The sequence below is a fragment of the Scleropages formosus genome, chromosome 18 (assembly GCF_900964775.1).
Source record: "Scleropages formosus chromosome 18, fSclFor1.1, whole genome shotgun sequence".
Lineage (NCBI taxonomy): Eukaryota > Metazoa > Chordata > Actinopteri > Osteoglossiformes > Osteoglossidae > Scleropages > Scleropages formosus.
The window spans coordinates 22,234,957-22,379,135 of NC_041823.1; the positions used below are offsets into that span (position 1 = coordinate 22,234,957).

At 43.9% G+C, this 144,179-nt stretch overlaps 3 protein-coding genes across 8 annotated transcripts; 1 reads left to right on the forward strand and 2 right to left on the reverse strand.

Annotated features, from left to right (window-relative positions):
- Positions 1 to 5,234: 5,234 nt before the first annotated feature.
- On the reverse strand, positions 5,235 to 42,547 carry aplp1 (amyloid beta (A4) precursor-like protein 1). The gene is made up of 17 exons (XM_029260104.1): positions 42,258 to 42,547; positions 18,654 to 18,833; positions 16,664 to 16,793; positions 15,124 to 15,236; positions 13,671 to 13,867; positions 13,289 to 13,560; positions 11,021 to 11,148; positions 10,625 to 10,699; positions 10,382 to 10,540; positions 9,962 to 10,090; positions 9,700 to 9,799; positions 9,413 to 9,580; positions 9,158 to 9,181; positions 8,545 to 8,612; positions 8,383 to 8,448; positions 8,052 to 8,195; positions 5,235 to 7,691 (listed from the first exon to the last, which is right to left on the reverse strand). The coding sequence occupies exons 1-17, from the start codon at positions 42,321 to 42,323 to the stop codon at positions 7,590 to 7,592; spliced, it is 2,121 nt and encodes a 706-aa protein (XP_029115937.1). The 5' UTR covers positions 42,324 to 42,547; the 3' UTR covers positions 5,235 to 7,589.
- A 963-nt stretch (positions 42,548 to 43,510) lies between these two features.
- Positions 43,511 to 74,215, forward strand: st14 (ST14 transmembrane serine protease matriptase). Of its 5 annotated transcripts, none has more exons than XM_018745545.2 (22): positions 43,511 to 43,798; positions 44,091 to 44,184; positions 44,320 to 44,429; positions 44,552 to 44,637; positions 54,794 to 54,941; positions 56,966 to 57,126; positions 59,144 to 59,214; positions 59,439 to 59,608; positions 60,945 to 60,980; positions 61,183 to 61,411; positions 62,737 to 62,876; positions 63,051 to 63,154; positions 65,347 to 65,456; positions 66,042 to 66,172; positions 66,848 to 66,952; positions 67,045 to 67,152; positions 67,508 to 67,633; positions 69,745 to 69,864; positions 70,231 to 70,411; positions 71,560 to 71,828; positions 72,139 to 72,275; positions 72,533 to 74,215. In XM_018745545.2, exons 4-22 carry the CDS (start codon positions 44,608 to 44,610, stop codon positions 72,692 to 72,694), a joined length of 2,538 nt encoding a protein of 845 aa, XP_018601061.1. In that variant the 5' UTR covers positions 43,511 to 43,798; positions 44,091 to 44,184; positions 44,320 to 44,429; positions 44,552 to 44,607; the 3' UTR covers positions 72,695 to 74,215. The 5 variants fall into 5 exon arrangements, with proteins under 5 accessions (XP_018601061.1, XP_018601063.1, XP_029115936.1 ...); XM_018745547.2 differs by having other exon boundaries at positions 44,320 to 44,388; XM_029260103.1 differs by having other exon boundaries at positions 44,320 to 44,388; positions 44,587 to 44,637.
- A 2,148-nt stretch (positions 74,216 to 76,363) lies between these two features.
- Positions 76,364 to 107,758, reverse strand: kirrel3l (kirre like nephrin family adhesion molecule 3, like). 2 transcript variants are annotated; one of them, XM_018745553.2, is made up of 15 exons: positions 107,174 to 107,758; positions 85,412 to 85,564; positions 84,831 to 84,980; positions 82,927 to 83,084; positions 81,695 to 81,845; positions 81,344 to 81,449; positions 81,014 to 81,162; positions 80,530 to 80,657; positions 79,625 to 79,751; positions 79,253 to 79,353; positions 78,543 to 78,741; positions 77,738 to 77,845; positions 77,433 to 77,542; positions 77,114 to 77,203; positions 76,364 to 77,027 (listed from the first exon to the last, which is right to left on the reverse strand). In XM_018745553.2, exons 1-15 carry the CDS (start codon positions 107,211 to 107,213, stop codon positions 76,518 to 76,520), a joined length of 2,280 nt encoding a protein of 759 aa, XP_018601069.1. In that variant the 5' UTR covers positions 107,214 to 107,758; the 3' UTR covers positions 76,364 to 76,517. The 2 variants fall into 2 exon arrangements, with proteins under 2 accessions (XP_018601069.1, XP_018601068.1); XM_018745552.2 differs by lacking the exon at positions 107,174 to 107,758 and adding an exon at positions 86,424 to 86,481.
- Between the last annotated feature and the right edge of the window lie 36,421 nt (positions 107,759 to 144,179).

Sequence of the window (144,179 nt, forward strand, 5' to 3'; positions counted from 1 at the left end):
TGTCCCCTTCCCCCTCTGGCCTTACATCCTGTGTTACCGGATAGGCTCCGGTTCCCCGCGACCCCGTATGGGACAAGCGGCTCTGAAAATGTGTGTGTATGTATTTTAGATATCTTTGTATACTATATACATTAATGTATATGTGATATGGTCAATAACTTCTAAGACTGGCCCCTGTGTGATGCTGCTGTGTTTGGTTGCTCAAACCTTTTTCCTAAACTGTTTAGTTGTTAAGCACTGTGGAATGATAACACTACTGACTGATGCCTCCTATTGTCCCAGGGGTTATTATTCGTCGGAGACGTGACATACTGCAATGGATTCCACAGGATTTTACAATTAAACCACTGATGTTTCTAATAAGCTGCCAAGCAAATTGATATTTTTGCTTTCTTAAAGGCTAACCAACCAATGTCAACAACCACCTGTCCTGAGCAGGGTCACAGTGAGCCAGAGCCTATCCAGCAACACTGAATGCAAGGCTAAAGGGGGAGGGGTCACACCCAGGACAGGATGCCAGTCCATTGTAAGGCACCCCAAGCAGGGCTCAAACCACAGACCTGCCACATAGTTGGCACCAGCTGAGCCTGCTGTGTCATTACACTCCTTAATGGCTTAAAAGCCAAAATCTATACTCTCAAAAGAATAATGATCAAATTTATTGCAAAAAGTCTGCTGTAAATATACATTTAAAAAATTCTCTATAAACATATGCCACTATCAGCTTCGAGTATGTGGGTCTTAATGGAAAATATTTAGTTTCAAGTGGCTGAAACTACAACCTACATCTTTCTGCCTATTTCCGGTAAAAGAATATAACACGTTTTTTTTTTCTTAATGCAAATGGGTCATTCATGTATTCTGAAAGAACACAGTACAGTTACGGCCAGCAAAGCAAACAATGGATCTGCTCTCTGATACCTACAAGACCTGGTCACTCACTACTCTCTAACCAGACTGCTACTCTCCTCCACCTCTGCCTGCTTCATGGTCCCACACATAAAAGGTCCAAAATCAAAAGCACAGAGGTTTTTGGTTTTGGCTCTGATATGATGGAATGACTTCACTCAAAATTGCTAAATCTCTCTCTACATTTAAAAAGGGTCTCAAAACTCACTTCTTCTGCATTCACTTCTCTCCTGATGTCCTAAGTACTTGATAACTGTGTATGGTATCAGTTTTATCATTTTTAACAGCAATTTTTCTTAATTGAAAAAGCCTGTATACATCTACTAGTGTGATGTATACTTGTTTATACCATGGAATGTGATAAGTTGACTGTACTTAAGAATCATGTGTCTGCATCCCTTTGTTGATGCAATGCACCTTTTGCAATGTTCTCTGAGATCGCTTTGGAGAAAAGCATCTGCTAAATGAATACATGTACATTTATTTTTATATTTATTGTACGAGGAGATCTCTAGTTCTGGAGGGAAAGGAGAAGAACTGAGTATCACTGGCATTACGGTGGTAGGAGAATCCATGGCAGGTGGTAACAGGGTGGAGGGAAGAGGTATAGACTGAGGAGAGTAGGGGCCCAGGACCAAGCCCTGTGGGATGCCAATTGAGAGGAAGTGAGGGGGATGATCAGGAGCCCTGTCACTTGGTTGGATCTACCTGAAATGTAGAAACCATTTCAGTGCAGTTCCTTTGATGCAGAACTGTCCAAGAGAGAAGAGTAGAATCTGGTGGTTGATAACAATAAATACTGAAGACAAGTTGAGGACAATGAGGACCAAGGACAGGGAAGGTCACACTAGCTGACTGGAGAGCATCTGATACTGCTATGAGACCAGTCTCGGTAGAATGTCCAGTTTTGGATCCAGACTGATTCCCATCAAAGAGATCATTTTTGGCAAAGAATCCAGATGTAAGTGTGAAGCATATCCCAATTACAGGTACAGATAATGCATTACCTAGCATAATATATTTACAATGAAGCCATTCTCATTGCACCACATTTTTTGGAATTTTGTCATTTTATTTGTGTATTCCTTTAACGTAATGCTTCCTGTTTGAGAAACTTATGAAAAGGGTGTCCATTCTGAAGAAACAAGATTTGAAATAAGCTTTCAGTTTTTAAGTAGGACTATTCACTGAAGTTGTCAATAAGTATTGCTTTCCAGCACCTGTACACAAATTTGTGATACTGATTTTGCAGTGGTATGCATGTTTGTATCCATGAGGTTCTTCTCCTCAATGGCTGTCTTTGCACAAAATGTGTCTTCTGATACTGTGGCCAGCTCTACAACAACTCTATAACAACTCTATCTTTGATTCATCTGTCCAGAGCACATTGCTCCAGAAGACCTGGTCTTTCCTTAGGTTTTCACTGGCAAACTTTAGTCTTACCTTGGTGTTGCTTTTGGACAGTAAAGGCTTCCTCCTGGCAAACCTCCCATGCAGATCAAAGTTGTGGAGTCTTTTTCTGATGGTAGATGGATGCATGTTGACACCAACAGTTGCAAGAGTTACCTGCAGGTCCTGAGATGAAATTTGAAGGTTCCTGGAGACTTCTGTAAGCATCTTCAAAGTCAACTTTATTGTCACTTCCACAATATGTTTGGAACATACATTCGAGTGAAATAGCATTTCTCCTGAACCACGGTGTGACATAGATGACAACATATACTACTACACTAAATAGAAATGTAAACAGATTTAAAAGTGGTAGTGCAAAAAGTGAGTTTTTGTGCAATAATTGTTTTGTGCAATAAAATAAATATAGCAGCTATACTTGGGATGGACTCCAGTTTAAGTGAGGTTTCAGCAGAGACTGTGAGGGACTTGAGGACAATCTGTACAGACCCTATGAAAGTGGCTGGTGTCCTTCTGGATGAAAGAGGGTTTGGTTCCAGTGGTCAGAGTTCAGGATTCTGGTATGTTATGGGTGGTACAGAGAGTTCAGGATCTTCATAGCGTGAGGAGGGAAAAGCTGTTGCACAGTCTGGTGGAGCCGGCTTGTTTGCTCCTGTATCTCTTCCTAGATGGCAGAAGGCAAAAAAGGCTGTGGGAGTGGTGTGTGGGCTTGCCCATGATTTTGGAGGCTTTGCGGGCACAGTAGGCATGGCAGATGTCCTGTAGGGAAGGGAGTTGGGGTACCGATGATCTTCCCAGCTGTAGTCATTATGCGCTGTATGGTTTTGCTGTCGGAGACATTGTAGTTCCCACACCGTGCAGTGATACAGCTGGTCGGGATGCTTTCAGTGATGTCCCTGTAAAAGGTGTGCATGATGTGTGGTGGCAGTCATCCTCCTCAGCCGCCACAGGAAGTATAGATGCTGCTGGCCTTCATTGGTCAGTGACCGAGTGTTGGTGGTCCAGGAGAAGTCATCAGTGATGTGTACCCCAGCAATTTGGTGCTGCAGACACTCTGTATGGCAGAACCGTAGATGGTCAGTGGGGGATGATGGGAATGAGCTCTCCTGAAGTTGATGACGATCTCCTTTATTTTCCCCACATTTAGGAGGAGATTGTTGTTCCTGTACCACACAGCCAGTTGGTCTACCTCCTCTCTGATGTTTTGTCATTTTTCCTGATGAGACCCACCATAGTTGTGAAAACTTAATGATGTGGTTGGAGCTGGATCTTGGGTACAATCATGAGTCAGTAGGGTGAGAAGCAGGGGACTGGGCACGCATCCCTAGGGGACCCCTGTGTGCAGAATGGTAGTGCTTGAAGTCCTGTTGCCAATCCTAACTGACTGAGGTCTTCCAGTATGGAAATCCAAGATCCAGTTACAGAGGGAAGTGTTCAGGGCCAGCCGGTCTAGTTTGCCCACGAGTTGCTGAGGGACGATGGTACTGAATGCTGAGCGGAAGTCAATGAACAGCATTCTGATGTAGGTGTTCTTGTTGTTCAGATGTGCCAGGGCCAGGTGGAGGGTGGATACAGCATCTTGCAGTCTGGTCTTAGGCTGAATTTGCTGGGCTGGCCTGTCCTATCATTGGTACCCCAATCCCCTTCCTACAGGACATCCACCATACCCGCTGTGCCTGCAAAGCCTCCAAAATCGTGGATGAGCCCACACACCCCTCCCATAGCCTATTCAGCCGCCTTCTGTCTGGGAAGAGATACAAGAACATATGAGGCGGCTCCACCAGACTGTGCAACAGCTTTTTCCCTCAAGCTGTCAGGATCCTGAACTCTCTGTTCCACTCATAACCAGCCAATAGCAAGCGTAGCTGCTGTATTTCTTTAATACGTTCCACATTAACCTACATAGGGTCACACTACCCTTCGTTCCAAACAATTATTGCACAAAAAAACTCACTTTTTTTGGGCACTACCACTTAGAACTACACTTTACTCCATTGTGTTTTTAGTTTAGTGGTTAGTTATGTGAACTGTACTGTAATAGTAATAGTATATGCTGTAGTAGTAATAGGATATCTTGTCTTGTATGTGGGGGGTACAGTGGCATGGTGGCACGATGGGCTTGGCTGGGTCCCAGTCTGGGGCTCGAGCCTCACTTGGGGAGTCCTGTGGTGGAATAGCGCCCCGTCCGGGGTGTGTCCCCTCCCCCTTCAGCCTCGCACTCTGTGTTGCCGGGTTAGGCTCCGGCTCGCTGTGATCCCACTTGGGACAAGTGGTTTCGGACAGTGCGTGTCCTCCATGTCACCCCGTGGTCCAGAAGAAATGCTATTTCACTCTGATGTATGTTCCAAACATATTGTGGGGTGTACTTACTTTTTCATATGATTGTATATCTATGATGTTAGGAAAACACCTCCCCTCCAAAAAAAACTGTACCAGGACAGGATTTTTAGTTTCTGAAAGATTAGATCTCAAAAATGTCTACATTATCTCTGGAAGATATGTCAGACTGGTAAGCTATGAGAAAGCTTGACAGATCACATGTTCAGGGCGAAAAGGGTATATGTATTGGACAGAACAGCCAATTACGAGTGTGACTTGAAACAGGGTTTTCTCTGTGGTTTCAAGATGACGTCGGTTGGACTGGGTCCTTGTGTACAGCCATTGCAATACACACATGAGGTAGAACATCTTGTTCTGCGTACGTTGAATGTAGCTAAGTGTGTGGACATTTTTGGGACTGTAGGACAGGAAGTTCCTATTAAGGAGATGGTGCACTGGAAAATAACCTTCTGAATGCTTTGGCAAGGTGTCAAATACTTGTCTGTTGACACAGAAGTGACTTCCACAGTTAACACTTTCTAATGGGCATCATCATAACAGCTTTAGAAGCGCTTAAAGAAAACAGATACTTGTCGTTATGGGCCATTAGTCATTTTTATTATTATTTTGACTCGTTAAACCATATGACCTGCAACACACTTCAGTTGTTCAAAACAAAACAGGCAAATTAGGCAAGACTTCAAATCTCTTTCAGAGCAAGTCTTTGGTCAAGTTCTGAAGGGGACTGAAGATCAGCATACTCAACAAAGCTCTATGGTCATAATAATCCTATGCATAATCCTTGGAGCCCAGATTTTCTATCAGTAAACCGATCTAACACCTTGCAAAGTTTGCACTAAAGGACGAAGGAACCCACTTCTTGCATGTTTGCATGTTTTACAGAGGAGCCTCAGGTGGAAAGAAGAAAAGTCTCAAATCCTTCCATTCCTATTTACAAGGACAAAGTTTGTAAGAACAAATGACTTAAGTCCTCCCTCATTGTCACACAACCCATTTCTGTTCGAGGGATGTATAAATAAAAATTAAAAAAAAAAAAAAAAAAAAAAAAAAAAAAAAAAAAAAAAAAGAAAAAACGTAGTATCTAGAGTTGACGAAAAACATTCCACATCATTGCTGCTAAGATTTTAAGCGGATATTATTTTGAACTACATAACATCACATGAAAATGTGTAGACTTACTGAGCTATAGTGTTGTCAGAATTAAGAGGTGGTTAACAGTTAACATCTAAAAATACCTGACACATATGCTTTTTTTAAATTTTAGACTAGCATTACTAATGCTTCGGCAGCTTGGGTTACTACTCTGTTTACTGTAACCCAAGGTTTTGAGCTATGCTAGGCCTTAAAAAGGTTTCCAGTCACTAATAAAACATTGTTTTAATGTGTCATGTTCACTTCAGATATGCACCACAATTAATTACATGAGAATTCATATCACAGCCATTTTTATATACAACAACCCCTCCAAACACAACAATAATAATGATTTTTTTTCAACTACAGAAAACAATGATGTGGGCTGTGGTAAAGTATATTTACTTTGTTTTTACATTATGGAAATTTTCCACAGCACAATTTCTGAACAGTGGTGCACATTTGAAGGACTTGCACTCAAAATGTCTACCTAAAATACATTCAGTCAGAAGTAACTGTGTCGTTGTCTTGTGCTGGTTTTTACAACAGTCCGTTTTCAATCAGCCATGTTTTAAAAATTCTTTCTCACTCTAAGCAGCACAAGGTAATTTTTTTTTTTTTTATTCCTCACATTACGTTGCAAATTAACTACTAAAAGTAATGTACTCCCCATTACCTTTTCATGTTTATATTGATTACGTTGCAACATTTTCATATCAAAGCAAAAACAGGAACAACACAAATACCGTAGATTCATACAAATTTGCATGCGTTTTTAGAATAAGGACTTTTGATTATACTCCAAACATTTTAGGCAGCGGCAAAAGAAAATGATAATATAACCGGTACTCAGTACTGAAATTTTGGTTCCCTTTAATGATACATTTACCGTAGGATAAACTGACCATGGGAACTTGGAGCACAGAATTCTTAAAATTAAGCATCTGATTCACATAAACTCCTAGGATTTTGTAAGATTCGATGGATCACTCCCCACGATGAAACATAGCTGTCTTAAATGTGTGTGTGTAATGTGTATCGGAGAGCCTGGCTGCTTTCTCACCTACAAGCTATTAAGTTTTAGTGTGTATGTGTGCATGTCAGCGGTATATACGCATATTTCATTGTGTTGGTATTGGAATTGGCAGACATATACATTTTGTTACGACTTCATATTAAAACATGACTTCAGCTTTCCTTGTGTTCCTGTTAATCTGAATATATTTTAACTGAAATAAATCTATATCATAATAAATAGATGAAAAAATAATGATATGCTGTAAAATAAAAATCTAAATTATATTCACAAAAATTATACTAGCATGAAATGAAAATAGACTGTACAACATTGTTTTTAAAAACTTTTTTTTTTTTTTTTTTTAAGAAATCCCTCCAAGCCATTGAAAACAGGGAGACTTCTAAGTTCTCTCTAATAATGTGGTAGCCCCGTGACAAGTCCCTGTTTTCAGAACTGGAGTTTGACACAGAAGGTGAAATTTCATATGAAATTAAAACATGCCACACTACTGATTCAATCAACCACTTTTAACAACAACAACTACAACAACAACAACATCATCATCAACAAAAAGAAGGGTTTGGTCAGAAACCCAGAGATATCGGAAAACGTTTACAGTTTAAAGTGGAGGGAAAGGGACAGTTTAGCAGGTTGGGGCGCACGCATGGTTGTTGTGTTGCTGCAATTCATCTTAAAGTAACATTTCAGGTTATGAGAAGTGGTTTTCACCCAAACCCTCAGGGTAAAAAGAGGGAGGGAGCGACCAGGTGATACACTTTCAGTTCATTTGCTCAAAAAATTTGTAGGTGGGGTTTTCGTAGCCGTGGTTCTGCATCTTGCTGAGCTGGCGCTCTTCTGGAGACAGCATTGGGTCAACCTGCTGTAGGAAATCAACAACGCGCACATAGCAGGGAGGTAAGGAGAGAGACCATAGGGAATGAACAGAGAGAAGCAGCACAGCTCACGGGATCATGGGTACAGAATTCAAGCAATGATCTGAAGTCTTAAACATAAACTAAACTAATTTAGGGATGAAGTCCTTTTAGCTATTTTGTAGTGCTTTGATGTGTTTCGGACCACACTTTAACAGTGAGACAAAAGGATTTATTTCAGTTGCAAATCAAAGATGACAGACGGTAGGTAAGGGGTAATGTGTCCAATTCAACAAACAAGAATAAAACAGATTTTTCCTGTTGATGACGCTCATGTGGGTGTTGCATGTGGGTGTCAGGCCGCCTACCTCCACTATTCCGTGGCTGATTGTACCATAAGGCTTCCTGCGCACCAGCAGAAGGCTGATCACCATCACCATGGCGATCGCGACGGCCACCACCAACAACCCCACCATAGCACCACGGTTGAATGTTTCCAGGGCGTCTGGTTGCTAAGTGACACAGAGAACAAAGGTTGATGAGATGGGTCAGGGAAAGCAGAAAACACTATTGAAAGCGCTACAAGTCGGTATAAAATGTGCAGAGGGGCAAGAATTTTTTTTTCCATAAAATCTTCAAAAGTAAACCCACAAACAAGAACCATTCCCTTGTGGGAGGACTTCATAATAAAATATTTACCAGTTCATCTCTTTGGATACCAGGTGACTTGTAGACAACTTGCTTGAGTTCTACAGATGTGTTTACCTAACAAAGAAGCCAATATATTTGCCTTTTGTTACAATGCTCAGTTTATATCACTCAGGTTTTATAAGGAAGCAGAATGGAACGGAAATTCTTCACCTTTTCTTCATACTCGTAATTCGAGACTTTCTCAGCAGTTGTGTAATCGTACTCGTCCATTCCAGAGACTGCGTAGGAATGAAAGATAAGGAAGTCTCAGTGCAAGAAAAACAAGATCACAAAACATCCTCCCCCTACACAATCTCAGTGTCCCCGTGCTAGCACGACAAATCAAAATACATTCTTTTTTAATGACCCAAGAGCGAAATCACAAAATATGGGCCCATAACAGTATTTGGTGGTAATACATTTGAGACAGAACTAACTTCTGAGAACCTTCAGGGCTGAAGCAATCCTCTGGTTTACAAAAATAATATTCATTTATTTACCGACCTATATAATATTCACAAGCATATCCAAAATACCAGACACAGCTTATCATTCTCCACTTGAGATTCAGCACCTTCATGTTTAGAATCATGGTGATGATTTCTCAAAGCTAGAATAGCAGTGACCCCCACTGGGATTTGGAGTAGCAGAATTCTGAGTTCAAGGTCTGCTCCTTAATCCATCTTAACTTGCCCTATTTTTAAGAATTTAAAAAAGCAACATCACGGTGAGATCTCTCTCATTACATCCCATCATCACCCTCCTCCAGGAGTCCCCACCTCACCTTTCTTGTTGTTGGGCTGGGAGTCTTTGAATGACAGCGAGAGAGAGGGAGGTAGAAGACAAAAAAATGTGAACATTAGTGTGAACATTAACTAAGTGGCAGTGGGACAAGTATCTGAGTGTTATCATGTAATACCTGTATGTGTCGATGTGTAATCACTACACACGTATGCTACTATGTAATCACTTTATGTGACTGCTGGTGTGTAACTACTCTGCGGATCCATTAGTGTATAACCGCTATACGCCTCGGTACCAATGTGCGGTGGGTATGGTCGGTTCTGGAAGGCCCGCTCCTCTTCTTCCTCATCATCCTTCTCCTCTTCACTCTCAGCTGGCAGCAGCTCCTCTGTGGTGCGTGTCTCAGAGAAAGAGGTGGTCATGAGCTCGCTGATGTCACTCTTCTCCCCTTTCATCAGCTCCTCTGCACACATGGAAGGAAAGAGAAGTGTACAAAGGCACCTGGGGAAGTGTTCTTACAAGTGACTGCACCTCAATCTTATGAATGATTGGAGACCTTGACAGCGATGGAGACAGACTCACGGATCTCATCATGCAGCTCCTCTGCCAGTACAGGCACCTTGTACAGTAAAGCCAGACTTTGGTTCATGCGCTCCTCAATCACATGGAGGTGGGTATAGACCTGTACTCAGAAGGGAACAAACGCATTACATCTCTCCTAAAATCCAGTCTTTTCCCTTTATTATCGATTAATATATACTACATCTTGGTCCTGTCTGTACTCTTGCAGAATCTAAACAACGTGGACTGCTTCATCTTCCCTCCCCCCACTGAAGAAAGTCACCTGGAACTTCATCTGCTCTGCCTTTTGGGGGTCCACAGCTTCAATGTGCTGGTAGTGTCTGAGTGTGTGCCTGCGGTCCTTCTGTTCTGCAGCCATATAGCGTTTCAATGCCTGAAGCACGCGCTCTGGCTGTTGGGTGGAGGGGAAGGGGATTGCAGGGAAAAAGGAAAATCAGGTGAAGTCAAAGTAATACCTTATATTCCAAAACCATCAACACAGTAATGCTAAGTAAGCTGGGTGCAGATGAGAGGAAAACAAGATGAGACTCAATCTTTCTCCTGCGTCTCATCCCACCTCTGATTCAATGATCTACATTCTCCTCTTGGCTTTATACCTGTCCCTCATAAGTGGGGCTTAAGGACCTTCATGCTCATTCCTATTACCAACTGTTCCTCCTGCTCTCTGCAACTGCCCCCTCACCTGGGGTGGCTCACTCTGCACAGTAGTCAAGTAGCTCTCAAGGGCCAGCCGACGGTTGTTATTGAGAGTGGCCACCACCCGGGCCAAGTGGGTTTCCACGAGCCTTTGCCTCTCCGCGGCAACCTGTTCCTCCAGGGTCTGGAGTACAGACTGGAAATGCTGGCCATAAGAGAAAGATATGGTATCATAAAAGGTTATACAAAGGAGACTCAAGGGTTAGAGCTTTCAACCGTTCCCCTCTACCTCATTGAGTGCCTGTCGGTCAGACTTGGGTAGGTTCTTGGACTGGTTGTCAGCCTCGGCCCACTCCTTCATTATCTGAAAGACCGAAAAGAGTCTCTGTCTTATTGGCAAAGGTTAACAGCAAGGCCAGACCTTCATTAGTAGACCTAGCAGTAGTTTTTCCCTTCCCACACACATCGCTTGAAAGGCTGAAGAGCGTCATTGAAAAATATATTAGTTTTCCATAGTAGATGGAAATGTGAGAACTTTACTTTCACGAAGAACTTGAGTATAATTGGATATGGATTGTGATGTAACAAGTCCTGCATTATTCATTTCTGCATTTCTCTGATTCACCTCCTCTTTCCTAAACTTGCTTTTTCTTCAACACCCAATTGCCAGGTTGGTGCTCCTCACCTCATTTATGCTCTTCATCCTTCGTTCCTCTAGGTCCAGCTTGGCACGGACAAAGTTGGCATGTTCGCTGTCATCACCTGGCATCTCAAAGTAGACATCCACTCCATCAGTTGGGCGGGGTGTGGGAACTGTGGAAAATGGAGTGAGTGTCTCCTGAAATGCCACTCAAAACAGATACATTCACTCCGAAGGTGACACGACTCAGGGATTTCTCTCCCGGTTTTAGTGATATGAAGAATTTGGAGGCAGATGTGTTGTACAGAAAGACTGAGGTGGATCTTAGAGGCATAAAGGAAAACTGACAAATGAGCCTATTCATCCCCACATGAAGACCTTCTCAGATGACCTTCCCAGATCCATAAATGAAAACACTCTTTGCACTTCCATCAGTTGTGTCCCCTGCTGGAGCTTCACCTCCCTGACCAGTAAATGTGTGTGGGCTGATTATCATGCGATGCCGCTTGTGTACAGCCACACTACTGACGAGACAATTCTCATCTCCAGCCCCTCAACAGTGAGCTGGTCTCCCTATCTCAGCATTAAAACTACTCTCTATTTACAGTGACTGGTTGAAGTATATGTGGACCACAACTTACAAATGGGAAAGTGTGTTGCACTATTACACAAACACAAAAGCTTAACAATATAGCTTAACCACTTGATCTTTCATGAATTAAGTCATATATACACAACATGAGATAGAGCTATAATTAAAAACTTCACTGTAAGACTTCAGTATAAGACTTACTTTGAAATGACTTAGCATGGTTTCATGGCACCGGTGAGGTCGGCTGCCGTCACGACTGCCCTGAACTCAGTATCTGAGCAGAATATTGCACAGATTTTTTCTGCACAACATTGCACACACTGCACGTTTTATTTAACCTTTAATACTGGACTCCACATCCACATTTTGCTGTGTATTTCTAATACGTCTTTATTATATTTCTGTTATTCCACATTTTTAGACCACTACATATTTATTTTTTCTCAGATTTTTAAATTTTTTTTCAGCTTTTTCATCTTACTTTATTTTAATATTTATTCTATCCTCTTTTCATCATTATATACTCTTCATACTTCAGTATTTTTCTAATTTCTACTTTATTTGTATTGCCTTATTTATATTATCTCTTCTGTCAGTCTGTATTACGGATAGTCGGAAAAGCATTTCACTGCACGTCATATTAAGTATGGTTGTGTATGTAACAAACTTGAACATAAATAATACATAATCACCAAAATCTCCTATTGTTCCTCTCGTGCATCGGGGGTAAAGAAATAGAAATGACAATCTTGTGGGGGAGAAATTATTCACAAGTGTTTGATTTTTAAGTATCAATTACGTTTCTCTTGTGTGACTGTGGGCGCAAAACAAAACTGGTAAAAAGGATGGGACTGATTTGTCACATAAAGGTGCAACGTTTGTCCGCATCTGGTCCTTTTCGGTTTCAATAAAAAGAAGAAAACAAGACACATATCTCTATTCATTCACTGAGCAATTTCTGTAAAATTCTTCGATACAGGTATAATAAATAAAATGTATTTTGAATGAAATCAGTCCTGCACAACTCTATGAAGTTGCCCACCTACAAATAGCACCATTAAACGTCTATTCTGAATGTATTTTGTTCCCAAGTAATGGCAGAAAACCGAAACGCAAGCCATTTTTTGCACTGTAACAGACCTTTTTAGAAAGCAAATTGTACATAAAACATAATTCAGACAAACAGGGGAATGTTTGTATCTTCAAAATTTCCCAAGTTAAATGTTCGTAACTCAAGAAAAGAGTGTACTTTGCCAGACTGTCAGCAATTAACTTGAACTTATTATAAATGGGGAATTCAGAATGTTGCATGAAACTAACTGGACAAGATTGATACTTGTCCAGCCTGAACTGGAATTACGCACTTACCTCATTCTCCTCCACTTTTCCCTACTTAATCTGCTAATGTTGTCTTACTGAAGTGCAACTACTCTGGAATGCAGCTCCTTATCAACTGGTTTTACTTGTCGTCTTAGAGGATTGTCTGAAGATTCTTCCTTTGAGCTAAGCTTTGTTTGATGAACTTCATTTCTAAACATTGCATAACTGCACTGTAAAGCTAATCTCTGCCATCGGTGTTTATATTGAGTTTCAGGGCTGAGTGCTATCAACTAATTGCTTATATTTCGTTTTTCGTAGCCATAACGTGCTCTTCCTCTCTCTTTGGAAGACAGAGGCTGCTAATAAAGCTGACCCTGTAATAATAAGTGAAAAGAACTCACAGCTGTCTCCCCGGGTCTGGGGGGCAGCGGTGGCAGATCCACGACTGGCTTGACTCCCTTTCTCATAGTAGAAAGAGTCCAGGTAGTCGGTGGCCTGGTAGGGACCAGAGTCAATGGAGTACTCATACTCTTCTGCATCCTTTGCCCCTTCCTCCTCCTCCTCCTCCTCCTCTTCCTGCTGCTCCACTTCCTCCTCCTCCTCCTCCTCCTCAATATCCTCATCTACATCGGCATCAGGGGAGAGGCTGGGTGTGACGGGAGTCACCTTGATGCTAACAGCAAGGAAAGAATCATCATCATCATCAGGGTTACTCTCCAGACACGAGCGTGCCGTTGCAATCCATGCAGAAACGCACCTGTAGAAACGTACACTGGTATTTACCTGCTGCTGACCTGGGTCACGGCCTCCGAAGCCAGGGTTTGCGAGACGTCCTGAAGCGCATCCCCTGCGTCCGTCTCACCTTTACCACTGGAGCCCCCTCTCCCAGGGCAACAGACGTACTCCACCCCCCGGAAACGATCACCACACGGCAAAAGCATCCCGTAGCTGTGCAGCTCCAAGCTGTCTGCAGTGCAAGCCTGGAATAAGCATAATTTCAAGAAAAATATGCACTTGAACAGTAACTTATTTTATAAACAACAAGTGCAGTATTATGATATTTCTTTTTCATTTTCATTACTTACACAAATGCACTTGTCCCCGAAATTCTCAGTAATTTCTTATGGCAGATAAATTGCAGAGCAAATTTGTACCCATTTCTTCCACTTACTGGAGAGTTCCCCATCATAGTGGGCAAAAATCATCTGTAATTTCTCTGTGTAGCCTGGAGGCTCTTATGTGCAGAGATGGAAAACTAGTCCCACTCCCTGCCAGCCTCCCACAAGAAATGACTCCGCAAATTCCCATAAACTCGCTCATCTTTTTTTCTGCTTTTATCTCCTATTTTTATGTTTTTATTTTAGTGTCATCTTCAGTATTTCACAGTTATTTTTGTGACCCTATCATTTACATTAGTTTTACAAAATGTATTATTAAACGTTACATGCCAGCTAATCTCTATATAACATTCAGATTAAAAGTTAATGCAATTTTTGAAACTGTTTTTCTTCACTACGGCATTTTTTTTGTTATTTTGTTCTTCCTATCAATAATCTCTTATCCTATTTCAGGGTTGTAGTGGTCAGAAGGCATGCACAGTTCCCAGTGCAGGGCATTGTATCTTGTTAAAAATACTACATCTGAGTGTCCTTTTGGGGATGAAGGTATGCATTTCAAATGTTCCCAAAAGAAACTATGGAAATGACTTCTTTGTTCAGTGAAAATGCAGTGCACGAGGAAAGCAGAACCCATACAGACACGGGGAGAACATGCAAACTCCACAGAGACTGTACTGGACTCTAACGCTAAGCCCAAACAGCCCAGGTACTGTGAAGCATCAGCGCTCCTCCTGACATCTCCTGGCACGAAAACTAACAAAGAGCGAAAGACTAAGAGGAAGTAAGGAAGGTTTCACTTTTTATTTCAGTAAAACTACAGGGGCAGCTGGTAGCACAGTGGTTGGCACTGCTGCCTTTAGACCCAAATGTTGCAGGTTTGAATTTCACCTCCAGCTGTAGTACTCTTGAGCAAGGTACTTACCCTAAATTGCTCTAGTAAATTTACCTGATTGTGTGAAATATTATAAATAGACTACCACTGTAAGTCAATTTGGAGAAAATGATCAGCTAAAGGAATAAATGTAATGTCAAGGTCAGGTCACTTCGCACACAAGATTGCAGGAAGAGCTCATGAGAGGAAAACCAGGTGCTCACAGTCCAGCAGCACTGCAACTCACCTCCTTGGCAATGCTATGCCAGTACACGTAGCTCTCGCAGGCATCCATCTGCTCCTGGTGCAGGAAGCGGCAGCGGTCGGGCACCAGCAGAGCCTCACTCACATACTCTCCCACTGGAACGGAGACAAGGGTGGGTGTCCGTGTGAGCGAAGGGAGACACACAAGATGAGATTGTGTTCATTTGTATTTAATGACAGCATGATGCTGCTGGAATACCAATGTATTTCGCTGACATTTTTTACTAATTTTATAGCCATACACTGTTGCCCTTTATTGGAACCCTTTGGTTCTGACTCAGTGTCATTAGTAAAGACTTCAAAATAAGTTCCAGCAACACAAACTATGTGTAATGCGCCAGTACATAATGTGAAACATCACCCAGAATGAGACTGAGGACCTTCGCAACTGTGGGATAAATACATTTATTAATGGAGGAATGCACAGCCTAGTTCGCCGCAAGGGAAGCTCTAATTCAAAAGTGTCTTTGTTCCAATCAGAGATATACTTAAAGCTAAAATAATTTTTCCTTTAAAAATATATATATATATAAATTCCTTCTTTTCAGAAAAGCAGAAGAGCAATAAAGCGGATATTGTGTGTTTGTGAGAAAGGTAATATTCGTTGTTGCCTCCAGGTCGTTGTGGGACCCCCAATACTCAGAACTGCCATCCAAAGAAAACGCATTGAGCTGACATCTTCAGACCTAAAGCCCTTTTCCAGGGTTCAATAGCTTTCTAATTTGTTGGTCGGTTTTACTTCACTCAGCCAATATTCTGTGTGCACAGACCTGTTATTTAATGCTTTCAATGGGGGAACACAGTCTTTGTTGCTGGCACAGATTCAGTTCAGGAGTTCCTTGCAAATTTGGCCAAGAAGCCTGCTCTCGATTGCTTTTGAAGGGAGAGGTGTAGCTCAGACTCGTCCGATTGAAGCCAAAATTGGGGAGTGCAGTAATGGGCAGAAAAGTTGGACTTTCCACCCCACACTTTACATACATAAGTGAAAGGTTTCCTATAGTATAATTTGCATCAGCATTAATACCTGAAAGCCTGCAAACTAAATAAAGAGAAAGCTGGAGAACACAGTTTCAAGAAACATTTTTCATTTTATTCAAATTTAAAGAGTGGTTTTAATTTTTTAAACAGCCTTTTCAAATAGCTCTTCTGCGACCATCTATAAATTATTCCCAGTCCACCTTGAACTGGAATTAACAAATGAAAAACTGAGATTCGTGGAGATGTAATAATATCGGAGGCTTGTAGAGGGCAGCACCGAGTGGCAGAGCCCAGTCATGGTGAACAAACAGCCAGGTGTCTCCAGCACAGAGATGCACAGTGGCACAAGGACACACAAACCAGTGGCACGAGGATATGCAGCCAGCCACCAGATGGCGCCTTCCTCCTCATCATCAACTCCCTCAAATTTTCCCGATGCCACCATTGCTCTGCGTCAAGGGGCGATTTCACTGTGGGTTTTAGAGGGTAAGAAACGTGTGACAGCAAGTGGTGAGCAGTGCGGTGCTGAGCGGCAGCCCTCTTACCCAGACAGCGGTATGGGATGACGATGAAGGGGCGGGTCTGGCAGTGGCCCCAGCCCTTCTTACACCAGGCAGGGATGGTGACTGGCTTGGAAGACTCCTCCACACGTGAGATCTGAAGGGCAGGGTACATCTGGACGCCAACACACAGACAGGGGAGGCAGTTAGGACAGAAATGGAGGGCCAAGGCAGGGCAGCAGGTGTGGAAGAGGGAGGGACAGAACAGCAGGAAGAGACAAAAGAGCATGGGGAGGGTAAATGGGGAGAAGACAGGAAGGCAAAAGGGAAAGGAGGGGAAGCATCTCAGAAAGAGAGGGAGGCAAAGCGCCGGGAGGGAGTCATGCAAGAGACCAACGACACAGCTGGACGGCAATAAAGGAGGATGCCATTCATGATCGGAAAACTATTAACGGAGGGAATGTTCTTCCCCGCTCGGCAGGGTATCCCATCAGACCTGGAAACACCTGGCACTGCTGCTTTATGAAGCACTGCTCCCACTTGAAAGCAGTTTAAAATGCCTTCAGCTGAGGTTGAATTTTGGCAAATATCCTAAAAAGGGGATTTAATGCTTCACTGCATCTGTACAGTATATATATATATATATATTTTTTTTTTTTTTCAATTTTAAAAACTTTACAGGAATGTTTTCTTTTGTGGAAATGCTCCCACGGGATATGAAAAGATTAATGTAATCGAATCAGAGTATATTTAGCGCTGATGGCGGATGCGTGCCTGAAACACACAAAGCTCTTCGACGCTGTTTACCTCGCAGAGACTGGAGTAATTTCAGTTCAGGATTATGGGTGTTCTGACATTGATGGATGGGGCCATACTTTATGATAGGAGCCACAAGAGACATTTGGATGCCTGGGAAGATATCAATGTCAGCGAAGGACAGGGGAGAGATGGAGGTGGGCTGAACTTGCAAAGAAATATTTAGGAATATTTCCTTTTGTGCATAGCCCTGTTTTATAAAAAAAAAATGAACAAGAAGAGCCCTGTTGGAAGAGGGAAAAAAGAAAACTGAGCTTGCCGCCATAAGACGTCTCTTCTTCAGTGCTGGGGTGTGTGGTGTGGGACTCGGAGCAAAGCTAAGCGCAGCTCCGGCTGGACAATTGCAGAAATAAGCACGTGAAAGGCATATGACTATGAAGTTATGTAATTCCATAATACATGAGTTTAGGTACATTTATTTGCTTCCATGTAGCGTCACATACATAGATCATCTTGAGACCTTTGCGAAATCTCGCCTTCTTGCTGTCACCTTGCCGCATTGCGATAGCGGAAGCGGGAAAGAGTTGTGTTCAATGGACCCTGCTACGGTCACAAGACATAGTATGGGACTGCTGGGGGCAGTGAGACTTTTTTTTTTTTTTAAACAAAGCAATAACATTTCCATATTCTTAATGTACTAGTTGAGTCTGAAATTTTTAAGTTACTTGAGCTGTACTTTCCTTCAGCTCACATATTGCTAATGAAGTGTGATCCGTCGAGTTTGACACAACCCCTGGTGGGAAAAACTGCTTGACATTAAATTCTGCTTTTACGATTGTTCACTTCAGCTCTAATGGTACGATGACATTTCACCCTAACCTATTTTAAACCACGCAGCAATAGGGGAGGGTCTTGTCCTATAAGCAACCGTGTTCCTGCATGTGGGACACATAGTGGGTAGAGCCACTGCCTTTGGATTCGAGACACCCAGGTTTGAACCCCACCCCCTGCCGTAGTACACTTGAGCAAGGTACTTACCCTGAAATAATACGGTAAATATTGCTACGCTCTATAAATGGGTAAATAATTTTAAATCACTCTGGAGGGAAGCTTCAGCCAATAAGCAAGTGTGTTTCTGTGTATGGTGTAACATTGTTAAGGAGGATTGCTGGCTGCCCTTCTGTACTGCAAGAGGCAAAACACCATCCCTATGCAGCAGAGCAGGATCTGGCAGAGACCCATAAGGGGGGGGGTGTGGTGCTGGGAGCGGGGGCAGTACCTCCTGGCAGTAGGACAGGATCTTGCTGGGGTCCGTGAAGCAGCCCTGCCTGCCCTGGGGATCAGGCTCCCACTGGCCACTCTCTGTGTTCATGTGCAGCATCTGGCGCCCACAAAACATGGCGATCTGCGGCTCGACCACCTGGGGGGTTGGCCCGCTTGCCTCGGCCATGGAGACAGCCTGAGGAGAGGGAGGCAGCCGTTATCATTGCAGTGCAGAACGGAGGCAAATCGATACAAACACTAGCTGGGTGCTCACAATTATTGGATTTGAGACTGAACAGTGGAAGCAGTGCCACAGATTACTTCAAATGCACCAGTAAGACACTTATTTAGCTTCGGCACTGAACCAGAGCAGAGGACTGGGAAAAGGTAAGAGGGTAGAAGAGCCAGAAGAGCCGTCGGGGTTAATGCGTCGCAGAACTGGATATCTTTCTACTTTTCCAGCACATATGGAAACACACAACACGCCGAAAAACAAGCAATCAACGTGGCTTCACCTTCAGGATGGAGAAGCATTAACCACGCTATGATACGGCAAGAGAAAGAGCGCTGGTCATGTCGAGACCTTGTTGACGAGACTTTGTCTCATTAAGAGGAGCAGGGGAAAGATTTTCAACAGCGAGTTGTGGAGTTGCTCCCTCCCAAGCGCCCATTGCCCACATGTTGGAATCGATCCACAGTCCAGGCTCCTTGTCAGCTTGTAGAAACACTTAGGGTACTGAGTGTGAAACAAACAGCGACGGGCCACTGCAAAGCGGGTGTGCATACAGGCTCAGCCAGCACTGGACTACCTCTGCACAACAGCACTATGCCATGGAAGGTTGACAGGAAGACCTCAGGGGGGCGGGAGAGAGAGGTGATGGCCACTGTTTCTGGATCACAGTACATTCACCTGGCAGAGCAAAGTCAATAGAGCACTGGAGCATGTAAAATACCAATGAATGTCATTAAATATATTTATGCAGCGACAAAGGTTGTCTTGTGGAAAGACGGTGACATTTTTGAAGCTCACCGACTGTCACATCCACAGTCAGACATTAACAAATATAATATGGGGGGGATGAAAAGACTTGATTTCTCCTTTGAATTCCCAAGAATGAATGGAACCTATGACTACACAGGTATATTAATACTATTTAAGGCAGATTAAGGTGATACAACAAGCTGTACCAGATAATCTTACACAAAAGGACACATTAGCCCTGTATACATACATTGAAAGTACTTTGGCAAATAAAAGACCAGCTTTCTGCACAGTCCTGTGGCAGTGTGGCAGTCGGGGATGACAAGGGAATCCTTTTTAAATTGCAGAGGAGAGAGGGAATGAAAGACGGTGCAAAGCAGCACAGTGAAGCAGCCAATTAGACTCCCGATGCCCCATGGCACGATATGATGATATGAGCAAACCGTGACCAAAGGGAGCTGCGGCATGGCTATTGCGTGTGGAAGTATGTCAACTTTTAATTAAAATGTATAAGAAAAATGAATATATCACATATACAAATAAATATGCAATAAATATAATAGCCCCTGGACAGCGGTACTGTTGGAACTAGGCTGGAGATTTGAAGTTATGGTAATGATCCAAAAAGGGCCCAGAATCTAACCAAGGCCTTGAAAATTCGGGCTTGTTGGGGATCAGGGTGCTGCGAGTTCACCAAGGACCTTGGGCACTGACAGAAGTGCTGCACACAATCAAGCATAAGCGTGACAGATTCTCATTGCTCGGTGCTGGTTTGGAAGAAAACTCTTCAAATCTGGCCTTCACGTCAGAACGAAATCCATGATAGCATAGCGAAATAAAACACAAGATTAAAGATTACATCTTCAATTCAATTCAGTTCACCTTTATTGTCATTATATAACAACATTCAATTTCTGTAACTCCCCAAGCTTGATGAAACAAAACAAATATAGAAAAAAAAAAAAAAAAGTAGCAGAAACTAAATAAAAACAAAATGTAGAATATTCTGTAACTTTAAACAGCCTGATAGTTTCTATGTAAATATTTAAATAAATAAAAAATAAAAAAAAAGGAACAGATTGAAATACACAATTTATATTTCAAGCTTGGGGGGGCGCGGTGGTGCAGTGGGTTGGACCGGGTCCTGCTCTCCAGTGGGTCTGGGGTTCAGGTCCCACTTGGGGTGCCTTGCGACAGACTAGCGTCCTGTCCTGGGTGTGTCCTCTCCCCCTCCAGCCTTACGCCCTGAGTTGGCGGGTTAGGCTCCGGTTCCCCACGACCCCATATGGGACAAGCGGTTCAGAAGATGTGTGTGTGTGTGTGTGTGTGTGTGTGTGTGTGTGTGTGTGTATGTATATATATATATATATATATATATATATATATATATATATATATATATATATATATATATATATATTTCAAGCTTCTCCCCTTGTTCCTTTCTTTTGAGCTTCTCTTGTAAATTTCCTATGAAGGTTGTGGAGATGTACATTGTGGACAGTGACCCCACTGATGGGGCACCACCCATCCTCTGTTCAGAGCTCTCGCACTGGTCCAGTCACTGGGACACATGCTGAACCCATCTGCATCTTTGACCTGGGAAGGTCAATGTCACGAAAAGAAAAAAAAAAACACGACAGACACTGGAGAAGACAACCTGTCAGCTCATCTTCAGCCCTGGAGCACCAGCACCCTGCTGCCCCTGTTCTACTGCGGCCCCATGCCGCCCCCACCCTGTCAGTAATCGATGCCATGCGCTCACAACTGTATCAACGTGCACCTCCGATCAATACAGAACCCATCTCAGGCCCGGGGCCTGCACCTACACGGTGTACAGAGTTGTATGAACTCCAGCTCATGTTGAAGGGAAGATTAGAAGCATGCTCTAGTGCCGAAGAAAACAGCTGCAAACAAAGATGGGCCTTCAGTAAGCTTCTTTTTCTTTTTTTATTTCGTCCTAAACTACACGGTTCTGTTTGCAGGGAACAATGTCACTGCTTTGACCCATTTTGGGAAGAGCTGCTTCTTTTTCCTCTCCTGACCCCGTTGTCCCCACTAATGAGATGGCAGCAGCTCCGGAAAGTGATGTCCGACACCCGCGGCTGTTCCAACCCTTCCTACCAGCCAACTGGATCATGGCAGATTTTCCCCTCGACCTTTTCCTCCCAGCAGCAGCTCTTTCTAGAACACATTTCACCTCTTGGGTGATAGAAATTCTGGGTTAAGCGACAATTCATGTGTGTTCTTCAGTAGTGTCAAACCTGAACACATCTTTCAAAGGCGCCTCAAAAAGCCCTGCTAAAATAGCAACGTGGAAAGCAAATTAACAACTCTTAGGAAGTTGGAGAACAGCTCTGAAGAAGAAAGGACTTGGCATTCAAACCAAATGTCATCATCCATGTGTCTTGTTAACTTGTCGATTGCATTCCGTCAGTCTTCTTTAGACAGGGATCTTTCCAAAATACAAACGTGGCAAAGATTTGTAAATGGCATTCGGAAACAGGAAAGAGAAGAACGGTCCAGACCAATAAAAATAATGAATACATCAGGACTGTTAATGGACAGGAAGGTCGAGCATATCGTGAACCTAATGAAAGTAGACAGTACAACTACTGAATAAGCCTGAACAAAGAACCAGTGCAGTCCATATGACAAAGTGCAGACTTATATCTACCTGAAGCTTATCACTTTATACCCTTGAGAAAGGAGCTCATCGCAAAGTACTCCAGTAAAATAACAATAAAAATGGGTAAAATTGTAAGTTTACCATTAATTTAATGCATTTTCTATTTAAGCCGTTTACAGAGAACAATGAAGAAATTGTATAACTGTAAGGGTTACCCAACATCCCTCCCCATCCCAAATAATGTAAATAGAGGTGGTCCCCAAATTACGATGGAGCTACGTTCCGTGAAACCCATCGTAAGTCGAAAATATCGCAAATCGAAAACGCATTTAATACACCTAACCTACCACACATCATAGCCTAGCATATGTGTGATGGCCACTACGGGCTTGCCGCCTTCATGCTGGGCAATTATCTTGAGTTTCTCCACAAGAGTAAATTGCCTCCTCTTCTTCCTACAAGTAGCAGGAGACATAGATGGGCGTTTCCGTTACATTAATTATGTACAAAACAAAACCACGTGACAGACTTAGAGATGCAAATCGCTGCCGCTGCCCAGCATCGCGAGAGAGTATCGCTTTACATATTGCTTGCTTGCGGGAGAGGATAAAAAAAAAAAGCCCCACAAAATTCGAAGTATGGTTTCTAGTGAATGTCTATTGCTAGCTCACCATCGTAAAGTCGAAAAAATCGTAAGTGGAACCATTGTAAGTCAGGGACCACCTGTAAATAAACAATTCTTTAAAAAGTTGGAAAGATCTGCATATACTATGTACAAACATACAAATCGTAAACTATTTAACAAAATGGCCAGCCAAGCAATGAAATAAACTGTAAGATATACAAAGTACAAGTACTATAATATCAGAAAAGCCAGTTGTTGCTGCAGGTTAAAACTGGTTCAGATGATCAATGATGTGCATTAATATGCCTGTATGCCCCTGTTGTTCATGGCCAAGAAATCCAAAAATCAAGCACAGAAAACTTTGAGTCAGATAATCCCGCTGAAATGACAAATCAACAAGCAGAGTATGGCCTTTTTTCAACCCTGGTGACCAATGGAAGAAACACAACACTGCACATCCCGAGTAGGACAGTAGCCTTTGTGTTCTACATTATTACCATTGTATTGAACATATGAACCCAGCCAAAGTTTGAAGTTAACTGAAAATCCAGAACTATGATTTATAGGCAAAGTATGAGTTATGACATACAAATCCCAAATAGCTTTTTTTTTTGTAAAAGAATGCGATGTGGCATACAAGGTTCACATGGAACATCTTTCAAAGTGAGAATTTCCCCAAAGACTACTGGAGCTCTCTGAATTGAACAATGGTGTTAAGAGGGTTAGGGCACTGTCTGTATTAAGTGGCGGCTGGATACAAATTTGTGGTTTCGCAAAAGATATAAAAATGTGCCAACAATTATACAACTCTTGAGAAGATGTTCCCCAAAGGTTGCCTTAACTGGGCAATTAAAGTGGATGCCTGAGGACTGTGGAGTTTGAAGCGGAGCTCGCCTGGCTTGGAGAAGTACCAACCCCCCACACACACACTAACCACGTTCCCTTGTTCAGTGACACACGTAGCCCTGATACATTAAACCTCAGCACTCAAGGAGCACCGGTAGCAGACAAGGGAAGCCTTGACAGCTACCCTCTACAAAGCCGATTTCATCATTAATAGCTGGCTGCTGACACAGGCCCGGATGCATCGATTGGTTTCCGCTTCCCTCCCCCCCCCCACACACAGCAACAGCCACTGCTTTTTCCATCCTGGTCCAGCCGCTGCTTATTGAGTCAGTGTCTGCATCTTTGCGTTCCATCTTGCCCACTTTGCCTTTTATTCCTCCACACCTCCCACCTCAAGCAAATTGCTGAGATCCCCAGCGCAGCAAAATGTGACGCATTCAGTTCAACAATGGCAGAGAAAGGCAAGGAAGGCAGGCGTCTTGCTGTGCGTAACAGCAGCAGCAGGGGGTACATTTACAAAGGGGGGCAGGGACACGCCTCCGCTTTTTCTTAAAAAAAAAAAATAAAAATAAAACACGAAGATTCTGATGCATCCATCCACAGTAAGGGAACAATTGCATTGGTGTTATGAGATAGCTGTGCTTGGCTCACGCTAAACCCTTGTCATGAGTTGCACTGGCAGGGCACCCTGGGAACTGGTGCCCAGGACATGCATTTATGTGTTCCTCCTGCATCAACCACCACTGCCAAATTCAATATTCAGCACCTGTTCCCCTTTGTTGCAGGATGACTTCACGAGATGTAATGATGCAATCTCCCGGCTCTGTAAGGCAAGGGAGGGGGGACTAAGAGGGCGGAGGGGGAATGGGGGCTTTTCCACCATTTGTCGCTTTCAGATGCAGACAAACATGAGTGGATTTAAACTCCTCCTGTAGATCTCTCTGCTAGCTGCTGGGGTTCGGCTGTTCTCTGCAGGGACAAAGCTCTTGTGGATGGACCTTCACACCCTTGCTAAGTTCTAACTCTCTGGACCCATTGACGTAGGACTCGAGGTCATTTTTTTTCTGTTTATTTATAACAGCCCTGGTATCAGGCTGCATGCCCAGCCTGTCTTTACTTGCCTCTGTGGCTCACTGAACAGAACAGATGGCCTCCTAGCAGGTGGGGTATCTACACGCCCACCCCCCTACCTTCCTCTCCAAACAGCCTTACCCTGGCTTCCCAAATCATCCCTACTCACCCCATTCCACCATAGCTGTCTATTACGCAACTGTTCCTAGGCAGGTTTGGGAGTTTGTCGCTGTAATCACTGTCATTACTTATTCATTCATTTATCATCATATTTCATTTCCGTGGCAGATGAGTTCTGAGAGAGGGATATTATGTTCATGGATGCATCAAGTTTGATGGAGCTTCTTCCTGGTTAAACCAAAACACTGCTTCACCGACACACTGCTAATTACAAAACCATTCGTAATGGCATATTGTACATAGCCTTTTGGCATATATTTGGTTTTTTTTACATGCCGATTTGCAAGGGAATCTAAATTAGTCTCAGATAATTGCCATAAATGATATATAGATGGTACAACTCCTTGCCCAGGTAAGTACTTCAGACTAAAGGGTACAGACCCCTTGACATTGTACTCAGCGGCACACATGTCGAACTGCTTGACACAGGTGTTCAACTCTTAATCAAAGCATCTTATTCAAATTTCTCCACTGAAAGCCAGCTGTTCAAGAATACACCAGATGGACTGTAATCACACAGACCCTGTAGGTCATGTAGGGCATTGGCCACAAGTACAAGGAGCTTCTGAAGGGTTCACGGAAGAAAACCACATCTTCTAAATCAAAGTCATGCAAGCTGAGCATGGCTCAAAGCTTAGAATATTATTATTTCATTAGTTAGCCAACACTTTTATCCAAAGTAACACACACATTAACTTATTTAAGCAAGAGGGCATTTTAACAAAGCAAATAAGGAATTTAGAAACGTATCTTGGAAGAGGACAACCTTGCTTTTAAAGGCTCATGCCTACATGGACTTACTGGCTAGAGACTGAGGCCCCACAGAGGCACCCTTGAACTCATTCAAATATCTAGCTGCACACACCATTAAGCTTTGAGCAACATTTGAGGGACTAAAGAAAAGCATCTGCTACAGAAATGATTTTTTTAAGACCTTCAACCCTCCTTATTCAAATACTGCAAATTAAGGACAGCCTAATCATAACAGGCCAAGATTTTCTCTAACACAGGTCCTGCGAAGCCAACTGTTTTCTTTACACACCACAGGTGACCCAGGCCTGAGTTCTACATCTAGCATTTACATTTATTCATTGATACAGCTGAGTAATTGTACTGGAACAATTGAGGGTAAGTACCTCGGTCAAGGGTACTACAGCCAGAGGGGTGGGGATCAACCTTGTGACCTTTGGATCCAAAGGCAGATGTTTTAACCACTATGTTACCAGTTGTTCCATTATATGGGCACCAATTAGAAGTGCACCAAGACTGCCTGTACGCATCTACCGGATCTGTAATGGGGGCTGATCTTACAGATGACACAGCTGGAACTGCAAAAAAGATGACTTTGAAGTCCAAATACTGTCAAGAAATAAGCTGCCCACATTCATTCATTTAGCTGGTGCTTTTTTCCAAAATGACATATAATATTAAGCTATCTACATTTTTTTTTCCCCATTTATACAGTTGGGTATACAATTTACCACCGAATTACCCAAAAGCAATTTAAGGTAAGTATCTTGTTCAAGGGTACTGTAGCTAGAGGTGGGATTTGAACATGCAACCTTTGGGACCAAAGGCAGTAGAACTAACCACTGTAAACAAAATGAGAAATCTCTGTATTACGACCACTGGCATTTGAATCAAATTTCAATGAAGAAGCAACACAGCTTCTTAAAGTCTGCTCTTTATGAAGCCACCTTCCTCTTATTTAGGCAATGGCGCAAGAAAGTCAGTCATTACAAAGCAACCAAGAACCCAAGCAGCAGCAGAGCTGTTTCCATGAACCTCCCACATAGCGTGCATCTAAAACAGCCCATCTATGTTTTTTATATATATATAAAGCTTTCGGGCAACTCCCACCTTCGGCCAGATGGGCTCCGAGGTGTGAGTCACACGGCGCGTGCATACGTATACTCACAGCATGGGGTCTTGGTGTTGGCTATGGGTGAGACTGTGGGATTAAGAAGTATGCTTGCTGAATTATAGTGAACTTCAAGGATTCAGCCCCAAGACATTCAGCTCACTGTAATTCTGAACTAGAAAACAAAGGCCCATATTGTAGACTCTTCCTCAGTGCATCAAATCTCCTAAATCACAGCTCAAATCCCTTCTTACTATTTTTTCTTATCATATGTGACTATTTAAAACAGATTACACACTGTATGTCTGCTTCATTGAGAGAGAATATGAGATCTATGTTGTTTGCTTTAAGCAACTAAATTATGTGTTTTTTTTTTTTTTTTTTTTCCCGCCCCCACCTCTCACAGCCATGTGTACTTCTTGGCATTGTCCTGTCCTGTGTCTAGTCTAGAAAAAAGACATTTCCCAATTATGGATTCACGAATCAAAGAGCAAAGTAGAAAAACTGGTTTGACACAAAGACAATGAACATCCCCTGTTAATTCAATTTAACTATGTGCATGTCCTGACACGAGTCCTGCATGGAGGGGGAAGCGATTTGCCGGGACCAGGGGGGATCCTCCTCTAAGGAGCTCCGATGCCTCCATGTGGGATGGCCAAGACAGACAGGTCCCTTTGTGCTGGTATTGGCACTTTCTCTTGCGGAGATGGTCCTGGCATGCTTGAGAGCACCTCCCTCACGCTCAGCTCCCAGTTCCTAGCAGAAGGTGCTCGGTGAGTCATGTGCAAAGTGGGCTCTCTGACATCCGCTGTATCCGCTGAAACACAGGAAGTCTTCTGTGCCTTCAGAACACAGCCCCCTTTCATGGCACACGAGCAGAAGACAACTGTCAACCGATTTAGCGGCCCCTATAAGCAGACAGGCACCCTCAATTTGCTAGCATAAGTGCATCTACTTGTAACATCATAACTCACATAGCAGTGAGAAACCTCACTTAATCGCATCTTAACCAACAGACGACTAAGGATACAATTTATGTACTCTCTCCAACTAAGTCTAATCCCATAGCAGCTACAACATGCAAATGGCACATCCATCACAATCTGGCAGAGCTGAACTTTGGAGGCTTATATCTGACTACAGTCATACAAAGCACTCCCCTGCCCACCACAACTACACTGTACACGACCTCAAACCTGTAACTTTTAGACCCAGAAAGCAAAGGCAGTGATATCTCAAACATCTCACACTGGGTTTAGAAGGACCAGTAGCTATTATACTGTGTCACGGGGAGCAGAGCACGCATGGATATACAGAACACATGAACACTCCACTGCGGAGCATTAAGCACTGCCATTGACATACATCATGCACACAAACCAACACCTACATCTGCTTACCATGCCACCCTAACACACACTTCTCTATTTGAATTCCTGTTTGACAGTGAAAAGGGACTTGTCCTGAAGTGAGAGACAGAAGGGGCAGAGACCAGTCCATCTTGAGACTTCCAGAAGAAACTCAGCTGAATCTAGAAGTCCAGAATTGGTGTCCTCTTGCCCCATAGACCAGTACATTTGTCACACGTACCCTTCAAGCAAGGTACGGATAATGAGAATGAACGTGTCAGGCTGTGAGCTACGGCCCTTTGGGTGAGAATAGATGCAAGGCAGAGAAAGAGACTATTGTAAAACAATGGGGCAATGGTTGACGTGCTTCCGTAGTCACATTGATGACCATGGAGACTGGGTGAAGCTGATAACTGGGTCCAGTCAGTACAACGTCACACCCAAGACAGAGGAGGCACAAAAAGGACGCCTGTTCTCGCCTCGCTCAGTGTTGACAAGGGAAAATTACACAAGGCACAAAAGGCGAGTTATTGAGGTGAAAATGGATGGGGTGTCACAGCCGTTGCACCCAGACTCAGCTCTATTCTCTTCTATCTAAGCGTCACAAATCAGGCCTCCACCATTTTATCACCTTACACAGGGATGATCCTTCGAACTCAGCCCGCAACCACTGTGAAATTGTTATTCCTTCCTTAGAATCCGACGCTTTTCTTCACAGGTTATTAGAGATTAAGGGATTGTGTGAAATTGGATTTTTGGAGGATGAAGCTGATTCCAAGCTTTTTTCCTCCTCCCGTTCTTCTCTTCGCCAACAATTGTTTGTGTCGCACAGTACTTTTCAGGTGTTTAGTGGGATTTGGGTCAGATCGCTCATTGGACAATCTGAATATCTGAACATCCATTAAACTAACGCATGTGAAACAATAAAATTGAAAAAAAATCTGGGGCTTAAGCAGACACTTTAAATGTCAGTGTTTTTACTGATTTGGTGGTGGGAGAGACACTAATATATATATCTTACCATGGTTGCTAAAGGCACATCTTACCCCATCTCTCCCCAGGCTTATCTGCTGCCCGTTTTTATGTTTCTGTTTCTTGGAGATATAACATTGACACGAGCTCGAAAGATCCACACACTGTGTCCTCCTCACTCACCTAGCCACATCTGGCCCATCCATGCTGTAGTTCAACCCCTGGTTTGGGTCTCCAGGGCTGCAGGATTGACCTCTAGCACTGTGAAGTACATGCAACAACCCACTCGACAGCACGGACTTTCTGTTTTATGAGCTGTTGGGAAAATTCCACAGCTGGATGGTCAAGGCATCCGTTTTGCTCTGCTGGCTGAAATGTATCAGATGGCAAGAGATCGAGGGGCATTTAGCGCGGTCGGCAGCGTCTTTCATGATTTGCTTGTTGTCTCAGAGGCTCAGCCCGCAACATGAATGGAACACAGAAAGATGCATCATAATGCCACCTACAGGACACCCCTCCACACTCTGCCTCCCGGCTGCCCCCAGATGGGAGCGTGCAAGACAGATGAGTCAGGTATGCAAATTCATAGAGCGGAGAGGGATGGGATGAGGTGGGGGGGGGGGACAGGCGGTGGAAAGGGTGGGGCAGAGGGCCAGTCTCCTGAGAGCTGAGATGTGATGGATGAGCAGCTGCTGTTCTGCTGCTCTTGGGCAGGAAAAGGACAGCAGGGCAGAGCCAGGAGGTTGTCTGACAGGTCCGGGATAAAGACCGCACCTCTGTCCCATCCTTCCTTATGCTTTCGCAGTTAAGAATGAAACAGCATAGAGCAGGTCCTTGGAGGCACTGCCTTCCAACCTGATTGATGCTGGGACCTAAAACGTGAACATTGTTTACACAGCATACTCTTTATTATGGAAAGGGCTGTTACTGTTATTCAACAGCAAGGCAGGGAAGAGTCAGTATCTCTACATGTCACGTCTGGACTTTTGGGGGTATTTGTCCTTATGAGCTAGATGAAAATGTTGACAAGGAATTGAACCAAACAGAAAATGTAGTGACAAACTGTACAACAGAATTCCTGGTGGTATCTTCAGATTTTTGTTTCAGATTACATCCTACTTGCTGACACCCCCACAACTCCAAACACACATACAAATGAAAGTATGTGCATGTGCATGTTCCACCCCTCCCATCTTGCTCCCTTCTTCCCTTTCACTCTTAGCATCACTAGGCCACTGAGGCTGGTTGCTGTGGAAACACCTCCCACCGGAGCACGGCTACCTTCCCTGTTACCGTAGCAACCTACTCCCTGCAGAATTTCAAGTGCGCCACTCTCTCTCTCTCCTCTCCCTCACCCTCCCTCTCTTCTAGTGCTTCCATTAATTGAGTCACTATACATTTCTTTCAGGGATCTGCTCCCATTCAAGAACTTGACTTGTATGAACATTCTCACCAATTTTGATTACTTTGTTCATGCACAAACCAGTAGACCAGAACCGCGGCATAAAAATCAACACGCCTTTTGATTATTAATTGAAAGTCAGTCATTCTTATTTGTCACGACGGCAGGCTATTTACAAAAGAAAAAAAAAAAAAGATTTAGAACAGAATCACCGCAGTCACAAATTCAGTCGGAACGCAGCAGGTTCATAAGCGAGACGCCACTGGTTTACACATTGTCACCTGAGCTTGTGTTTTGCAGGATTGGCTCCAGATCCCCAAAAACCCAGTACTGAAAGCACGTGCTGAACACGGATGGGACGTAGCACAATCTTAGCCTTTGTGGAACCATGGGCTGAGACCAATTTACCTTAAGGCTTAAAATGTCCAGCCCTTACATGAATATAACATGGACTAGATGCATCTCCAACTCCCGGGGCAAGCGTACAACCGCTTATTACGATACAGGTAAATTAGATTTCTAATTTTTTCATTCCAGCTGCTGTTTGAATGAGACCTCTTACAACATAAACAAAGCAATGGTCCAAATCTTGCCACAGCCCCCCCGTCACCCACCCCACCCCCACTTAATCTTGAGTGTGAAAATGGGGTCAAGGGCTGAAGCTTTTGTAGCAATGCGTAGAACAAAATGTACAGATGAGTCATTAAAACCTATTATTCTGCTTTATACTCTATTACGCAGATGACATTCCTATAATAATTTTGGATGTCATTCATTTGCAGCATGTTCTATAAAAGTATCATTTAATATCTTTAGGTTGCTTGGCTTCTTATTACTGTAATTATTATTATGCAGACAGACAGTGGGCTTTTTTCAATGAAAATCTACGTGCTTCTACGCAGTCTACTCACAAAGACAAAACCTCTAATTTATTTTTGTCCTTCATGGTGGGATGGGAGGCACGATGTAGCTCATCCTCCCTCAGGTTCTCATGGAAAGTCAACCAGTGGAGCCTGCCATTGGATGATGCACAAGTGTGCCCAAATAAATGATCCTTTCAGCTTCCTTCCATCTCATAAAATGCTGCTATAAAATACAGTAATATATATCAAATACCTATTTGTCCCCATTGAACATAACCAACTGGGGGAGTGGTGGCACAGTGGGTATGACCAGGTCCTGCTCTCTGTCGGGTCTGGGGTTCGGGTTCTGTTTGGGGTGCCTTGTGACGGACTGGCATCCCGTCCTGGGTGTGTCCCCTCCCCCTCCAGCCTTACGCCCTGTGTTGCCAGGTTAGGCTCTGGTTTGTCGCGACCCCGCTGGGGACGAGTGGTTTCAGTCAATGTATGTGTGTGAACATGACCAAGACAATTGCTGCAGTATGACGGCGTTAGGTCAACTTAAATTTAAAAAAAAAAAAAAAAAATTAATTCCTCACTAGTAAACAACGAAAAGTTCCACTGGTGTGGACGATCCCTGTTCCTTATTAAAACTGCAGTTCTAAGCAGCCTGAAGTTCCCCGTAGTCTCGCTTCTTGACTTTGTTTGAAATACTCATGTAAACAGGAAAACAAAGGCGATGGGGAAAAACTAAATGGATACTGAGAAAGAACTGCTGGGGCAGCAGGAACTTTATTTTGAGAGAGAGTAAGACCATGACAGTGGTGGGTGAGACTAAAACTGGAGCAGGTCATTTTCGATGAGGAGTGTAACAACAGGATTCAAAACTCCAGTAGAAAGACCCCAACAGCAGAAACTGGGAGTGCAATAAGAGCCGGACGGATGGCAGTGTTCGATAAATCAGGATTCCAGAAGACTTTTGTGACTTTAGATTTGGCATAAGTGGAATTGCAAGAGGCAACACGCTGCAATAGGGGAAACTGATACTGTAAAAGCACAGAACCTCATTGAGCATCAGACCTCAAAGAAGACTTAGCTGGATGGGACTGACGATTCAGAGTGCTGGATGTGAAGAGGGAAGGAGGCACTTGGGGAAGGAATAATAACTCATAATAAAAGCTCTAACCTTGTGGGCCAAAAGCTGAGATGGTGCAGGAAGAATTGAGGAAATGCGAGAGCTGCTTCAAAAAAAAAAAAAAAAAAAAGAGGGTCCAAACATTTCTAAAGCCCTCGAAAATGGAAAGCTCCGCTACAATGAACCGTCCATTTTTAATACCTGAGAAAAGGATAGCTTCGCTCATCCAAGCCTCGCCACTTTGTGGAAGATGGCTGCGCCAAAGTGCTTTTAGTGTCATTCCTGCTCCCGCCGCCAGAACGGAGCTCTCAATCTCCACCACTTTTGCATAGATCACTGGTTGTTTATATTAGCATCATGCATTATCATCTATCCAGCAAGCAGATGTAACCTTGCTGACCTTGCTTGTATCAGCTCCAGACTGCTAATGAAGTCACGCCGATAGAAATCCAAAATTCAACAACATCTGAACCAGCCATCAAGGGTCAGAAGCTGACTGATCTTTGCCCCTACCAGCTTTGCCACCCATGAACAGGCATAAATGACAGATGAAGTCTCAAGCTTTTAAGCCTCAGCGGCCAACACCTTCTGGCTTCTCAAATTTCTCTTTTTGCCACTTGCTCGGTCTGAGAAAGGACATCTCTGCAATTGCAAAAGAGACGCGTTATCAAAGCAACACAGATAATTCTGCGGGCCACCGTTGCAGAATCTGCTCCCAGCTCTTGCTGGAGTGGCTGAATGACAATTAGGTCTCTTTCCACTCATTTCTTCCTTTTCCAAGAAATGATAAAAACAGAAAATCTTTTTTCTCCCTGCTTCAGGCCTTATGTTCTGGGTCGGAGAAGCATGGAGAACTCATCCATTCCACTGTTAGTCAGAGCCCCACGTACAGCCATTCCCTCTCACAGCGACACCTCGCTGTAAATGCAACGTCATCACCATAGCATGACAACAGCATATTATCCACCACTTATTCAACTGATCTTTAAGAAGACCACAATGTAGTATTTCAGGATTTGTAGGCAGAACATTCATGATATAAGATGAGGAAATAAATAAAATGCTCAAATACATAACTGCGTACGCGGACAAAGGCAGAATACAATGGCAATGCCTGCATATAAAGAAATATCATTTCTGGTTATTTTACACTAAATGCTTTTCTACACCCGCACAGCAGGTAAAAAGCTGCTAAAGACATAAATTTGAGGGATGCAGTTACATATCTCAGGAGAGGCTCTGCTGTAGTTTGCTGGAGCAGTCTGCAGTACTTAATCTGCATTGCTAGGACACAACATCCTGACTTTATATACATGGATAAACCAATAAATGATTTCAGGGAAAAAAAAACAAAAAAAAAAAAAAAAAAAAAAAAAAAAAACTATGCACCAAAATAAGGGCTCATGATAATACCTGAACATTGTTTTTAGAATTTCTTAGGTTTATGTTAAGTGACATCTAACTGTCAGGCCCCAGGAAGTAACCGAATCCACAATGACAGTGCAAGATTTTATCCAGAGTTCCTACATTAGTCTGAGAGCCCAAAACCATCCTCGTGAATAAAAGATGTATCACAGCAAAATGGTACATTTTGCCAGCGGCGCATGCACATGGCGGCTCACAAATGCATTTGAAACCATTAGCGAAACCTGATTATCTCTCAGCTCTGAAATTAATTAAACAAGGGCACAGTGGCATCGTGTTCTAACAGAGCTGTTGCCCTGCAGACAGGAATGTTCATGGGGGGTTCATCCAATGCTGTTAGGTCAAAACCTTCATGCCAAAAATACCACCAAATCATTTGTTCAAGTGTTCATTTTACTGATAGCCAGTATTTATCCCTTTGCTCCATTGTTCATTTTTCATCACTAATGCTAACCCCCACTTGATGGATATCGACGGATAAACGTCTTCGCTTGTACTGAACAAAATGTTTTGAAAAAGCAGGTATTTCTTCCTAAACGCAGACTTTTTCCTCGACAGTCTTCAAATTGACCTCTAACCCTTTTTTGAGAAACAGCCCTATCCAATAAAATATAGCCATGTTGTTTGTGCTTCTCATTATTTTCCATGTTAACAGCTTGTGTGAAATAGAAAAATGGCTTTTAAGTGAAGGCTGCTTTGACCCAAGCAGAATATTTTCTGCATCATCATGTATCAAAGTCCCTCTTTGAACAGTCAGTGAGACAGAGTACACAATGAAACAGGTAGAAAACTGAACTGAACAAAAACAAACTCTGACCTTATAATTAAATGTTGAGGAGTCTAATAAATTATATTCATTTCTTGCATAAAAACAAACACTAGACTTTTTTTCTGGCATCTGGGTAAAAAATACATTCACTTTTACTGTTTCCAAGAGCATGTTCGAATATATGCAGAATATGGTGCTAGTTTTAAATGCTACACATACAGTATAAATATGTAATAACCTTCACTATAAAACTGTCAGTTCATAAATATGTCTTCATGACAACAGTGAAGGGTATATTATAGATTGCTACACTGAATGAAAAACAAATAGATCCATTCATGCAGTGTCAGATAACAGTAACAATAATGGGTTGTAGGACTGAAGAACATTCACGTGTCATCAGTGATCAAGATTGGACTTTTGGACACTGAAAGATCTGAACCGCAAATGCCGATGAGGCACGCACACACACACACAACCGATGGTCCTGAGCGGGGTCGCGGCAAACCTAAGCTTAACCCAGCAACACAGGGTGTGGGGCTGGAGGGGGAGGGGACACACCCTGGACGGGACGCCAGTCCACTGCAAGGCACCCCAAGCAGGACTCGAATCCCAGACACGCCACACAGTAGGACCCGGCCAAACCCGCTGCACCACCGCACCCCCCTTGAATGCAAATAACATTAAATTAAATACATTAAGCACAAGCAGCCCTGACCCCCCCACCCAGAATAAGCTGAACCATCAGAATAACGTAATTAAACAGGAGCTGAAACTGAAGCGAACAATGCAACAGCAGCACACTAACAGCTAAATGTCAAAGTGGAACATCAGTTAAAGAGTTTTCTCGAATTACTAGGAGCCACCCGAAGAAGTCAAGCTTTGAAATGAATTGCTCTGAAAGAAACTCATTATTGCTGCACACATCACACCTACTTCAACTTGATGTTTTATTTTTTGTGGGGAGGAATAAAAAAAATAAAAAAGACGGTGTACAAGACCTTGAGTTGGCCTTGAATTCCTAAACATTTCCAAAACAATGCAGTCCTTGTGTATCTGTCACAACTGGTACCAGAATAATAAGGGAACTGCTTTCAGCTTCAGAATTTAACTATTTAAACTGACCTTTTTTAATGGGTACCCAGGCTTTGTTTTGGAAAAACATGATTACTAATAAGAACTGCAAAAATAATACAAGGTATAGTTACCAACTTGTACACACGTTTCATGCCTTATACAAAAAAACAGAAATTATTAGTGTTCTGCATTTAGATTCCATGCAAAGCTAAATTACTGTTTAAGAGACAGCATTTCTACCCTCTAACTGGCAGGGGAAAAAAAAATAAACCACCTCCAGCAAGTACATCTCTGAAAATCACAGTGCACTTCTGCTGTGTGCAGTCAGATAAAATGTTAGGCAGAATTAGGTCTGTGGCCTAGCACAGTCAAAATATCATGAGAATAGCTCCTATGGTATTAAATTAAAGAAAAGCTTGAATTATGACTAAAAAAAATTATGGTGGTGATCTTTTGTTACAGGTACAATGGAAGAAAAAGACGAGTAAACATGCTGGATTCGTTCTGCATCAGTATTTAAGCCACTTCTTTGTAATCCCGACAGTAAACATGAATGTCTGATCATCCTCACACAACACACTGGGCTCCTCAGAATAACATTAATCCCCACATGGCACTTAAAGGCGTGGAATTTCTTGACATCAACATCTTTTCTTTTTAATATAAAGATTACAAATTTCTCAACAGCAAAACCCACTTTAAATCTCATACAGTATGCCTGAATATTTGCCATGTGAGGAGGATATTACATTACAACAATGTGTCAACCTCTTACTTGGGTGATTGAATATATTATATAATTTCTCAATTGACTAATTGAGAAGAGCCCCTTCAGAGTAAAGCACATAAAGCTGTATTATACATTTGTCCCTAATTCTGCAGAATAAAAATTTAATTTTACTGCCAGTCAGAGAAGCATGAACAAGTAAAGTTCTTAGTACAATCAAAGATGCTTTGCTAAGCCAATAATTACCATCAAAAGGGGAAAAAAAAAAAAAAAAAATTCCACTCGTGGTGAGGGGGGTGAAACTGTTGTATGAATTATGAGTTCTCCCCTTCAAGTCATGACAGAGGCTACAGAAAATGAGCACTATGCCAAAAGCCAGACTGATGCCACCACTAATGGACAGGAGCTATGACAGGCTGCCGACCACGGCAAGGTTTCACATATCACTAGCCTAGCCAATATGGGCGATGTGCTGCAGTGGCAATAATCAATGGCACGCTTTGAAATGCCACACAGAGGCCACTTGGGGGTGGGGGGGGGAAGTGGTGCACTTCCAGAGGTTGCCTTCATGCATCCATCTACTCAGCTCTGCGGCAGTGTTGGAACCCCTAGTGCTAAACTGCAGTCATTGCTTACATGCAAACTCTTCCAAAAATCAAGTGGGGAAAGAGAGATGGTGAAGAAGGGAGGAGAGAAAAAAAAAAAAAAAAAAAAAAAAACCACACACACAACCATTCCCTTCATACCATCTCCATGTACCATCTTGAAATGTGCAGTGAGGTAACATTCAGGTTTGTAGGTAGATATTAACAGACAGGAAAGCCTAAGGTGGATCTGATTTGAAAGAAAATGCTAATGATCTCTCGGACATTGAGCTGACGCTTGTAGATTTACTGATTGCTCAAGCAGGAGTGCTCGTTCATTAATTTGTCCGATGTCAACAGCCACTGAACCAAGCGCACCCTCTGACAGAAAGCCGATGGATTAAAATTCGCCTCCTGCACTACTCATGGCTTGCTATAGAATAACATACATGCAAATACATGTAGACTAGAATTAGGAAGTATGATGAAAACTGCAACAATTTCACTGAGAATCCAATCACTCACTCACTCACTCACACACACACACACACACACACACACACATTTTCAGAACCGCTTGTCCCATACAGGGTCACGGGGAACCGGAGCCTACCCGGTAACACAGGGCATAAGGCCGGAGGGGGAGGGGACACACCCAGGATGGGACGCCAGTCCACCGCAAGGCACCCCAAGCGGGACTCGAACCCCAGACCCACCAGACAGCAGGACTGTGGTCCAACCCACTGTGCCACCGCACCCCCTCTAGAATCCAATCATTTCATTAAAAAAAAACTGGACACCCCTCGACTTACGCAAATAGACCGTTTTTCAACCCCTTACGCAAGTCAAAATTTACGTATGTTGGATTCCCCCTCCTCCCCCACCATTCAACATAATAACATGAATAATTTTTCAATCTCGGTTATTCACCTTGACGTTTATTGGTTATTGTTGTTTTCAAGCTAGCCGTTCCTTTCACGTGCTCCTTTATACCTGCAGCATCCTTCACTATCGTATTCACAGTCGATACAGCTAAACCTGGTTCCCGTGCTATAGATGATAATCTTTGTCCACCTTCATACTTCCTTATTATTTTCAATTTCATCTGCAAATCGGTTGCTGTACACTTGCGACACGGTTCTCATTTTCCTTTAGCAGACGCTTTTCTTCAGAGCGACGTACATCTCATAGAAAATACAATGTGTGCATTACATTAGCAGGAAGAGAGACACTGATGCAAACGCATCATTCTTAAGTGGTTTGTTACTTTCCACCATATGAATCAATGCACATTAAACGAATAGCTGCGTAAAACTTTATCTGAATATCGATGAATCCTTCCCAGGAATTTTCTTTATATATATATATATATATATATATATATAAAAAATATGAACATTTACATTACAGGAGTAGTTGCGTGAAGGTTTATCAATTGTTTAACAGGCACAATCTCAAAGTTAGAGCGCATGAACATTTACACGTTACATGAATTTAGTAGATCATGGTCGAAGCGAGTCCAGAAGAGGTGAATTTTAAGACCCTTTTTAAATGTGGACAGAGATTCAACAGTAAGTGAATCCTTCAAGTGCACGTTTACCACCAGGCATTTTAAATAATAAAATGGGTTAAAAATTATGCAAAAAAAGCACTAAACTAACGACAGGAGATGCATAAGCATTACCCGTAAATGAAGTGTATGCCGGGAATTTTTTACGTGAATCCGGATTTAAGTAGGTCGAATTTACGTAAGTAGAGGGGTGTCTGTACCCGATATTTTAATTTCTCACACTAAATGAATTCAGGTGCGAGTTTCCCACTAATGTGCACTTCAGCCTTACAATGAGAACGCTGATGTAGAAGGTCCTACTTTTTATGTCCTGTAGGTTCAGGCTCCCAATTTTCAGTCGGGCACCACAGACCGACCCCATGATCAGGTGGTAAGCCCCGTTGGACTGCATGGACTCCACCACATCTCCTTCTCAGCATGGCCACTTCATCACCCTTTACTTAATGACTTATTGCTGCTCTGACTCATCAGAAGTGTGGAAAGCCATCTGCTTGGCATAGTGATGGTGGGTAACATGTCTGAAGTGACTGTGGTCAGGATTCCCTTCTCCTTGTGACATTTGCTGAGGTCAAACTATGGCAGTGTGCTTTGGGATGTTTTGGATTTGTGCGTCAATCAAATCACTTAAGAAATGCAAATCACATGACTGCACATCTGTCTGACTCTTACTGTCAACGAGCATATGAATAACGCCTGATGCACAGAAACCATTAGGGGGACCTTAAAACACCCCATTTCTCTAAGAACTATGTGGCTACAACACCAAGGAGGAACCTGTGGGTCTTTGAGGCAGTGACAGCAGCCGAGCGATGACCCATCCTCTAGCTGATGCTGAGACTGAGTCACTGCACCATTTCCTCAGCAGAATTTCAAACCCTCTTTATACTGCTGAAGTCCATAGCTTGGGTCAAAGCCACAATGAGGAGTCTTGGCCAGCAGAAGCCACCAGTGACGCAGCAGCATAGCTGGGGTGGAACAAGGCGAGCCGACCCCTTAGCTGAGTGCCCGAAGCTGTAAGCCCCTTCTGATATATGATGAAAGGGAGAGAAAGAGTGTGACATTTTCTTCTTTGTTCATCGTGTCAAACTTAGGGAAAAATCAGCGGCATCAGAGCCTTCATGAGAAGTTCTTAAATTGGTTCTCCGCAGCCAAAGTTCTTACCATTCTGCCAACAGCCAGAAATGTGAAACATTATACAAGGTCCTCATGTATAATCAGTTGACTATAACTGCTAAGGAAGGGAGAATGAAGGAACTGGTTACCAGCAAAGGCACATCTTTCTGGCAAATAAAAGGCGGAAACTTTGTTATGCGGAACTGAAGAGCAAACGTTTAGGCTACCCGAGGCCATGGGAAAGGAAATCCAGGGAACCCCCAACCAAGGATGGCTCCTACGGTTTAAAATTAGACTTTGACTCAACTGACACGTACAAGTTATGACCACTACAACTGAATACAATTCATCATCCTTCTGGGGATGTTGATCAGTGCATCTCAACAGGAGGTACACAGCTCCGCCAGTCACATTTGCTCTACTGTTCATTGCTGTATGTGACTCACTGTGTGACAAACAGCTACTGGGTAATGATGGTGTTTATAATGAGCCTATGATTACTGGCCATGCAAAAGAAAAAAAAAGGAAAAATGCTTGGAGCACGACATCAGTTACAACACCACAAAGGCTTTCTGCAAAGTACTCAGATAAGACGAGACCGTATGAGCAATTTGTTTGGATTACCTTATAAAAAAACGTGACCACGAAGTGGAAGTCAGACAATGGTTTATAATTATAATGCTTCCGTCACTGACGGTGCCTGTGGGAAGGTTGACTGACTCAGAGTCCAGTCGTGATCGATTGCACCTCTCCCCTCACAGTCATGTCGTGATCGATTGCCCCTCTCCCCTCACAGCAGATGTAGTCCAGCAAGTGATAGGTCCCCACATTAAATCTTAGGTCATGCTGAGCTTAATTTGGAGAGGTGATCTGGGTTTAATTCTACAGGAGTGGCAACTGATTACTGACAGCAGAATGCAGAACAGCTGTGCATCAAACAAGCAGCAGTTATTTTTTCTCCCACCAGCTAAATAACGACTTTTGAAAAACTACTACTTTTAAAATTTTGAGGTCATAGCCCATTCCCAACAAAAGTTACGCACCGTAGGATCGCAAAGGTAAATGTGAGACGTGAAGGAGGTTCCACCGGATTATACAGGTACAGGATAAAGCAATCCCGCACATTCTTGTCACTGGCCACAGGATCAGGAATCAAGCCCCTTTGAGTGCCCCACTTCCTTGGAACTAGTATGAGCATAGTCTTACCTTGATTATTTAAACATGGTTAATTCTAAACAAATGAACCATCTGCAGTTTCTTGCACAGGGACAACTACAGAGAAAACCTTTCCTCTACAGAAAAACTGGGCTCCAACATGACCAAACCCATGACTTTAGCTGTAATGGTCAATTATACAGCAGCCCATTCTCTGATCCATCTATCTCGCCCATAGACACATGCACAGCACGGCTACTCCTGATCATCAATAACTGCTGCATGTCTGATCTCCTCAGGCCTGGTAGAATGTCCACCTGACATGTGCTGCAGTGTTTCTGTATGAGCACATAGGCCCTAGGTCTCTCTTACTGTCACTGTGGAATCTACCATCTGACCAAGATTTTAATGAACCTTCAACCTCGGAGAGGATCACTGAATACTGAGGATTCTTAGTCCACTTTATCAATATAGTTTTTTCTTAATAGAACTAAAAATGCACATATGAGAAAATAATTTCAGTGACTGCCAAAAAAACACTACGCGAGAATGATGACACTCGACGATGTACGACGGCTGTCCGTCACTATCGGCGCTCGTTACGCAACACCGAGCGTCGGCACCAGCGCCGGCTGACGCGCGCGCGCCGTAAACAAACGTTCAATCGCTCGACCAGGTATTTATGCGCATGCTCCGACGCGCACGAGCCGCTGTACAAGAGCCGCTGCGTGCCGCGAGTTTATCGGAATAAAACGAGAATTTCTGTCGAGCGCTGCTGCCCTGCCTTCCAGTTAGCAATGTGAAATCGGCATTGTAAGGGGAGCGCACATCCTGCGGGCTGCAGTAAAGACGCTCGACTAATTCATGAGCTGCCCACTTATCAAAGACACGTCCCAGATGGTGGCCCCCGTCCGCCCCCACCTTCTCGCTTGCGCCAGCAAAAATGGAGAAGAGCGACACTACGGAACATTTTAATTACTTAGAATCGTTAGATCGTTCATCATTTTTTTGTGGCAGCAACCCCGTGCGCGCTCAACTTACACGTCGCCGCGTTTACTTTCATTTTACTACACGCATAACAGTGGAATAAACTAAGAGGAATAAAACGGGAAATAAAATAAATTACATTTTCTTCACTGTGACAGCCGTCATTTCGGAGCGCAAGCAGTAATGCTGCTAAGAAGGATCCGTCCATCACGCGCAAGATTTATTCAGAGACAACCTTCAGATAAGAGTTTATGGTACTTTACAGTAGCTACAATAAGAATGTCCTTTCAGGTACAGATAAATAAGTGTTTTCAGACCTTACCTCGACGTTTTCCCAAAAGGAGTGGGACAATATAGTCATTAATATAGATAACTGAGCATGTCCCATTGTGTCTCCCCTTCCCAAGAAGACAATGGTCTTATTTAAATAGGTGATGCGCCCGCGTCTCTCCCTCTATCTTGTACCAGTCTTGGCTGGCAGTAGCTTCGCTCGCGGCTCCGATCGCAGTCCCGACTATTATGTGGCTTTGCGGTGCGCTGGAAAACCAAGCCCCTTTTTTTCCTCCACGAGCCTCAGCTGTGAGTCCCACAATGGATTTGCTTCACCAAAAGGACGGGCGCGTAGAGGAGAGCGAGCGGCCGCACGAGATTGTGAGAGAGAGCGACACCTACCGGCCGGGGAGGGAAGCGGCGGGGAGGGGCGGTTGGCGGCTGGGAAGACAGGAGGAACGCGCAGTACAGTAACAGTACAGTACCGCCTCAGTTCGGCCCGTTCGTGGAGTGTGCCAGATAAATCGGATTTCACTGGCCAATTAAAAATACTGCTCTGACTCATTTGCTCAAATTCCACACATCATTTTTTTAACTGTAATCAGTGCAGCCAAGAACAGCAGCACCGTGCGTGGACAAACAACAAAAGTCATTTCGCGTGCTGCAATTAATTATGTAATGTTTATCTCTTCGACATATTGAAATGCTTGAACAAAACATGGGGTTAGCTGAGCAAAGCTTCTTTTTAATATTGATTACCTCGTCACTACTTTCACTTTCGCCGGAGTTGTTGAAGGCAGTGAGTGAAGGACTTTTTTATTCGAAGACGGACTTAACCGTGCCATCACAAATGTTGGGGACTTTAAATGTATGGAAAGTATCAGATGTATCATTCTTTAAATAAATGCACATACTTGACGGCGCTGGGTTCATTTGTCGATAAGACCCACGATGAGTCCCGCTGCTCTTGTTTGTGGGAACTGCTGCCACGAGTTCATTTCTGCGCAACTATTGACCAGTGAGTGTCCTCTAGAGGGCGCAATATGCGTTTATTGAGAGTATATACTGTATGTATAAATGCGTAATATGTTGTATGCAATTAAGCTATTTTACATTACTTTAGTTTTTAATACAAATTCAAATATAGTTTTTTCCGTTATTAAAACTCCACACACGATGCCTTCATGAAGAATGAGTTCATGGTTCAGAAAGTAAGTGCTTCACAAAGTAATACTCAGTAGGCAGGCAGCACTGCCACACTGAGTGAGGAAGGGCCTAGAACTGCTCATTTGGAACCCCGTGCTCAAGGGTTTCCTGCAGCTTCCAGTATTTTCGCGGATGTGTCAAGCTGCTTTCATATATGTGTCCATCGATCGAGTCACACTGATTGTGCAGTGCGTCTGAAGTCTGGCTGACTGAAGGGACATGATGGAGGACAGGAGCCACTGGGACCGCACTCACTGTCACCAGCGCTTCAGTCATCATCATGAGCACAACCCTCCTTTCGTGCAGTTCCACGCACTTCCACGCTCCGCACTCCCCTTTCCTGCTTTGTCATCCGCTGCTGGGATTTGCATCATATCCATATAAAAGGTAAACCCTGCTCTGAAACGTGTGACAGACTCTATACTGTCATTTCTAATCTGGCCAGGAAAAGTTGCAGTTATGAATAAAATCATGTTTTCATGAAATGAATGAAATGTGAAGTATTGCGAATGATCCAATTTAGAATCAGATATGAATACATAGCAAATCTCCGTCACGTCAATGGACGGAGGAGGGGGCAGCGACCCGCCACTGCGTATATGTAACCGTTTACAGTGTTTATCATATTTTCGCCCCTTGCAACACGTCAAAAGTTGTGAAACGATTGCTTTTTTTCAAGCCCATGGCGCGCGTCCCGGGCGCGGCTGCTGGGGTCACGTGACGCGGAGTATACGTCACAGAGGGCGTGAACGGCCGGAGAGGTGTCGCCTCAGGTAACTCGCACCTTATGTGTAAACGTACTTTTTTTTCACAACACAATACAGTTTATGGACTTCTCTGCAGCCTGTTCGGCGGTATAATTGGAAATAGTTGTGGTGACTTTTCTTTTGTGGCACTTTGTTTCGCAGCGTGTGAAAAGGGAACCTGTGCAAATTAGTGACCCGGCCGGCCGCTGCACTCGAGTCGCACAGTCGTGAGTGAGTCGGACTCGGAGCTTCGACAACAGACAGACCCCGGCGTGCGTGTTAATTTTGTGTGTGTGTGTGTGTGTGTGTGTGTGTGTGTGTGTGTGTGTGTGTGTGTGTGTGTCAATGTGGATGTCACTGTGCTGCTAAACTTGCCTCCTTCTGCTGTCGAAAGGCTGATCCTCCTGTTGCCTTCTTCTTCTTGTGAAGCTGTAAGGAAATTCCGAAATTATGAGTACAGTGAAGTTTGAACACGGCCGGGTAAGTTTTTATTTACTTATTATTTTCTATTTACTATTTCACATTTTTAGAAGTTTACTATTTGACTTGCTGATAGCGCTTCTCTTGTTCTGTGAAAAATGTGGGAAGTGAATGTAAAAACAACATGGTATGGTATTTCCAGTGAGGAGGCCTGTGCTGTGGGGTAGAAAGGTCTTATGTTTCCAGATTAATAATACTGTAGTAAACTGTAGCAACTTCTTTCAGTACTAATAATTGTAGTATTTTGACAGAAGTCAGTGGTAATATTACTCTGTTAAACTGTCCTTACTGCAGTATAGCACAGTAAACATACAGTACAACAGCAGACTATGGGGGAGGGGGGGGGGTGCAGTGGCGCAGTGGGTTGGTCCGGATCCTGCTCTTCGGTGGGTCTGGGGTTCGAGTCCTGCTCGGGGTGCCTTGCGACGGCCTGGCATCCCGTCCGGGGTGTGTGTCGTCCCCCCCCGGCCCCACACCCTGTGTGCCGGGTTAGGCTCTGGTTCCCCGTGCCCCATATGGGGCGAGCGGTTCGGACGGACGGACAACAGCAGACTAGAGTTTGTGTGGTCCATATAGATTTCTAGTGTTTCTGCTGTAGTACCTGTGCTGTGTAACAAGTTTGGTTCGCCAGATTAACAACACTGTTTTGCCAGTGTTCCGTGTTTTTGGTTTAACGTGGGGGGGGGGGCGGTACGCTGCAGTGGGGGGAGGTGTTTCTGTTACAGCTGATTTTGGATAATTCAGCCTGCCCTGACTTGCCTATATTCTCACTCCAGCTGCAACTCTGTGCTTGTTACAACTGGAAAGCATTATCTGTTGTTTAATATGTGAATATGAGTTAAGACTGAACAAGATAAGATACTGTACTATAGTATTATTTTGAAAAGACAGGACTACTGTCTGTCTGTAGCATTTGTGTTGATTTCAGTCTGTTCTGAGCTATGTTTGGTATCTGTTACTGTAGCATTACTTTTTACTGTAACAAAGCAATATAAAATTTTTGTTTTGTAAAAAAAAAAAGTAATTCTCTTGAAGTAACTTTTCATTTATTGTTACATTATTTCAGACCTCTTGTCAAGAGGCACTGTAACTCTTCATGTATGCTAGGCTATTAAAATACAAGGCCACAGCATCCGTTTTAGGGCACTGTGCTGGTGCGCAGGATGAAACTATCGTAATAACTAAAAGGTGGAGGAATTGATAGTCTGCGAAATACAGCTTGCACATGTACAATTGTGATTGCAATTGAAATCCTTTGTACTGTAATTAAGGATCTTGGTGTTATAGCCGTTTGTTCATTTAGTCAAAAATAACAGCCCAATTTGCTTTGAAATAATTTCACTTTTTACCAGCGAGCCAGAAGCGTTCGTGTTTATTTTTTACATGCATAAATGTAAATGTACATTTATTCATTTATCAGATGGCTTTCTCCAACGCGACTGACGGAAAACAATACAAAAGCACATTACACCAACTGAAGGAGAGGTGTGGATGTAGAAATGTGATTGAGGCCAGAAGACCAGACAGGAGAGAGTTGCAGTAGTCCAGGCGGGTTATCATTGTGATCTGGACACGTAGTTGCGTAGAGTTTGTTGTGAGATAGGGGTGGATCCTGTGGGTGTTATGCAGGTTGTACATACAGGACTGGGTTGTGGCTTCGATATGTTGAGAGGAGGACAGATTTGAATAAATCATTACTCATTAATCATTAATTAGTCTAACCAATGAAGTACGTGAAATAACTGACTTGTCCAGTTTGATATGGATTTTGATTAGATGTAGCATGTTCATCAATTAATTTAAATTACATTGTGTCATCCAAATGACTGTTGCAAAACAATATATTAGTGTTAATCTGAAAGAACTGGAAAATATTTGTTTACAATAGAATAGATATACCATGTACTCTAGTGTGGCTTTAACTGGTAACAAGTCACATGTAATGGATAACCCTTTTAATTTATAAGTGATATTACTGTTAATGTGTCCAGCATTGATTGTAATGTTGTATTCAGTAGAGCGAAACAGATGTGTAGACTAATTTAGTGGATTCTTTCAGAACTGTTCCTTTGGGAGCTTGAAGATGCCAGACTCTTAAGTCTGTCTACCATGCAGGAATTTGAGGTGGAGCTTTTTAAATCTTACCTCTACTGAAGATCACTGTTTAAGGAATGCTGCCATGTTTTCAAAGCCCCAAAGAGATACCTCTGAAGTTTTGTTTTACCATTATGTGAACCTCCTTTTAAATGCCTCCCATCAGTTGTATGCACCTGAGATGTCAATATGTAGAGGATAATATTTTGGTTTTTCAAGCTTCTACCAGGTAAATGTAACAGTGAATTCAACAGGGATAACCATTAACAACTTGAAAAAATGTTTGTCCTCAGCCTGTTCATTTTCAGACTATTTCGTTTGAATTTCTTTTTTTTTTTTTTTTTTTTTTTTGTTTCGTTTGGGTTTAATGAAGGAACTTCAACATTGAAATCGCAAGTCAGCAACACTTTCAATTCAGGTCAGTTAATTTTTGTGTGGTGTCCACCACAGTATGTTGAGTATTTTATTCAAGACAGTATAAAAGTACTGAAATATACTCAATAGGTAAGCTGGCATTACTAATAACAATGGAAAAAAAATATATAGTGAAGAAGAGGAAACAAAAGCTGTTAAAGGAAGAAAAAACCTTTGAGGGGTCCAAGACATCTGGCTTACTACTGCTCCTGGTCATGCTAACTGCACAAGTTGGGAAGTTAAGCTGGATTTGTGCAACACTTCCTCATGCCTTCACTGAGGTATTGTTCGAAAGCAGGACTTTGTTTTTACTTGCTAACAGAGTCTGCCTTTGGGCCTGTCCTAACTTCTAGGAAATGCTCAGAACGAATGATGTCGCAGAACTGTAAGGGTGGGGCACATGCCTAGCCTGCAACACTCTAGTGTGCTTGAAAATGTCTTGGACTAGTGTTCCTTGGGTCCAAATAGAACGTGAGCCATTGTGTTCTAAATAATACATTGGATTTGCAGAAACATTTGATGTAATGGTTATTTAAAGAACAGCTCTCCTTCTTTGCTTTTTATATTTACTGCAGTGGGTAACAGTTTCCTTTGTAAAGGATCTGTTATTTTAATGAAGATGCAGACTGCAAGCACAGTGCAACTGTTGCACATTGTCTTTGCAGACCAAACATACAACTACAGCACGGTGGCACAGCGAGTAGCGCTGCTGTCTCACAGCGCCTGGGTGGTGTGAGAGGATGTGGGCAAAGTGTTTCACACATTTAATTGCTTAAGCTGAATATGGAAAGGACTGATTTTAGAAATCAACATCCCAGGGCCACGCTGTTGCATTCATATGTAATACAAATCATCATCTCAGTTATTTTGTTTGATGCTTTTACTTAGCTTGTTTTAAGTAACTTGCTCAAGGTTACTACACCAGTCACAGAAAATGAAACGGCAACCCTCAGGTTAGAAGTTGAAACACCTACTTTACCTGGTTAGATATGTTTGGGTAGTATTTTGCTCCCTCCATCACATTAGCAGTTGTTTTAATTAGTTTGTTGCATCATTTTTTATTCCTCAAAGTTGAAATGGAGTGGGGGCATTGTTAGGGGAAAAAAGCTAAGGATGAAAATGAATCTTGTTCGTCAGAAATGTTATTTGAAGTAGTTCAAGGAAGTGTTGATGCTCCTGGCATGTAGAATTCTGTGGTTTTTAATAACCCCATGATTCATTCTTAATATTTTGACATTAATAACGTAGAAATTCTTGTGATGACACAGATTCAGGGAACTGCTTTGCTTCAGCACCACTTAGATATTTTCAAATGAGCTAATGTCATCTTTTTTGAAAATAACCAGTGCCATTACTCTCAGTGAGTAAGTAACATTCTTTTTCTCTTTTATAATGAGTGTCTTATGGACAGATTATGTGTAACAGTGGGAAGCTATGGCATTGGAGAGTCTTAGATGGCTAATACATCTTGAATGACATCTGAACTGGTACTGACAGTAAGGACTGTCCTCAGAGGACTGACCAGAAAAAGTAACAATGTAAAGAATGTGTGAAGAATATTTGGCCGGGTAGCTCCGGTTCCCCGCGACCCCGTATGGGACAAGCGGTTCCGAAAATGTGTGTGTGTGTGTGTGTGTGTGTGTGTGTGTGTGTGTGTGTGTGTGTGTGTGTGTGTGTGTGTGTGTGTGTTTGGACATGACCAGTACCCTTTCAAAAGCCTTTTTGCCTAGCTGCTATTTTTAAAGGAACTGATTTGCTTGAACCTTGGGGCAGCTGGTAGCATAGTGCTTAGAGCTGTTGCCTTTGGACCCAAAGGTTGCAGGTTTGAGTCTCACCTCCTGCTGTAGTACCCTTGAGCAAGGGTAAATGCTTCAGTAAATTTACCCAGCTTATAAATGGGTAAATAATTGTATGTACCTTAACACTGTACAAATCTCATTTCTGGAAAAGTTGGGATATTTTCTAAAATGCAAGAAAAACAAGAATTTGCAATTTGTTAATTCTCTTTAACCTTTATTTAACTGACAAAGTACAAAGAAAAGATTTTCAGTGTTTTCACTGACCAACTTAATTGTATTGTGTGTGTGTGTGTGTGTGTGTGTGTGTGTGTGTGTGTATATATATATATAAAAAAAATTAGAATTTGATGCCTACAACACACTCAAGAAAAGCTGGGACAGAGGCAAGTTTACCACTGTGTCACATTTTCAATAGGCTACAGATGTGGACTGCTGGCGAGCCAGTCAAACACACGCACTCTATGAAGCCAAATTGTTGTAGCACATTCAGAATGAGGCCTGGCGTTGGCTTGCTGAACCATAACCATGGACTTCCTGGGAAAAGACGTTGACTTGATGGCAGCATGTATCTCTCTAAAATCGCAGTGTATATATGCCTCCATGTCAATGGTGCCTTCACACATATGCAAATCACCCATGCTGTGGACACTGCTGGACCCCAGTACCATCACAGATGCTGGCTTTTACACCTTTTGCTCATTACGGTCTGGATGGTCCTTTTCGTCCTTGGCACGGAGAACTTGACATCCGTTTTTCCCTAAAACCAGCTGAAACCTGGACTCATCTGACCACAGCTCACATTTCCAGTGCCTTTCAGTCCATCTGAGATGAGCTCGGGCCCAGAGGACTTGGTGGCATTTCTGCATAGAATTCATGATTGCATTTCTGGATGCGGCGGCAGGCTGTGTTAAGTGACAATGGTTCTCCAAAGAACTCCGTCTGAGGGCTCGAAGATCGTAGACATTCATTAGTGGTTTCCGGCTTTGTCCTTTACGCATTTTGATTTCTCCAGAGTCCCTGAATCTTTTCACAATATTATTAACTGTAGATGGTGAAGGACCTAAATTCGTTGCAATCGTGCATTGAGAAATGTTCTTTATGAACTGATTGACAATTCTTTCATGAAGTTTGGCATGAAATGGGGGAGCGCGGTCCTGCTGTCCAGTGGGTCTGGGGTTTGAGTCCCGCTTGGGGTGCCTTGTGATGGACGGGCGTCCCATCCTGGGCGTGTCCTCTCCCCCTCTAGCCTTATGCCCTGTGTTGCCGGGTTAGGCTCCGGCTCCCCACGACCCTGGATGGGACAAACGGTTCAGACAGTTTGGCACAGAGTGGTGATTCATGACCCATTCTTGCTTGCAGACTGTGCCTTTGGTGGATGATCATTTATACATAGTCATGATACCCTCACCTGTTCCCAATTCATCCGTTTATTGTGGAATCTTCCAAAATAGTGTTACTTGAATATTATATAAACTTTTCACTCTTACTTGGCCTCTGTCACAGCTTTTTTTTAAGTGTCTTGCAAGCATCAAATTCTAAATTTGTTTATATTTACAAAATACAATCAAGTTGGTCAGCCAAAACATTAAAAGTCATTACTTTGTGCTTTTGTCAGTTAAATAAAGGTTCAAGAAAATTTACAAATTGTGGATTTTTGTTCCATTTCAGAAAATATCCCAACTTTTCCAGAAATGGGGTTTGTAGTTGCTTTTTAGAAGAGTGTCAGTTAAATTAACAAATGTAAATGTAAACTTATCCCCCTTCACTTTTCCCAGTGTTCCACTTCTGTTCTTGCTATTTCACTCAGGACATACCTTACGTCTTGAACCTAGTATGACTCACTGTGCTGAAACTGAATAGTCCATGACATAGTTTGGTTTTGCATCCAGCTTCTTGTTCTTGTGGTACTGTTTTACCCCTCTCCCCCACCCCCTTTGGTGAAACTCTGACCATTATTAGTGATTTGACATTGTGGGCATTCCATGTTGTAACTTGCATATATAGACAGTGTTTGGTAACGGGGGCAGGAGCTCAAGTTATTGTTTGACCCAAACAAGTCGTTCATGTGCATTATAAAAAAAAAAACTTCCTTATTTGTCCATGGCAGGAAAAAAATGTTGGAAACAGATTAGAATACTTTCAAACATGATTGTTTCTATAGTTTGTGTATTGAATTTCAACATTTTTTAATTATCTTTAGTCTAACACATATCAACTGACAGTGTTAATATGTTTTCAAGTAACAGTGTCTGAGTGTGAACAGGTCTTGTGTTCGAGAAGCTTCTCCACACCACACCTCCTGCCGCTCTGCAGTTTCACAGGCGTTTTTCCTGTTCAGCAGGTTCAGCCATGTGCATGGTTCACTCTTGCTGTAGGAAACCTAGATACCAGCCCTGTTCCTCTCTGAAACCATGCCTCAAGTTGGGTACATACTGACCCGCCTTTCCTTACCTTGACACCAAAGTGACTGCAGTAATATACTGCGTTAAAAGTCTCAGCAACTAAAGTACTTGGATCATTGCGGAACTGTGGTGGAGCTGGAGTCGAAAGCTTCCTGAAAATGAAATTGCATTGACTGGTACATGCAACAGTGTGTCCTGAATAAGTTAACAATCTTTTTCATTTCAGTGTTATAGCTTCATGAAAGCTTAACTTTTTTCAAATTATTTTAATATTAAAAATCAACTTATTAGAAAGAGAAACATTAATGTAAATTTATTCAGGAACACTGCTGGATATTAATCAGAACTTACCCTCCTAATTGTCCATGTTAACAGTAAATCTGAATTTGAGCACGGTTAGTGACAACACTCCCCCCTGTTTTTGCAAAATGACTCACTTTGGCTGATGCCAAATGTGCAGTGTGTAGTTTGCCAACCTCCAGCTTTTTCCCCAACTGCATAGAGAAGCAAAGACAAAAAAAGTGTTTCTGAATTAATGGACCCTAATGGGCCAGTGTTTGAGAACGTCCCAATCTGTTAACAATAGATAAAGACGTGATTAATTTTTTACTGCAGACTGGGGTTGGGACCAAAGCAGTATAATGGTTTAATTAGGCTCCGATCAGGGTAACTGATGGAAGAGCCTAGAGCGCCTGCTGACCCTGTCCCTAATGATTCCTCTAATTCTGCACCATGATTGCAGTTAAAAAAAAAATTCTAGTCAGGGGGCCATATGCAGGAGCTCAACTGCGACAAAAATGACTTGACTGCAGCGAGTTATAATTTAGACTGGTGTAATTGAGCTCCGAATCTTGAGGGGAGTGCGCCTGACAAATTGATTTAATACCCAAGCAATTTTCCGCCTCTTCTGGCTGCCACGCTCCATGCTCTTGGCGGACAGCAAGCATAGAAGCAATTGCATGCCACAGTTAAGTGAAGGGGGGTGGTATATCCCCTCTGAGATGAGAGAAGGGTTGGGGGCTAGGCCATATGTTACCATGCGTGCTCACCTGATGGTCAGCATCCCCTTTGGTTAGTTACCATGACTGTGACCAAAATGACATAAAAGCATGTGCAAAGAAGGCCCTTCTGCCCTGACACAAGGCAACCAACTCCTCAGGACTGATCAGGGTGTATGACCTGAGTGACTGATATTTGAATGGATTAGAGTCAATGGCTGCTGCATGCTCACAGTGCCATCGTCAAAGGTCTGCCTCATGTAGACATGTCATTGGTCCCCAGACTGGTTTGGCTGGTTCAGAGATTTTGGGAGCTATGCCTGAGCAAGTCATGAATTTATTTTTTCTGGGTTTCCTCCTCACATTTAAAGCTGTTTGACTAGTCTTGTCATTTAGATTGAATTGCAAAGGCATCAGGTTGAAATTCATTGCCGATGAAGAGATGGTAGGAGGGTATGGGGAGTGGGGGATGTTGTTTACCCAGACTACCCTGAACAGCGATGTGGCATAGCAGCAGACATGGATACTGTGAGTGCTTTCTCATGTCAGAATCAAAGCCGAAGCCTGTTCCTATCTTTTACAGGTGTTTGTGTGTGGTAGTACTAATAGTCACTACTTGTCATGTTCATGTCAAAACTTGTCACTTCTACCCATTAATTCCTCTCTCCCTCATAGAAAAAAAGATTTTCTTGCAAAGTTCTTTTTAAAAAAAAAAAAAAAAAAAAAAAAACATTATTCATACAAAACATTTTTATTTGGGCACTTTATTCTGTAATTCCCCACATATACAAAAGAACTCTTAAGAATTATTTGACAGTTGAAGTATTTATAGATTCCTTACATTCTGCTTAAAGCATGTCATATGAAAAGTCAGATCCTCCTCGAAAAGAAGCAGCTGTATGTTCACCTGCTGCACTGAGGAAGAACACTACTGTGGAAAAGTATTTGCCCTATTCCAATTTTATGTTTTTGCACCTTTTTTAACATTAAATATGATCAGGTCTCTTTGGCAGTTCTAATAACACATTAAAGGGAAAAAATGGCACCAACATTGCTTTTATGTATTTCCTTGGGATGGAAAAAAATGAAATGTGCAATTATAAGTGTGTAAAAGTAATTGCCCCCAACTGCAGTCAGCCTAATTAAGGTTATAGGTCAGATTTTTGAGTACAGCCATTCTTAATTTTGTTCAGCCGTGTTCAGCCCAATTTGAACTACTTAAACCTTTCTCAGCAGAAGTCAAAACTGACTTAGAGACACATCATGCTACACTGACAAGGAAATTTTTAAGGGCTTGTAGAGTAAAGTTGCTCAAGTGTATCAGTCTGGTCAAGGTTACACAGCCATTCCTATGGCTCTGAAACTCATTTGTACCATGGTGATAGCCATATTGAAGAAATTGAGAAAATCTGGAATAGTGGTGATTCTACTGAGGAGTGGCTGTCCTGCTAAAATGTGTCAGTGACCAATGTGTAAAATCATTAAGTAGCTCAAAAAGAACTCCAAAACAACATCCAAGGATTTGTTTCTTACCTCATCTTAAGTCAGTGTTCATGACTCCACAGCAAAGAAAGGCTTTAGAAATTGATACTCAGAAGAGCAGAAAAGCAGAAACCACTGCTTAGTAAAAAACATGAAGGCTTAGCTACAGTTTACCAAAAAGCGCTTTGATGTGTCTTGAGAATTTTTGGAGAATATTCTGTGGACTGATAAATCAGAAGTAATGGCCCTACTATGGCATCAGAGTAAGAACGTTCTAGAAACAGTCAAGCATGGTGGTGGCCGTGTGATGGTCTCGGGATGTATTGCTGGTCTTAGCTTTTTTTCCCCTGTATCATTAATTGACTCACAAGTGAACACTGTGTACAATGTCCCTTCATGTAATATTTTTGTAAGAAACCCAAGAAAAATACATAACCATTTTCTCTTTTGTGGTGCTCAAGTAGTGATTTTTTTTTTTTTTGCCCCTGGTGGCACATATGTGTACATGCTTGTTGTACATTTGGCATTCAGGGTATATAGTAAATTGTCTTAAATTACTGTTTTGTTGTTAAGTATTAGTGCACTGCCTATATCCACAACATTCTTCTCATTGGTTCATGAGTGTGGCGCATGAGTAAACATTTTCACGGGCTCAATGGCAAGGTTGAACAAGGTATGGTACAGCCAGCTGATTTGAGAGAGGAGCAGAACAGCAGTGTCTCCACAGACCATTCAAGCTTTGTGTGCATAGAGTTTCTTTATTCTCTCCATGTTCGTATAGATTTTCTGTGGATTGCTTCAGGTCAATGTCGTTATTGACCAATGACAGTAAAATACATGCGATTATCTCTGAAACTGGTGCCCTCAGTTCAGTGTGTCTCTGCGCAGATCTGGGTGACATGAGTCCACATGTTAATTAATCTTTTGTGTAAACATTGAGTTTTGTTTGCCATTGTCTGTCAACCAGGAGCAGAATGGGAGGCAAGAGCAGGTTACCTTCCTGACCAATAAAGAAAAAACAGCAGCGAAGAAGAAGATGGGCCTGGTTGTTGGAGGAGTTGTTGCGCTGCTGGTCATTGCAGCTGTTGTAGGAGTGCTGATCTGGCTTTTTCTAGGTAAGCCTTTGTTTTACCTGTACTGTTTCACTCTGCGGTGTTCTCACTGAAAGACAGGGACTTTGCTGGTGATAATTATGTCAGAGCAGCAAACACTAGCTGGCACTGTGCCAACATAACCTGCCATATTCAGCAGCACAAGAAGTTTCAGGGTCATTTTAATACTAAACTGAAGCAGTGATTGCTCTACATAATCAATTAAATTACATTTACAGAAATATTTAAATTGAAACTGAAAGCTTAAATAATTGCATTCAGTTTTTCCTCAAGCACATGACCTTGAATTAAAGAAATAAATTGGAAAAATGTTGCCTGATAAACATTTATTAATATTTGCGAAAAGGACCAATTATAATATACCTTTTATTTAGGTAGAAACTATGAAGAAAGCTGCATGATTCTTTTGACAATGGGTTTCAGGCCTTTATTTCAGCACTATGGCAAAATAACAAACTTTGAGTGTAGCTAAATACATAAGTAGTATACTGGCCTTGGAAAGGTTATAGAATGTGCAGATCAGACCAGCAGTAGAATGGAACTGTTAGTAGAACCTTGGGATACAGGTGAAAGTCAGTAGGAAATTCTAAATGTTCTAAAGCACTTTAGTTGACACCAGTTTGGTTTGTTTTTGTATAGTGCCCTTCCCAATAGGTTATCTCAGAGCACTTAACAAAGAATAATATATGCATAAAACAGAAGCATGCAACAGTGACTGACAGTTCAAAACAAATGTGTAGGGAATTGCCAGAAGGCTTTTATAAATACTTAAAACTTAGGGATGAGGTGAATTCCTGGTTGGTGGGATCCTGTAGCACAGTGATGGATGCAATCTAAATTATATGCAAATCGATTACTTCGAATCTTTATGTCTTTTGTGGCAGCATTTGCACAGCTGCAACATGTTGATCACAAGACTGGAAAAACATTGAATTAATTGGGGAAGAACTGTAGTACATTGGTAGCATATGGATCAGTGATGCTGATGTTGTACTCTGTGTATTTAGCATTTCATTATGAATCACTAAGATGGATCCTGGTTTGTGTATCATTTCATCCTGTTGAAATTACTGTTGAATTTTCCAAATCCAAATTGTAATGGATTTAGTCAAACCTGTGATTGTATGCTCTGTATACTCACTCATTCACTATTGATAACTGCTTATTCTAATAAAGGGCTGTGGTGATTAAGAAGCAATTTTGGAAGTGCGGGGTACTAGTGAACACAGGGTACACTTTGGACAGGATCCCAGTCTCTCGCAGCGTAGCCACACACAGTCAGTCACACATTCACACATGATGGGTGAAACAGTCACCATCTTACCTTAAATGCGCGTCTTTTGACTAAAGGCAGCAGTGCATAGGCAGGACATGCAGACTCTACACAGACTGAGCGTGCATCAGCCATCTCTCCATTAGCATCTCCAGTTATGCAGCCCAGGTGCTGTGAGCCAGCACTCTAACTTGCTGTTCCACTGTGCTACCCTATATACAAAAAAGCTGCATAAAACAAGATGGGGGAAAAAAAGCATAACATAAATAACTTTGTGTCAATATAAACATCAGGGAAACGGAAATAGACTTTCAAAACAATGTATTGTTTTTTCAGAAATATAAGTTTCAGAAATGCTGGATTGGCTCTTTCTAGTACTTAGCTCAGCCTCCTCCGGCAACCGGAGTACCACAAAGCTAATGGCCAACCTTACTTGGCAACCTATTGTTTGTGATGCAAGGGGGTGCGGTGGCGCAGTGGGTTGGACCGCAGTCCTGCTCTCCAGTGGGTCTGGGGTTCAAGTCCCGCTTGGGGTGCCTTGCGGCGGCCTGGCGTCCCGTCCTGGGTGTGTCCCCTTCCCCCTCCGGCCTTACGCCCTGTGTTGCCGGGTAGGCTCCGGTTCCCCGTGACCCCGTAAGGGACAAGCGGTTCTGAAAATGTGTGTGTGTGTGTGTGTGTTTGTGATGCTTCCAACTTCTTAAAATTTGTCATATGTCAAATTGAATGCCATAAAATTACCCCATACTTGCTCTAGGTGAAAAACTGGGGTCATACAGGACTGATGTGGTGGAGCAGGGCCCAGAGACTCCCGTGTTCACAGGACATCTGAAGCTGTCCAAAATGAACTACAGCAAGGAGCTGGAGGACCCTAACAGTCAAAGGTTTACTGACCTAGCGGACAGCCTCGAAGATGTCGTAAGTTGACCTATTGCTTAATCAACAGATCCCGAAAGGTTTGCCAAATCGGGGAGTTGCATTCCATAGCCCTGCTCTTGATGGTTGTTTGAGGGTTCAAGAGCTCTTAGCTTTCTGTTACAGTATTTTGATACAGCTCTTTGGGGAAAACATACATGAACAATACCTTCAGATGATCCAGAAGTGTTAACATGTTGAGTGTAATGTCATTAATGGAAATTCATTGACATTGTGGCATCATTTCATGTGTTTAAGGGTATGGCTGGTGCGCTACTGTTGTAGTTGAGATCATTCAGTACGACATAGTCATGCACTGTTATCATGATAAGCGTCTTCTTGCACTGGCAGTTTAGCTGTAATGACTGCTGCCCAAACTGGCAATCTGAAACTAATAGGTAATTTAAAAGTAATTTTATTATTGAAAATACTTTTTTATACATTTTAAACTAGGTAAAAAATCTGAGGATATCTGAGGACAAACAGGCGTACAGGGATAATATGCAAGGAATGTTCAAATTCCAGATAAATAAAACTGGGTTATATTCAAACCCACATCATTGAGCTCCAATGCCTGTGGAAAATCATTTAGCAAAAAATGGAGAAGAAAATTATTTTGCATAAAAATACAGATAGATGGATAGTTTTGTTTTTAAAGGAATGTTTGAGTGATTATTTTTGTTGGTAATGTAAAGTCCACTTTGAAGATCTATAAAGTGGACATAGTTTTTATTGTAGGCATAACTGTTGCATAATCTGGCAAGGGAAAAAATAAAATATGTGAATGTCTTGGTTTGTATCTTGGCAACATGCAAAAAAAAAAAATCTGTGTGAGCACTGTACATAGTTAGAGGCATGTGTATTTTGTTAAACTCATAACTGATTCTCCTTTGAGGGTTTACCTATCTTGGCTATTTCTCACGATCAAAATTTGTTTGGGAGTGAAAAAATTTTTGAAGGGGATGCGGCAAACAGTGCAGTGGTGCATACAGTAATAACCCAATGGTCCAGAGTTACTGTAATGCAGGAGTGAAGCTGCAGGTAGTAGCCTTTCTTATTGAGGTCATGATTAAGCGCTGTGGCAGGTCCAAGCCTCTCAGTTTTAGGGAACCAGTACCTGTGATTCTCAGATTGTAAAGAACTGTCACTGTGGCCTCTGATAAATACTCTGTCCCTCTCTATGTATTCATAGGAGCAAAGAGGCTCCTTAGATAGCTCACTGATATTACCTAAGCATGTGAGGACCATTCTTTTTAATTTATGGTGGTTATAAATTATAGTATTCATACTGCCTGCCAAAAGACTTCCCTAATATATTACACCCTCATTCCAATACATATTTAGTCATCGTGGCAGTATACCTAGTTGCAGAAAAATATAATTTGTGATTGTGGCATGCATATTGGTTTTCGTTAAGTGACACTCTAATAATATTCCTTGAAGTCACTTGTCATTTTTTCTGTAAATTTACCTTTTTTTAAAACAAGAATACACTTGAATGGTGCAGATGCTTTTGGGCATTAAATGTATAAATACATAGCTAATTGTAAGAATTTTTTTAGTCATACAAACACTGAAAAACACAAATATAGTACAACATTCTATTTGAAATACCTTGTATTCTACAAATACAGAAGACAGAGGTGGTTCTTTATAATTTTCTGTAGTCATTGATTTTCCCCTTGATGCTTAATCAAAGTTTGTGCAAACAGTGGTTATGCTGTGTCCTTCTGAGAGACTTTTAGCTAAATCTCTGGCACAATCTTAACAAATGACCGCAGACAAGGGACAGAAACTCTGTAAAAAGGCCTGAAGAGCAGCATATTTGGCAGGTTTCTGAAAGCCTTTTTGCCTTTATAACTAGATTTGTTTTTTGGTCCTTGACCAGCAGTGTGGTCCCAGGGCTTTTCTCTATCCCTGGTGCAGAACCTGACTACGCCTGCCCCACAAAACTCAGCATTACCTTAAGCACCAGAAAGTGATAGGTAAGGCTGATGTCAACTGTGTGCGTCTCTTTCAGTTGCAGATGGCCTTTGAACAAGATACATTCTTCTCCAAGTACTATAACAAGTCTGTTGTTTCTGGCTTCAGGTGAGACCTGATGTGTATATGCATGTGTGAATCACATGCATTCTTAGTGATCACATGTAATGTAATAATGTGCATGTAATCCGGTAATGGTAATAGTAGCAGAAAGTATTAAATGTGTCTGTACTCTATTTTGTATTCCTCTAGAAATTTTTCCAGTCATACTTTCAACTCTGCAGTTCCTAGTAGTTTTTTGCATTTTTGGTTTCTGTCCTCTTTGATCACAGTGAGGGTGTACTTGTGTACTATTGGACAAAGTTCGAAATCCCCCCAGCAGACCTAGAGCTGGCGCCCCAGTTCACAGAGGACCGCATCAAACAGGTTCTCAGGAACAAGATCCGACAAGTGGGCGATAACAGTGGGAGCAATCTCCTTGTCACAGATGTCACAGTATCACGTGAGTGTGTGTGTGTGTGTGTGTGTGTGTGTGTGTGTGTGTGTGTGTGTGTGTGTGAGACAGAGACAGACAAAACGAAAGACAGTTTTTTTACTCTTGCCTACTTGTGCTCAGTGGAATCATTCTGTAACACTAACTCATGAAGAGAGCATTGAACACTTGTCTTTTACCCATGAACACTTCTAACTTCTGCACTGTACTGTGCAGTATACCATCGTTTCTCAGCACCTGCCATGATGGCCCATGGTGTTAGCTTATGCTAATCTTTATTCTAGTTGAGAACTTAATTAATTAGGCTTGATTGAGCTGTGCACTTTGAATCACATTAAATTGATTGCCTTAGCTGAGGCCTCACTATAATTTTTAATCACATTAAACTAAATTTGTGTTAGTTCAGGGGCATTCTGCCTGCAGTGGTGGAAAGATTTCTTCTCCTTTGCTATTTCTCCAATTTCTTCTCTTTTGCAATGAATAAATGTTTATTATTTGCATTCATCAGTTATTATAATACTCATAATCTGATCTTTGTGAAAGTTTTCTTTAGACCAACTGGAAAAGATTGAATAATCAGGTTCACATTACATTGGCAAAAAATCATTTGGTTGATTCCTTAATGTCTTATGGTTTCTCCACAGTTCACTGCTGAGGACAGGTGTTAACCTGCTGGTTGCATGATGCAACAAATGCATCAAGTGGTGGAAATGTAAAATAGGGGCTTGCAGTAGTGACAGTTTGTCAAAGGAGAGGAATGGTCGCAAAATAACTGCTCAAGCAATAAATGCAAAAATTTCATTACAGTGTACTGCATATACAGATTTGAATGATATAAATTACCTCCATAATGTTGTGTCAAAAAATTTGTTAGTCCTGGTGGTTGTGGAGTTCTGCAGATCCAGTTTATTACTGCTTAAAATGACTTATCCACATTTTAATTTTTACTAGCCTTGCTGTTTTGAATTTTTGATTTGACTCCATGCAATCGCATGATGATTTGAAATCAGGCCTGGTGGACCACTGATATTTAGTGAATCCTTGATTCATATGGAAGAGGCATGAACAGATTTCTGAAACTCTGAACTATACATGTCATGGAATACCAAGCATGGAATCTCAAGCACAGATATATACTGGCGAACTAAGTATTTTATGTGTTGATCACATATCTGTTAAAGGTGTAGCAGTATGCTTGTAATAGGATAATAATGATAATATTATTGTTATTAGTATATCTTTATATTATTTGCTTCAGAGTTTTGCTAATTGTTGGTAAATTTACCCATGAAATGGTAAAAAGCCATTAATCAATGAATATCCACACTCTGCCAACCTGTAACAGGCGCAGACCCTCGACTGGTGAGAAACCCGAGTGCAAGTGAGTCCATTTGTCTTCATTCCATGCTATTTTGTCAGGTTCCAGATTTCTAAGTTGCACTAGATTTTTGTGAACTGTTAAACATGGTATAGCATTAGTATAGGAGACATTTCTATCACTCAGCATGTTTAACCTTGATCTTTCTCACATATATCACTCAGCATATTTAACCTTGATCTTTCTCACCTGCTTTCCTTGCCAGAGGATTGCTTCTTCATGCTGGAAGCCAGTAGTGCACTTAAGACCTTCCAGTCCCCGGGTTTCCCTGTGAAATACCCCCCTTATATTCGCTGCCAGTGGCACATCCGGGCTCCTGAGGCCAGTGCCATCTTGGTCAAGTTTCCCGTCTTCAACGTGCGGGATGACTGTTCCAGTGACGTTGTGTCCATCTATGATTCACTGAGCCCTGAGAAGTCCAAGGCCATAACAGAGTGAGTTCTGTGATGTCACATCTCTGAAGTTTACTATATTCCCCATTAACACTAAAGCTGTCATTTTGCATTACATTTATACTCTGGCTGTCTAGCTCACCCTCTGATCTGAACTGCATAATAATGCTCTTGTGGCAAGCTGAAAGAACTAACATAGCTGGGAGGTTACTTGGACCAATATTCTTATCATTCACTCACTTTCATAAACTGCTTGTTTTTGTTAGGGTTACGGTGGTACAGAGCCTATCCCAGACTTACCGGGCACTAGGCTAGGAAGGATACACGCTGGATAGGATACCAGTGTATCGCAGGGAAGACATATATTCACTCATACATACATACACATACTATAGGCAATTTAGGGTCACAGTTGACCTGACCTGGAAATCTTTGGACTGTGGGAGAAAGCTGTCGCACCTGGAGGAATCACACACAAATTACAGCTAGAACTTGCAAACTCTGCACAGGCTAGCTGGATCTGAAGCTACATCTTAACAGCCCAGGTGCTGTGAGGCATCAGCAGTGCCCTCTGCACACCCATACTGTACTGAGGAAAATTCTGCATTTCATGAAAAATAATGTTGGAGACTGAGTTCCTCTTGCATCATTGGTAATCAGTGAACGTTTCTATTTTGGTCTTTCCAAATACAACTAACAAATACCGTATATAGCCTTTGCTGCATTGCTGAATAAATAGAGCTGTAATGCCTAGTTTAAATGTCTGAAATCCTTTGTGTGAATCAAGCGTACCTATGAGCAATATCAAAGTTTAAACTTCTCAGAGAGTAAATCTGAGTTGCTAGACATTGCATAAAATGTCTGTGGAGCTGTTCAGAGAATGCCTTCATTCAAGGTGACACAAGGTTTATTGGTGCTGTAATGCAGCCCTGCGTGACAACATTTAATGGTGCAGTCCAGAAAAATACTGCTCCTGCTGTTTCATTCTTTGCTTTTTAAGGCTTATTGCAGGTCAGTCTTGAACGTTAACACACTTAATGAACTTACTGAATTTGACATTGAGGCTCAGCCTGTGTGATTTGAAATGTCAGCCATAATGTACTGCCCCAGCACAGTTCATGATGTTTTATTACACATGGGGAAACTGGTGTGTTACTGTATATTACTGAACATTGATGTTAAAAAAACACCTTTTTTTTGAATTCCTCTAAGTCGCCATTACTTGATCTGGATAGTAATTGTTCAGATTCAGGTAGTGCTTGCCTGTGCATTTGAGATTGTGCATTTGCTCTAGAGTTAAATTTCATCTGGAGTGTTATGCAGATTATGTACTTTAACCCTCAGACTGATGTCTTCAATATTAATAGAAAGTGTGGTCAGAGGCCTCCAAGCAATCCTCTAGAGGTGGTGTCATCCAGCAACATCATGCTGATCAGTCTGATCGCTGCCAGCGGGATCCAGAAGCAAGGCTTTAGCGCTGTATATTCAGTGATCCCCTTAACAACAGGTAGAGACTCAGCCCTGCTATGTGCACGTTTGTGGCATCTCTGACAGTTTGGTAACACATGCTGCACACTACAGCAAAACAGATCCTGGCTGAGCTGCCACAAATGAGTTTTTATTGGTGGTCTTTGGCAGCTTAGCTTTGACCTCACTAATCACTTCCTTTTTTATTTATTAGCCAATAGCTGTGGAGGACTGCTGACAAACAAGAGCGGGACCTTCAGCTCCCCATACTACCCTAGCTTCTATCCCAATTCTGTGGACTGCAAATGGACCATCCAGGTGGTGTAAAGTTTCTTCATTAAGGGGGTGAAGATGAGCTATTTTATGTACAGAGAGATGTATGCACTGGAGTGATCCAGCCTAGAGCCCAACAATTCTTTGCCATCCTGAAATACCTGTAAAGTGGACAAGGACTGCTTATTTCAATGCTTCTCCAAGAAACCCTGCCATCTCCTGTCAACAGCACAGGCCATGTTTTTACACAGTTTTGATAAATGAAATGCTTATATGTGAAGCAGGTGTCACGGCACACGAGGAGGTAGTCTCAAGCCAGTAGGTGGTCTCAGGGCTAGTTAGATCGTCTCAAGCTAATAAGGAGAAAGAGTGATGCCATTTTGATGAAGATGCAGACAAGATCCTAGACCCAAGGGAGGTGATATGACATGGTTCAAAGGAAAGAGAAGCTGACACTGATTCAGGAGTATATGTACCTAGTAATAGAGGATGAATGGATGATTAGGATTCTAATTTCCCTTTATGTACTGTAGGCACAGTGCCTAAGGCCTACAAAATTCTTAGTGCCTGTGAGACAGGGAAAAATTGTAAAAATCAAAAAAGAAGGGGGAGTTACAAAAAATATGTTTTTGTTCTGTTGTGAAATAGAAATTTAACACAGCTAAAAGTTCAAAAGTAAATTTCCAAAACATTATTATGAAAAATTTTCAGGCACTTCCTAAGAAAGTTTTTTTTTTCCTTTGGCTTCTCTATCAATTATGTGGTTTAGATTTGAATAGTTTAAAGTGCCTCATGTCAATCAATGTAATTCATTTGGCAATTACAGCGATTCTTAGTTTCTGCACATTTCATGAAAGTGCCTAGGAGCTATAAACACCAAAATTTGGCCCTGAAGGAATGCAGCATCAAGGAACATTGACTAGGTGGGAACAGGTGCTGGAATGTAAGGTCTCTTGAACAGATTTCAGGAGAGCAGATCCTCAGAGTATGTAGTTCTTAATCCATGCAGTTTATGATATGCTGCCAAATCCATCTAACCTGATCTGTTGGGGGAACAATTCTTCATCATGCTCATTATATATTAAGAGAGGGACATTGGAGCACCTTCTCAGCAGCTGTACAGCACAGCTGACTGAGGGCTGCTATTGTTGGCACCATAAAAAGTTGATTAAGGTAGTGGCAGTCTGAGTATGTTAATGTCATAGAGTATGACATTCTGGCAATAGTATTTGTGAGGAAAGGTGAAAGAGTAGAATCAACACCTAGTGTCACTTCAGAGCTCCTGGTGACTGCATGAGACTGGCAGTTGATGGTTCATCTGAGAAGGAGCTTAGATTTTTGGTCACCATCACACAGATGTCTCTACCATTAGACACGGTACTGCACTCTGAAGCTGCAGTCTGAAGTAATGTTATTGGAGCTTGCGGTCTGATGGGAAGAACACATGCAAGAGGCCAAAGAGGGGAAAAGATGAAGTATGACTAACTGATGGAGTGATGTTGCTTGAAAAGCTGGAGGGTTCCATAAAAATATGATGCAAAGGTTTGCATGGAAGTCTTTATGTATGGCCTAAAATGTGTTGGGTATCATAGGCAGTTGAGGAGGAAAGCCATCAAAGCTGTTACTGCGATTTTGGAGGGGGCAGCTAGATGGCTGTGCATCAGGATAGGTGAGACATGGGTTTATGGATGCAGCCAGAGGTCTGATTACCCCTGGTCAGGTTCCCTGGGTGAGAATGTCTGATGGTGAAAGACCGAAAACACCCAGTGACCCCAGGTTACATCACTGATGATATGGCCAGGTGCATTGTAAGACGTAATAAAGGCTTCATTTTGAAATTGACTGATGCCTTTTTCCAAGGAAATTCAGAAAGTCTAAATTGGTACTTTCTGAATTTCTTTAAGGCTTGTAAGTACACTAAAGTCGCATTGTTGTCATACTAAACATAGAGGAAGTACTGTATTGCAGATCAACCTGTTTAGAAAAGCATACTTTTATAAACAGCACATTAACGCAATCTATGTTACGCAAAGACTATATATCACATAAAGCTTATTGAATCTATCTTTGAAAAGAAAGCTTTGTTTCTTAATTGGTCTTACTTGGTCATAATCTGGGACTTTAATGTAAACAATAATTTAATAATGGGAAATTGGCTTGGATTTCCCAAATAGGTGGGCTGGTTTTTAGTCTGGACTATTACCTTGCCAGTGGGAACTGACCCTTCTCTTTGCCAGGTACCTGCAAACTCGAAAATCCGGGTGAAGTTCACAATGTTTCGCATGAAAGAGCCTGGAGTGGACATAAAGGTCTGCCATAAGGACTTTGTTGAGATTTCAGGCAAAAAGTAAGATTGTTCTGCTTTTTCATCCTAATTGTTTTTTGAGAATAATCCGGTAGTAATCAAGTGTTGCATTTGTTGGATATTCTATTCTGAAACACAGTATAAACCTATTAAAACTTACCCAGTGACAACTGATATATTCATTAACTTCAGTTTTACAATGAATTGCAATAAATGACTTTAGCATAGACTATTTTGGAAACTCATGATATGGTATGTTGTGTATAACAAATCTCATCATTGAAAACACTTCAAACTTGTATCACTTACACACTCGTTTTTGCATTAGTTGTTCTCCATTTACTTTTTCCTCCCCGAAATAAACAGAAAGTGTTCTCCTGCGACCCCGTATGGGACAAGCGGTTCAGAAAATATGTGTGTGTGTGTGTGTGTGTGTGTGTGTGTGTGTGTGTGTGTGTGTGTGTGTGTTTTCTCTGTGTTTTGCTTTTTTTTATTTTTTTTTATTTTAAATAACCCCACCACTTCTGTCTAGGGTACAATACAAACTCTCTTCTTAGTGTTCTGTAGAATGACAGTTGACTGAAATAGCACCTCAGCATCAGCTATATAAACTGAGTTTTCCCCTAGGTACTGTGGAGAAAAGCCTGTACTGGTCCTCTCAAGCACAACAAATACGCTAGATGTCAAGTTCCACTCAGATGAATCCTACACAGATAAAGGCTTCATGGCCCACTACAATGCCTATGACCCTGTGAACCGTGAGTTATTCTTGAAAGAATTTATGTAAACCATTTACAATTACAACTTTAACTTGAATTCAACTTTTTTTTTTGTGAAGGGCCTAAAACTCTTAAAGTAATTCAGTGACTGAGAGTGAATGTTACATTGTATAACAGAGCATTGTTATTTCTTTCCACTAATTCCACACATTATTTTTGTTCAAACAATACAAATATGGTAATTTAAATACAGTACAGTATAATAATTGTATATTCATGCTACAGTATTACTTTCATTTCAAATTCTGTTGAAGACGAAGACAACACGTGGCATGAAAGAAATCACAGCTATATAATTAAATAATTGACTGACAACTTTTTTCAAGCTTCAGGGAGACTTCTGATGTCTGTGGGCTTTCTCTAGACCCCTAGAGTTATCACCACCACTCACTCCACTAGCGAAGGCCCTGGAACCGCAAGAACACTCACTTTTTCACTTGGTTGTCATTTTAAGTGGGGGAAAAAAGTCATTTGAAAGGAGTCTCAAAAAGTTTTGCAGACAAATTGCTATTGCTGCTAGACACCCAAACATTCACCTAGACTCAAACAATAACAAATATGCTGCCCGTGAAACAATGAATGAACATACAGGCAAATCCATATCTGTGGCTGATGGTGCTGCTGAAGCAAAACTGTCAATTTCTCCCTGTGCAGCCTGTCCCAATCAGTTTGCATGCGCCATGGGTATGTGCATCTCCAAAGAGCTGCGCTGTGATGGCTGGAATGACTGTGGGGACATGAGTGACGAAACCAAATGCGGTGAGCTCCTCCAGCCCTTAAATTGACTGCCACAAAGCATCCTTTAACGTGTATTGCCGCTGACTAACTTGTGCATGTGCTCTGCTTTTCAGACTGTGCCAAGGACCAATTTTCTTGTGCCAACGGCCTTTGCAGGGCCCTGTATTCGCTGTGCGACCGTATCAATGACTGTGGTGACGGCAGTGATGAGAAAAACTGCAGTGAGTGCCCCTCCCCTGCCAGCAGGCAGCACAGTTGTTTTCTTTTTTCTGTATTTATTTTCGGGTCCACTTCAAATTGACTGAACTGAGAGCCCTGGAGCGTTGTGCTGTTACAGCATCAGAGTAGGATCAGACCGTTCGATCTGTGGGGCCCTTTCTCCCCCAGCAGCGCTGAGAATGGCCCATCCCTCTACATATCAACCCCTAATCTGACATATGACTGGAGGGGAGCCATCTGTTTCCCTCAGTTGTGTGAGGAATGTAATAACGGGGCAGATATTAGTTTTGCAACTCCGAGGCTCCCTCAATCTCACTGCCTTTCTCCTCTCAACACTCCCACCATCCCCCATGGCAGATTGCGATGAGACCGAGTGGATATGTGGAGACGGCATGTGTGTCCCGCAGGCCCTGGTGTGCGATGGCAACAAGGACTGCAAGGACGGGAGTGATGAGTCGTCCTGTGAATCAGCTGCCTCTCGGAGTGAGTGAGCCCTCTCCACCTCTGCTATCTGCCAAGGACCCTTGCAGGACCATTATTGTGCTTTGCTGTCTATGCTGTGTCCTTGCACAACATCTCCCTGTAGCCACACCTGCCCAATTGTATGTGGTTGCAAAAGCCTATCAGGAACTGGTCTGTGGTCTCACTGTTCATGACTGCAGACCTGTAGTCAGTCTTCAACTGGTGATTTACCCCATGGAGTTGAAATCAAACCCATATTAGATTATAGGACTTATATAACTGTTATTAGTTATAACTTATGTAATGTTTTCTGAGGTATTAAACTTATTCTCCACTCAGTGGCATTAATTTGTTCCATAAATACCTTTTTAAGTAAATTCCTGTTGCAAGGGAATTGAATTGCCATTATTTCTTAAAGGAAGTCAGGAAAAAATCCCACCTAAAATTCATTAAAATGCCTAAATTGTCATGTATCTGTACATGACAATATTAACACTAACGTAATCTATAACTGTATTTAGCTTTTTTGTTTTTATCAAACTCTTATTAATTGATGTAGGTAATAAAGAAAGCTGAAAGTGGCCTGACACTGAAAAACATTGTACCTGTTTATCATTTTCAATATTATCAATAGAACAGCACTGGGTCACATCAACACAGAGAAAGAAACAGTATATTAAGAAATAGCAAGCGCATTCACATATAAAAAACAAAGGCAAAATGTTACCATGTTTCACAGGGGTGATCATGTAGCAGTAGCTAATAAGTTCCAGAACAGGGTCCAGACTTTCCAGAAATCCTTTGAATTGTCATATAGATGAAATGTTAATGTTTATAGTAGAAGAAAATTGTCATCCACAAATTTACAGAGGGTATAGTAAATCGTAGCAGTCCAATACATTTCTCTTTCAAGTCTATAAGAATAATCAGCCTATATCCATAATTTCATCAAAAAAAGAAATTTGGTTGTGGTTTAGCAAGAAAATAGACGGGGACAAATTAAATATTTTTTTTTTGTTAAAGGTTTTCATGAATGATTGCATGAAGCCCCTTCCAGTAAGCTTGTATCCTGTCACATTTCCAGAATATATTTATCAAAATGTCTGGAATGGCCCAACATTTAACACACAGCTGAGATGTCCCTGGGATCATCCTGTGAAGGTGCACTGGAGTGAGGTAGATTCAGTGAATGAACTTGAAGTTTTCTTTCTGGAAGCATAGGGAGATGTAGGAGGGAAAGAATTTAACACACATGCTGGATAATAACTCATTGATTTCTAGAAGACAACCCAGTGTCATGTTCTCATGAGTCCCTCAACACATCATAAGAACCAGTATTAACACTTCTTAAAATGGTATAAAACGCAGACAGCATACCCCTAAAATTACTTCTAGGTTTTCTTTTTTTATGTTGTATTTTAATTCATTACTGTAAACCTGTTGTCCTGGCTCTGGGTTGCACAGGTCTAGTGGCAATCCCAGAAGCACGGGGTCTGAAGCAGGGTATACCCTGGATGGATCGCCAGTCTATTGCAGGGAAAAATTTAATTTTTTTTTTTTTTAAATTTTTATCTTACTCTTTCTAGCCTTTTCCAATTCCGTTTGCATGTTCTTTTAACCCTTATTGTGATACATTTTGACAGTTTGGCTCAGAGATATTTATGCTGTAAAGAAATAAAGTTGACAAGATCACTGCCTGTCTTTCACTCTGCAAATCCCATGAGCACTATGCTGTTAAAAGTGCTGTCTAGTGTTACTAACAAATGATTGACACTAGGTGATCTTCATTTGATTGTAAGATTATGGCTTTATTTAGCTAGCAGATTGTTCTTATGGTGACTCTCATTTTATAACATCATACTTGGTTCTTATTTTTGTGGCAGAAGCCAAAAATGCGATAGTTTCCATTGCAGACATAAGAACTCAGTCATCCCTGGCTTGGACTCGTAAGTAGGACTTGTACCAGTGACTTTGTGACTGAGCTCAGGTTGAAGGCTAGGTGGTTTGGACTTCAAGTTGCCTTGAGACTCCAGCTGGAACTGAGGTTCAGCAACTTCTTAACACTTCTGCCTTCTACTGACTGGCAGGTTTTAATGAGCTTTTTCTTCTTTCTTTCTCTGTCCCCTGTGTAGTTGCTTTGGTCTGCACCGATTTCACTTTCAAGTGCAAGAACGGCGAGTGCATAAACAAGGTCAATCCTGAGTGTGACAAGAACAACGACTGCAGTGATGCCTCAGATGAGGAGGGCTGTGGTGAGGCCACCAGTGGCATTCTTTCTCCTTCAGCACTATCCCATACTCTTTGCTTTAACGTCATAACATTGGCCCTGTGCTCCAGGTTTTCCAGGGGAAATGTTCTTCAAGTCTGGAATTTTTTCCATTTATTATTCCTTCCACAAAGTTTTCTTCTCCTGAGTTTTCCTTTTTCCTCTCTGCCATGCCTAAGGGCTTTCTTACCTTTCATCCACCTGCTGCATTTTCTTTAAATCCCACCAAAGGCCTCTAATGCGCTCTGAGCATCGCGTTAGGAGATTTTGTTGCCATTCATCTTTGCTGCACAGTGCTCTGCATCACCACTCCGTGGCACTCTGCCACAATCCCACATGCTTTTCTCCCCAGACTGTGGTACCAGACCGTACAAGCACAACCGCATCGTGGGTGGGGAGAATGCTGATATCGGAGAATGGCCTTGGCAGGTCAGCCTCCACTTCAAGACCTCCGGCCATGTCTGCGGTGCTTCCATCTTGTCTCAGAACTGGCTGCTGTCAGCTTCACATTGCTTCAAGACCACCTCTCCAGAGTAAGTGCGCCTGCTTTCCTGGCCTTCCTGGACAGTCCTTGCTTACCTTCCTGACCCTGAAGCGTGTGCTGGAGCTTCACCGCTTGCCCAGTGCGCTCCCGTGTGCTCCCATACTCTCATCGTGGTCCTGTGTGGGCTGTGTAGTGTCACCGCTGGACAACGTAAATGATTAAATTGTATAAAATGCAGCAGCCCACTAGAAAGCCCCCCGGGAGAGGCTGAGTGCTTCTCTCTCTCTCTCCTATCAGCCTGCTGTACATCCTTTGATTCCTCCCTCCATCGGTACACATTGCACAGTTAGAATGCCCTCCCCATGGAGTCATGTTATCTGCATACTTTGGCACCAATTCGCTTCAGGGTTTTTCTTGGCATTTTAATGCATACTCCTATTTCTAGTTTCCCACTGAGTCGTCTACTTAATTAAACTGTGTTATTAGTATAATGTAACAAACTGGCAAATTAAGGACTGTTCCATTTCTGATCTCTTAATAGGGACTGCATTGCAGTACGGTAGTTTTAGTTTGCATTAATATTTACATTTATGAATATAGTTAGATTTAAATCATTATTGCCCCTTCACCCTTTTATTTAAAAATTAGCTAGCAGTTATAAATATGCCACATTTTTATGCATATTCGAATAGCAGAAGCTTAAAAATCAGCTGTATGTTTCAGAAAAAAATGGTAATTTTTTTGCAATTTCCATAATGTCTTGCATCGAATGCCTTGTTGAAACTTTCACTGTTTCAGGGTAGATTTGAACTGGAAAACTATCTTCAGACAGAAATTAAACATGATGTTCATAACCTATTGTTGAACAGGCTTTTGACACCCATGTCAGTATCTGGTTCAGAGGTTGTTTCCCACCAGTGTAAAATCCCTTTGCACTGCAGTGCTTCCATACATGTGCCACTAGGTGGAACCACCAACCTTGTAATTGTCTGTGGGACACTTGCAGTCTGCCTGGATACAGCCGTCTATTGTTTGCTGGTGACAGTGTCCAGTGAAACAGAATCATTCTTATTACTCTCTGTTTGTGTGTATTGTCATGTGAAACACCCTTGACATGGTATAATGCCATCACTCTAGACAAACCAGTAATTTGGGAATCTCGGTGCTTCTTTCCCTGTCTGCACTGAACGTGTCCAGAAATCTTATTGCCAGCAACTGGCAGACATACAGCGGCATGCATGACCAGTTCAAACAAGACAGTGTACAGATGCGCAAAATCAAGAGGATCATCACTCATGAAAACTACGACCCTATGACCTATGACTATGACATTGCTGTGCTGGAGCTCAGCGAGCCGCTGGAGTTCACAAGCACCATCCACCACATTTGCCTACCGGCCAGTACGCACCTCTTCCCGGCAGGAATGTCCTGTTGGGTAACGGGCTGGGGGACGCTGCGTGAGGGAGGTAAGTGTCCTTCATACTGACCCGGTGAAAACCCTGCCCTCACTATTACTCTTACACCCACGCCCACTTGTTGTTGCATTATGTAGATGTCCTGCTGTTCTCAGGCTACATTCCCATTGTAGCTCTTTTCACTTTATTTACTCTGAGTTTCCCCCTTTGCCCCTTTCCTGTCTCTACATTTGGAGATTTAACATCGTTGTGTGTTGCTTTGGACAGAAGCGTCTGCTAAAAGAATCAGTGTGAACAGAAAAAAGTTTGATTGTGCTGAGTATGACAGCAGCGATTGCGTTGTCCCTTCAATGTCCACCAGGTCGCCTTGCACAGATTTTGCAGAAAGCTGAGGTGAAAATCATCAATGACACAGTGTGCAACATAGTGACGGAGGGCCAGGTCACCTCCAGGATGCTCTGCAGTGGCTTCCTTGCTGGAGGTGTGGATGCCTGTCAGGTAAGTGACACAGATGCACAACTGTAACACCTTCAGCATGAAATCTACATATCTTGTTATATACATGGCACTTTTTTCTGTTTTTTTAGATTTTTTTTTTTTTTTTTTTTTTTTAAGTTTCCTCGGTAATAAACCTGCCCTTTTCTTTTCAACTTCTTCTCAATCTCTCCTGCTCTTCCCTTCACTGCCTATGATCTGATTCTCCTTCCTCCATGCTTGGACTCTGTCCACTCTGCTCCCCCTCTTTCTCTCCGCAGGGTGACTCTGGTGGGCCCCTGGTTTGCCGCGAGGAGAGCGGCAAGTGGTTTCAGGCAGGGATTGTGAGCTGGGGCGAGGGCTGTGCCCGACGCAACAAGCCTGGTGTCTATTCACGGCTCACCAAACTGCGCGACTGGATCCGCCAGCAAACCGGCATATAGCACGTAGTGACCAAGCAGACCGAGGACCGCACCCCCACTCTTCTGCTGAATTTCAGACTCTGTACAAAGGTGTTTTTGAAAAAATCTATCATGCATCCGGCATCCAAGCGACAGATAGAGAGATGAGCTTGAAGAGGGAATTTGGAAGGATGACTGCTTCTCCCTTTTCAGTGCTTCTATTTAATGAGGATGTCTACTGTGAGATACATGCAGTATCATTTAAAAGGAAAAAAAAAAAGTAATTCGTTTTGTAGTTCTTAAAAACTGAACACGTACTCTATGAGTTCTCAGGGTTGGTATATTGCTTTCAGCTACTCTGTGGAGGTCAGATTACCTTTGCAGGCTGGAAAGTGTCACACTGAAACTCTGCTCCATTACCAGGGGTCAGACAGATGGAAAACTGGTTATTTCCTCTTCATTCAGAAAATGAAAAGTTTTTTTTTTTTTTTTTTTTTCTTTTTCTCTTCTCTCTCCTCTGTCTGTCATACATTGAAGTTGAAAGTATAGCAGGAAAGCACTATTTGTGTGAGATCAATGTTTGGTGATCAGAAGATCATTATATATGAAATAGGAATATTTTTATATTGTTTTTAAAATACTGAACACAGAAGTTCATCTTGTTACATTGGTGAGGAGTATGCTTTTTCTTTCAGAGAATACAATAATCTATATCAAATATTAGACTTAAATTGACATCAGTCCTTTGAATTTTTTTTTTTTCTTAAAAAGTGTCAACAAAATGCTCAGTCATGGTCCAAGATATATTATTTATGAAGTAACCAAATTGTGTACCTGCTTGAAGCTTTTTTTTGGAAGCTTTGGGACTTGGAGTCCAGCAGTATTCAGGAGGCCAGCGCCAATATGCTGAGATTTGCGCTTTGGGGATTGCCTTCACTTTTGTGCTTGCACGGAACAAAAAAACAATATAGTTCAGTGGTTTGAATATGCGAGTGCAGAACCTGGTGGATGTTTTCTGTACTGCTATAAGCTGCAGTTTTCTTCCTTTCTCAAATAGTGACTCGCTCTGTGGAATGAAAGGTAACATTGGATCTTCCCATCCTGTGATGTTTCATGATTCGGCTCTTACAAAGTGTGACCTCGGGACTACTGCAGAGTCCATATTAAAAAATAACTTGATTTACGCATGCACAGTAGTAAATTTTTGTTAGGCAGCTCTCTTAAACCTCGTTCCGCTTTCCTTTCTTGCTTGTTCTTTAAATAGTTACCAAACATTATAAGGTCTCAGTTTGCATTGTGGATTAAGAAAATGGATTGCATGCTTTTTACAAGATCATACTTCTTACCCAGTTGTCTGGTGTACTGTCCCACGGACACACATTCCATGCAGTGTATCTGTGTGTTACAATCAGCTCTTGAGGAAATGGGCTGAGGAACTGGAACTTGTAAAAACTGCTTTGTTGTACAAATATGTTAATGACATGAGTGCACCACTAAAATGTTTGTTTGGTAATGTCCAGAGTCCTTATATTTGCCCTTTTAATCAACGTGATTTTTTTTAAAAATATTGACAACGTATTTTGTTACATACAATAAATACAGTTTATTTCACTTGGAATATATTTTTAAATACCAAATAAGTAGCTGAGTGAAACCTTGCATTTCTTTTTGTTTTTGTTGTTTGCCCTTTTTGCACACAGCAGCATCAGGCATTCATGGCATCGCTGGCAGGTGTAGCTGAAGCGCTGCTAGAAATGAAGAAATGAGAGGGAAAGCAACATGACAAGGTGATGTTGTCACGTAACGCATTGCATTGTCAGAGCAATTTCCCCTGTCACTCGGGAGATAGCTGGTGACTGTTCCGCGGTTCATTTACAAACGGGAGTATTCATATCTCGTTTGTCTTCATTAAAATGAGCGCTCGTACCTGGGGAACATGTGCATCTCAATAAGACTGCCTGTTTGAGCATTCACAGGCTCAGGTATGAAGGTGGTCCTTTTGTCACTGCATTCCCCCCCATGAAACGCAAAACAAATGTCATAAAGCACTTTGACATGTTGAATCACTCAAACCAAACTGGCTTATCGGAAATGGTTTTATTTAAATATAAATATGTGTACAAAGTTACAAGCAACAATAGCTCCTTTTCAGCTTAATTATTTAAAAAAATGGCCATTAGTCGTGATCATAAAAGCAGTACTCTGCTTTCTGTGATGGACGAACGGAGTAAGGGACAGATGGTGAACCAAATTCAGGATCAAAGAGGATATATATATTTATGTGTATATATAATATAAAGATACTTTACAATAAAGCAGCTTACACGCTGTACATTAAGGCTTATATAAAATATAAAAATAAAGACAAGCAATGTTTTTCCACTTTTCACTTTATAACACTTCTTTACCAATCCAACAGACTGGGATCATTTGAGAAAAATGGCAGTATGCAGTTACGGTCACCTGAAACCAGGCTTCAACAGGGTCAGATACAATAGGCAATCTCTCACACTGGCAATGGAAATGAAAAATGTTGAAGTATTTCACTTGGACAAATTATCTGCATGCAACAGGTAGACGGTGTGTTTTTTCTTTGTACAATTAACTAGTTCTGGGTAGCATAGTGTTTGTAAACATTTTGGAGCTACTGCATGTAGAAACCCTCTTCAATACGCTTTCCAACAGCTTTTCATTAATAGCCAAGCTGAGAAATGCAGGCTGGTGAAGCCTGGTTTTGATTTTTTTTTTTTTTTTTTTTTTTTCTCTTTTCTTTTTCCCCCTCCTTCCCTCCTCCGTACAAGATTACAACATTCTCATCAAAGACAAGACCTGTCCTGTTTTGGCGATACTGCCTTCCAAGCTGTGCCCATGAAAGGACTGTGATGCCGCCGCTGCTGTGGCCACAGTAACCTCCACGAACACAAAGGGGCCATTATCCCTGTTCCTTGCTTATGCAAGTTATGCCATATTTGGGTGTTTGTTTGCTCATTCCACCATCACTGAAGCAAAAATGGTTAATACAAAGGCTAGTCTTCATCCTAAACTTGCTGCCTGTCACTGACAGCTTTTTGCCCTTCTTTTCTCTCATATTTCCCATTTACTTGCACTGATTCTTCATGTCAGTATCTGAAATTTTCGTCTTTTTTTTTTTTTTAAAAAAACCTCACTGAATTCTCAATCCAAAAATTAAGACCAAACACCACTTGACTGTACTTTTGTTTGCATTTGTCTTGTCTTTCACTGCTTGACTTGAGTCTTGTGGTGTAGCTCAGTCCTTTTCTGATGGATGGACACGGATGTGCTTAGAATTCCTCTGCATGCCGACAAATACCAAACATCTTTTTTTTTTTTTTTTTTCCTTTTCCTTTTTTCATTTTTGCACTTTGTTTTGTAGTCTCTTTCACCGGATGTTAAGTCCTTGTTCAGTTCAACCCCCCATGGCTGCAGGGCACTTGATAATATGAAAAGGAAATCTGACGCTTTCCAGTTTACACTCCCACCTACCCCACCAGACAAATCCGAAAAAAATCCATCCGTTTAAACAAGGCGATGGCAACAGCAGAGCTGATGCTGCTTTGCTAAATTGCATACCTTTCACAAAATGGTAACATAGCGCACCGAGGAAAACGAGGCTAATTGGATTGTGAGTGATGCATCAGCAATGGAAAGCTCCATTTGATGAACACGCAGATCCCACAGAAAAACAACAAAACAAATAAAAAAAAATTCTTCAGAACCAAAATCCATGCGTGGATCCCTTTCTGTCATTTCCAGGGGAAAGGAAACCAGCATCAGCACAGGCTTTTGAAAAGAGCCCTGTGTAAGTTGCTCCACCTCCACTACAGCCTCTGCTGCATCAGTGTGATCAAACGTGCGTCTGCATGCGCTGCTGTGAGGGCCGTCCGTAATCGGACTGCTGTGAGGACACCTGGGACGAGGCATAGGAGAAGCGGGAAGAACTGGACACTTTGCTAGCTTGGTCTGAGTGGTCGTAGGCGTCCACCTTCTCGTATGTCGAGGGCTTCACGTAGCTGGTGAAGGCTCGGCCGTAGGTGGCGGGCAGGTAAGCGGAGCTGCCGTAGAGGGGCTCTGTTGGATACATGCCCTGTTGCTGCTGATGCTGTTGCTGCATCTGGAGCTGCTGTTGCTGCTGTTGCTGCTGCTCGTAGGTGGAGCGAGTGCCGGTCGTAGTAGCATAGCGATGGGAGAAGTCGTAAATCCGGGACTGGGCTGTGTGCTGCCCGTAGAGAGGGCTGGGTGAGGGCAGCTGAGACGGGGTGTAGACGGGCCTCGGGTTGGGCACATACTCGGAGAACCCGCTGCGTACGTGACGGTCCTCATGGGCGCGAACATTGTAATAGCCGTTAGTGGGGTCCTAGACAGACAGCAGACAATTTGAAATGGCAAACAAACGTATTTGAACTGGGATACAGCCTTGCGAAGAGTTTTTTTTTGTCTCACCTTTATGTCAGATCGCTCGTCTTCCTCCTCCTCCAGAAGGTCGCTGTGTTCTGTGCGGGACGTTCCGGGAGACTCGCTACTGTTTGGGGCCTAAAGGTTAAGTGATGGCATCCAAAAACAAAAATGAGCATCCATGGGCTCCTCCCACAAATCCTTTTTTATTATGTTTTTTTTTTTCATCTTTCTGACTAAGCCATTTAGACTTGTGTCTTGAAATGCATTTCTATTCCATATTTCAGATCAGACAACGAAAATTAAACTGTAAAACATAATAAAGCCCAAATTGAATAAAACAAGGAAATAAGATGAGAAATTGTACCATGGGTTCCTTGACATCTTCCTCGTCGTCATTGCCCCGCGTCGCATTGTGGTCGCTGTGCACTATCTGAACTCTGATATCACTTTTGGAGAGTCTGGTGCCTTTTTTACCTTTGGGGGGAAAATGAATGGCGATTGGTCACTGGAGCGACTCCATGCCGCCCTTCTAATTAGATGACCCCCGCAGCAGATTTCTCAGCTCCCTCCTGAAGGCATCCAGAATTGATCGGTCTCGATATGTTACTAAGCAGTGTGAGTGCAACCCTCCCCCTCTCTGGCAGCAGCTGTTGGACCTTCCCAGCTCACCTTTCACAGAGTTCCTGCAGCACAGGGACACCAGAGTGATGATGCAGATGATGAGAACGCAGCCACCTCCAACTGTAGCTCCCACGATGATGAGCATGGGAAGGGCCTCTGTGGAAGAAGGGAAGGGTGCAAGTCAGAACACCAGGGCACATCAAGGATAGAGGTATGGGCATGGGTACTGTGGCTTTCGCAGTTTCTCCCATCAGTGGTAATTAGCGGTTGCAGAAGCAGAAATACAATTAAAAATTCATCTGGGCCTGGTGCTGAGTATAAGCGTATCCCTGCGCTCCAGTCCTTGATATTGTCTCTGATCTCTCCTGGGAAGGGGTAACAAGGACCGACACAATGAGGCAATAGGCAGCAACCTAATTAGAAATTCTGGGAGATACCAGTCTGGCTCTCCCAAGATCATGCCAATATACTGATGCAAATTGCCAGTGAAGACCTTATTTCTAGTGTCTCCTACAACCAAGGATGATATGTGCATTGTGCTGTTCATATTTAGGATTGATGGGGGAAAAAATTAGTGTCTTGAATAAAACGTGGAATTTTTCAAAAATGGTGCTACTATGAAACATCTCAATGTCCTAATAGGTCTTTTTGTTTCACAATCACTGTAGTCATAATGAGACATTCGTATGAATCTAGACTTCCATCTCTCGGGGGCATGATCGGTACCACAAATGATTAATTAAAGTCACCAATACATTTAAAAATCAGTGTGACCTCATCTGCCCTCATCTAAAGCTGGGGAACGGCAGCATTCACGAGTGGAACCATGGAATCAACGAGATGATGGCTCCACCTTGCTCCTTGAGGATGACCAGCGCTGTTCCTGTGCCAAAGCGATTCCAGGCTGTGCAGTTGTAGCGCAACTCAAAGTCTTGGGCGTGTGTCTCTGAGAGGATCAGAGAAGACAGGACCCCGCGATCGCTGGTCACTGTCTGGACAGTGAAGCGGCCAGAGGTGCCAGCGGAAAGGCTCACGTCACCAAACGTCCACACCTGGAATGAGGAGATACCTGAGGTGAGTCGCGGTGGTGATAATGAGTTAAAGTGGAAAGATCTCGCGCACATAAAATCAGGTTTTGTCAGACCAACTGTGCAGATGGTCGTCTCTCTCTCTCTGCTTTCCCTGTCCTGAATGCTCGGGTGAGGCTGAAGTACAAAACGATTCTCTGTGAAACACTGTTCCTATCTTTAAGGACCACCAGGGTGTCCCATTTTTACACTCCTCCACAGATGTTAATTATGTCTTTGCGGCCTCTGCACGCACCGCAGGTCACATTGGCAGTGACTGCGGACCTTGATCTTGGTTGCTGCTAATTGAAAGGCATCTTGAGCCACCTAGGGGAGAGAAGCCATGTACTGTTGGCTGGCATGCGTCTCTCGGCCGACGTGGCCGTAGCCCCGAGATCGAGGCGACGTTGTCATCTAAGGGTCTCTGGACAAGGAAAATTCGCATGTAGGCGCACGTACGCAATGCCAAAATGTAGCCCTGGGGGGGTCCACTTACGATCTTTTCAGGAGGAGGACTGCTCCCCACCAAGCACTCCAGCTTGCCCTTAGAGTTCTTGACTGCATGTTGTGTGGCATCTGCTGTGATGATGGGAGGGCCTGGGTGTAGCACAAGGAGAGGCATGGCAAGTCAGGGATCGGGGAGGCAAAGGAAGAGAGAAGTTGGCAGAAGCAAAAACAATCTACAGTGACGGGAGAGGATGCCGCAAACAGAAAACAGAAGCTCGATAGTGAGAGATGCCCTTTTGAGGTAGAAGAGGAATTAACGAGCTAACATGGTGCAAAGAAGTTATGTGGGAATGGCACATGCACACAGGCGCCACACGTACAAACTGGCTGCAAACACATCCACAGAGCAGCCAACACTTGCCATTCACGGTGAGGGTGACATCCCTCTCTGCCACCCCGATCCTGGGCACGATGGCTTTGCACGTGTAGGTGCCGGCATCCTCTTGGGTAACAGCCTTCAGCTGCAGAGTGTTGCTGTTGCTGAGCACCTGGAGTTGGGGGACACTCAAAGCATCAGCAATCCCATCATTCCTGCCAACGGGGCAGCGACGCTCCTACGCTCGGCATTCCGGTTTAACTGTTGTGACTGATTTAATCACAGCTTTACTGATGGAGCCATGTGTGCGAAGACACGAACGTGAAATAATCGTAACAACAAAGACACGGACAGAACAAAGGATTCTGAATGAGAATCTCTTTAGCCTTTGGACCTGGTACATTTGGTCACTTGTGAGCTCATTGATCCCAGAACTCCTTCAAGCTGTGATTAATCCATTTACCCCCCACCCCCCCCCCGGCCACGAGACACTTATTGAATTAACCAATTAATCCATACCTCCTGGCACTAAAATCTGCACTCCATGGATTAGAACAGTCAAGTTTTCAGGCTGGTTGCAACGAGTTTGGTGGTGTGGGTTGAAAGGCCGGGTGGGTATTGCAAGGGATGTCCTGCTCAGTTGTATAAAATTACTTCCACGTTCTTCCTTCACCAATAGGAAACCTGCTTAAATGTCACACCCACCAGGTAAGCACCACATGGTCATGAGTAATAAAGAGCCACTTGACTGATGACTACTAAGATGGGCATTAGCTGAAGGTTGAAATATGTCGCGTGGCACTAGTCATACTGAACCTGAAGATCTTGGGTGTGTGTTTTGAGGCTGGCTGCGATGATGGGTAATGTCTCAAGCAGATCGCTGGCTGTGTTGACCAAAGGAAATGCACAACCATTAAGCCAGCCGTGTAAATACGACGTGTGTCTCTTACCACACTGGAGCCCTGCTTGGTCCAGGCCAGGGTCAGAGGGGGGTTCCCTGTCCAGGAGCAAGTGAACGCTGCATCCATCCCAATGTCTACAACCAGGGGCTTGGGCTCTGACAGCAGCCTGGGGCCAACTGAGGGAGTCGCATGTGCGCACAACACCATCAGAGCATGTTTGAAGGTAATAATTCGCACATGATCGATACTCTGCCTGTCATCAAGAATAAAGAGCTAAACTCTGCAAGTGACGACTGCTTGAATTTACATTTACTCATTTAGCGACTAACAGTGCCAAGCTACTTACAGTGATTTACTCCTTTATACAGCTGGGTAGTGTTTACTGGGTAAGTACCTCGCTCAAAGGTACTACAGCAGAAGGTGGTGTCTGAACCTGGGTCCTTGGTGTCCAAACGTGCTACCCACTGCCCCCTGTCTTTCTCTTGCTAACATCACTGTCGAATGAGCTCCACATGTCCCCATGTTGACTTACACTGGACGTCCACAAGCGTGCTGACGTTGGTGCTGCCCACCGAGTTGGACACCTCGCAGGACACTGGGTCCGTGAAGTAGGAGTGGTCCACTGTCACCTCCAAGCTATCGCCATTGGCCTCCGAGATGGGGATGCCACCCTTAGACCAACTGACACGTTGAACATACCGTTATCACACATGACGCTTAGGTACTTTAAGCAAAATGCAAATGTGATGCTGCACTTTGCAGCATTGACATCCAGGGTGACCTGGGAGACATACTGGTGCGGAAAGAGCACAATGAATAGGCGGGAAGCAGGACAGCAAGGGATACAATTACTGCTGATTACCGGTAACCTGTGATCTCGGGGTTCGCGGAGGCTGAGCAGATGAACAGGACCTTGGCTCCTTCCATGACGGTTTGAGGCTGGACTGACAGGGTCACCGAAGGCGGATCTGTAAAGCCGTCCTTTTGTTAAACACACTCGTCGTGCACAAAAACGCTGCTTAGGCACCGCTGTTTTTCTGTTCTTTCCTTTGCTCAATTGCTGCCCTTTTTCAACCTCCATCTGCAACGCTTACGGTTCAGGCTCGGACCCTTTGTGCGCAGGCTAGACGTCGCTTGGACAGACCTTTCCCCATTCCCTCTAGTGCTGCTCTCATCCTCCTCTTGCCCCCCAGTGCCAGCGTTGCATACTCACGTTGAACGTTTATGGTGACGGATGTCTGTCGGCCGGCTGGAGCGGCGGGATTCAGGACCCTGCAGGTGTACGTACGTCCCGAGTCCTTATCATCCGGGACCAGGGGCAGCATGCTCACGGCCGCCTCCCGTTTCCCATCCTCCATCAGTGTCTGGTGATGAGGAGAAAAAAGAACACAGCGCCCCCTTAAGCTTTGTCTCCGCTACTGCAATTGATGTCACTCCAGAGAACGTTATTTATACCGTCCCGAACCGGCACTGGCGAAAGCCATATTTACGCTCCTCTTTCCGCACGTTAGGCATGCTGAACTTTACAATGCATTTGTCAGTGTACGTGCCAGTTAATTTGTTTATTTATATGAGACGGCTTGGTATAATTCTACGTTGATTTATTTGCCTCGTATTTCTCTGCGTGTTGCAGCTGGCTGGGGGTGAACGGTCCTCGTTTATTTTCGGAGGACTTTTCGGACCACGGATGTCAATTTATTGCTCAATAAATCAATACAGTTAAGTGCGGAAATGTGTAGATCTGGAAGATATTGCTAACTGAGGCAAAACTTATAATACTTACAACCGAACAATACGTAATAATGGCAGCAAGTGTCTCCGAATTGAGGGGCCAGTGAGAGAGAGGTGTGACACGGCTGAACAATGTGCTGGCTCAGCCTCGGCACGCTCCCTCCATATCCCGCTGGCCCGTTCGCTCCCTCAGTCGGACACAAAAAAGCATTTTTACGGTAAATCGAGTCGCATCACTCCCTCGAAACCGTGGTCCGCACCCCCTCCCCCCAGCTCCTGGTTTTCACCCTTTAAACGTGTCGTTTAGTGTCGTTTAGCGTGGTCAGGGAGCGTGGCAAATGTGGCGCATTTTGGCGGCCACGGATGTTTCACGCTCCGCCGCGTTCTCATTGTGTTTCTGCATTGTTGTGGGCGATTTCTCCTCTCCACTCCTCTCTCCTCCGCAGCAATTGCACTGTATCAACGCTCATGCCTGTCTGAGCTTCGACATGCTCCAGTTCTGCCGAGGTGCCGGTGCATTAGAGAGCAGCGGCGGGGGTGGTGGGGTCGAAGGACGGGGGGGGGGATGGAGAGAAGCGGTATTGCGACGAGTTGCAGGCTCAAAGCAGGGCGCTGTTTTCGCTGGCGGAACCTGATGCTGCATTGCTCCCTGGCCCAGGCTTTCTGGGACTCGAGCCTAGTTGCTGGGGACTGCAACTCCAGGCCCCCCCTCACCTTGGAGTATATGGCAGACTCCTGGATCTCGCCGTCTCGGTACCACGTGATCTCAGCTGCTGGTTTTGCCCCAGAGGCCCTGCAGGTCAGGTTGTGAGGAGTATGAGCCTTCAGCTTGACCACTGGACCACCCTCCACTACTGGGTCACCCGGGGGCACTGAAAAACACACATTGGTATCCTGGGATCAGAAACAACAAAGCGGTCGCAACCCGTGTGACTCACTGCTGTCCTCTAAGTCTGCGCGGCCTTGATTTCTTTGACCACGTTCACATTTCCAGTCTCAAATAACCAAAGCCTTCAGCCTTCTAAAACTCCAGGTCGTGTGCTTTTGCAGAAATGGATTTTGCATCTTGACCTGGGAAATGCAGCCTTCGAATGGAGCGTCTCTCTCCATCGCCTGCCGTGCGCGCTTCCAGACTGCGGCATTATTACTTTATTTACTCCCTCTGTGGCCCAGCAGTGATTCACCTTACATGCTTATTTGTTAATCTATTTGTATTGCTTGTTGGCATGTCTGGCAGGAGCAGTACTGCGCCCCCGACGATGGCTTCCGTCTCCCCAGGCAATAAATGGAGAAATAAACAGTGCGCCCTTGCAGTCCTCCCCCCCAAACCAATTTCTGTGTTTGTATCCGAATTTCCAGAGGTCCTGCCGCCACGCCGCTCGGACTCTAATGGAATCCTGGCGCAAGGTGATTTTAATTTCCATGCGGATTCCCTTGACTGCACTCCCTGCCTGCTGACTTCTTGGCTGCGTCGGATTGCCTGGGTCTCATCCGGCGCATTGATTTCCCCACGCGTCCCCCCCCCCCAGCCCCCATGCGCTTCGCTTGATTTTCCCCCCACCCCTCGCTCCCCTTTCGGGAACTTCCAAAGGGACAGGAACAAGAGCCTAGGGCCTTGATGTCCTCAAAGGCCTTTTCTGGGCCGGCTCTGTACCCGCACCTTGGAGCGCCGCAGCCTTTTCAGAGCACCAGCCAGAGGTACACGAAAGGTATCTCCTAACCGGGAGCTGTGCTCCTCATTAAATATCCCTGAGCCACACTTGTGACTGTCTGGCTTTTCACTGCTCCTCTTTCTCTCCCGCCCAGTCCCGTCTGTTGAAGGAGTAAAAGATGGGAAATGGGCTCATGGAGCAATCCTAGGCTCAGCTATTGAATGGCGATCAGCTGCCCTACAGAGGCGACCCGAAGCACATGTTCTTGTTGTCCCTGGAGAGATGAGCATTTTGTCGGATCCTACGCCCCTCACGATAAACGTTTAACAGCAGTAGGAGGCCGAGCTGGAGCATCCCGCTGCTGTATCGCTTGGTTGCCGCTAGGTGCCAGCAGTGCTGTGCCAGTCCGTCCTTTCTTCGGTGACCCCTTGCAGAGGGCCTGGTAAATTTGTACATCACTCACATTGCGTTAATGTAAAAGCTGCCCGCGGTTGACAGATTGTGTGACTCACTGTAAAATGTGCTAACTGTGCAGAGCTCGACTTTTCAGCGTCCACGCAAGTCATTTGTGACTGCGGCAATCACATTACCCTGGACTTTCACAGTCTTGATTATCGGCACGGAGGAGAAAGGGGCTCTTTCTGCTGCCTCCGTCGGCTCGTTTTTGCAGGGACACAAAAAAATACTGTCAAGGCACGAATTACAGCTGGAAGAACATGTGACAGGGGAATAAATATATATTTTTTTTAAACCTAAGTGTGCAAAATGAAGGAAATAAAGTGCATTTGTGGCATGTTTTGTTGCCACATTTTGGGCAAAAAAAAAAAAATTACACCGTGTCATCCGGTTATTTATAAGTGACACAAACCTCCTTTTTTTTCCTTTTTAACCACTTCCTTTCTATCGATGCTACGTTCGAGCTCATACGCTTCCAGGGGTGATAGGTGGGAAGTGCAGCAATCTTACCCAGCACGGTGAGTTTAGCACGGTGCGAGCGTAGCGCCGCCTGTGTGGCCTGACACTCGTACACGGCGTCGTCAGCCAGCTCCGCCGAATCGATCAGCAAGCTGTGCTCTCCTGATAGCGCGTCGCCCATCAAGGAGTACCGAGTCCAGCCTGTGTAGAGGCACGGAGGGGACATTGTGAGGGAAGGAGCAATGACAGGGGAGTAGAAAAGCCCCACAGAAGCATCCCGCCCGAGGGCTGCGGAAATGGACCAGATTCACGTGTCGATACGGTCAAGCTCGACGCGGGTCGGCTGAGCTCGCCAAGGCCCCATTAACGGCACTTCCCTACATCAGCGCGGAGGCGTTGTTTCGCTCTCAACTAAATAGCGCCGTTTGGAGCAAGTCTCTTCCCGGATTAGTTCGGCAACGCAGAAGCATAACCCACGGCTCTGACCCAGCCGCCCATTCGCCATGCATTCTGCATCGACTCGGGGAGCATCGTGCCATGGAGGGTGTAGAAATACCCATCATGCCTCTGTGTGTTGTCTGTGTGTGTCAGCGCAGATGTACCCACTAGTGTGGTCATAACATAACGCTCACCTGGCAAGTCCCTCTCCCCTCCCAGCGCCAGGCCGTCCTTGGTCCACTGCACCATGCCGCGGTATCCCACAATGACGCAGGGCAGTGTCACCGACTGGCCCGACACGACGACCTGGTCCTGCGGCTGCTGCGAGAAGTAGGCCGCTTGAGAAGCTGTTGGGAAACAGAAGGAAGGAGAAGGAATGAGGGCCACCGGTGTGGAGAAACACGATCGTGACAGTCTGTGAGCGTCTTCAATTCTCCCTGAATGGTAAGAGCACAACGGCGCAACCAGGCTCCATAGGTAAAACGTTTACTAAATAAGCCATGGAACAGAGAAAAAGGTCAGCTGGGCTATGCCTTCCTTGTAACGTGTGTTTCAATACAGCGGGGCAGCTGGTAGTGTAGTGGTTAGAGTTGCTGCCTTTGGACCTGAAAGTCGCAGATTCAAATCCCACCTCTGGCTGTAGTACACGCCTCCCCACCACAGCTCGCACCCGCAGCCAAAATACTCTTAAGTCGACATCAAGTGTAGGGTAACCTCACTTTCATCTCTGCTCCGTTTTCGGTCGAGCGGAATGTGCACGATCACACATACGCACACACCACCATTACTTGTCTTTTTTCATCTTTTGGAAGGAGCCCCCCCCAAACTCCAATATGAATAATTCTGTTGCAGATTATACATGATATTCCAAAATAAAACCAAGTTACTGCACAGGGACATGGACCGCACTGCGCTTGTCCCAGAGGGCTTGCTGACAGGGATGTGGAGGAAAAAAAAACATTTCTTTACCGAAAACAGACATGATATCAGCTGTGACAGAGGTGAGCCCTCGATTGCAGTCTTTGAGTGGAAGACACCTGTCACACGCAATCGCTTAACTTCTCATTAATCCTTATCAAATGTCCCTGGAGCAGAAGACACCCTACACGAGCTTGCGAGTGGAGCTTTACAGCTCGAAACTAAATGAGGGGGAAAATGCCGTTGATTTGCCATTGATTGGGAAAGCGGCGTGTGTTTCGGACAGACCTCCCCACCACGGCTCGGTGCCGCCGCCGCTCCCAGCAGTAGCTCCGCAAAGCATCCGTGATCCATCTTCCCAAGTGTCTCCGCCAAACAACCTCCACCAAACATGAGCGCACTCTCAGCGCACAAATGTCTACACAAAGTCCACCCAAGTGTAAAATAAAATGCCTTTCGTTGGCCGTTATCAGTATAAATTAAACAGCTAAGTCTCCTTTGAAGAAGACGTGCACCCCCCCCTCCTCTCCACACACACCCACACACCCGCCCCCTGCTGCACAGAGGCCTTTTTTGCAGTGTCTGCAATCTGACCGCCATCAGTCAATTTCCCAATGCCAGCTAGTTAGCAAATGTAACCGTGTCTGTCCTAAACGCCTCCCCTCCACCGGCGAAGGCTGATTGTTCACCGAATCAAGAAACCTGCTCGGACAAACTGGAATTACCGAGGACGTTTTGCAGGCAGCGCTATGTGCAATAGCCATATCGTCGTGAAAGGTGCTCTTATTCTAACAAACTGCTCCTGACAATAAGAGCCACTAGAAGGCTTGTGTTATTTGTTTTCATTTATCAAGCAAGCGCAGCGTGGCACAAGCTCCAAGCTGGTGCATTAGTTACCGTTGACACGTGTCATGTGAAAGTAGCCGCTTCAGTTCATTAATTGTACAAGGAATTTGCTCTGGTGCGTGCATCGTGTTCTTAGTGACTATGTTCAGAAAATGTATTTATTTAAGGGCACTGGATAATTAATCTTATTAAACACTGTCAGATCTCACTGTCAGAATTATGAACCGCTTGCTGTATATCACCTGGGAAATGAGAGAAAAATTCATCGCGGCTTTTATGCTCTGTTCCACGATGTTTTTACGGCGGACCTTCACATCCATGAAATACACCTTAGTATTCATGACAAGCGCAGTTGTCCCAGTTGCAGGTAAATGACGGGATTCACCGTAAGCAGTGCGACCGAATTCCTCATAACTAACGTCAGCTCAAAGTGTACGACATAATTAGCAACATATATTACACCAGCCTGAAAGCCAAAATATCAGCTAGCTGATGGAAATGCATTGGGCCGCTCCTCGTGACCGTACGGAAGCAAGTGCACTCATGTGAAATTGAACACCGCTGAAAGCATCTCTCCTTTGCATGTATTTTAAAATGGATGTTAAACAATCAAAAGCCCATTTTTGATCCCAGGGGAACCATCCGTTAGCGTCCTGAAAACCAGCTGAGGTATTTGGCAGCGTTCTGCTGCTGTTTCCCAGGCAAGGCACACGCTTCACACGCAACGCCTCGGCGGTGGTCCGGAGTGCCTGGTAGTCCTAAGGCACGGAAGGCAATCGGAGCTTCTGTCCGGCTCCCTTACAGAGGGATATAGCTGCTGCCTGGTAGGGGTAACAAGTCTGTTTGGGAGATGGGAAGAAAGAACACTGAGAAAGGGACGTGGGTTTGAATGGGGCTGGGGGTGTAACTCCGTTCAAATAAAAGAGTCTCCCCTGCTACCCCCACCTTTTTTTGTGGTTAAATAGGAGAACAGGGGCCAAAGGAAAGATAAAGAGGGGCCTATTCAGCCCTTGCTAAACCCCCCAAAATTGTTTTCTGGGTAAGGAGTGCTTAAACAGACAGAGTAGGGGGCCTCCCCGGGAAGAAAGCTGCTGAAAGGAAGGCAACATACGGCGGCCAGAGACGCGCCATTGTCCCCTTGTCCCTCTCTTTTAATAGGCCTCTTCATTTCCAATCAATCCAGCTAAACGCGAGTTTAATAGCTTTTCAATAGTGCCCTTTTCCCCAGAGGGGAAGGAGGATTTCTCTCTCTTGCTTCCTCCCTCTCACCCGGACCCTCCTCTCCTGCTCCCTCCCTCAGATTTTTGTTTTCCCTTCAAAGGTGCTCCATTGAGGTGCTTCCGAGCCCTGTTGGCAGCATTTGTTCCCTACTCAATTATCCACTTCATTTGGGGTCTGCCACTAACCCTTTGCTAACCCTCCGTCTCTGCCTTCCAAACTCTGCCGTTCCACCATGCCCCCCCCCCCCTTGTTCTCTGGTTTAATCTGCCCGCCAAACGGTCCCAGTCAGGAATGAGGAACTCTCAGCAGCTCAAGCCAGTCTGGCTCCCAGCTCTATTAAATCCCCGTTTCATTCCAGTGCCTATTTTACCGCTCTTTTTCCTTTCCCTCCAGGAGATTGTTCCATCTTTTCATACTCCCCCCTGCACACCCCAATCTTGCCTATTTAAAACTTTTTCATGCACCAGCACAAGGTGTATGTGTGGTATGTTGGGGATCACAAGAAAATAAAGTTGGGCCTGATGCTGCTGATGAGTTCTAAACCATCCCTACCCAGGCTATTAGGGATCCCGCAAAGGCCGAGGCTTCCACAAAGGCTGAGGCTTCCACACCATGCCTTTAAAGCAAGCTTTTATGGGTTGGTCGTCCCTAATGTTCCATCTTTACAAGGTATTGAAGTTTTTCATAGGCCTTTTAATTGTGCAGTGCTTTGGGATTTGCTTTTTATATTAGGCACAGTATATACGTTCTTTAGAATTAAGTATCTTGACCCAGTATCTAAATGTTTACAGCAGACCATAATTCACTGCACTGCTGACTGTTGAGGGATGGCGTCCATGTCTTTGTTTTGCTGTTCTTTCTTTCTCATTCTAGCGTACACACACACACACGCGCACACACACACACACGCACGCACGCACTGTGGTGCAAGTACGTGTGCTTCCAACTGAAAAATGAGTTCACACCATCGGTAATTCAATGCACTCCAATTCTTATTGAAAATTCTCAACAAAAAAAAAAAAACATCTCAGCTAGCTAATGAGTCATTTAAAATTCTTTTAATTCCTCCTTGCTGAATTAGCCAATTCTTTGACGGTGTATTAGCCGCTTAATTACATGAATACATTTCTAATGGAGGAAAAAAATATTAAAAAAATCTAAGAAATGCAGGCTGCCAAATGCAGTGCATCAGGGCAAAGGGAGTGTGTAGGGTTCTGGGCATTTCTGTAGGCACAGCACAGGCTGTCCATTGGGCCTAATGAGCAGAGGTTCAGGGAAAGGACCCACGTATGCATCCCACGTCCCCAGGAAAACAAAATCATGCTCCAAGTACTCCAACCCGGGGTGGGGGGCAGCGCTTTAAAAGACGGACCAATGTGCTGTTTTTCCTCCCTTAGTAACAAGGTCAAAACACACTTGGCCCGATGTGCCTTAATCCGGATTTTTAAAATGGAATATCATTTCACGGCACCGGATGTGCAGGGTGGCGGGGGTGCGGCAGCAAGTGAAGGAACGAGTGGGGGGCTTGGCCGTAAATAGGCCAGGCGGGTTGTTGGGGATTGGAGGGCACGTTTTGCTGCCTCGCTCTGACACGGTGATTCTACCGCCGGAGCACGTGATTGGAGTTAAGCACAAAGTGGTGAGCTGCCTCTTCCCGGAACGCTGCGCGCCAGCGTGCATGTTCCGCCTGTTGTGTTTACCATCTGCATCGGTGCTGTGCCGTTCGTATTGCGGGGAAATACGTGCACAGATGTTTCCAATGATCGAGTCCAGGGCATCTGCGCAGGGACTGAAGGAAACATTAATGGAATTACAGTAAGGCAGGGTTGTGTGCAGGAGGGGCAAGCCTGTCGCCTACTCCACTGTGTGGAGGGTCTCACAGACCCCTCGCTCAGGCCAGACTGGCATATGTGCAATGAGCTCCTGGTGCCTCTTCTGGCTCCATGAGCCTTGGTGCTCTGGTGCCAAACCGATGAGCGCAGATGGATCGTGGCGTCCAGTCTTGAACATCGCTAATAGCTCCTGACCACTCTCCAGCCAGGGCATCCAAGCATTTGTGGGGATCATGACAGGGAGGAAGGCGAGGTGCGAAGGGCAGTTTAGGAGTGCTGGGTGCCAGCTTGGCCAATCTACTGCCACTGGCCACTCCCAGGAGCTGCTGCTCTGCTCCCGAATTTTGACTGCAGCTGGCTTTCCTTCCATCAGTTCAGTTCCACAAAGCTTGCAGATGATGCCTCTACGGCCAACCCTTTGAGATCCACTTAGTAGTTTTTTCTTCTGCTTCTTCAAGGCAGGGACAGGGCCTATTTTAAGAGCATCAGAGCGCTCCCATTTCGTCTGCTCACTCTTGGGCAATTCCAGAGTGCAAGGCTGAGTCGCGCAAGGTCCCTGAGCAGGAGTGCTCTCAACTTGACTGGGCAATTTACCCCATGCAGTAATAATTCAGAGCGTTAAAAAATAGAATGCAGAATCTGGTCACATTGCTCATCCCAGCTGGGTTCTTCAGAGCCCAACTTGGCACTGGCTAGGATTTTCCCTCTGAACCCGAGACTGCACAAAACACATGCAAACCAGGAAGCTGGCACAACCAGCAAGGGCCCAAAATAAACAAGCCCACTCCCCCCAGTGCCATCCATTGTGCCCGGTTCAGATAAGGCAGCTAAATCAGGTTGGCAACAGCAGCTGAATTTTTCTCTGTCAGGAATTATTGTCCCTTTGTTTTCCATCAACTCTTTTGTCTTCCCCTTCATTGTGGGCGTGTGCAGATGGGAGCATGTGCGGCTGTGTTGCGCGAAAGCCGCTTGTGCTGGAATGGGCTCCCAGTGCCTGTCCTTGGGTTTGGTTTGAAGAGCCCCCCAGCATAATCTCATCACAGCGACTCTCGCAGGAGCACTGTGAGCTTGCGGAGCAGAGGGGGGCGTGGACGGTCCACACTCCAACAACGAATACCAATAAAGGCAGAGTCGGCGTACTGGGAGAACAGAGGCCTGGACGACCTGTGCTAAAGGATAAATCTAGAGGTTTGTTGACCTGCCATCTCTTTTTATCTGGCCTGGCTGCTCACCTATTCTGGTATCCTCCCCCATCTTTCTTGCTTTTTGTCTCCAAACTGCAGCATAACAGTGTTTTAAGGACTGCTTTTCCAAAGTTTAATCCTCCCAGGATCCCCTTGCAGCCTTTATTCCATTGTGAGAAACTTGGCTCATAGCGCAGGCCTTTTTGTTGAGAAGGGCAGCTCACCCAGACTCTCCCGCCCCCGACCTCCTACATCCTACACCCCCATCCCCATTTAAAGCAAGCAACTATTCTTCTGTTTGCCTCCCCTACATTGTACATGCTAATGCTCCCCATCCCCCGATAGCTCACCTTACAGACACACATACACGGCGTTGTGCGCCTCTCCCCACCACTCACACGTTTGCAGCCAGTCAGCCATGATCCCTGAAATCGGTGCCTTGCAGCCCCTTTCAGAGTTATATAAGGTGTTACTAATTGTTGATTTGCCTTCGCCATGGCTGTTTGTGCCTCTCCTCTCCAGGCTCCCCAGCATCCGCGCTGTCGTCAGCTTCCCGCCGCTCTCCATCCTCCCCGTGAAAATCGGAGGGGTTTGTGTCAGCTTGTCGACACACGCAAACCAGGCCAACGGAGGAGAGGAGGCAAACACATATAATAAAGTACAGGAAGAGGAGGCTAGGTGGGGGGTGTTGGGGAAAGAGAGGCTGAACAGCAAAAAAAGGATGCTGTCGCCCTCCAATTCAAAAGGAAGGGATGCGTGATAGAAATGGACCGAGAACTATAATCAGGCCATCTTGCGTGTTGTCACTAAGGCTTTTGAACAAGCTGTGAATTTCCATCACGGTTCGGTGTCAAGAAGCTGATCGCATCAGTGCCCTGCACCCACTTTATTTCCACCACCTGCTAGGCTAGCAGTTGATAAAGTAATATAGAGGTGGGGTTGGGTGAGAGCGGGTGGGCAGCAGGGCAGGAGGCAGCGATGTAAAAATGCCGTACCCATGCGTATGAACCCTGCGCAGGCCAGTCGGGACACGGCAGCAGCTCCCTCTCTCACACAACTGTCTCGGGAGCTTGTGGGAACGTCAGAAGTTTCCCAAGCAGAGCTCCAGAACTCCCAGTCTCCCCTGGCTCTTGGTGTCGGAGAGCTCCAGTGAGCAGACGGATGGGAATCAGCTACCGCAATAAAGGGGGGAATTGTCTGCACACATCAGCCAACTGGCTTGACAAGATGTTGATTGAGCCAACCTTGTCATTTCGTTCCTGCTTGCCCCCTGGTGTTTTCTGTACAAGACGGCTGCTTACTGGCTCTGCCACCCTCCCCCCCCCACACGGCTCCCTTCCCTCCCTCCCTCCTGCACGCTGTCTTGTGCTTGCCAGGGCTTTCAGTATAATTTACTGTGCTTTTAAATCATTAACTTGTACTGTTTGCAAAAGCCGGGGTTTAGTGTATGCACAACAGCTGACATGCTGGATGAAACAGTATTGGGGGTTCGACGGCTTGCTGTTTGGAGATGTGACAAAATAAATAAATAAAGCAGATGTAAATATATCCCTACTCAGTCCCAAGCCACAACAAGTAAACAAAAACCCACCATATAAATAAAGAATAGATTAAAAATCCATAAAGACAATGAAAAGATAATGTTAAGCAGTGCCCCACCCCCACAGGAAAAAGGAAATGAAAACAAAGGAATTCTCCGCTTACACTGTGCCACTGGGATTCTGGGCCCAATGCCCTGGGGTGTCAATTAATTTAGTCTGGGGATTTGCGGCCTACACTTCCTAATTGAGCCCAGTGGAGACCCCCATGGCTCTGCTCGATAGGAAGCAGAGCGTTTCATAATTAATACTTTTTCCTTTATTATTATTATTTTTTAATGAGGGTAGTAATGCTGTAAATGTATGCATCTCATTACAACTCAGTGTGCTGTCATTGCTTTTCTTCTTTGCAGCGGCTTGTACCAAGCTTAAAACACTAAAATCCAGAGAATCTTGGTTGTGGCATCAAATTCTAACTACTTATTTTTGGTGAAAATAAAGAAAGATTGGTTCAGTGAGTGTCTCATTAGCGCTGCTAAATGTGTGTACTTTTTAAAGCTTAGAGGTTCATTCAGAATAGCCATTATGTCCTTTCATAATCCTCTAATTTGATCATTGTAGTTTTGATTTTTTTTTTGATATGATCCCTTAACTGATCAGTGAAATTCCCTTTTTAAAAAAAAAACCTTTTCACCTGCCTAATACCATTCTCTGACATGATCCTTTCCCATTAAAGACTCAAGCGACTCACCTCTGTGTCGGTGACACTCATATCCACCGCACGGAACTCCCAGCGATTAAACAAATTGCCTCCTGACCTCCCACGAGAGGCACGGATCAAGGGAAAACAATGGCAGGCTCCTGGACAATCGAGGCCTGTCTGCTACTACCAGCGGCCTTCAAACCGCCGTTTATTAATCAATGTCTGAGGTTTCGGCAGCGGAAATTGTATTCCTTTTTAGGAGACTGAGAAAAGGAAAGTTTTAATTAACAGAAAAACTTTATTCTGTTCATCAGATTATCCCTGACTCGAAACGGTCTTTAAAATTACTGATGACTAAGTGCTTCCAGAACAAAAAAGAGGAAAAAAAACTTTACCTGCCGACCTCAATACATCCTGCTTTGTGTTGAGGAAAAGAAGGGAAAAAGAAAGTCATTTCCTGAAACTCCATCCCTTTACCGTTGATTAGCAAAGGAACATAATTAGAGTGAAATTTTAAGTCAGGGCTTTTCTTCGGATTGCACCGCTTCCTCCAGAAAAATCAGGCTGTGATTAATGAATAAATGATTAATGAGCAAACTAATTAATCAATTAATTATTAAGCAAGCACTGAATAGGAAGGGATGGATACGGTAGGGTGGGGGGAGATAAGGGAAGAGGGATGGTCTGAATTTGAAATAATAAAGGAATGTTGAAGAAACCATGAAGGTGTTTGTTGAACCCTCTCCCCATTTTGGCTTTACAGGGGAGGAGGTGGTTTTGGAAATAAACTCTTGCCCTAATACCCGTACCAAAAGCCCGTTTCGTTTGGTCCTCATGCTTTAAAAGCGGAGAATGTCATGAGTCAGCCTGATGTTGTCTTCAGTGCAGTCCATCTCGTTTTTGCCTTTTGCCGCGACGCAGCTACGGATTGCATGCTGTTAGGCAGGAAGCGCACCCAGGCCAAGGCCCCCGAACTGCCACACGATGGGCTGTGATCTGCATCGACTGGAACACAGGTAGCATCGTGACTCCCTGAGCACCGCCATCTTAACTGGGCCGACCATCAATCATTTACGATGTGGCACCGAGACTGATATGGCGTGACCGCGTTTGATGAGACATTGCACCTGATGTATGAAATGTGGTCTGTGACTGTGACAGCAATATAATATTATGTTCCCAGTCAGGTTTGACCTTTTTTCCAATACTAAATCACTGCAGTACATATATATATATATATATATATATATATATATATATATATATATATATATATATGATTGGCATGTTTCAGTTGTGGGGGAGTTTTCATACCCGTTTCTACTTTTCTACTCTGGTATGTTACCTTGCTACGCAGAAGGGCAACAACATACGGAATATTATTTTCTGGTTGGAGAGGTTTATTGAGTCTATTAAAATGCAGCACTTCTCTATAGGATCCCCAGTAAAGAGCAGAGCCGAATCTTGAATGCAGGATCCTCAGCCACCTCCATATTTCTTGGTGGTTTATATCTGCCACTGGCAATGGAGCTTTAAGAGATAGAAACAGAGAGTTGGAATCTCCAGGGCAGAGAAGTGCTGGCAGCCGAAGAGCAGTCAATGCGGCAACTGAGAGCTAACTTGTTACATCCGGAATGTGTTGCACATTGTGTATCAGGGGTCTGGTCCCACTCTTCAACAGTGCCGGCTGTTGCTGCGTTCTGTCTCGGGGGTTAGCGTGGAATCACCAATTTCCTCGTATTTCAGCAGGCTTCAATAGGCCTTTTGTGATGCTGGTGCCATGGCCTATTGAACCAGGGACTACAGACATATGGTGCCCGTAAGGCGGTCCATACATCTGAAAGGCAGCCGTGGGCTGGTCCTGCGACCCAGGCTCATTGTGAACAACTTCACTATTCTTGAACTGGGCTTATGGCTGGTTGAACTTAAACACTTCGGTAAAACAGGCTGACGTGCAAAGGGGCCAGACCTGACTTGCTATGCTATCTGTGTGTACGTGTTGGGGAGAAAGCAGCATAAGTCCTTCAGTGGAGTGTGTAACAAGAATGACAAGGCTGACTTTACGTTTCTCAACCCATCAGTGTATCTCGCCTGTTCTTAGGTATCTGTGCACCCAATTCCAAACTTAAAAGCGTCACGCTGGCAGCAACATAAAGGAAAATAAAGTTCTTATTTATTTATTAATTAATTTATTTATTCTGGGCACACTTCCTCTAAGACTGTGGTTTGAACCAGATAAGCAACCAAAGCATTATGGCCTCTTAAACCCATTCGGTGAGATTATCGATCATTAGACAGAACGCGGCGATAACCCCTTGGTTTGCCTGCCGGCGGCTGCTGTTCCAATAGCGTCTTCACAGGATATGGTATGAATCACAGGAAGTGAGATCAATCTGTATAGATTGTGTGCTGATTACAGAAAAATCCCATTTACCTCAAACCCCTCCCCATATCCGCCACCACCTGCTGTGTGTGTCGATTGTGTCCGTTTTATTGCTTTTTTCCCCACTGACTTTGTTTGTTTTCTGCTCATGCTCAGTCCCATTCTACCTCTGCTAATTTTGTCTTCCTTGACTGTATCCCACAGACAGTCTTCATCTTAAACTGTTCAATCTCCCTTCATGAGGGACGTCTCTTTTAAATCTTAATTAAAACGGACTCCCAGCCCCCGTCTCCCATGGGCCGACCGAAAGCAGCTTAGAACAATCAGCCGTGCGGATTAGACGCAAGAGAAGAAAAGAAGAAGAGGAAAAATAGAAAGAATCAAGTGGAGGGGAAAATATTGCAAGCGAAATGCTGCTCCCACCCCTTCTTCCCCGCTCAGTTTCGTCCAAAACCCTTCCTTGACCTACTGACATTAAAGCCTCGCACAAGGTGGAAAATGGGAAATTCTAGGTTGGGAAGGCACCAGAGACAATAGACAACAGTCACAAACCCAAAGGTTTTAATTAAGTGGAGAGGAAACTTGTTGGGGAAAAAATTAAAAAAAAAAATACTGTTGGGACAGGCGTAGAGTGGCTAACACTTTTTGTAGCCCAGGCACCCACTCCTTGTCCCCCCAAGCTCGCATCGCCACCACTCACTGTCTCTCAGCCTGTTTGCCAAGCTTTCACATATGGCCTGTGAGAACAGCAAACAATTCCTCCCAGAGGACTCCTCTGAGAGCTATTTGTCTTCCCCCATTCCCTGGTTATCTCTGTTTTCCCTTCTCTTTTAACAAGGTGTAGTCAGACCCATTCCTCTGAGGCCGAGCTTTCAGCGATAAGGTTAACAACAGCCTGCAAAGAGTGGGGGGCAGCGATGTTTGATACTGGACAGATTGAATTATGTGAACAAGACACAGAATCTCCTCTCAGCCATGCCTCCAATGGAAACCCTTTCTTGCTGGTGCTGGAGTGAAGGACTCTGGCATCCTTTAAGGAAGCGGGATATGAAGACTGAACGTCTGATATAAAGGAAAGGAGCTGAACATGAATCAACAAGTTGCTAATTTATAGGCAGAGGCTCTGGGGCAGGGTGTGAACTTTCACACCCGTGTTCGTATACCTCCTGAGCAGCCATGTGATTAAATCCGGCTGTGCTGCAAACCTCTACCCGCAACCCCATGCTTGGCACTCGGTACTAATTATGGTGTGAGGTAATTAATGTAAAGTGTGACAGAGGACCCTGGCCGTCAGAGTGGAACAGGCTAACACAATGGCCCGGCTAGACGGGTCCATCATCACCTCACTGGGCTCAAAGAGCGGTTCGTTAATTGGTGAGCAAAAAGCCATACACGCAAAACCTGCACTCATCGAGTTCTGGGTGTTACTGTCGCCTGTTAATGTACCATCCTGGGATCAGAAAGTGCCTGTTGGGTGAGAAAAATGGCAAAGCTACATACACTTTTGTACTTTGGCCCCGTGCTTCTTCTGTGCCACTATCCTTGCCCTAGTACCAGCACAACCACAGCCCCACTACACCATTAAAAAGGTACTATGCTGCAGCCTTAATCAAGATTAAGAAGGGTGAAGGATGATGCCCTTGATTAAAGACACGAAAGGTACCCCGATCGTGGTGTTTCCATTCAGATCTCACAGTGGGTGACCGGAAGACATCTGTTCATGCCATAAGAGAAAAGAATATGAAATGCCTTCAGAACTCTGTGCACCTTTCTGTTAAAAAACGTCTGTCTACTCGCCAGACTCATTACATAAGAAAGTTTTGACAGCTTCAGCCTTTACAATTTTAGGGGGGAGAAACAGAAAGCTGACTTTGTTGGGCAAACATGCAGACCGTTCTGGCTTTCAGCCTTTCAGACAACTCTTTCGGAACAGCCGGTCAATGCTAGTTAGCTAGTGGTCGGCAGTGGCTGAATGACAAATCCTCAGCTGTGAAAGAGTTCCTTCTGCCTCTTCCGGCTCCATCAATGGGCCCTTGAGCCCGCTTGATCGCTCTAAGGCTTCGGTCAGCTTCACAAGTGGCCAGTGATTGAGTGGCTCCATTAAGATCCCATTTATCTTCCCTCTGACCCAGAACAGAGAAAGACACTCACAGACACAACAGCGTGTTCATGAATGCAAGGCTGGGACCAAGAGGAGGCTCTCAGAGGCCCGAGCGCGGTGGCCGCTGGACCTTAGACTCGATGGCATTGGGAATGCGTTGGAAGCCTGTCCGGAACAATTTACAGAGGCCACTCTTTAAAAACCTGATCTGCCTGCCTTTCAGACAAAAGCACGCATCTGTGAGTGTTCAGACAGATGGGAAAGCCATCAAGAGAGGCAACAAATCTGAGAACAGGGTCCATGAGGTAGACCAGCTCCCAAAATGAATGCAGGCCCCTTACCACCCAAAGAGCATGTTTTACGCAAACATGTTTTTGTGGAGCTTTCTACTGTATGTGTCCCTTCAATTTCTGCCACTCTTCCTTCCTGGCACACCAAGGTGTATAACAGGCAGGGTCTGCACCGTCTTGACCTACATACACACCTTTATCTACCACTCTATACACCTCCACCTCTGTCTGTTTATCTATGTGTCTAATTATTCTGCTTCTGTACAATTAGCTCACAAGTAAATGGTTCAATGTAAAAAGTCACAAAAAAGAAAAACAGATAACGGAGAACAATGGCTACAAATTGGTTTCCTCCACACACCCTGTGATGGATGTGAGTTGGTGCTTCAAGCTGCTTTCCACCATTATGTCCTGTTATCTCTCTCTGTGGCAGGAATCTCCAGCACGACCCCTCTCTGCAGTCCCACGCCTCTGCCCTTTAGCCTTGTCGTCTTCTTCAGCTCGGTATCCGTCCTGCTGTCTATGAGGTCAAATCCCCCCCAAGTGTCTCCACCTTTTAACCCCTCCAATCACCACAGTCAGCTTGTGCAGTGCAGTAGTGAGACAAACGTCTGAGATTCAAAAACAAACAGGCGACATCCTGTGGAGATACATCACCGCATCTCCCTGCCAAGCACACACAAACACACGTACCGGGGACTCTGTGAAACAATGGCTTTCACATTGGCAGCTCTTCACTAAGAAAAACAGAAAGTGGCCAGAGAGTGGTGCGCAGGATTTTCTATAAACAGCTCTCAAGGGTGAACTTGCGGAAGAGCTGATGCGTCACGACACTCTTCTGCTGGTCTGTGTTGGAAAGACCAAAGAACGGTTTGACAGTATATTTTCATAACGTCGGGTCCTTAGTAAAACTGAGAAACACAACCTCCTCTTGACTCTACACCCATACTCACTTGCACCTTTTCACTCTCCCACCTTCGCAGTCAGCCCAAAGGATTCCTTTTCCACCGCCTGGAGCCTGGAATCTGACCCTCCATTCTTCCACATCACTCCTGATGGCTTTCTGCAAACTTTCAGCTATTTATTGTTATACACGTAGTAAATTCATAAAAAGGGAGTTTCTCCCACGCTAGTATGGGGTATCCATTACCTTTAGAGCTAAGCTCCAGAAAGTTAATATCCTTGAAGTTACACCCCACCCCCCCAAGTAATATACCTCAGTCATGCTGCGTAGCTGTGCCTTTGTCAAAAGGACTTTCAAACCTTTCCTACACTTGTTTTTTTTATTACTGGTGGATTTTGAAGATCTGCTTCAACTCCCTTCCACCCCCCATGCACACAAGCACACTTTTCCCCCTACATCTCAAAATGGTTCAATAAAATGACCATGTTTTCACATTGAGGGAACTGTGGTTAAAAGCTGGATCAATACTTGCTGACTGACATTGCTCTGTTGATAGCAAATCGGTCAGCGCTTCTCCTGCAAAGTCTCCCAGGATGAATTTCAAAGCTTCCTGTTAAACTACCACAGAAATAATAAGAAGCCATGCCATACACTTCTCTACTCCTAACCCTTCGCCCGCCTTCAAAAACAAAACAAAACTGCCAATCACCAGAGCTTCTGAGCCCGGGTCTGAGTATCACGTAGCCTGCAGCGTAGCTGCATATTATGGTTAAGGGTTGAGTCATAATCACAATATTTGCACTTGCCCTCCAGCCAGACTTAACTGCCAGAAGGTGGTCCCTGTTTAAAATAGACTAGGTCCCTTGGGCTCAGGAGAGCACAGAGCTGCGCCTTTAAGTGAGCCGCCCGATTTCCTTGAGCACACTCCCGTCCCGTTGAATAAGTCCGCAGCGCGTCCTGTGAGATGGAGCATCATTAATTAGACAGTTCTGCTTTGACTAATCACTCAGTAAAGGGCACGTTGCCTGGCAGACGGGGTACACTCGCCCCCGTTTGCCAGCTCCAGTCGCCCTACTGTGCGCCCTTGACCCCCATCAATGCCGGCAGCTTCAGATGACTGTGTTGCCCGGTTAAATTTCCCTTTGGTGACTCACTGAGGCCAGTGCGCATGGGAAAAGACAAAGTTGATGGCATGCAGGACGCGGAGTAGTGTGTGCGGCATATGGTGCATGTATAATTGACACAGATGGCATTAGCGGGACCTTCATAGACATAACCAGCCACTTAGAGCTCAGCAAAGCTTGTGTGCGATATCGGTGTCCCAGCGAAAGTTTCTGTACGGCCGTCATAGAAAAAGATAAAATAACAATAGTTACAATTCCTTGTGTGTGTTTCATAACTGGCTGGGTTTTCAGGCCTCTGCTCTCTCCTGTCAACAGCCTCCTTCTATAGCAGGTGTGTCTTTAAAACAAGGTTAAGGAACCTGGAGTAGTGAAGATAACAAGCACAAAGATATTGCACTACCACAGAAGATAAATTTCAATTTGCTGTTGGTTTCGCTGCCTTGGCTGTAGATATGAAATTCTTGTCTTGGAGGACAGGGATTGATTGGAAAATAGAAACGAAAGTATAGTTTACTACATTGGTGCTTTTCATTACATGTAGTTTTTTGAGTTCGGTTATGATACATCTCTCACTGGAGGTGACATTTTGCATTTAGAACAGAAGCAATCAACAATTTGAACAGATTGTTTCAGATATGATTGTTGCAGCTGATTATATACAAGAACGTTTATCAAGGGTCTGTTCTGATAACCAATGTCGACAACCGCTTGTCCCGAGTGGGGTTGCGGTGAGCCGGAGCCTACCCAGCAACACAGGGCGCAGGGCCAAGGGGGGGAGGGACGGACACCCTGGACAGGTCACCAGTCTGTCACAAGGCACCCCAAACAAGGCTCGAATCCCAGAGCCGCTACACAGTGGGCCCGAGCTAAAGCTGCCGAGCCGCTGTGCCACCGTGCCCCCCTATTCTAATAACCCCTTGGAGGAAACACACCTATGCCTCTGTTGAGGACCAGGCATACATAGTGTAACCAGCTGCTCAAAGGACACTGTATAGAAATCTGCACAAATAATAAATGTCCATCATTGGTCAGAAGAGGCCTCATGGAGGAAGAAAAGATTTGGGATAGCAGGGGCCATAAGGATGCTGTATTGTCTACATCTGCAATTGTTTTTTCCAAACCCTCCCACCCGAATCTCATCTCCCCAGGAAAATGAGGTGGACTAGCATTAAGCCGGCAGCAAGATGCGAGGGGGTTTAGAAAGTGGAAAAGGCCACAGCGGTGGCTCCTTGTATTTACCCATACTGTAAACCACTTGCACCCTGGTTGCTAGCAAGAGATAACAGGGTGCAAAACACAGTGCCAAGTTCTTTATCTCTGTTTACCCGAATGGCAAAGCTGATTAGAGGGAAATTGAACCCCATTGTCTCTTTTCCCTCCTCCTCTGAAGCACAGCAGATGAGCAACACTAAGGAAGGGTTTGTGGGGAGGGAGGACAGCAGTTGAGATGAAGCACCCGGGGGTCATTTTTTCATTTTTTAAGGAAGTAAGACATTAGCCATCGGCTTGGCATGTCTTGCACCAGCACAGAGGACTCCATTGTTAGAGGAACCCTTCTCTCTCTAGTTATTTTTTTTTTAATTCTGGGGCGGAACCAGGACCGGAAAAAAGAGTGAGGGGGAAAGCAATTCTGTTAAAAGAGGATAACTTTCCAGGCAAGCACGGGTCTCAAAATAAAAAAAATTAAATTACTGACCGGGATATATGTCATATATTAGAACCACGAGATCTACAAGTTAATGCTTTTAGTACTGCCACAACGTCTGAAAGCATTTTACTCAACAAAAAAAGGTGGAACAAATATATTATGTCTTGTACTTCCAATATTTTTTTCTAGAACGCCTCAAGCAATGGTGAAAAACTGTTTTCTAGTTCACGCTATACATATATGTGACCTTTTTGTTTAATTCTGGTCCTTTTTAAGCTTTTCTCTATCAAGTGGAAATCCACTGACAACAGTACTTACATCAATTACTTTCCGTGTTATGGAAATGTGCACCGTGGAAATCAAAGTAGGCCAATATTTCTCCATATCTATGCCATGAGAATCAATCCAATAAATAATGCACAGGACTTGGCCAAGTTCTGCAGTCTCAGCTCAGTTGTGTCACCATCATCTCTGAATTTACTACAGAGACCCCGGGTCGTCCTTAGGGCAGTTAAGCGAGTAGCCACGTTGTCTTCACTCTTCCCCAAGTGTACCACCTACTAACCCCTACCCCACCAAGCCTACCCAGCCACATGTCAAGTTGATCATCATGCAGATAGCTACATATTAAGACTCTGCTGTCCCCAGCCGCAATGTGACTCCTCAGCAAATTCAAAGACGCTGGCTCATAAAATATGCACAGCTCCCACAACAAACCTCCGGAGCTGAACCTGCCTCACCAGCGCTTAGCCGCAGCATCATAAAATATTTCCAACGCTTATCTCAACTTGAGCCCAGGACAAATCTCCGCTAATGGGGGAGGCTGGTCAAGCTAACTCTTCCATAATGGAGGAACTGTGTACAAAATGTAAAAGTGAAGGAGGAAGGAGGACTGAGATCCTTGTCATCTTTGTCACCCCTTAGCTGGATCCCTCAACTCCCGGATGACAAGATGCCCCAAATTTGCAGCTGAGGAAGTGAAGAAGCAACTAGGAGGATGACGATGTTTCCAGGCTTCTTGGTTTTGCAGTGGCACAGACTCCAGTGGCAATAGGACTTCAGAATTAAAAAAAAAAAAAAAAAAAACTGATCTCCCCACACTCCCTTTGAACTTGGTCCTATGAGACTGAGCTACCCAAAGCTAAAGGTTCCAAAAAGAGCTCATTGAAGATTACTCAGAATTTTGATGTGGGTGCAGTCAAATTCTGCTGGGAACCTTGGGACATTTGGAGAAAGCAAATTATGGACGAGAAAACTGTGCAGAAGCAGAAATGCAGATGGGGAAACTGTGAAGCCACCCCCTGTGCCTGTCTGTCGGGGCAGTTGTCTCCGAGTGAGGACCTGCCATTCGAATTTTCACTCCTGTGTTTATGCTCACGTGTCAGTCAGCTCTCACCTGCCTCCGTCTCTGGCTGTCAACCCACAGATCAAATTTTGACTTGGCTATCAACTTAAATCAGTCACGGTGAAGAGCACTGGGGACACCAGGTAAACGAGTACAGCACTGCCATCTGGAAGAGTCTGGTACAAATGGCTCACTGCTGCAGCTCCTCACGCCAGCGGCTACTGGCCTTCCAGAGCTACAAAATACCCTCTCCAAGCACAAACATACACACTTCTCCACACCTCCTACCCCCTGGCTGCTGAAATACTGCCACTATCAGACTGGGGTATCGCACTGCATGTTGGTTACTGGTCCTGGAAGCATCAGGTTCTAATTTTTTAGGAGAACTAAGCACATACAGTACTGTGCAAAAGTTTTAGACACTTGGGGAAAAAAGCTGTAAAGTGAGAATTCCTGAAAAAAATGCTCTTAATTAATAAACTTCCTACAAAGCTTAGTAACCATCCACTGTCAACAACCACTTGACGTGGCAGGCTTCGCCGAGTACCGCTCTCTGGTTGGTCTGAGGTTTGAGTCCTCTTTGTGGTGCCTTGCGACGGACTGGCATCCCATCCTGGGTGTGTCCCCTCCCCCTCCAGCCTTACGTCCTGTGTTGCTGGGTTAGGATCCAGTCTGCCGCGATCCCGTTTGGGATAAGTGGTTTCAGACAGTGTGTGTGTGTGTGTGTGTGTGTGTGTGTGTGTGTGTGTGTGTGTGTGTGTGTGTGTGTGTGTGTGTGTGCTTTCTTTCTTTAACGACATACAAAACCCTTATTCACTGTAATACTGTAACTTTTTGCAAAAGGAATGCTTAGAAATCTAAAATATGCCCTTTCCCATTGACATGCAGAAGACATTAAATAACCATCTAAAACAAATATTTCTGTGAAACATCTAAATGCCTATGACTTCTGCGTAGTACTGTATGTCTTTGTTAAAAAGAATCAATCTGGTTTGGATTAACTCAGTTACTATACCTGGGGCAGTTAATGTCCTGTAAAGGTTTATTGCCTGCAATCTGAAGGTTCCTGGTTCCAGTGCCCTGCTATAGCATCGCTGATAAAGGCGCTCACCCCAAACTGATATAATATAATATAGTACTATAATACCCTATTGTAAATGGCAAATAAGCAGCTTCTTGCGCAGACCGTACACTGTTTGCGAAATGGGAAAAAGGTGTCAACTAAATAAGGACTCCCAATTTTCAGTAAAGTAAGAAGAGCGCTTTCTGGGACGATCATCGTCACGATGCACAACTTCTGAGTGAATTTGTACAAAGAGGCTGAAGTTTATACATCGATACAGCACTGGGAAACAGCCCAAACGGAAGAAAAAGTGTCGCTTTTTCATAAAGCTCTCGCATTGTTGTTTTTCCCCTCCCTTACACTCAGTAAAAGTGCATTTCCAGTTTGGGTCCCGCACGCATTCCATTAACATTTCCTCTCCTTTCTCTTCTCCGCGGAGCGAAGGTGTCGCTGTGTCACCGGTGCGTATTCTGATTTAGCATTTAAATTTAATTACTGCTTCCCGACGTGTCAATACCCTGCTCTCGTTCATCAAAAGAGGGGGGAAAACAGTTTAACAGCCAATAAACATTTGTGTTTATTTCTTACTGGGGCGCTGACCGAAAGCGCTTCGATTAGTTTGCTCCTCTCCTCCTGCTTGCTGAACGTTAAGTGGAGGAAATAAACACTTTGCAGTCCCAAGTATTTGGGGATTCAAACATCTCGAGCCAAAAAAATCTCGAGCCGAATCAGACCGCGTTAAAAATAGCGCGTGGAAAAGGCTTTCTATTAAAAACGGTTGAGAAAAACACGCTGCTCACCAGACACACAAAGAGACAACTGGAACCCGCGGCAGCGCGCGGAGTAGAGCGCGCGCGTCTGTTTTTTTTTAATTATTATTATTATTATACGGCTCGGGGACGGTGTAAAAACTCAGCCAAAAACACTACACGCCGAATACTCGTCCGCTTATTCATACCGGCGTCGGGCACGAGGAGAGAGTGCGCGCCGCTGCAGGTAAGCAGCACACACACAGGACGAGCGCACTTTTTTTGAAGTATCAACACAGCATCGCCCGCGCGCGCTCAGAAGCCTGTCGTCGGCCACGCGCGAGCAACAGCTCGCGCTTCCGAATGTCTCGTGGAAAACACTCGGGACACCCTTGCCGTGCGGCGCCTGCCGCGTTCGGAGCTCCCCCAGAGAAGCCCCAGCGAAAAGACTAGAAGACTGAAGGAGTGGTGTCGCAGTGTGATCGCGGACACTCGGCGTGCCCGTACTGCTCAAAAACAGCAGGTCGGCGCTACCAGCACCTGGGCAGCTTCGTGCCTATTAGGAAAGTGATCAAGTGTGCATGATGTAGGAATAAAGACATGGACGGCTCGGACATAAGCAGCAGGTTCTTCAGACATCGCGGGCAAATATTTGTACACACACACACACACACACACAGGCGGACCGCGCGCTGGTTCGTGATCAATGACTCAGTACAGTAGTCACACCAGTAAAAAAGCCTGAGTACATCAGCACTTGACTTGTGCAACCTCACAATCGTTTTAACTGTCAGTCTTTTCATGTGAGGTGCCCCGACCTCACCTTACTTACCTGTCACCAATGCTGAATTCCCATCAGAAGCAAGAACATGGCAGCGAATGGGGAACAGACTGGGTGGGGGTGGGGGTGGGTACGGGAGTAACTGAACGTAGTACACATTTATCGCTTATTAGTTCTTCAATTATGTACATTTTCCCGTTTTGCACATGGGTGTGAAAACGATTCCCATGTCTTTTTTTAATTAATCTAGTAAGATTTGCTCTGATTCATTGAGTTTCATTCATTCAGTAGTGCGAGTGGGTGGACAAAACCCTAAAACAACACAATAAAACTGGAACAAGACAAACTTTGCTTAGTATTCCGCTGAATGATGGACAGTTCGGCTTCTTCCTCATCGCCTAAACAAAACATATGTGTAGGAAATAAACGAACAGAGGGCTCATGACCAGAGCAGAGAGCAACGAGAGCGGAGAGTTGCGCTCTGACGCACCGCTCGAACCCTCGGCGCTAACGCATTCAGCACAAAAAAAAGCCTCTTGTGCTCTACTTCTTTAACAATTACAGCGCGAGTCATGACACATCTGGACAATTCATTCATCCACAGGCTGTTCCCATCAACGCACACAAACCCAATATGCAGTTAACCGCGCGATCTTTCGCCCTCCTTTCATGCACATCATCATGATCATCATCATCATGTGTGTTTAAAAGCTGCGCTCCTCCCTCCGCTCAGCCCTTTTGTCTCTCTGAAAGACACACCTGTATGTCATTCTGGTCCACGCTGTGCGACATGAGAATCTGCAGTGTCGCCCACCTGCCCCGCGCAGCAGCACGTCTTTACACCTTAAACCTGTAGGAGCCGGTGCGCGCAGACAGCAGCGCATCACACAGCGCTGCGAACAACAGCATGTACACACACACAGTAAACTGGACACAGTGACAGTGCAGTGGTGGGCAAACAGCACGCGGCAAGGCTCTCAGCAACATTCAGAGAAGAGCCACGAGGTGGTAACATTTCGACAGCACTGTCACTAACCATCTAGACTCATACTTCTTACACGTTTGCCTTACAGTTTTGACGCAGTGCCACTCAACTTGGACTCTGATGAGCCATAACTTTTGAAATCCTTTTTACTCCCAGGAGCTCGGGAAGATGCTAGGGCGGTTGCTTTCGTCTGAGGCCGGTGATTGTTCCCTTAACGCTGCATTTTCCACCAACACGCCACAAAATTTTGGTTTGACGCAGCGTGTGTGTGGCGGCGCACCCGAAAAACCCCGCGCGCTCACCAGCGTAAACTGTGCGCACAGTAAAGCCACTTCGCTTACCTGCCGCCATAAGACAAAGGGCCACATAAGCCGTGAACATCGTCTTCTCCCCGGTCCGTCTTGTCTCGAGTCTCCGGGCTCCGCGTGGCGAGAAAGTGCGCGCTCGCCGGGTGTCGCACACCCCAGCGCTGCGCGCGCACACACACACACACACACACACACACGCGCGCACAAGCGCGCGCGCACAAGGCACTTAGATAAGTAACTGTGCCGAAGCCGGCAACGCGAAAAAGATCGTCGCGCACGAATGCAGGTCAGTTAGTTTTCACTCTCTTCTCCTACTTCTGAACTTTTCCCACTGTGTGTGTGTGTGTGTTTGTCTTCTCGCGCTTCTTTGTATTCCTTATTCAGCCGCTATCATTTGTGTCTAAACGTGAAATAAGTTCTTGTCTGAATAAGGATGTGTTAATCGGGTCTTTTCCTTCATCCAGGAAAGTGCCTTCACTCAGTCCAGGTGGAAAGGGTGGTGTGTTTATTCCGCGAAGCGCTGTCCAGCGCACTGTCCTGCAGCGACACGCAGAGCCGCGCGGCGCTCAGTCTCCAAACCTATCAAGTTGCGTCTCTCTCTCTCTCTCTCTCTCTCTCTCTCTCTCTCTCTCTCTCTCTCTCTCTCTATCTCTCTCCCTCTGCTTCTTTCTCTCTCTCTGTGTCTGTGTGTCTCTCTCTCCGTCTCTATCTCTCTGTCTCTCTCCCTCTCTCTGCCTCTCTCTCTCTCTCTCTCTCTCCCTTTCTGTCTCTCTGCCTCTCTCCGCAGATAATCCGCATGGACTATCATCTGCTCTGGATCCTTTGGATTTTGATTTGTAAAACGTAAAAGGGCATGTGGTGGCTCCCCTGCGAGGACACTGTTAGAAACTGTTCTGATTCAGATTTACAACCCCTCGCCGCCCACCCCCTGACAAAAAAAAATTACTAGGGTCAGCAGTGGGTATCCCCCCCAAGGAGGTCCGTTGGTCAAAATAAGACATTTTTGAGACATTCAGGGACAGCTGAAGGCTGCAGGCGAAGAAAACCCTAAGTTCTCTAGTGAAGCCCCCCCCTCCCCCCCCAGTCTGTCTACGGGGGGCCGTTGCGATGCCCTTTTGGTACATTTGTTATCTGAGGCTGGAAAAAAAATTGTTTGTTTTAATCACACAAGAAAGAAACATATGTTTACACAGGCTGGATAAGAGAAAAGACGTGTCCCCATAAATTCACTCTTTTACTCTTAGCTGTAGTCATTTAAATACAAGTAGAAACACTCTGTTTAAACTATATAATAAAATTGCCTTATAGGGGATATGACAATAAGATTTCACCATTCTTTTCCATCTTACACAAGAGTCTTTGACATTTTCTATATTACTGTCATAAATCTCTTTAATAATATGAATGTTAGTAAAATAAAGTTGAAATCGGACCATAAAATGTGGTATTTCATCCCTGGAACCCCCGGTCTAATTGAAAGTGCTAAAAATACGTGCCAATACTGTAAGAAATGAAGCCAAAATAATACCACCGAAAGATGTGCAGTAAAATTGCACAACTGACATAAGCTGGGGTTAATACATCAGCATAAGTGAACTTTGTTGAGTTGCTGGGAACACACAGAGCATTTTCAGAACTTAATTTGGAAGATGAAATGCATGTAATTTGAGATTTTCACCACATGAAGTTTCTCCTAATCCTTTTAATTCCCATTTCCATCAGTTTCACCACAAATGCATGACTAAATTTGGTCCATGCTGAAATGCCTAAAGTACAGAGCTCTCGGCGCTGACCTCTTAGGGTGTTTAACAGTGAATTTCTTGTTTCTAATTGATAAAATAACTTATTCATTAAACTCACTTTTGCCATCTAAATAAGCTGTATAGGACCATCCTCATAATGCAGCAACAGAGAAAATTGGTAACAATGATTATACAGTCTACAAGCTTTTTTTAAATGTCAGAGACCACAATCTGCTAGATGTGTAGTCACTGACTGATAAAATTTGATGTACATGTCAGTTTTATTTCAATACATATATGTTTCAGTACAGCTACTTTGTTTGTACACACACAAATCCCAGGTGAAAAACATATTGCCCAATTAAAATACTCAAATGGAAAGATATGAAGTGCCTCTGCAGAGACTTGAACACTACTTGTGTTTGAGTCTATCATTTATCACTCCTGGTGGGGTTTATTGTGGCTGAAGAGTGCAGGCGTGCTTGCAGTGCCACTCTGATGCAAGAAACAGCTTGCTTAAATGCTCCACAGGAACACTGCCCATTAAACTGTCCCCGCACCAGCCGGTTTGTCAAGTGGGGGTCTCAGAAAGGAGGCATAGATTGTAAACACACGCACAAAAGGGTGTGTGTGGGGAGGGAGGGCGGTGGGCATGCACACCAGCTGTGGCAACACAGTTAGCATCAACACCTTTTGTGTGATGTTTGCCATAACGTGATAGCTTGATGGTCTCAGCGCATCTCGTTAAAACACAGAACATACAAATATGTTGTCTCCCAAATGCTGAAGCCCCTCCATCCGCAAATATATACATGTACACTCATTCATACGGTTTTGTCCAGAAATATTCACACTTTTGGCAAAAAAAAAAAAAAAAAAAAAAACAATTTTCTGCGAAAATAGATTGAAATTGCCCAAAGTATTTGGTCTCCACAATTTATTTCACTGTTAATATTACATAACCCCACAGTCCTGCTCTCCGGTGGGTCTGGGGTTCGAGTCCCGCTTGGGGTGCCTTGCGACGGACTGGCGTCCCGTCCTGGGTGTGTCCCCTCCCCCTCCGGCCTTACGCCCTGTGTTACCGGGTTAGGCTCCGGTTCCCCGTGACCCCCGTTTGGGACAAGCGGTTCTGAAAATGTGTGTGTGTGTATTACATAACCTCTTGTTTTCATTCAGAATTTAATATAACCTTTTAAATCAGAAAATAAAATGAAATGGCATTCACAAAACAATTTGACAACCCAGACTCAACATTTGGTAGCGCTGCCTTTGGTCAAAATAACTGCAATCAATGCTTTCTATAGCCATCAATGCCTCTGCATTGGCAGTTTGGTCCTCTCTTAATCTTCGGCACACTCTTCTTCTTCACTGTAGAGAAGGTGCTCTCTTTTTGAATGGATGCTCTGGTTTGTTTTGACAGGTGCAGTCAGACTTTCTTATGCATACCATCTCTATGTTCCCTATAGTGAAACATGGAAGAGATTTAGTAATGTTTTGAAGTTGTTGTGCTGCCTCTAACAGGGGATGCTTTGAATGTGTGTGTGTGTATGTGTATCCACACACACACACACTCACATATGTATATATGTATATTCTGCAGTGAGATGCAAAATGATTTTGTGGTAGAAAAGGGTAACAGTTAAGACGTTGTTTGCATTGTAATTGTATGGCGGGTTATAAATAAGGCATGAAGCCAAGTTTTATGGAAATGTTATTCCCGAGGAAACAAGAATAATGCAAAAAATATTATCTCAGTCCTCATTTGACCTGGGGTCAATTAAAAATAAAATGACAATATCTAAGAATTCTAGAGCTGGGTTTGAAATTGCATTTTGCTTTTCGTTTGTATGGTTTTAAACAGCTGATGCATCACTGCTAAATAGAAATGCAGACATAATTTATTCCAGTGAATGCATAAACAAACTGTCTGACTTCAGTGTGTACAATTATAGGTAAGCAAACAGTATATTTCTCTCTTAAAAAAAAAAACATTCTTTATTTGTCTGCCTACTTGTATTGTCTATCTCATGTTGAATTATTCGAAGTTTACTGGGGTCCTGATGAAAGTTTGCAAAACTTTTCTTAAAGGATCAAGATTATCATTACTTTTTTAAAAATTTGACACAAAATTACAGATAGAAATTTGGCCGTGAAACAATAGACGACATTTCATTTTCTGTGCTCTGAACTGCTCATCTGAAATATTAATTTTACACATCTGATGATTCTGAACTGAGTAGAAGCACCACACAACTCAATAGCATTATTTCATTGGAGAGGCTAAAGCTGAATTCATTGTAAGGTTTACCTTTCTTTCAGTGACAGTGAGGGGCCATTATTTGTCGTGGAGAGGTGTCGTGACAAAGGTGTGGAGATCATAGGCATTTTCCATACTGGAAACATTCCGACAGCTTTCTCTGTAATTGTGAGGTTCAGTGTCACGTTGACCAGCATCACCCACAACACTGAGCACCTTTCCTGGATCACAACTCACCACACCTTGCCTCTATCAGGCAGGTGTCCACTACCTCTCCATGCAGTGCATTGTCATGTAAGAAGTCTTGGTTGGCTGCAGTGTAAAACTTCAAAGTATGCACAAAATATTGCGTTCCCCAAAGGCCCTGGAGGGTTTAAGTATTTTACCGAGGATCGATAAGTGTAATAAGGCAGTCTACCTGCACTAGAAGGACCCTGAAAAAAATTTATTGTTATTTGAGGACATCTGTCAATTATATTCCTTCCATCTGAATATCAGAAAGCATTGTGCACCTCCTGTGAAACCGCTCCTGTGCTAACAATATTGCCTTGAGGGACCTCTTTGAGGGACACTCTCCTCCTAGGTCAAGGTTAAGTTAAGGTTTTGGCTTTAATAAAAGCTTTTGACAGAGTGTGGATTACAGAAATGTGAGAAAGATGGAATGAACCCTTTTCATTTCTGAATCTAGGTTAGACCTGCTATATCACATCCTTCAGCTTGGCCAAGTGCATAACCGTACTACATCTGACTATAACACAATGGAAGCCCCTTACCAAAGACTCTAGAAAAGGCTGCCAACTTCCTTTACACACCTGTAGCAAAAAAAACCCAACATTTGATCATCACAGGACACAAGTGTGTCACACAGCTTCCCATAGCTTTTGAATGTCTGTCAAAGTGAAACAGAGGTTGCTTCCTTGATTGTTGAGTTCATGGACACGTGTTTATACTAACATCCCCCCGACTGAGCCGCGGCGGCTGCCTGCCCATGTCTGAAGGCACGAGAGGCAGAGGGTACATCCAGAGCCTGGCCGACTTTCACAGGATTCTGCCTCGCTTGACTTTCTGTGCCATGCTACAGTCCCTTCTCACTCACACTAAGGAAGAAGAAATGATTCAGCGATGCGCCCATGAATAATGGATGCCTTGTCCGCTGTCACTTCCCATCCCATGTCAAGCCATCAAGTGACCATTATTAGGGCCTTCCCTCTCCTTTCCTGTTTGCTCCTGTTTTGTTTTGGTTACGGTCGGCTTGCCCGCAAACCTCTTTCGCAAGGGGGCTGTCGGTACCTTTTGGGGCTCAGATGGGCTTGACAGTTCCAGCCATAAAACTGCATTGCTCAGGCTGTAATGTAACAGCCCGAGTCTGTGGGAAAACGAAAAAAGATGGAAAATTGGGTAGGTATGCATCTTCAGCTAAAATATGGTTTTTCTGCCAACATTAGATAATGCACCTTGAGCACTGTGCTGGAGGAGAGGTGACTCACAGGCTGACCCTATCATTCCGAAAATGCTTTGCGGATGACGTTCCCATTTGTTTCGTATACATCCAGCAAATGATTGGAAATGCCAGGGTGAGCCGCGCGTACTGATACCACCATCCCGGAGAGGAGCAGGAGCCAGCAAACAGATACAGACAATATGCCCACATCTACCCATCAACAGGAGAAATCATGGATTATTTAGACACGCAGCTGCACTTGAGAAAAATTAATGAAGAACAGCTGGCTGCCCCGGCTTGTTCGGGGTGTTAGGGTTTGTTTTTCTCCAAAGAACCTGGAGAGCTGCTGAAGATTTAAGAAATGCTTTTGAGCTGAAGGAATTATTAAAAAGACACGGGCAGTGCTGCAGACACTAATATTTAAGCAGACGAACCCCCCCCCCCCACCACAATCCATGTACAGTTTGCACAGAAGGAAAACTTCATGGAAAAAGTCTCCCTGCAATGCTCACATGGACATTCGGTCAAGGTTACTGAGGTTCAGACGGACATGGACTTGGTTTCAACATAAGCTCGCGGGTGTGTAATCTGCACAACATTAGTGTCAAATCAAACCCTTGCTATATAAACACCCAAGATAAATTGGAATTAATTTCTGGTCAGCTGGGTACCACCCAGTCCAGGAGGGGAGGCAGAAGGCCAGACACGAGTGCCTGCCCTGTGCATGGCGCATCCTTGGCGACAGTGATGCACTGCTTGTCATCAGGGACATCAGCTCTGCTTAGCCACAGGGCTGTGAGGCAAAGCCAAAGACTGCAGTGCTGGGCAAACTCTATTAATAGTTGGGTACCTTTCAGGAGATATTATGCTTAGTGGGGAATGACACAGGAATATAATATGAATGGCTGGGACAGGACGTGGACAAGGCAGGAAAATAAAACAGATCCGAAGGAGATCCCTGTGTTTTCTTGTCTTCTGGATCGTCGGATCCATCAATTCTCACCACCTTCTCTACCAGGGCTGGCCTGCAGGAGTGGACACTGCGATTTATGGGAGAGACACAAGTAAGAACTTGTGCTGCAAAGGGGGGAGGCTGTTTTAAATCAAGGCCTCGCGCTGCTGCGGTTAATTTTTCATCGGCCTCCTAAATTAAAAATGTGAACGGTCATCACTTATTTGTCAAGTCATCTTAGTGCAAAAGGCGGATGTCACAGCAGGTTTACGTATGGCGCATGGAGACTGGGAGCCAAAAGGGGCTGGCAGACGGATGGCAGAGGAGGCCAGGTGACATCCGCTATTGATGAGGCAGGTTTCCTGTCAAGGAGCAGCGTCTTCAGAGACACAATGGACATAAGGGCTTGGGCTGCCCAGACAATGCGGCCCACTTTGTAATACTTATTTCATTCCTTGTTTTCCTTCCCTGTACCCACGCACATTTCATAAGGTAAACATGTATTAAGAATACATCCTTTCAATATTAACCTTAAATCAGTAATGTCTATCCTTTCAACCCTGACATTTACATACATTTACATTTATTCAAAATCAGATGCTTTTCTCCAAAAGAACGTACATATCATAGAAAACACAATGTGTGAATTACATTATGAGAAAGAGACATAGTTGCAGATGTGTGACTTTTAAATACAGTTAGTTTCTTTCTTTCCACCATATGAATCAATGTTCATTACATGAGTAGCTGCATAAAACTTTGCCAGAATATCGACAATTCCTGTTCACCTTCCTAGTCGGTTTTTTTTTTGGACTGTTATTTCTCACTGTAAATCCGATTCAGCTGCTTTTCTGTTCAAAGCACTGATGCCATACAGTGAAAACAAAAACTGGTCACATGAGCTACAGTATGTCACACTCACTGTGGTTCAAGTTTCCAGTATGCCACATGTTACTTTCACTGCAGTGTCACCCCAGGGCAGAAGTGCCCCTGTCTAAAGTTAGGGAGTACAGTGCTTCTTGTCTGGCAGTAGGAAAATAAATGCCCCCTCCAGAGCCAGTCAGAAACCCCCAAAGCAGCACAAACACAAATCAGCTGGTGCAGGATGCACAAAAACACTCAGCCCAAGAATCTCCTTTCCACACTGGTTTTGCCCAAAATGACTGGCTGAAGGAGCTGGCCAACCTCCCATCTATAAAGGTAAAAAACAGCAGGGGGAGATGAAGACAGGAGCAGGATTTATTTTTTTAAGTCAGCTGCTCTGAGGGTCAAGGGACACCTTTTAACTGATGACCCAACCACGGCAGTCACAGTGAGTCCACCCACGATGATTTGAAGCAAGGGAGCTTCTGACAATGCATTTATTGACACTTGCACTGCCCCTCACGCCCCTTTCACTGCTGCAGCAGAAAATATACATCCCCCTCCCTCTGGCTGCTGTTTGAGTGCTCGAAATGCTGTTGGAAGTCAAAGGCATGTTGGAGTCATTGAAGAGAGGAAGAAGCAGTGGAGTTGGAGGCGTAACATCCTCCAAGACCGACTTTCAAAAAATGCTCTTGTTTATTTTTAAACATCTGGAGGAGTGGTTTCCTCCATTGAGTCATCTTATCTCCCTTGTTTTTGCTTTTTTAATGTCATTACAGTATCCAGGATGAGCATCTGTTATTCGGGACATCTCAGGTGAAAGGTCAACAGAACAGATTGTCTTGGAGGATGAGACAGTGCTTATTTTTGTGAGATTATGTACAACAAATCAGGGAGACTTCCTTTCATTCAGGCACCCCCTCATGTTGTGAGAAAAGGAAAATGTGTTCTTACAATGGTGGGACTCTGTGTGTGATCAAAGTCCATATTTGGAGAATCTATATCATTCTCTGTGTGCATCCTCTGTTCTGCAAAGTTTGACCACAGACACCTAAGAATGTTCCACGGTTTTTTCCACATGGAATCGGTTGTTGTCATTTGACTCTACAAAACAAATTCAATGTAAATTAAATTCAAGATAGTATTTGTATCACTTTAAAAAGTAGAAGAACCTTTGTTCATAAGGCGAAGACCCTGAAAATCACCCCACATCACCCAACGGCACCACTAATTTCCTTCTGGTGCATCTAACGGAAGTTGCGATTTTTCATGCTCACTTATTGCTTACCCTATTTATAGTAGGCTGCTGCTTCCAGATGCCTTCCTCACTCCCCCTGAGTTTCCTGGTAGCATTCCTCATTCTCACTGACGCATGGGTCTCCTTGTCCCATCCCTCCCGCTCTCCTTCCTCCGTTCGTTTCCTCTGCCCTGTGATTTCCTTTGGCGGAGTGTGGCCACTGATTAGAAGGAGTTGACCTTAAGGAACCACCCCACCCATGCTTTCGTCACTTTGAGGGGCCAAGTGGCTCCTCATTTCCTCCCGGAGCCGTTCCACTTACTCCTGCGACTTAATTACATTTTACACCGCTGGGGTATGGAGCAATCCTCCGCCAGAGTGCAGGCAATAATGGAATGGTTTACCGCGGTTTCGCCTGGTCAAAGTCATTTTCACTTGCACAAATCAAAAGAGAAAGGAAAAAGGAAAGAAAAAATCAACTATTTTGTAAATATTTATAATATTACTTATTAATTTGGCTGAAACTCTCTTTCCAAGTAGCCTTCACATTTCAGTGCTCATTTGTGCAGCTGGAGTTTCACAGAAGAAAGGCAGGTAGACATTCATTGCTCCAAATTACCAGCATTCCATTGGATGTCCCTCGTGATAAAATTTTTCTAAAAGTATATATTGGTTCATGAATTAAATTGAGAAAAGGACTGTAACTCCAAAACATAACTGCAAAACCAAGAGATTTATTTTGTGTAACCTTGATTGTAGGACTTGTATACTTGTTATACTAAATGCTGTGTAATGTGCTTTTCCTTTATCGCCTTTACTTTGGGTATGTTAGAAACAATGTAAAGAATAGGCTTAGGTTCTTCTGGAAAGTATGGTTCTAAAAATCTTTAAAGAGAAAAGCTATTTCATCTATTTTTTTTAATTAATTAACATACATACTCAACAGAGATCATATATACACTAAAAGGGTTTCTGGAATTGCTCTCATGGAATTGTTTGCTTATCCTTTACTCAAATGAAGTAATCAACATTGACCTGCCATTTCATTCAAAGGTTTCCTGTGACTCATTCTTATAATTTATTCTCAGCTGAGTATTTGGTATTTAGAACTTGCTGAGGAATGTCGGGGGGGGGGCTACTGAATAAAGGGAGATATGACTGATTAGCATATGACTAATATGACACGTCCAGACCACATCTGAGACATGTTAACCCGATGTACAAGAATAAGATACACATTGAGTACCAAAGGAAATGCTGAGGGGAAAAAACACAGCCATAAATGAAATTTGGTAGGGTAGGAAGAAGTTCTCCTATTTTAAATTCCATGGAATAAAATTTTAGGGCCAGCTTCTATGGCAAGCGAAGGGGCAATGGTGAGTACACCTCCAATGTGGATAGGTACAAAGAAAGTCAGAGCCTGAGGCTGGTCCAGTTTAATGATTTGCTCATATCCTTCCTCTCATTAGTTTTCAACTGACAGGTGTTGATTTAGTTAAGCTGTGACTGATGAAATCCTCTCTGGCCAGAACAACGGACCCTTAGATAAGTGAAAAGTCCTGCTGCCTGTACCCCTAGCCACGTTCCACCAACGGCAACAAGATCAAAGCTCTGATTCTCTCCCAACCCAAAAGCCCATCGTCTTGATCAGGCCCTTTGAAAGTGGCCCCAACGAGTCAGCTTCGGCAGACGATCAACTGCCGTCTTCCACACTGCTGTGGCAATGGGGCCGCCTCTGGAACCCAAAGGCGGCTCTTGCCACCTGGCGAAGTTCACACCTGTTCCCGTCACTAATGAGGCGACAATGCTGTGAAAGACGGCTCTCCTCTGAGACTGAATATCATTCAATGAAGTCAGGTTCAGCAGCTGGCTGTCAACGCCGTGCTGGTCCTTCTCTTGTTTTTATGCGATGATAGCCGAGCATGGCTAGTGTCTCTTGCTGTTGAACGCAAGGGTTTGGAGTATACATGTGGCAACAGTGTGGAGTTCAGTAAAACCTCCAAGTTTTTCGTTGAAGCATCAAGCTGGTGGAGCTGCGCTACTCCATCATTGAAATCCATGCACTGGATCTAGGGGTAGGTCTGGTGCTGTTTGCCCGAGAACAGAAAGCCATGCTGTGAGGACCCCGGGTTCGCAAAGAACTCCTGTCGCTGCAAAATATTCGGGAATGAGCCTCCCATCCCTGCCTGCTGACAAACTGCCCCGTGCGGTGCCTGGGCTGCAGAGATGGTGATTATTGTAATCTGTGCCCTGACAGAGGACAGTTTGGTTTACCCTGGGTGCAACACAGCTGTCACGGGGAGTCCGTGCTTGACGACTCTGCTCCTGACAAGTCCTCAAGTCTCTCCGAGCAAATCTCCTCCCCCCAGTGTCGGACCATTTCTCCCTTCCCCCCGCCATAGACTTCCCTGCCACACATACACATATACACCCTTTGTTCTTCCATCATCGAGCCCTTTCTGGCAACAACTGTCTCCCCTGGCCACCTCTGGACCTACCCTTGCTCTGACGAATGACAGGTTGCAATTGCCTGAATTCAACTCATGCCCTACCTTTCAGTTTTCATGCAATGCCACCGTGGCAGCTGGGTTGTGAGGTTGGAGTTTTGGGGTATTTTGGGGAGCAGACAGGAAGGGTGGTGGGGTCAGTATTTGCATTACTAAGAGCAATCAAAAACATTTACATTTTTGATCTATTAGCTTTTCCATGTCGCGTGTCTCCTCTTGTTAGGCAGCCATGACAGAAACTTCCCATGGTCCTCCTTGCTAATGAGGTCGATTACAAATGCAGAACAGTCAAAGTTGAAAACGGAGCAAATGCCACTGACCTCAATATGTCAATTGGCTTGTATTTCTTAATGTATGCTCAGCTTTATCTGAGAATAAATGCCACAAAGCAATTCCAAATTTCCCAATTTAAAAAAAATCCCCAGTGTGCTTGAAAACTTGGGTTTTCAGTTTAAAGAATGTCACTTTGGAGCAAAGCAGAACTACATCACCCCTCATGTTTCATTTTAGCTGAGATCCAACTCAATGTCTGGGTTAAATCTTGATGGTTTGTGACGTAAATGACTGTACCCCATTTACCATACAACAAGCTCCAATTTTCATAGTTTCTGCTTCAATTCAGGACACAGATAGATTCCTCATCCATGAACAAATCACCAAACCATCGGAGGTTGTAGTGACAGCATTTGGGCTGTAAGGGTGTGGATTAAATGATAGCTGTATTTGGATTTGTTTGTTATTTTGGCATGGGAATCTTTCTTAGTACTGCTATCAAAACGCTTTACTTTTCTCATCACTATCCCTTTATCTCCCTTAGCCTTTGGAATAAATTCTGGAGCTTGCACTGAAAAAAGCAACAACAAATACTTTTGTTTCTTAAGCCCATAATTACTGTCAAACACAGATTAGAGCTCAATAGACCAGATCGATTTCCTCACAGCGAGCAAATGTATAAGAGTGCCCATACTCAATGGAGATGATTAGCTGCAAACCGGTCTAGTTTATGACTAGTACCAAGTTGAAGTCCTGGGACCTTTCCACAATTGATGCAAAAAAGAAGCTCAGATCAAGTGGTGTAAGGCTGGTGGACGGAAGGAGTTGGGGCTGTTCTGTTAGATATGTTGAATCATCAGTGATCAAACAACTGGAATGGGCCTGATTGCCCTATAGCTGTATGGTTTTGTCCATGGAAGGGGCTTGAGTTTGAGTAGGGGTTTGGTGGCATACGGAGCAAAACCACCCCGAAGATGTAGACCTAGCTGGCCCTGTCTTAGGTGATTTGGTTTTAATTGAGTTGCTCACTCAGCCATTGCCTTGGGGGGACATCCTGTATGTCACTTCCTATAACCAACCTAAATTTCATCTATCATCCAGGACCGCTGCCAGATCTAGTAAGACAAAAAAGTACACATCCAGACATTTATACTATACAGAAGGGGGAGGAGGGCTTGGGGCAGGAGGACACAATGAAATAATCATCAACCTCATGTTCAGCCCTGGGCAATAAATGACTGGTCAGAGAAGAATTATAAATCTTAGATATCATCAAGTCTCTAACCAATTTTACATGCTACTATCTCCCGGAAACATCCATATCACACAATATTTGCTTTTCATAGCCTTGAAGTATTTGCTAAAAATGCACCATGACTATGCCTTTAGTATGAGTTTATGAAAATTATGACTTTTTGTTTACCTCAGAACTTCCAGTAGATCAAAGAGGAAAACTGCAAAGCCATTTGTTTCATTCCTAGTGCAGCAAATCAGCCCCCTCATTCATTGGCACACCCGGATGCAGTATAAATCACATCAGCTGCCATCGACCCGGGTCTTAGTCATGATCAGTAGCTCAGAACAGCACATGGATTTGCTGTTTTCCCTGATCAATGTAAAGTTACTTAAGAACTCCAATGGGTAGCTATTTGCAGAATGCATAACCTTTAACTCCTGAATGCTTTCACACCTTCTGCCCCCTGGTTCCTCAACTGGCAGTGGTTTGTGGGACTGGGTGAGTGCAAGAGAGAACTCAGAGCCAGTCACCATAAAATAAATATGGATGGTCATGAGCGAGGATCATCTGCTTCGCCATCTGCTAGTGTGAGCGCATGGATGCAGCAGCTACGGCTGCCATTCGGCCCAGCAAGTCTGTTGTTACTCGTGAACGGCCACACAGGCGCTGTGTTATACATGGCCCTGTGGTTTTGTTTCACACACTCACGCTGTCTGACAAAAACATGCTGCCAAATATCTACACACAGACCTATACACACACCTAGAGCTTGTAGCCTAACGAAAGCGGGCGCCCAGTGATCCTTTGACAAAATGAAAACAAAACCACTACTAAAAGATACGCTGCACCCACCAAAACATACAGCTTTACACAAATTAAAAAATAAATACTTAATTATGACAAGGGGGGTGCAGTGGCACAGTGGGTTTGACTGGGTCCTGCTCTCCAGTGGCTCTGGGGTTCGAGTCCTGCTTGGGGTGCCTTGTGATGAATTGGCGTCCTGTCCTGGGTGTGTCCCCTCCCTCTCCAGCCCTACGCCCTTTGTTGCTGGGTTAGACTCCGGCTCCCTGCGACCCCGTGTGTGTGTATGTCTACTTAATTATGTGTAAATGTTCTTTTTTGACCTTGCGCAAAAAAAGACTTACACAAGCACACACTTGCACATATATGAACGTAAACAGACCCTCAAACCATCAGACTAATGAAAATTGAAGATTTCAGTAATTCTAGAGAGGAACTGGAGTACACAGACCGGGGTACTTTGTGTGTTTTGGTGCCCTGAATAATTTCCCGGCTTCTGTGCTGCTTTGGACTTTAGGAGTGATTAGGTGAAATCTCGCAGCCAAGAATCAGATCAGTCATTGTTTGGTTGAAATTGTCTGCAGCTTTGCTGATTTTCAGTTGTTCCTCTATGAGAAAACTTTCAGTCCAAAGGCAGAGAAATGGGGTTGGAGTGTTGGGCCTGGGGGCGGGGGGCATGTTCACTACATTGCATTTTCCACTGGGAAAAAACATAACAGCTACCGCTGCCTCACCTAACTGCTACCCCACCCCAACCAGATCCTCAAACAGAGAATCTTGTCCTTCCAAGACAATTCTCTTCCCAATGGTGAGTAATAATACCAGCGTACATTTATAGAAAAAAGCACATGCTACTGAATTATGCATTTTCCTTATGGAGGGTGACACAGTAGGAGTGCTCAAGACCTATCTTGATGCATGGATGGAATCACAGAGTGAAGAGAAAATGGCAAACATTGCAGGTCTTTGATGGCATGATGCTCTCATAAATATATTTTTATGGCCTTGATGTGTTGGTGGGACCCGGGACATTTTCCATGTATTCATGAACCCTTGCGTGTTGGTCCATAAACTCTAAAGCTTCATATTGCGAGTCATAAAATAGTTTTAATTTAATGAGTTTATACATGTGAAGATCAATAGCTTGTCAATTGTGACTTAATGCATTATAAATTAAGAACTCATAGCGTAATGTCTAATTTCGTATCATTTTTGAAGTGTTAGTAGAAGGAAATCAAAAAAAATTTTCTTCAGACTTACAGTTTACATCTGTGGACATCTGGGACACATTAAGATGTGTATCCCTAAAGAGAACCGAAATATTTCTTTTAAATATTTTTTGATTTCTTGTTGCTCTGCAGACCCAGGTGGAATTTTAACTCCAGAGTCAACAAGGGGTTTGAATATAAAAATGCACAATATAGAAATCAGGATAAGATTACAGGATGTGAATGCAGATCCATATATTGTGGGATGTTTTGCATTACTGCCCTCCTTCCCCAACTTCCACCTTACCTCTACTCCTCCCATCAAACTCTAACAAAGCCACCAGGTTCTGCTTATCAATGAACAGAATTAAAGCGAACCCAACTGGCGCACCGCTAAATCGAAAAACCCCGAGCACCTGCCAGAGCTAAGCATTAAGGAGATCCACTGTTCCCAGTGCGCTCCTGTTCGAAATGGACTGCTTCTGCTTTGCTGTAAATAAAACCAATTTCTCCCCGCCAATATGGCACTCCTGTTTCATTATTTTTTTCTTTTCTTTGAAGTCGAAATTCCTGAAATTCTGATTTAAACAAATTTAAACTGCTTATAGGAATTCAAGGAAGCTGCCATTTCTATCCAGCTGAGATTCTTTCTACCCCCTTTCCATTTGGTTTGAAGCTGTACCAGTTGGTGCCGGGTGCCACTTTTTTAAGTCATCCTGGCATACAGCAACAACAGCAGCAGAACACTTTGAAAAACGTCCTGGAGAAAAAGTTATTTTTTTCCACCACTGTTTATCTGCAGAGTCACAGGGCGGAATACATGCGGCTCTCTTTCGAGACAGTGTTACACACTGATTAGCGTAGCGTACTCAGCTGTGCTTTATTTATCAACCCTTTTATTGGACATCCATTCTGCCCAGGGGGAGCCTCAGAGATTCCAGCTGATTGAGCTGCAGTTCAGACAAAGAATGCTGATGGGAAACCGCAGAGCACTGGATGGCGCGCACCGGTGGAAAACCATCTGTACAACCGATGTGATTCACCTCCCGATCTTTGCCAGTGCTTTGCCAGAACAAGGTGGCCTTTCTTCAAGCTGTGCGGTGTTGATAGCTACTGATGAAATTGAGAAGTCGTGGCTCCGCATAGCCCAAAAAATACCACCCCCACCCCGCCTGAGATCCATCCGAAAGACTGTGCAATTAAGTCAGACAGCATCCTAGCACTGTTTTATTTGGGTCGAACAACCGTCGGTTTCAAGGAGCGCTGCGGTTTCACGCACTTGGGAAGGGGTTCTCTTTCCTGCCCCTCGCTCCCTCTTCTAAGTGCTAATCCGTGCACACATTAAACTGTGACCGAGATCAATTAAAAGCCTGCCTTTCCCAGATAACAATCTCTCCCTAGGCTGTGGAGTGGGCACGGGGGGGCGGGTGGTGGAGATGCTCCGCAGATCCCTGCCTGCCAGGGCCTCGACCGCAGAACACGACAGGGATGAGTAGCTCACTGTCATTCCAGCACCATTAGATTACATCCCTTATGAATATGGTAATACACTTATAATATGGATGTGAGAGACTAAAATTACAGCTGCAATCATAGTATAAATACTACTACTTAAAAGTATTTTCCACAATTGTTTGTATCATATGCAAACAGCACAAATATCTGGGGCTGCTTTAGCCTTGAGGAACGCTCCTAACTCTGTCCCATCTGTTGTCAGTGTGACAGTGTCTGTGCTCCTTGCTTTGCTGTCATACACCTATTACATGTAAGGCAACTAGTTCTTGTTAACATAGACAGCACAAGCATTTTGGTGTTGATTTTTTGCTACAGAAGTAGTTTTTATGTCAATGTGCCCCTGTGCAGGGGTTAGATCCCATGGTCAGCCAGTTTTCCGTCTCAACCAAGCCCAGGGACTGGTGGTGTGGTGCAGCTGTGATATGTGCCCCTGAGGTGCCAACCGGCCGTCAGAAGGTGGGGTATCATTCGGGTGGGCTGTCCGACTGTCTGTGTTACAGCTCAAAGACCTCACTGGAATTGTTTTTCCAATTTTGTTTTTTCCGTATGGACAGAAAGCTGGAGCTGTGTCTCCCTGACTCCCTGTGCTGCCCCATCTCTCCTTCCTTCCTTCCCTCCCTCCCTCCCTCCCTGTCTTCTTTCTCTTTTTCCCAGTAGACATGCATTTAAGGTGTTGAGCAATCTTTTAGGGAGAAGAAAAAAGCCAATGCCCAGAGGAATTGTTTGACTTTGAGATAGAAAAAAATAGAAGTGAGCTACTGAAGGTGCGAGATGATGGTGCGGTGGGTTTACTCTGGGACTGGCAGTGGGATGGAGCTGCCAGCCGTCTTCGAGAGAGTAAGCTGACCTGGGGAGCCCCTTGCTGTATAAAACCACAAGAAATGGACCATCTGCCAGCGCCTGCCAGGCCCCCCCAATCTCCAATCTCGTGTTTCCTGTCGAGCTGCTTCAATTACATCCACAGCTTATGTCTTGTGTGGATTATACAGGCTCTTTTTTTTTTCCTTCTTCTTTTGCTGAGAGCCATGCTGACTTGAATGTATGCTAGATTGGTTTTCTGCTTCAACTCTGTGTCCAGAAAACGAGGCCTGTCTCAAGCTGATTTCAGCGCAAGGAGAAATATGGATGAATTTTGTTTATGACTGATTCGTGTTTGGAAGATAGATTTCAGTTTTTTCCATATTTTCCATTTTGCTTCTGTTGTTGGCTGCCCTCGTCACATCTGTGTTTTCCTGGCCTATGTTTATTTTCAGTTTTGGGATGGCACTTGACACTGACCCACTTTTGTAAAAGAAGGAATCCCGCCAAGGCATAAAAGGCATAAAAATTACGGGACAACTTGCTTATGTCTTAGACTGAGCTCTGTTGCTTTGGCTTCCATGGCCTCCAGAAACCTGTCAACTGTCAACCCCAAATTCTGAACGCTCTTTGCCTTTGCTGCCCAATTTCCGGCTGCATTTAAAGCATTATCAAATGCTCATTGCCTTCCTGCTGAAGTATAACAGAACGTTAAAAACAATCATAACTGCTGACTTAACAAATGGTCAATATCAAAATTTTATTTGCACTGGTGATGCTGTAACCCACAGTAAATCCTGTGAAATGACATTGGTTAGACCTTTTAAAAACAGCAAAATTAGTATATCTGTATCAAAGATATTTCATCAGCAGTGGTTTCATAAAGAGGGTGCGGTGGCACAGTGGGTTGGACCGCGTTCCTGCTTTCCGGTGGGTCTGGGGTTCGAGTCCTGCTTGGGGTGCCTTGCAACAGACTGGTGTCCTGTCCTGGGTGTGTCCCCTCCGGCCTTATGCCCTGTGTTACCGGGTAGGCTCCAGTTCCCCGCGACCTTGTATGGGACAAGCAGTTCTGGAAATGTGTGTGTGTAGTTTCATAAATTCATGTTCCTTCAAGTGTTTTCCAAAGTATGAGAATGATTTGTTTTAATGAGCATAATCATTGCTAAATACCTGGTAATGTGTACATTGAATGCTTTGTTCCCGGGGGTTTACTTGTACTCATTTGTTTCTCATTTATGTAAACACATGCATGCAGGAGTCTTCAGGTTTAATGATATGTATATGACGTGTTCCTTGATGAATTGCACGGTGTTCTGAGCGATCCAAGAAGTGAGCTTGCGGAGAGATCAGATTAGATGAGGAACACATGGTTAAAGAAAACACAGCAGTATACGATGTCCTTGGAGGGCTTTTCTCCTCATGAATGCCTGCAAACCTTGGCAGTCCATACACCTGGCCTTACAGATAACCTTGTCTTGATTGCCTCATTCCGTGCTGTCCGGTCTGGAAGATAAGGACGTAACTTTCACATTGCCCTCTGTGGCTGGCCTAATTAATAGGCTCCTCTGAACCTTAGACCCTTTCCATCACGATGCCTTCCATCACACAGTCCTTTACTCTCAACTCCTAACAAATCCATCTCTAGGAGTGTATTGCCACATTGCCATTGCGATTCACCTCTTCAGCAACCCTTGCAGGAGGAACACCAACACTGGACATGCTATGGGCCTCTATGTCTTAAGTAACCTTGTACTTTCGCCAGCTGCATGGCCAAATACTTTTTTTAGATGCCAAACTTTCCACTCTCCATTAACATCAGCCACTGGTGCATCATATTGCAAGGTTACAGCTTCTCTGCAGTGTTTTCAGAGAACTGCAGGGCTTTAAGTAGGACACAGAATAAAGTATTAATTGAACTAATTTGGCCCATGGGGATTAGGCTGAAATGAAATCCAGCATGCACTACATAAGACCCATCAGGATTTTCAGTTATGACCCTGGTTCTACATGAAGGCAAAAATGAGTTTGTTCCCATATGAGTTGCCTTATCATGCTGGGGGAGTGTATGAAACCAGATCCACCAGACGCCGCGATGCCTTGTGGTGCCACTCTACACCTCTGCTCTGTCACATTCTGTCTCCACCTCGAACGTTGCGATCGTGGCTGTCACCACAAACAGAATTGCTGCTTCTGACGTGGCTTCCATTGCCTTCTCTCATCAAGCTAGAGTAACTCCATTTCACTGCACTGCGATACATGGCTTCTCAGTGAGAATAAAGTTCTCTTCCCCATTTACTCTCTCTCTTCTTTATAAAAGGCATCTTTAAAAATACACTGCCATTCTATATGCTTAGATTTCTGAGCAGCAGCAAGCCTTAATTAAAGGTTTTATGGCCTTTCTGATATAATTTATTTACCTACCCCTTAAACAGTTCCTTGGTTATCTTACTCAAATATTGTAACAGAAGCCAATGTGCAGAAAAGGAAAAAATATAACCATAAAAAGGAGGTTATAAAGGGATTTGTTCTAATCAACAGTAAACACGCGGCATAATTGTAATTTCTCCCATCTCCCAGTGGCAAGTTCACCTTCGCACTGTGTTGGATTGGGAATATTGTAGACTTTACTGCATGCTGCAGTAGGCTAAATGTACAAAATGTATATCTTTTATTTTTAATGTCTCATGAATATTTAACTTGTGGGGCATCAACTAAAAAATATACTGTAAAATCTATAAAATGGATTTTTAATGGAAGTGAGTGTAAAGCGAGTCAGTTACATAAAAAAAAAATTACCAATAGATTAAGTTTCATTATCCTGCACAATTAGTTCCCAACTCGCCCTGCGTTTGTGGCAGTCTATGGGTTTGCTTTGGAGAGTGTCTGTTAGAGATGTCTGCATACACGTTAGTGACTGCGTGTGCGTGTGTGTGTGTGTGTGTTTATGTGTTTGTATGTGTGTCTGGTGTCTGTGCATGTGTATTTTTGTGAGAAGGCATCTCTCTCTTCACTTCACGCCCATAAATTAAATTTCTGAAGTTGAAAAACATGAAACATGACAAAAAAAGTTCCCAGCGTGACTGGATGCGTTTGGGTACATTTCACCGCCGGGTGTTTTTTCCAGCGGCGAGGCATTCAGATGGGGCGCCACGCGTGCGATCGCCGAGCTCCTCCGACGGCCTGTGGCGCTCTCGTCGTCTCCGCCCAGCTCTTTCCCCTCCCGTGCGCGCGGCCAACGCGGGGAACAGGAGCCTGCTGGGACACTTTTTTTTTTTTTTTTTTTTTTTGCGTGCTGCTGGAAGAAAGAGCGCTGCAGGGCTCCGAAGCCCGTTTTCAGCAGTACCGCCTGCGGCCCACTGCCAGAGCCTGGGCCAGAAGACAGAGCGACGCGAGGGAGACAGCCCGACGAGAGGGTTAAACACTTTCAAGGTTTTCCACTTCAACATATTTACTCTGCAGCTTAAAATAATCTGAAACATTTGCTCCTTGGTGCCTGGGGGCGTGAAGGTGGTGCTGGTGGAGGAGAGGGAAAGCAGAGTGATAAAATATACCCTGGGCAAAAAAAAAAAAAAAAAAACAGAAAAAAGCACTCCTCATTTTGCTAGAAGAGAGTCTCATTCTGGCGTTATTGCCATTCTGCAGCAGGTAATCCTTTCAGGCCGGAGATGGGATGTTTGTTTTTTTTTAATTTCTCTTGTGATTTCGTATTAACACCATCCCCTCTAACCACCTGCAAGCACACATAGGCATGGATGTGCACACACACACACACACACACACACATTTATCCAGGATATATGACAAGCATGAAAAGCAATCATGATTGTGCTGAGTTTGATATTCCTGAAGAGCGGGTGGCCCAGGTGAGGAGGTGCACCGGAGGATCCGGGCGTCTTATCAGCGCCGCACGTTATTTATTTATTTATTTTTAGATCCGGTCCTTTTAATCGGCGATCTAACCCGGAGCGGGTGAGATAAACCATCAGCGGCTCTTCCATAAATTCAGTTATCTGTGCCACGCATGCTCTCGCAACAGCAGCCTGACTGACAGGAGCCCGTTTGATATTCCGCGCGAGCGTTCACCTGCTCCGCAGTGCACCTCCTCCGTACACTTTCTCGTCGTCTCGCGGCCCGTGGACCGCCTGACACCTTGAATTTCCCGGGCCTCCTCCTGCTCCTGATCTGCTGTGACAAGGGTGTCAGTCAAGCAAATGAATAATGAAATTAAGACGTGCAAATTAAAGCCCGCGGAGACATTTGCGTCGCGCCCCAACTTTAGGTGAGGGTTATTCGCAATATCTCCAGTGACATTATCTCATTAGCACGCAAAGAGCCTGCTTTTCGATAACTGTCATTTGTTGGGACGATTGCATCAGTGGCTTTATATTTTTGTGGCTCCATAATGCTATTCATCGCACCCCTCCCCCACATACAAACACATCCCACCTGCTGTGAACTGAAAGCAGCAGGACGTTTTTGTCACATAATCCTGGTATCGGTTCAGGGGATGTCCCCAGGGCAGCCGGAGGCTGGCGAATGAAGACAATCGTAATATACCAATATTATCCTAAATGGGTTTTAGAAGCCTAAGTCACGGTGATCTACGATTCATTATCTGGGCGACATCTGCCCTTATGCTCTGCGTCAGGCAACAGCTGCTGTGCCTTTGGTGGGACGAGCTCTGGCTCCGCGGGAAAAGTAAAGCCCATTTTCACCTGATTTCTCCCTCTCATTTTCGAGATGAAAACATCACAGGTTGGTACACTGAAATCCCCAGGATTGAGCAGGTGTTCTGAGCCTGTGCTGGAGAGGATTTTGCTTGGGAATATATTTGCATATGTATGCTGGTGCACTTGCAGACATATTTAGTATCGCGCTCTCTTTGGCGCGCCAGAAATGATTTCAGCTTGTTACTTTTGGATGATCTTCGACATTTCTCTGTTTATTTATCTGTTTGTACCATTGAAGAAAATATATTCCAAAGGATCATAGCACATCACCCAAATTGAACAGGAAAAAAAAATTAATAAGGCTCTGGCAGTAGAGTGTGAAGTAGTGTTATTTTTGTTATTTTTCACCTGTACAAATAAAGCAATCGTATACGAAGGGTTTTTTACTTACATAAATAATAAATAAACAAAACAAAAAACCAAATGAACTTACAAAGGACCAAACATTTGCTTTTTTTGGCAAGGCGTACGTGCTGTAATATGCAGGAAGTGCAACAGTGTATGTGAATGTGCTTTTGACAGTAATGAATGTAAAGGGGATTTCAAGGGATATGGGGACAAGGCACTCTAAATGGGTAGCAGGTGATGCAGTCCAGAGTGAACACAGATTAAATGAAATGGTGGCATTGGTGCTGTGGTGGTGGGGGGGGGGGGGGGGGGCAAGATGGGATTGATTTTTGGGAAGGCGCGGGCTGAGCAGTCATTTTATATGTTCATGGAATATGAGGATTTGGGTAGAAAATCTGGCCCATATATGCTGTATGTTCACCTTGTAATTTAAATTTATATATATATCTGTATACATCCATCCATCGCCAACAACCACTTGTCCCAAGCGGGATCACAGCGAGCCGGAGCCTTTCCCGGCAACAGAGGGCGTAAGGCTGAAGGGGCAGGGGATACACCCAGGACAGGACACCAGTCCATCACAGGACACCCCAAGCAGGGGTCAAGCCCCAGACCCACCCCACAGCAGGCGCTGGCTGAACCTGCCGTGCCACCATATGTATATACACACACATCCAAATCTAAATTACAAGGGGAATTTTTTTTGAGATATGCAGGAATTTGTGGAAATGAGTGTCTGTTCAATAACAAAATGAAAATTTAAATTTTTTTACCAGTTGCTTTCTATGTTTTTGTGGCAGAGTAGACCCCTAGGGTATTCTTTGTTGTTCTTGTTACAGAGGTAAACCATATTTTCCCTTTGCTGTCCGCTCCACGGCACCCTGCGCAACAACTTCCATTCTCACCGAGTACCAGTGGAATGAATCGTACTCCAAAATTTGATGTCTGTACTTCATTTGTACAGCACATAAACACACACATACATTAACATAAACATATCATTTTGCATTTTAATACTAAAATAACTCCAAGTGACAAAACTCAGTTTTGATGACAATGACATCCAGTGCCTTGTAATTTAAAGCTAAATCTTATACTCAGTCAATAAATAATCAAGGAAACTCAATAATTTTGCATTTTAACAAAACTATTTCAGTTTTTTGCTTTATTTAGCTTTTTTCCCCATGCCTTTAAAAAAGCTTTTTCAAATAGCTTTTGCACGGTCTCCACTTTAACTGTTGAAGTTATTTCTGTGGGCCTTGTACCCTCACCCTCACATCACCAGTTGATGTTATGGTGAAGCAGCCGTACTTGCTAGACTCAAATTGCAAGGAGGGGAATTGCTCTTATACCCTTGAGGAAGGAGCACAACCTTATACTTAAATATCCAGCTGCGTAAAAATTGCAGGGCTCCAGAGCTGCTCGGCCAATAAAGGTGTTCTCTCAGAGAATGGTCCGTGTCTGGGCCACCTCCACTGTAGATGGTGACTGAGAGCTCTGCGGTGCAGAAATGTAATTGGCATTGTTTTGCCGAGAAGGGGGATTGAATTAGAACGTGTGCTTTGCAGGGAGCGTTCTGGGAAGCTGCATTTTGCTGGCAGCCAGCAGTGCGGGGTGTGCTGCTCCCCCCACCTGACAAACCCCCATATGCAATGCCTGTGACCCAAAAGCCATCATGGTGTGAAACAGAAAGTGAGTTGGCAGCAGTGAAAATTGGTAGAGCCAACTGCCCTCTGGTTTCTTGAACATGCTCTGCAGCTGGAAATAAGATGTTGGGCCAATAATTGGGATGGAGCAGGGGGCTTCACTGAAAATTTGCTCACTTTGTGCTCAAAAGCAAACCATGAGCTTGAAACACAGTGGAAGTGCATTCTTGTCAATGAAGATGGCTTCAACATCTCAATGTCAAACTGAAAGTGCATAGAGGTGCGTAACCGTGCAGATCTGGTCTTCTGCCAGGCTAGCAGCTGGACAGAGGATTTTTTTTTTTTTCTCACTAAAGACATTATTTCACTTCAAAAAACCATCTCTGGTGACTGACAAGCTTGTTTGCAAGATGGTCCAGGGGAAACTGTCAGAATGACCCTGGGGGTGGCATCTGGTTCCAGTAAGGAGGTGCTTCACATATAACTGGTCAGTGAAACCACAAACTCAGTGTAATCATGTGAAATATTGACTTAGTGGTAAAAAAAAATTCCAGCTTTGAGGCACCACATGTAAAGAACCTTTTAAACCTCTTATTGTGTTTGGGGCAGGCATTTGAAAGTGCAGCATTTCACTTACGCGTGACATTTTAAGGATATGCTTACGCTACAGTGAGCACATTCACAAGGTTGTGTTAAAATGAGGAACCTTTAGGATGTCGAAATTGGAAACAGGAGAGTGATGTCTACTCGGGGCACTCAGTTTGGAACATTTTGAGAGATGTGTTTTTTTGTTGTTGATGCTATTCTCTTCACTTATTTAATGATTTTTTCAAACCTGTTAACATACTGTGCTGCATTTCACTGCACTCTCACATTGTGACATCCTTGACTTCATTACCCTCTATCTATACCCTCTAACAACACAGGGATTGTACTGGTCTGCTTTGAATAAAAAATAGTAAATAAATTATGTTCTACATGAATTATTTTTTGTTTTTCCTTTGTTAAACAGCACTACATGAGAGAGGTTAGTTGAGCCAAGGCAGCTAGAAATATGATGCAACTTACATTGTGCATGAAAATGCTGGAGGATACGTCACCAATGCTCCCGATCAAACCATTTACGGAGTTCTGCTTTCTGAAGGCCAGCGGTGACTTGGCCCCTCCTGAACCCATCCTTTCTTTTGTGTCGTCCTCTCTGTATGCTCCAATATCATAAGATTTACTAACATGTCCAAATCACTAATCTTGTTGATTTCCTGTAGCTATTTCGAGTGGACAACGCTAAGGAAAATGAAAGCGCTTAAACCTCTGGAGAAGGTCTGAGAAAAAGCGGGAAATAGGTCTTTCTTGGTTTATTTTTCTGCTTTGTGCTGTTTTTTGTCCCTGTGGATTTGTTTCTGTGTTAACTCCGCCGTGGTTGACATTCTTTGTCACTTCCTCCTGGTGGCTTCCTGTGTCTTAAAGATGCTGACATACAGAGGGAAGCGGCGACTGGGAATGCGGAAAAGAGGTTGACCTGGCTAGTGGTGGATTTTAAACTTGCTGAGAGTAGCTTTTCAGGCGCTGGGATTTGACAGGCAAAGGGAAGACTCCAACAAGACTTCTTCAATCTATACCATTGATCCAGACAGCGTTTTAATGACTAAATTGCCACTGAATTATTTAATTGATCAATGTAAATAGCCAAAAACTTTTCTTGTATCAGAAATGTTTTAACATACAGCATGTCCTCTAGTTTTGTAAGGAGTGGTACCTTCCATGAGTTCTGTGTTGAAATTCAGCACAGGTCCCACATGATTTTTAGAGCATTTGAGCAAAGGTGAGGCATTTACCGGTTTCAGCCTGGAAAAAGATCTGTGAACTTTGAAGAGTTTGTACTTTTGGCACGTGAGAATTGATCTTGTGCACTTTCCCTCCATTTCCAGCCAGATCCTCTTTGCGTGTTTTTACTTCTGGACCTCTGACCCTGTGCAATCTGCGGAACGGATTTCTCCCCTACACCTCCGTCAGCTGGGCCCTTCTCATGTTTGTGAAACCAACACTCTCCCCACTGTTGCCCAACACCATGCTGGAAGCTTGATGCCCATGAAGCCCACATCACTGTTTTCCCACTACGAGAGACTTTCAGCAGTTAGTGCTGGTCTGAAACATTAGGAAACTACTACTGCTATCCTTTGAAAAGGTCAGGAGCACTGAGCATGCTGTGGACAAAGCCTTCCTGATGCTCTCAGTGCCTTGGTTTCTCCATCTCAGTGTCTCTTGATCTGGTTCTGAAATTGATATGAAAAACAGACCTACAGGAAATCAGTCACCCTGACAATGCAGGAACATATGTCTTGTATGTCTTCATGAGCAATGCATATACTCACAATTCTTTGTATTGTGAACAAGTGTGGAGGCATAGCTTTATACAGAAGACGTAGAGATAGGAAGAAGGGGGCAGTACTACGTACAGTGATAGATCCGAGTGCTACAGACTCCTGCATCCAGTTCACGTAGTCCCTGGAAAGGAAACAGGTGGTCCTAGAGGGGGGCAGGGAGTGTATTGTAATTAATGTCGCAGCTGTTTGCATCTAAGCACATCTGGGCTGTGTTTTAATTTCCAGAAATCTTCCCAAATTCTTTGCAAATCCCCATGGCTTTTAAAATCCTTTGAAGTCTTTCAGCCCCTTCGTTTTGTTTTTAAAATTTCTGATGTATTTTCCTTCAATTTGACCTCAGATTTCCTTTCTTTCTCATGCAACTGCTTGCTTTCTTCCTTTCTTTCCTCCATTCTCATTCTTTCTTCTCCTTGGGTTTCCCTTACTGCCTTGTCAGCCTTGGCCCTGCATACTCTTGAACCTTGATGCTTCAGGTCGCATGTTCTCTGCACAGTTTCAGTGCTCATGTCTTCAATACAGTGAACTGTTTAGGGTGTCTGACTTTCCAAAATTTGATCTTGCACTGCATGTCACACTTGAAACATCTGTCAGAAACACAAAACTACTGTATGAAAATTCACAGTGAATGGATATTGTTTTTCCAGAAGGTATTAGGACTACCAGAGCTTTCAAGCATTGTTTATAATACATTTTAGTGTGTTATTAATGTGTTATGCAGACAGTAAAAGAGATTACATTGTTACAACTGGAAGAAATTAAAATGATTTCTTATACAGATGTCATACTAAGGTATTTTAATATGCAAATGACACAAAGTAATGCAAATTATTCCATTCAGGCAACACGATAGCGTAGCAGGTAGTGTCGATGCCTCACAGCTTCAGGGCTGGTGGTGTAGCTCTGAACCTAGTCTGTGCGGAGTTCACCTGTCCTCCCTGTGTTCTTCTCCCCTTCTAGCCTAAAAACAGATATTACAGATAAAATGGTGAATATAAATTGCCACAAGCGTGTGTCTGTATGAGTGTGTATTAAATTCCGTTGTGGATGGGATGATGATTCTAAGGAGCTGGGCATAATCCATGTAACATTGTAAATCCCAACTATAAACCACACACACATTTTCTGAACCACTTGTCCCATACGGGGTCGCGGGGAACCGGAGCCTAACCGGGCAACACAGTGCAGAAGGCTGGAGGGGGAGGAGACACACCCAGGACGGGACGCCAGTCCGTCACAAGGCATCCCAAGCGGGACTTAAACCCCAGGCCCACCGGAGAGCAGGACCCGGTCCAACAAACTGCACCACCACGCCCCCCACCTATAAACCAGTTCAAAATAATTCAGACTTTTAATTTAATCACATTTACTATGAATCACCTTCGTAGTTCATAGTTCATCCCGAGGTACAAGTGGTACAGTTCATGGGCTTTCTGAGTATGGGGGTGTCAGTTTCTTTCAGTGACAGCATACCCAGGATTAGGTGGAATGTACCTTAACAAATTCAGCCAGACGTTGCACTGATACACTGATATCCCTCCACCAACAATAATATTTTATGGGGCCAGAGAATAGGCAGGGAATGAGTGCACATGCTCATCTGAAGTATTGTTGTTTAGTTTTTATTTCCTAAACAAATAGAGGAACACTCTCTTTCATGGATATGGAAAATGACAGAGCCTTTTTCAATACAAAGACAATTTAAAAGATGAGAGAAGAATGAAGGAAATTACATAAATTCTCTGTGCTTTTTGTATAATTTCAAAAAATTGCAGTATCACAAAAAAGTACTGTGGAAACATATATTGATTTGCATTTATATAGACATCAAGGACGCATTAACATAGAGGGCAAAGTATTCAATGATCTCGCAAATTTCCTTATCTCCCACAACTCTGCTTGCGCTGGTGAATGCTTTGCATAAAATGGCAAGCGAGTGAAATCTAAAACAGTCGCGGTGGAAGCTAAAATAATCACACCGCTTTTGGAAATGAATGCATTAACATAATTTAGCACTGGGAAGTAATCACAAGTTTCAGGCGTGAAACCTTCTCGGCTGATCCCGCTTGACGCCGATTGAGCCTGCGCATGTGTTTTTTTTTTCTTTTCTCTTTTTTTTTTTCAAACTGACCCACAGTTCAACCAGGGGAAACTTATTTCTGTGAGGACAAGGTTAGGACCCTTATTTAACTTGAGGAAAGTGCTGGTAGCTACTGGTACGACAGGAGTAAAATTAGAGGTCAGCAGATCACATTAGCACTCACACTGTCAGTGTCAAACTTTTCCCTGTGACCAGGGGTGAGGGCAAGATGCGGTAAAAACAGCCGAAGCCGAAGAGGCTCCATTGTCCCCGTGGACCTCGAGGAAAAAAAGAGGATTGTTTGGAAAATGTTTCTCTTCCAAGTCCTGTTACATTAAATACGTTACTTTCTTCTTTGGTGTACTCTAGAATACGAGCCATTGGGAACCGAAGCAAAATTCCTTGCATGCGTGTGCATGCTTGGCCACATAAATAGGATTCTGATTCTGATTTTGATTCTGATATGTCTCAACTGCACACAAATGGCTTGTAAAGGTGATGGAGCACTGGACAACAGTAGTCTTAAACATTTGCATTCCCTTGGAGCCCCAAGATGGGCTGGTGGGGGTGGTTCTGTGCACATTTCAACCGGAACGCAAATCGGGAACGGGCCCTTGCAGAATGCAAGCCTCATTTCGCAGCTGACAGTGGGGGCCACACGCTTTCCCCATAAAACTCAGCATTTGCATATCCGCTCTTAAAGCGTGTAGAGCTGCCACGCAAACTGGCATTTTAATGAACGGTGCCTTGCATCTTCGATATCAACAGCGAGTGCCGCGGTGACATATTGCGCTGAACTTTCCTTTGTGTCGTGAGCCAACCGTTTCATTTCAAGTATTGGCGCATTTGAATACGTCTATAAAGTCAGGAGTGTGCCGTTTGTGCATTCCAACTGCGCAGCGATTTCCACTTGTATTTGCAAGTTTGCCTGTCTGAAACCATGCCCCGTGTTTTAACCGGTAACACAGATCACATTTGCATGCAGCATGATGCTGCAAACTGGTCGAGCGTTAGCTTTCACACCTAGTGCTTTCACACTTCTTCATAATACCCATGCCATTACTCATGGATCGGCATTTGTCAGGAGACCCCATTTGCTTATGGGAAATGTCAGTATCAATTTCGAGCAGCTCTTCCTGAATCAACTATATTTTTTATTTTAAAAAATCCACTCAATTCCCGTGGTGTCACGCAAAAGGTAGCTGCGTGTTATGGTAATTACAGCGTATCAGATGCAGGCACTCGTAATACTGTTGAATAACATGGCCAGCGGAACATAAGCGTAGCCGTTCTCAGTTTGGTTGCAATGTGCCATAGGATGGCAGGAGGTAAAAGAGGCCTCGTGACAGATGGGAAGAGATACTTGTCTGCTCTACCAAGACCAGAATGAGATGAGAAAAAGACAGAGAAAACAAACAGAGGCATAAATAAAGAATGGGACAAACAGAGCGGGAGATAGAGAGGAGACAAGGCACTCCCAGCTGTCTTGCAGTGTGGGAGTATGTCCTTCTGGTGCTACAGGTGTACGGGGTGTTTTTTGTTTAGCCTTCTTCTCTGCCTTTTTAGCCGCCTTATTCTCGACCTCTCTCTCCCTTGCTCTCCTTTCTCTATCCCTTGCTCTGGCTCTGTCCCTCTCTCTTCTGCTCACTCTGCCTTCAGTAAATGTCAGGACAAGCTGCTGCTTTCCCAGACCCCCTCAGCATGAGACAGACCAGCTCCATCACCTTGGCAACCCTATTTTCTTGCCCAAAGAAAGAGGGAGGAACGGGAAGAAAGCTGCCTTTATGTCTCTGCCCCCCCCCCACCACCTCCTTTCTCCACATTCTGGCACACTGCAGTTCAGTGCGGAAACATGTGGATGGACTCCCATGCCTGAGGGTGCAATGGTGGCAGGGCGCAGTTGAAGGGCCAGCAGTCAGTGATGGGGACCCTCAAGCAAGTGTGAACTGAGAACTGCGGGAAGTAACCCGACATATATTACACCACACATCACCTTAAGGTGTCTGTTTCAATGCTTTAATTTATCGTTAAAATTTCTAAAGAACAGTTGTAGAAGAAATCATGAAATCAAGAAGGAGACACTGATCTTTTCCTTAAACTTGTGGCTCACTCTATATGCCGATTCCACATTTTTATAATTCTGAACTAGACCTTGAGGTTCTTATAGATACAAGTTCTTTGTATTTTTCTCTAAGATATATAGTGTTAACAGCCATTTAAAAGAAAAAAAAAAGAAAAAACAAGTATCTGAAGCTCACAATACACCAATTTTTACTTCACTCCAGGTTCACTTTAAAATGGTTAGCAGTGGCAGGAGCCACATTTGTACACTTGATGTAAAAAGTTGAGACCCCATTGCCATGGGCTGCTTTTATACCACCTCATGAGTCACCCTGGACATCGACAAGGCTTTTGTTCTCTTTATGAGGCACTGGATCTCCGTTGTCTCCCAAAAGAATCTACAAAGTAAAGGAAGCTGCACCAAAGACAGGTGCAGCACAAGGTTTCCCATCATGCTGTGCTGCCTGCTTTGTTCTGTCACACCCACACCCTGAAGGTAGCTTTCTGCTAATGGCAGCTGCCCTCACTCGGCACAGTTATGGCCCGCGTTTGTTGTTTTCCAAGAACATCGAAGCTGGAGAAGGTCTTGATGGCTCAGTACCGCTTTGCACCAATGTAACTTCGCAGAGGCGGCAGGATGCTGAGAGAGAGAGCAGAGAGCAATGGCATCAGGTCTGAGTAAACATCTGGTTGGAGGAGAGGGGTTGTGTTTAGCACTGGCAGAAAACCCAGACAAAGATCTTCTGAGGAACTAGGCACCGGCTTTGCCACCTCTATCCCCTACCCCCTACCACCTTATGCTCCATTCATATCCCTTTCTATGTGTCATTCTCTTGCTATTCCATCTTTCATTGAATCCTTCTGTCATCTGCTGTCTTTCTTTTTCCTACTCCTACCCTTCCTCTATAAGTCTCTATGACTTTGTCATTTTGTCAGTTTTTTCCTCCCTCAATATCTGTCCATCAGCTCCACTCTTCCGCTACATGGTTGCACTACACCTATGTTGTGGCTTTGCACAGGTAAGTGTGTAAATGTTTTTTTATTGTGTAAGGTGTACATTTGTGTGTACATGCTTTCCAAACCTTAAGAGTACATTTTTAAGTTTTTCAGACTAAAAACTGAAAGTGCAGAAAATTTTGTTTATTTGTCACCTTGTCAAATGTTTTAGAGTTTTATTGGACTAGTGGTAACGATCATTTATTTCATTAAAAGGCTGTCAGGACTAAGTCTCTGTCAAAAAAGGACAAACAAGCATGTGTGTATCCATGCATGGTCAATTTTGAACTTACATGTTTGTAATATTCTTTTTAAGACTACAGTATGTACACCCATGTTGGTGGCAGTGCATCTATTCATTTTTCTCTTGACGTGCCATGTTAGAGAAGTCTCTGTCTTTCAAGTTCTTCCTATTGATTAACCCCAAAAGTGAACCAAAGGATGAAAGACAAAAAAGCACTCATGTGGCCATATAAACGAAGCTTGCATATGAACACCTGGATTGTGTTCCAAGCGAACAAGCAGAAACATGGAGGACGCAGGTGGCCATGGTCTGAAAAAGCCATCTGAGGTAGGGTGGGCATGGGTCAATACCACTAATCTAAGTCCGGTTTGCAGAGCATGAATTTAAAATTATGTAAAATGGGGTGAAAACGGGGGTGCGGTGGTGCAGCGAGTTTGGCCTGTGCCTGCTCTCTGGTGGGTCTGGGGTTCGAGTTCTGCTTGGGGTGCCTTGCAATGGACTGAAGTCCCATCCTGGATGTGTCCCTACCCCTTCCAACCTTGCACCCTGTGTTAGGTTCTGGCTTGTCGCAACCCCCCTCGGGACAAGCGGTTTCAGTGTGTGTGTGTGTGTAAAATGTGGTGAGCAGAACCGAATCCGTTTCCTACTGAAATACTTTTTACTGTGTTTTTATTTCTCTGGCCCACATCGCTCTAAAGTTCCAGCACAAGAACAGCAAGACCACAGACATCTGGCCTTTCTGGAGTTGTACTGACTATTCAGCATGTGATATGATTTGATTATGAATGCAGCCCTAAACTTGCTGGCATACCTTACTCTCCAAGACTTTCCAGGATGCACAATATTGAAATGTATTAATTTCTCAAAGTGGCAGCACATGGTGTGGTCCATTTTTCTGACCAGTCATGCACTGTGAGGCCTGTCACTGTTTGGCTGAAGAGAAAGTATAGTGGTCCATAGAACAGGACAATGTTCCTCTCAGAACTCCCCCTCCCAACTTCCAAACAACTACGTCATTGTCCCTTTCATGCTGGCAGAGCATTGAGGAGCCCTTAGTGCTGGAGATAAAGGGGACCGGAGGTTTCCAACCGACACCAAGACGCAACCATCTGGAAGGGTCCTGATGGACCTTGCGGAGCCAAGGAAATCCCTGTCAAAGTGATGGAGATGCCCTGTTGGTGCAGTTTTGTCTAGAAACACCCCCTACCCGACTCTCTTCCCTCCACTACTCAGGTATTCTTGGCTTACACTGGGTTTTGATTTGTCATCATTTGCCAGTTGTCCACAGTAAGCAGCACCATCCTGAGGCTGTATAGATAGAGCCTCACCAGTGGGAAACAGCTGGAACAGTAGCATACAATGGAGTGAGGGACAGAATGGTGGGCTGACACCAGGGAGACTGCGGGTGTGGCCCCACCAGCTGCCGCCAGCTGCACTACAGATTCTGAGGTGCTCACGTGTGTTGATAATTGGGTGCTAGCTAATTGGAATCCAACAACCTTTGCCTGACCCAAGCTACTGGTTGCCCAAGGGGGAAAAACATACTGGATGGCAGATGCCTGTGCTCCCTTTCGTCCGAGTGCATTGCATAATTAAGCAGGAGCATGGCTCTTCTGTGCTGGTCCTTGTCTTCTCTTGCAAGACCGACTTCAATGGTGCTCTGCAAAGTAGATTTTCTGAGCTAATGATCTGTGACGCTGCAAGCCCCCTAAAATCCGTGGACCAGGCCACCTTGCAAAGAACTACCTGCCCGACTAAGCAAGGGTTCTGTCTGGGAAGCGCCAACAAAGCAACTTACTTGTCCAAGGCTTCAAACAAACATGCTAATGGCCTTTGGCAAGACAGCTGCCATGCTTGCTCTGCATGTCAGCTCGTGTAGGAGAAGGGCCTGGCAATTATGCTCCCGGACACTAAACACACTCAATTAGTGCACTTTCTTTTAGTCTCCAGACATAAGGCATCTTTGCATAGTTCTCTTGAAGTTCTCTAATTTGTAATTGAATTCACTATTGTGATGTAATCAGTTTTAGAGGTCAATCCATTGGATGAATACATTACATCTTATACTTGGTAAATGGGGCTTCTTGCTGGTACTTACAAAAGATGACACATTTACATAGTTTGATGGTGGTTTGCTTGCTTTTTTTGCAGTGACAGGCTCAAAACATTTAGCATGTGCTTGTAAAAGCGAGCCATTGATTATGCTCTTGGTGTAGAGTTGAGGAGTCTTTTACCTTGTTTACACTTGCACATTCCCTTGAATTACAGCAGCGAAGAAAACAAAAGCGTTCCATGTGTGGACAGCAGTGTGCTTCTCTGCTTTGATCTTTGTCGTAAAGGGGAACATCCACGGTCTCCCAATTGAGCCTTTGTTGCTTTGAATAAGTGTCCGGAAAATTCTTCACCGCCTGCAGTCGGCGATTCTTTGTACCTGTGAGCTGAGAGCGCAGACACAGAAAATAACAGTGGTATTGATCCACCGCTGCCTCATTTTTTTAATCCCTCAAAAAACATGTCTTTTCGCTCAGTTGACTTCTATTCAGGCCTGGCCAGTGTGACTTCCTTGTTCCAGTGTCAAATGCTTGACTGGTTTCCGTTGCTCCAAAGGCCTAGCAATGCTGCAGAATCCTGGGGGTGCAAGCAGAGCAGTAGACCTGACCTGGTGGGGGGCTAATGGGTCTTGATAGGATTTGATAAAGAAGGGAGGTGTTAGAAAAGCCCTGAACCCAGGGTAAACCATCTGCTTTTGTGGTGGATGGTATCAAAGCTTGAAGGAGCCCTGGTGGGACCCTCCTTTCACCCAGGACACCCCACATATGGAGCTCATATTTCACCAGGAACGTCCTGCATTGGATTTTTTGGCCCATTCTTCTCCCCATTCTTTGGCTCTCTGCATGGATCCAAGCTTTGTCTGGTGAAGGGGGTGGCAGGAGAGAGAAGTGGGTGCAGAAGCTCTGGTGTTTTAATTTGGGACCACCAATCATAAACAGAACCATGTGGCCCAAAAAGACCCCCACTGGACCCTTACCATATAAAAAAAGAAAGCCTATATTTTGATCTGGCAAGTGAATATTAAAAATGGGTCACTGAATGGCTCAAAAAACATTCTCACAGGGTGATTAATTATTAAAGTGACTAATACTACATTCGCCTCTGAGCAGCAGTGGCTTTAATCCATGGCTGTGGTACAACTACCCAGATTCAGCCTTCCTTCTGATGAGGCTTCTGAACCCGTCTGCCTTGTTTACTAAATCTGAGACAGATGTCATCAGTATCAAAAAATAACGATGTTAGAATAGAAAGCAACATATACATCACACAGAAAAGAGAAGCTGTACATGTGTGTGCATAAAATGAAAATTATTTAGCAAAATTACCTGTGTTAATATGTCTCATGTAGTTAAAAGCTGAAATTTTTATTCGGGGCATTGCATTAAATCCCGCACCATAAAATTTTGTGCGGGGTCTCTAAAGATTGTTGCATTTGCTGCAAGCAACTTTCCTATCCATTGTCCTCTGCCTTGCCCCTCCTGGACAGCCCCATCCCCTTATTGTTATTTTCCCTCTTGACCCCTTCTCCCTCCTTTCTCCATCATGTCCCAGCCGGGCTCACTCTCACTCACTCTCACCCCAATAGGGGAGACACAAGATTGAGAGCAGTGAGTTGAGGGAACCCCAGAGATGAGGGCTGTGGATGATGCAACAGGAGATCTCGAGGCAGGAGCAGTCATTAGTCAAATATTAGCCAGCCCCTTGTGTTATCCCTTAAGGGTGTTCATTGTGCAAAACAGTAGAGTATGTGAATGATGTTTGAAAACCCCCTCTCCTCACAGCTGTGGATTGCTTCTGCAAATGGCTCTCCTCTCATACCACCTTATGATACCGGTATTTCTCTCCACTGAAATCCAAGAAAGACACACCAGGACTCCCATCACTCGATGCAGTCAATGCCTGTGCACCTAGGTCAGAGTGACCACCCAGTGCACACAATGGACAGTGGTCACTTGGTCTGAGTACCGTGTGGTGACCACATTACAGTCATCCGCCAGTTAACTGCATTTTGCTTAACAAGTGAGTGCATATACGACAGTGGTCCCACAAGATTATAATGGAGCTGAAAAAATTCTTATCGACTAGCGATGTCGTAGCCGTCGTAACGTCGTAGTGCAACGTGTTACTCGTGTGTTCGTGGTAGTGCTGCTGTAAACAAACCTACTGTGCTGCCAGTCATATAAAAGTATAGCACATACAATTATGTACAGTGCATAATACCTTGTAATGATAATAAACACTTATGTTACTGGTTTATGTATTTACTATACTGTACTTTTTAATCCTTATTTTAGAGTGTACTCTTTCTACTTATGAAAAAGTTTACTGTAAAACAATAAACTGTGTTACACCAGCATCAGAGTCATAAATCTCGTGTTTACCACGTCTCTTGACTGCATTGAGGCTATACCATCCAGGTTTGTATAAGTACACTCTATGATAGAAGCTATACCACCTAGGTTTGTATAAGTATGCTCTGTGATCGAGGCTATACCACCTAGGTTTGTATAAGTACACTCTATGATCGAGGCTATACCATCTAGGTTTGTATAAGTACACTCTATGATGTTCGCATGACAAAATCGCCTAACGACGCATTTCTCAGAATGTATCCCCCTCGTTAAGCGACTCATGTCTGTACTTGAGATAGATATTGATCATAATAGGTATTATTATTACTATTGTTGATAATGAATAGGTTGTGTAAAGTGGAAAATATTAATGCATATGTATTCCTTCTGCAACCCACCTCTGCTCCTCCCTTGATCTGCCTTGGAAACCACGCAAGTGGTCGCTATGGGTCTGATTTGACTCGACACCTTGCATCCATTCCTTCTGCATAGCTGCTTGTGGTCATGTACTTGTCTTTACAGTTACCTTTGAAACTTGAGCTTTTCACTGAATGTTTCTTGAGAAGCTCAGCTTTTGAGTGTGTTGTGAGGTCAGTTTGTTCTTCTGGGTATTACAGGTTGAAATACAGTTCACTGACCAAGATTATCAGTGTTTTTCTGTCTTTGCTATGGCCTAAAGAGAAAGGCATCCTTGATTTCAACTTGATAAAAGTCAGCATCTGATTCTCCCTTGGATTAAGATTAGTGTAAGGTGACTGCATTGTCTGTGGGATGAGTATGGATTTTAAGGATTTGTTTCTGGTTCGCTATCGTACATTCTGAAACATACTGTACAGGTTGTGTCAGGATTACACGAGGGAGATCTGGGTTACATCAGAGATTAAGATCCATGCTTGCATTATTTAGTGGCTGGGAGGATAGGGACCTTTTGGATTATCCGTTTACATTATTGCAGTATTAAAGGGCTTAATCTGCAGTGCAGTGAAACTTTCCCTGTCTATCAGATGTTAAGTCGCTTTATTTATGGGCCTTTTCAGTCTTACCACTTATCGGAGGAAAATGTTAGCTAAAATTTTTTCATAAATATTGAATCTTACATACCTGACCATATAATTATTTGGGCTTCTTCACAGTATTTTGGACTATATCTTATATCTTTAATGTATTGAATATGCTGGAAACAGACATTTTCTACAATATGCTTCATGATGTTTTCTGATTTTGTTTTACAACTTTGTGTGTGTCCAGATACCAACTGGTGTTACTGTAGTGCGACTCACAACCAGCCTGAGTGTTTCATGCCTCTTTAAGGAATGCG

Bases quoted from the DNA above. Each gene is read 5' to 3' on its own strand.
- aplp1 (XM_029260104.1), bottom strand. From the start codon at position 42,323: ATGGGACATGCTCAGTTATCTATATTAATGACTATATTGTCCCACTCC. The intron at 9,581-9,699 runs GTGAGTCTGTCT...CCATGTGTGCAG, and splicing joins GGAGCTGCATGATGAGATCC to AGGAGCTGATGAAAGGGGAG. The intron at 8,196-8,382 runs GTAAATATTTTA...TGTGTCACTTAG, and splicing joins GTATCCAAAGAGATGAACTG to CAACCAGACGCCCTGGAAAC.
- st14 (XM_018745545.2), top strand. From the start codon at position 44,608: ATGAGTACAGTGAAGTTTGAACACGGCCGG. The intron at 67,153-67,507 runs GTGAGTGCCCCT...CCCCCATGGCAG, and splicing joins CAGTGATGAGAAAAACTGCA to ATTGCGATGAGACCGAGTGG. The intron at 72,276-72,532 runs GTAAGTGACACA...TTCTCTCCGCAG, and splicing joins GAGGTGTGGATGCCTGTCAG to GGTGACTCTGGTGGGCCCCT.
- kirrel3l (XM_018745552.2), bottom strand. From the start codon at position 86,478: ATGCTTTGCGGAGCTACTGCTGGGAGCGGCGGCGGCACCGAGCCGTGG. The intron at 83,085-84,830 runs GTAAGATTGCTG...TGTGTTTTTCAG, and splicing joins TGCTAAACTCACCGTGCTGG to TGCCCCCGGGTGACCCAGTA. The intron at 77,543-77,737 runs GTGAGCTGGGAA...TTCCCCCCAAAG, and splicing joins CTGCAGGAACTCTGTGAAAG to GTAAAAAAGGCACCAGACTC.